Source organism: Vigna umbellata, chromosome 10, assembly GCF_029865625.1.
Source record: "Vigna umbellata cultivar VRB3 chromosome 10, Vumbellata_1.0, whole genome shotgun sequence".
In the NCBI taxonomy this organism is placed as follows: Eukaryota; Viridiplantae; Streptophyta; class Magnoliopsida; order Fabales; family Fabaceae; genus Vigna; species Vigna umbellata.
The window spans coordinates 12,935,652-13,053,465 of NC_142174.1; the positions used below are offsets into that span (position 1 = coordinate 12,935,652).

Genomic DNA, 117,814 nt, shown 5'->3' on the forward strand with positions numbered 1-117,814 from the left:
CAACTTGCCTTAAGTAATTAATATTAAATTGTCAACGCTAATGAGATTTAATTAATAAGTTGTTGTATTTAATTGAATCTTGGTTCACTACGATGGTTATATATATACACTGAAAAGAGTATTAGTGTCTGCTTATGCAACAAATCTTTCAATATTGTTTTGTTATAATCTAACATTTCAAATCTCTTAATCGTTACGTTTGATGTGCATGTTCAAGAATAATCTTTTCTTTGCTGAATAAAAGGTTTGTGCTTTTCACGATTTATAAAGGCTTCAAATTTTTCTTTGCTGAATAATCTTTTCTCACAGCGTTTTTCAGTTGTTGTGGAGTCATTGTCGTAAATGTAATATCATGCAGATTATATACTGTATAATTCGAAATTTTCAAGATCAGCTTTTTAATGGTAATTTCAATACCTTCTGGAAGGTGTCCCAGAGGCCCTTTTCAAATCTGAATTGTGATGAAGTACTGTTGACGTTACCATGTGAGCATGAATGAATAAAAAGGAAAATTTTCTTCCTCTTTTCTTGCTCTATGACACATTTCCACTTGTGCCTGGTTGTACTTTTCCCATCACTCAAAAAAGTTTTTAATATTATTTTCTGTGAAGTAAACCATAGTCAAAGGTATGAGTTATGAGAAGTTTTACCATTTTCTCTCTTCTCTTGTCCGTTTCCCACAACGCGTTTGATTCTTCACATCCCCACTTGAAACTCTGAATTCGTTGTCTTCACACAGTGCTAGTCTTCTGGGTCTCTCTCTTCCTCATCCTCACATTTCCTTCACTTTTTGGGACAATTTCTTCTTCTTCTTCATTCTTTTCTTATTAATTACAGAGTTTGTCAGCTTCTACATCAGTGCTTTGATGAGAGAGAGAGATAGCATATAAATATAAGGTGGATCAGCCAACCAATGGGTCTACAGCTGTCCCAGACAGACATGATGAAATCTCAGTTTACTTTAGTTGTCCATTTGAGCTAAGCATCATCATCCATTTAATGTAAGTGTCAATTTTTGTTTTGTTTAATGATAAGGTTGTTCCTTGTTACTGACACCTTCTCATCATGTGGGGCCACTGCCACATCTTGGCTATGATTCTGAGCTTTGTTTTTATCCATAATTGCATTCTCTCATGCTAAACTGAGGTGTATTTATTAGCTTCTGCATTTGGGGTATGGTATATGATTTGTATTGTTATTCCATTTTTTGCTGCTTTTGTTGTTGACCATTTACCTCTTTGGTTGGTTGAATTGCATGTGATAATTTTCTGTTAGTTGAGATGTAACATTAGTGTCCTGTGTTTGATGATGCGCTCTCGTCATTTACAATTTCATAAATGGCAACGTAAGTCTTCTGCTGAAAATGACACGGTTTTGTTGGACTTGCCTTTTGGGTTTGTGACGAAATTTCAACTGATGGTGTTGTGTTTTATACTTTTATTATTTTCAGAAAATTGCGACGTGGTGTGAGGACCAGCAGTAGTATAATTTTCCTTCTGCAAGTTGCGGTTGTGAATGAATTGCTGAGATGTGTTCACACGTTTTCTGTCCTTTTCTGTTTGGTTCCAATAAGGATCTTTCTCCTCATCGCATTCTTTTAATCCCCTCTTTTCGTATTCTTACCATAGCCTCATAGTTAAATATTAACTGCCAATAGAGGCCAAATTCAAGTCAGTGACCGATTCCATATTTAAGAGCTTGTGCTTGTAAATTCCAGCATAACACGCTAGTGTCTTTCTGGGTTCTGTTGTGGTATTTTGACCTCAAACAATGAAGGCAAAGAGAGGGAAACGCTCTGAGGTAAGGCTTAACATTACCATGCTATGAAACTTGCGTTTTGGCTGGTACCTTGTGCTTAACAGAATTCCTCATTTGGTTTTTTTGCAGGCATTCTGGCCTTCCATTGTGATGAAGAAATGGTTAAACATCAAGCCCAAGGTGAATGACTTCAGTGAAGATGAAGTGGACACTGAAACTGAGAGTGAAGATGATGGTATGCTTTGAGTTTTACCTTATTTTTTTTTCTGTTTAGTTTTATAGTTTCCAATTTTTCCCATTTGCTTGTTTCAATTTTCTTTCAGCTTGCTCTCTTAGAGGCTCAAGAATGCGTGAAGATAAACCCTCCCTTAGAGCACAAGAGATTCCATCCAAATTCTCAACTCAAAGATCAGGCAATTCTCCGTTCCTTTTCAGCAATCCGGTTCTCTTTTGAACATGAATGGAAAAAGAAGATCGATTCCATTAACTGTGGTTTTAACATTTTGTTTTCTCTTTTAGACCTTTTGCCACGCTTGATCGAAATTTGTAACTGTAGCTTATTATGAAATTAAGAATATGAAATAACAACTTGTCTTGGCTTTCACAACTTTGCTTCTTAACTTGAGTAAAACTTGGTCAATGGCCCACATAACTTTTTTATGTTTCTGATGCAACTACGATTTGAAAAGAATTTCCTGGCAGAAACAAAAGGTCGTCTAAAGCATATCAATCTGTTCAAAGAGAATTTTAAGTGAACCATCTTGTTTTATGAATTCAAATGATTGTTCTTATCACCTGACACCATTAGCCGTGATTTGATATTTGTAATTCAGATGCATCTAGTAAGGGCTGCAAGGCAAGACACAGAAGAGGAAAATCTGAAACTCTGCGAGCTCAGTACATAAACACAAAGGAAGTGAGGTGTGGAGCTAACCTGGTTATGCAGCGTGACATTTAGACTTAAATTAAATTGAACCACATCAATGAAAGGCATCTTAATGTTGGTTACTGTTCAGGGTAACAATTGGCACATGGAATGTTGCTGGAAGACATCCCTCTGAGGATCTTGAAATTGATGACTGGCTCTGTACTGAAGACCCAGCTGATATTTACATTCTTGGGTGAGTACTATGAGTTTCTGAAGTTGCCCGTGATTTATTATTATCTCTATTGAAAATCTTTTTTTGTTTACCAAATTTGTAGAAAACATCCTTGTACCTTCTGTTTGTACTTTGCAGAAAACATCCTTGCACCTTCTGTTGTACTTGTATCATCTATTGCATGGTTTTCTGATAACTAAAGTCTTTGCGGGCTTTAACAGCTTTCAGGAGGTAGTTCCACTGAATGCCGGAAATGTGCTTGGAGCAGAAGATAATACACCTATCCCAAAATGGGAGGCAATCATTAGGAGATCTCTAAACAAATCTTCTGAGCCTGACAGTAAACACAAAAGCTACAGTGCCCCTCCTTCTCCAGTGTTAAGAACTTCTTCTGCAGCTGATCTCCTAGCAGACACTATAGACGTTGATAATCCAATTCCAATAGATATGATGATTGAGGAATTTGTGGGAACAGTAGAAAATGACGAGGTGAAACAGCACGAAGTGAAGAGCATAATTGATATAGAGAATAACTTACAGTTGAGGAGAATATATGGCATTGATATTGACTGGCCTGAACGCTCATTAGATGCAATCCCCCAAATTGTTGATTCCAACTCAAAGTTGCGGAGAGTACTAAGCAGTTCAGCCAGAATTGGCTTTAATAGGACTGAAAGTACTTTGAAATATAGTGTTGGATTGAAACGTTCACACCACAGTTCTGGAAACTTGGGCTTGTTGTGGGAAGAACAGCAAGTGATACCTGAAGTAGCTGATTCTGTCTCTGATTTGTTATCAGCTGAGGATGATGATGCTTTCGTTGAAATGGTGAACACCGAAGATGATAATGAACTAGGTACCATGAAATCTTGTGGAAATCCTAGGTATGTCAGGATTGTGAGCAAGCAAATGGTAGGGATATATGTATCTGTTTGGGTTCAGAGGAGATTGAGAAGGCACATTAACAATTTGAAAGTTTCCCCGGTTGGGGTTGGTCTTATGGGCTACATGGGAAACAAGGTAAGACATGTTTCACACTGATTGTGACATCACTATGGCAGACATATCACAAAGCATTGAGGAATTGCATTTCAAGTGTTACTTACCTAGGATTCATAAACACTAGAGAAATAAGTGTAGTTAGTGTAGTATTTGACACCCATGTATTAGCAAAGTTATTTTTATGATCACTAACAATCAGTGATTGTATTGTACCTACACATTTGGACTGAGTGGATGTGATGTGATGACACATTCTCACTGATGCAGGGGTCAGTTTCGATTAGTATGTCTCTCTTCCAGTCACGTTTGTGCTTTGTTTGTTCCCATTTGACTTCTGGTCAGAAGGAAGGAGCCGAACATAGGAGAAACTCTGATGTTCATGAAATTCTGAGACGCACTTGCTTCTCACCTGCCTTTGATGCAGATCAACCGCAAACAATCCCATCTCACGAGTAAGTTTCACTATGTGATCATGAAAGTTTTTTCTTCTTCACAATTTTAGCAAAGTTTTCCTTAGAGATACTATGTTCATCGAGTGCTGTTGGTTGCTAACAGCCAGATTTTTTGGTTCGGGGATTTGAATTATCGTATCAATATGTTGGATGCTGAGGTTAGAAAATTGGTGGCTCTAAAGAAGTGGAATGAGTTGATGAATTATGACCAGGTGAGACTTGTGTCTACAAAATATGCTTAGTCTTAGTTTTAACTTTTTACTTGAGCTTGAATGAATGCCTTTATAAAGTATGTCAGTTGTTGTTGAGAGTTAGATAAATAATAATTTGTTAACCTATTTTGTAGCTAAGCAAAGAACTGCGTATTGGGCGTGTGTTTGATGGATGGAAAGAGGGGTTGATAAACTTCCCACCCACTTACAAGTATGAAATTAACTCTGATAGATATGTTGGTCAGAGCCCAAAAGAAGGGGAAAAAAGAAGATCTCCAGCATGGTAAGTGCAACACAGGATTACCAACCTAAGAATATTTTGTTGCTACATCACACATGCTATAAAGACTATTGAATAGGCAAAATAGGAGGCAATATTTTAATCTGGGGTAAGATTATGCAGGTGTGATCGTATATTGTGGCTAGGAAAAGGAATAAAACAGCTACAATATGGTCGTGCAGAAATTAAGCTCTCAGATCATAGACCAGTTAGTTCAGCCTTCTTGGTTGAAGTTGAAGTATTTGACCATCGCAAGCTAAAAAGAGCTCTAAATTTCACTAGGGCAGCAGTGCACCCAGAGATCTTCCTTGATGAAGATGGAGAGATATTAGAATTTCATTGAATTCAACTACAGTCGTATTAAATTCTGGTAAATATAGTGTTTTACATATTTTCCTTGCAACAATCCAATTTATGACTTTTTCTTTTTTGAGGGATTCATTAGAGAGAGATTATATATATATGTTTTGGATAGATTATACAGAAAAAGACTTATACATGATTGTGCATTAAAAATAAATAAATTGGCATTTGTTTAATGCTATCAGGGTGTTGGAGCTTGTGTTTGTCTCATGATTTAGCTTGCATGTATGTGTTAACATGGATTTATTCTCCTGCAGGGTGTTAGGCTCAGGTTAGCTCAGAAAGAAGCATCCATTGAGATTAACTGTGATATCAATCATTTTGCCATAGGAAGCCATTGAGATGGCTATAACAGTAAACTGTATATACTCATACAAAAAGATGATTTTTGGCCTAGTAAACAGTCATTATTTGGTTTTGGCCTCATCAGTTGTGTTCCATTTATTTTATATTTTTGGACAATAAACATGGGGTGGTGATTTTTTAGCAGTGCACTAGTTCTGTATAAACTAGCATTGAACTTCAAGCATTAACGGGAAAGAGCCTTGGATGGTTTTGGTGTGATTGTTGCAAATTAAATATGTTGACTCTGTTCCTTTTTAACACAAATGTAAAGTAGATTAACAGAGTTTTGAAACTTTCAAAATTTAATATATCAAACACTACAAATATCAAAACTTAAAAAAGGACTAATACTAACATTTAGAAGATAAAAAAGTGTAACCATTGTTTTGCTGAGCAAATGATTTGGACTTTTCTACTGTCGTAAGTATTGACTCTGTATACAAGTTAACTAAGAAAACTACATACACCAGCATAAAACTGTCCTAAATAATACAATATACAATTTGAATAGCTTCATGGAAAAATATCATCAAAACAAATAATATACAATTTCGTCATTGTTCTTTTGTACATTTTCAAACCAACCTTAGGGTGGATAATTCTCCCAGGGCAGCACCTTGTGCCACACAGTTACAATTTACAATGCTTACACAAAGCAGAATTAAAAGCAATAAACATAAAGTCAAGTTGGTTGTATCAACTCTTGGTGGAACCAAAACACCTGGGAAAATTCTCCTCCCTAATGTTGGTTTGAAAATGTAGAAAAGAACACTAACAAACGGTACAAGAACACATCTTTATCATAAGCTTCAGTTTAAGCACATAGAACAGCAAAATACCGCTCAAGCATTTCCCACTCCCATTGTTCATCATTTCCTTCTATGGAGAGTATGCGGCTCACACTCTTCTTAATGGGTATTTTGTTAAATGCTACAACTCTAAGAGGAGTGAAACTTCTTGTTCATGACTACTACGAGGAGAAGTGTCCCTTAGCCGAAGACATCGTGAGACATAACGTGGAGGTGGCACTTTTGAACAATCCTCGTTTGGCAGCCTCTCTACTACGCTTACACTTCCACGATTGTTTTGTCATGGTAAAACATCTTCCTTTTCCCTCTTCCTTTGCTTGAGATTTTCATTCTTCATGGCCCATGATTCTTTTTTTTTTTGCGCATTTGTTGATGTTGAATTGAAACAAGGGTTGTGATGCATCGGTGCTTCTGGACAGCGTGGAGGGCATGACAAGTGAAAAACTGGCTGGGCCAAATGTGAACTCTTTACATGGGTTTGAGTTGATAGACAAGATAAAGTATTTGCTGGAAGAGGAATGTCCTATTACTGTTTCATGTGCAGACATCCTTGCCATGGCTGCACGTGATGCAGTTCAATTGGTACACAAAAATGAATGTCATTACTCATCAGACATGTATTGTTCTTTCTGATTCAGAATAGTTTCTGTTGTTGGCTTTTGCAGAGAGGAGGACCAAGATGGGAGGTGTTGCTAGGAAGGAAGGATTCTCTGGAGTCGAGTTTCAGTGGAGCTAACCTTTTCATTCCTGCTCCAAATTCCTCTCTAGAGGTTCTCATAGATAACTTCAAGCAACAAGGCCTTGACATAGAAGACTTGGTAACTCTATCAGGTATATTTATTATCTTGACACAGTAACTAAATTCGAACAATGAAATCAATAATTTGCTGCACTGAAAACAGAAGAGATTATGCAACTAATCAGGTGGAAAAAAAACAGGTAGTCATACTATAGGAAGAGCAAGATGCCTAAACTTCAGGCAGAGGATATATGAATCAGAAGATGAATATCACCATGGCAATGATCGCTACAAGCGGTACACAACCTTCAGGAGAATTCTGCGGTCCATTTGCCCTGTTGAGGGAAGGGACAACAAATTTGCACCCCTTGATTTGCAGACCCCAGAAAGGTTTGACAATCAGTATTTTATAAACATTCTTGGAGGGAATGGCTTGTTGGGTTCTGATAATGTTCTTATCAGCCAGGATTTGGATGGAAAGATTACAGAGCATGTGTGGGCTTATGCCTCCAACGAAAAACTTTTCTTTGCTTCATTTGCTAAATCTATGATTAAGATGGGAAATATCAATGTTCTTACAGGTGATGAAGGAGAAATTAGGAGGAATTGTAGATTTGTCAATGCCTAGTAGTAATGTATCATTGCATATAGTCTTTTATAGACTAATTGAACCTAATATCATTATAGTTCCAATTGAGAATAGATTATAAATGACAAATGAAGAAAACAAAATTTTGGTAACCATGCAATTCTTTTCCATCATCCTCTTCTTGGTTAAGAGTATTATTTGGCTTATTCTCAGTTGCATATCTTTAAAGATCAAATTTGCAAGTAGGTTAACATTTCATTTTAATACACACAAAAAAAAATGATAATGATGGATTATTATAATAATAGTACCGTTTCACCAGACTCAAATTATGTTAATGTTGGTAAATATAAAAGAATTAAAAAACCTAGACGAAAGAAATAATGAAAGGGCATCAGTTCTCCAAGGTGATAAAACATCAATGAATTTAATTCAGACGCAAATTACCCATTTTTAAAGATGAGATTCATCATATGCCCATTTCAAACAGCGGAAAAATTGGTCTGAAATTATTTAAAAGTACGAGAAAATATAAAAAGAAATAAAGAAAGGAGGAGAAAGAAGAGTAGCCGTGTCGGAAAGCCCACCGGAAAGTGGCCTCCGGCATCAATAGTTTGAACCTTCACTGAACCGTATTACGTAGCCTTAGGATGCTATAACGTTGACAGTGGAGAAAAAGGGTTGTGGCATTTTATAGATACATATTAGGGTTTCATACTAGGAAGTTAGAATTTTGGGTTTTGGGGCATGCCGCTGTGTACCACAGGCCCAATTCTATCCACCCAACAATAAAAAAGGAGAATTTTTTTAATATATTAATATCTTTGATTAATATCAAATTTTGCAAAATAAATTACGATTCGATGCATTTCAATCCTTTTAATTGTTATTAATACGTTACGAACAAGTATTTAATAGAATTGACAAAAATTATTTTATAGATAATTTTGTATAGTATTTTTATACACTTAAGCTTTGTTCACATCATTGATTTGTGAGAGATGATTTGGGAGGGAGTAATTGAATGGATTTGAGGATAATTTATTTGTTGTTTTTTTGAATGGATTTGTGGATAATTGAGAGTGAAACCGAATACGCTACCCTCTTCCTACCTTCCATTCACTGTTCATCGTCTTCTTTGGCTCTGAAACACGCACATTCATCTTCAACCCTTTGCTTCTTCATGCCATCAACCTGCACACCGTCCTTCTTCCTCCCCATCTAGAACCCTGCAAATAAAAAACAACAATATCTAGATGGACAAACATCACACTATCTTACTAACCTCACCATTTTGTCTTCCTCGTCTCAGCAAAACACCCAACTCTCACTGTGTCTTTAAGAATCTTTGCTGTTGAATGGCTTTATGAAGCAAGGTAACATCAGCTGAGGAAGATCAGGAATCTTTTTGTAACCACGCCAAGCCAAGCACTCTCGTGTATCTACAGTAGTAAAAGTAAAAGTCTGACCATACAATTGTTTCTGTGTAAGCGCACTGTAATAGAAAATCGATTATACGTGTTAAAGTCATATACAGGGGTGAAATTTAACAAATTGGTGGAGGACACACATGACCTCTTAATTACAATCCGCGCAAATCTCTTCCCCAATGCAAGTGACCAAAATTCTCTGAAGCGAACAGGACAGCGAAAGCATTTCATCACTAGCAGTTACACGGTCCTTGCGAACACAAGCTTAGTATATTGGGTGTTTTGTTTATTTTTATTATTCGTCATTTTACCTTTTATTAGGAGACTTTAATTCGGTTGATTGAACAGGGTGAGCCATTGAACTAATTCTGAAGTTATAAATATTAATGGACTTAATTATTAAAATTATGAAAATATCATTTTAGTATTTAAAATTATTAAAGATAATACTATCCCTCGAGGTTGATTCACTTTAATTAGGATTTTAAATTTGAAACATGACCAAACAATAATTATGCCAAAAATTCAAAGAGAATTTTAAAGACAATACTTACATATTAATGATAAGATTACCAAGTGAATTACCAGAAGGCAATAACACCGGTAGTATCAGACAGTTCCTATTTAAGTTAACCACGACTATTATAAATTACAATTACAATGTTACTAATTTACAATTAGTTGTGTGCACTCAATTTGCTGCAGTTAAGGTTCGTTTATCGTACTTTAGGTTCGAGAATGATTTGACAACCAACGGCTAATGACCACTTTCAGAAGTAAATATTAGATCTGTCATTATCATGTCAGATTAAAAACTATCCAAATTAACGGTGAATCATGATAATTACCAAGCCAATCCTTTGAGTAGTTTTCTCAGTGTTCAACGTCACACTGGCTTGGTTCAGTTATCACTGTCAAGCGTGTGGGAGCTCAATAAAATTTGCATGAACTGAGAAGGAAAAGCAGGGTCCAAAGCAAGGCAGACACTGATTGATCAAATTAACAACTCATTATTGCAAACTACTGCTAACATAATTATCATCATGAATACGCCAAACAGTTTCACCCAACAGGTTTGCTACCGAAAGAATAGATAACTACGGGAAATAGTTCTTATATCAGAAATTGGAATGGTGTGTGTGGTAATCACCTAATGAAATAAGCAACCAGACAACCTTTCAGTTGCAGGAGAGCTGTGATTGATTCATACCCAGAAAACTAAACAGTCATTTAGTAACAGTTAATAGCATTTTTTTTTCCAAAATCTATTCAGATTTTCCATGTTGAAGTACTACAACAACACAGAGTTACTTTCAGTTTTTCATGACGCCGCCGTAATCTTGGATCCACACCATGAATTATGAAGTGAAGGTCTCTTTCTCTCTCTCTATATTACTAAATATGGCCTGGTCACCGACAGTTGATTTATATTGTGTATCCATCTAAACGCAAAAATAATGATAAGATTACAAAGTACAGTTACAAAAAAACCAAGATTTCCCTCATCCTTTGCCATACACATAAGTGAACATGTAACAATAAACAAAATCGGTAATTGTTAAGAAACGAGAAAGAAAAGCTGAGATTTTATACACATTGCAAGGCAGGCAAACATTGAAAGCATAATAAAAAAGTGGTAACAGCCAACAACCTTGACCTTGCTAAGAGGTAGCAGCCTTAATGGCTTTCTGCAACTCAGATTCCACGTCAGTGGCCACACTCTGCGATTTGTTTGGCTGCACTTTTTTCTCATCCTCTTGTCTGCCGTTCTTGTAACTTCTTCGACGCTGCAACTCCCCAGAAGAGGTTTCACTCACTCTGCTTGGTTGCAGCACCACTTCTTTTCTGGCGGTGGAAATTCCCATTTTCATCTCATCCAATACACTTTTCATCTCCCTATTTTCCCTCTCCACATTCTCCAAATCTCTCCCCATCCAAAAACACATTTCCTTCAACAGCTGCAAATCAATTTCAGAACTGACCCTTTTTTTCTGACTATCATTATTATTACTCTCTTTCCCATCCTCAACCCTCTCTAACCCAATCTTATTCACGGTTAAGCTCGGCATTTTCGAACTGAAATTCCGGGGAAAATTCACCCCCCAGCGGAAGTTCAAGAAGAAACCTTTCGTAACAGGCACCACCGTCCGAGCCATAACCCTAATGACAGGAGAGAGACTGTGCTTTGCATCGTTCTTAGAGTTTTCCAAAATGTTAGGGTGTGATTGGTCTCTGTTATCGAACGGTTCCAATTTCAGATTCTGCCAACCCGAGGAAGATTCGTTGGACACAATTTGAGGTGTGGGAGGGAGAGGAGAAGGGGGTGGTGGGGTATCGGAGAAAACGGTTTTGTGGAGAGAGAAGTGGCCGAATTGGGGTTTGAATTGCAGAGAGAAAAAAGGGGTCGGGGTTGGGGATAGGGAGAAGTTAGCGGAGAAGACGAGAGGGGAGTGGGCCGGTGAGCCCAAGAGGCCCAGGCCCGACTTGAGAGAGAGGGAGAAGGGTTGAGAGGCGGTGGGCGTGTAAGAGACTTTGAGGGATGGGCCTGATGTGAAGTTTGAAGAGAGTGAGAAGGAAAACTCGGAAACGGAGTTGGTGGCGGTGGTGGCGGTGACGGCTGAAAGAAAGGGCTTGTTCAGTATAGTCATGGGTACCTTCGCCGTCATGATTTGTTCGCTGTGTTCGTGGTGGTTTTCATCACCCTGGAACTTCAAGGACAGCTTCATAGTGAGTGATGGGGTGGTGTTGCTGCAACCACCGTGCTATGCAACAGACAGAAGATGACGACCACCGATCTCGTCTTTGGGCCAAACACTAATCTTTGGCTTTCTTTTATCAACAATTTAATTACTTTTTTTTTCGAGGAATCAATAACTGAAATTACTTTTATTTATTCTTTATCACTTAAAAAAAAATAAAAATTTTGGGCATACAGTCAAGCAAATGTGTTATATATTTTAGTAATTTTGCATATACATTATTGTTTATTCTACTGGATAAACTCTTCATTCGTTCTCATATTTGTCAGATATTGTTAACAAATATTCAGTTTTATTTCATATTATAGAAATCTACAGATATTTTTATATATTCTTTCTAAATTTTAAATAAATTACTTTAAAATAAGTCCTTAAAATATATATTTTGAAAATAAATTAGTTTTAAAACATAATTCAAATTAAATTATTCATTAAAATATTAATGTGAATGAATTTTATCTTCTAAAATATAAATATAAAAAGTTTCATCAAAATATAAATTTTGAAAAATTAGTATTTTAAAAAGTAAATTTAATTTCATAAATCTAAATAAAAATGTATAAAATTAAATTTTGAATAACTTGTTTAATAATTAATATTTTATTTTAATTACTTAAATTTTAAAAATATATTCAAATAAAATTTAGACTCAATCAAAATTTGAGTAAGTTTTTTTATTAATTATGTGAGGTAACAATTATCTAAAATTATTATGTTATGCTTAAATATTAAATCACAATATTAGTTACAAGATATCGAAGATTTACTTGTCACGTAATTGTTTTTAATTTTATAGTGACGAATACAAAATAATTAATAAAATTATCTAACTTCAATAATTCAATTTTAAAATTTTAAAAACTTAATAAATTATAAATAAAATTAATAAAAATTTAATTGAAATTTTTTAAATTCATCAATATTCAAAACTTAATTAAACCAAAAAATTTTTAGTAGTTATTATGAAGTAACAATTATTCATAAGTTGAATTTCGTAATTATACACCCTGTCCATTAACCTCATTCATTATCGATAAAAATCTGTTAAAGATATCTTAGTACACAAGATATTTTAACTGCAAACATATGCGGTGAGAGAATGTGTTGCCATGCTGCCAGCTCTGTGCAGTAATACTGAAAGATAATGGCTATTTCCTAACACCACGCGCCAATGGAACCTGGTTGGTTGGAACTGCAACAAATAAAATAAAGGAGAGAGTTGTTTATTTTGCTGCAACCAAAAGCAGGTCATCTTCATCTTCATTTCAATTTCAATCAATAAACATGGCAACCATTCATCTTTCTTCAGCAACTTCCCTGCTCTTCCAATCCGAACTCTCTCCCTCCAAACGCAGAACCAAACGAATCCCTAAAATCACCATTCTAGCAAACCACGCCCAACCGACCCAAATTAACTCCTCCAACGGCTCTCCCTCCGTCGTAAGTCACCTGTAATTTCCGCAAACTAATCTCACTTCGCTATCTCTAACCTCTCTGTGCTCTTCAATCCATTGCGTAGGGCAACGCAAACTCTTCGTTCGAGGTTCAGGTGAGTGATCATGGCGTGGGACAGGCAGGACCGAATTCCGAGGCGCGTAAGAAAACTAAGATCGTGTGCACGATAGGTCCATCCACGAGCTCACGTGACATGATATGGGGCCTGGCTGAAGCCGGAATGAACGTGGCGCGTTTGAACATGTCGCACGGGGACCACGCCTCGCACCTGCAGACTATTGAATTGGTGAGAGAGTACAATGCTCAGTTTCAGGATAAGGTCGTGGCCATCATGCTCGACACCAAGGTCAACTCCTTCGTATCTAACTTCCGTTTTCGCCGTTTTTGCATGTCACCATTAATTTTAATCTGGTGTGCTCTCACTCTCATCACTAACAGTTGTAGAGGATAAAAGTCAATGCTTCACTACTCTTTATGTTCTCCCCATACAGACTCAAAACATACAAGATAACATAATACCTTGCACTTCATCCTGGTTTGTGCCTTGATCAAATTTACTTGTAGCAGCTGAGAGATTTCTTCCCTAGTCTTGATCGTTTAATTTACAGCTTCCACCATCTGATCCTTATTCATTATCGTAGATGGGGGAGCAGGCGAGTAACCATAGAGAGCTTCAAATGGAGTTCACTGAGTGACTGTGTGAAACTTGATATTATACCACAATTCTGCAAACGATAAAAAATAACCCATTTGTGAGGCATATCCCCCGAAACACGTCTGAGATAAGCTTCTATAGACTTGTTCAAAGGCTCAATTTGGCCATCCTTTTGAGGATAGAAAGTAGTAGACTGCAGCAGCTTGACGCCATGCATCTGCATCAATTCAATCCAGAACTGACTCATAAAGATTGAGTCTCTATCTGAAATTATCTACCTAGGCCATCCATGTAATTTGACAACATTATCCATAAAGACTTTTGTGACTTTTGCAGCTCAAAAAGGATGAGATAGATGCAAAAAATGAGCATGCTTAGTTAATTGATCAATGATAACAAAAATAACAGTCATAGAATTAGATTTTAGGAAGACCGATAATAAAATCCGTACATATAGCTAATGGTTGTAAAATACTAGCAGGTAACTGAAGGGTTTATTTTTCTGACATATATGACATTGTTTCACTCACCTTTTCACTTCCTTTTGCATGCCTTTCCAATAGAATTGTTCTTTAATTTTTCTGTAAGTTAATCCATACCCTGAATGACCCCCAAAAGTTTAGTCGTTGAAATTGTTAAAGGATTTGAGACTTCAAATCCACATCATTACCTACCACCAATTTGCCTTATCTTTTGAGAGCTTCACCATCCAAAGTTCTTGCAAGGCTGTTGTGTCATGTGAATGGTATCTACAGTCTTCTGTAATTTGTGATCTACCTTCCATGATTCTTTTCCTTTTGCTATTAAGATTGTCGCTAATGTACCCTGACATTCCTTTCTTGATAAAGTTTTGGCTGCAACATTATCTTTTCCTTTCTTATGTTCAACCTTGAAGGCTAATCCTGTTACTTTCTCCATTCCCCAACTGTGCATACGTGTGTCGGAGGTTGTTCCAAAAGATGCTTAAGAGCTTTCTGGTCTGTTTTGATAATTACATGTTGATCTAGGAAGTAATGTTGCCACTTTTTTTACTGCTAAGAGGATTACTGGAAATTGGTGGTTTGAATATAATGGCATTGTCATGGGAGTGCCTTGCCATTCATAGAAAGAAGCAGCAAATGCCACATTGATTAACAGGTCTGCCCTCCAACTCAAAATTGTTCAGCTTTAGCACACCATTCCCAAAAGTTGGTACCATCAAAAGATGCGAATTGCAGCTGAGTTCTGTCAAGAATCACTGAAGAGAATTCTGGTGAATCTTGATATGATATTGGTGTAATTGAAATTTGTTGGCCTGAGTTCAATGCTGCCATAGATGAAACTAACCCCTCAATCATTGTTGTAATGCCTGTAAGGATCTTTTGTGTTAATTCTAGAGAATCTACCTAGTTCCCATAGAATCCATGTTTTAAGCTCCTTTGTGGTCTCCTGACTAACTAATACCAAATTGTCAGAATTAATTTGAAACTGGTAAGCTCTCACTCTCAACACTAACAGTTGTAGAGGGTAAAGGTCAATGCCTCACTACTCTTTTTATTCAGAGAAAGAAGGGTGTTATATGTATATGACCTCTAAACTATAACCCCTCAAGACGGAGTTCTACAGACTCAAAACATAGAAGATAGCAGACTCTGTAAAAAGAGTTACAATATAGCTCGACCAAATTTTGTCTCTGAACACTTTCAACTTCATTGTAAGCATCAAAGTTAAAACTCGCTGCCGTTGTTACTGAATTTCAATTTCCATATTTAAACTTGTATTTTGGATTTGAAGACAGAACGGATGTCATATGACTTGCTTCACAGGGTCCTGAAGTTAGAAGCGGGGATGTGCCTCAACCAATTTCACTTAAAGAGGGGCAAGAATTCTATTTCACCACCAGGAGAGGGGTCAGCACGGAAAGCACAGTTAGCGTGAATTATGATGATTTTGTGAATGATGTGGAGGTTGGAGATGTGTTGTTGGTTGATGGTAAGAACAATGATTTCTTATTTGTGAATATTGTTGTTTGTGTTATCTTGCTCGATTAGCCACAAGGTTTGTGACTTATTCTCGTGGTTGATTGTTAACCATGTATGAGCTACCAGGAAGATGTTCCTCCTATTTCAGTAATTTATTTTTTATAATCTCGGTATTTTAGGGGAGCTTATTGCATTGTTTGATGATCACCAATTTGATTATCTCAAAAGAAGATTTGGTCTGGTTATTGTTTTAGGAGGAATGATGTCTCTTGCTGTAAAGTCAAAGACAAAAGACTTGGTTAAATGTGAGGTAATTGATGGTGGTGAACTGAAATCTAGGCGTCATTTAAATGTCCGTGGAAAAAGTGCTACACTTCCTTCCATAACTGGTATATTTCTGTTCTATTTATTGTTGACACTGTACATGGGCAACAAGTTTCTGTAATTCACTTGTACCTGGTTACTTTTAGAATGCAAATGCACTTGACAATTTTACACTTTGTTGTGTTTCAACTTCACAGACAAGGACTGGGAAGATATCAAGTTTGGGGTGGACAATCAAGTAGACTTCTATGCTGTCTCATTTGTCAAGGATGCTAGAGTGGTGCACGAGTTAAAAGAGTACCTCAAAAGTAATATTTTAGATGTCTAATTTCCTTGTTATGCTTTTGTATCTAGATGTGTGGCTTTGTGCATATGTGTGGAAGTTCCTTCTCTCTTGGTGTTTATTGCTTCTCTAATGGGAACCAATAATCATGTACAACCATGTATTATTAGATATTAGTGTAGTCATAACAGTTGTCGGAAATCCCCTTTAACTACTGTCACCCACCCGAACTGTGGTCAGCCTTATCCCACCTCCGTGTTGGCTCTTCTGGGAGTTGTCTTAGTTGTTGGCCAGGGTGGTGTTTAGTCCTTTGTCGACTACACATGTGACTTAAAGTTTATAAAGCTTTGGTAGTTGATAGAGACCTGAGTATTATTATGGGATTTCTAAGTATCATATTGGATTGTATTTGTTGCTTGGTAGAGTATGTAAGTGTTTGTTTGTACCCCATGTGTCGGAGTACTTATTATCATTAGTATACTGACACACAATTTGAACTAACGAGAAAGTTGAGTGAAATATTATAGGGTGTCTATGTGCCTTAAAAGCTGGTTTGAGTTAGGTCCTAACGAGTCATAAGGTGTTGTTATTTGCTGTTGTGGACAGAGAGTACTATCTGTAGAAAGTGAATGTATTGTATGTGATTTCTGTTTCAACATTAAATTATATTCAAAACAACTGTCAGAGAGGCAGTTTCTAATTTTAATATGGAACAACTAATGCGGGACAAGTTGTTTTGTAACACTATTACATGTTCTAATAGATAATACTACGTTATTGCTCCTAGCTTATACCCATAACTGCCATCATGACCATTATTATTAGACTTATATTCAATATTTAGTAATACATTATTTCTCATGACGCTGATTATGGGCCCCATCATTCTCATTACCAACTAAATTATTGTAAACCTTTTTCTATAGGTCATAATGCTGATATACACGTGATTGTAAAAATTGAAAGTGCAGATTCCATACCAAATCTTCATTCCATACTTTCTGCTTCAGATGGGGTTAGTTTCATAATGTTCAGATCATGTATTTGTAGATATTTCATACCTTCAATAACTTTCAGTTAAAAGGGATTGAAATTTAGATTATGTTGGTGATCAATATTGTTTTAGTCTATATGTTTTTATTTATTTATTTTGGTCTAGTTAGTATTTAATATACGAGAACTGGAATTGATCACATGGAGGAATGGATAAATACTATGTATAGAAGTTCTATGCTTCATGTGAAAATAGTATGTGAAAAAAGAAACTAAAAAATGGAACATTTCAAGTTAATCAACTCATTATTTCTACGAGAGGACTTGAAAATTCTTCTAATCCTTGTATAATGCACAAATTTAAGTAACGACTTTGCTGTTTCTGGTTGTAGGTTGATTAGGCTGTCAATTGTACTCTTCAAAATCTAAGGAAGATACGTGTCTAATATTCTATGTAGGATATAAGAGGAACGTAATTGCATCTTGAGCTGATTATGGATTGATTAGCCGTTACCTTAGTTTCCCCCTTTCTTGGTATTGCACTCACATGATATCTGTTCTGAAACCTATGGCGATCATGTCATGGTGGCAATTCTTTCATTATAGGATATACAATGCTTGAGTAATTCCAGGGGAAAAGGTGGTTTTGTGGTGCTTGCTTGTTTGTGCACTATTGCTTGATAATTATTTTTCTTGATTTACATATGAAAATATCAAAGAACTTGGTTTAGTGGAGATTGTTCTATTAAGTTTTTGTAAGCATACTGATGATCTCTCTCCTTTAATATTCATAATTAACATTACGAATACCTTATAGACAATATCATTTTCAAGGCATACATTTATAGTAGATTCCTTTAGACTTAATAACAAATAGAATTGAATTTATTTGACAAAATGCCTAATTAAGAAAATTTACTGCATATCTTTTGACCTAGTGGTGAAACATTAACATAGAACTGATTTCACCATTACTTCGAGCTGGCCCAAACCTGATGTAGGTTTTTCAACACCTTCACAGTTTATATTTTGGATACTTTTTTTAGTGTTATTCAATATCATGGATCGAATCAAGATCTTTATCTACATTGGCATCCAGTTTCATTTTGAGAGTTTTATTTCGCAGGCCATGGTTGCTCGTGGGGATCTTGGAGCTGAACTTCCAATAGAGGAAGTTCCTTTATTGCAGGTAATGTGATGCTCACACTAACATGATACATACGTCACTTTGTTCACAGTTGGTGAGATGTTTGCAAATTCTTTCATCAGCTGATCTATGTTGATAATCATTGCTATGGTACATTTAAGTCAGGATGCAATGTTTAGTATAACTGGGAAAATCTAACAAAATAAGAGGAGCTACATTAATTGTTGTGAATTTTAATTCGTAAGACCATACTGCTAGTCGTGTGCATTAATTGTCGTAAACCTGTAGATTTGATATCAATGAGTCATGAACAAGCTACTAGGACACCACTTCCAACCTAAAACCTTAAGACAATGAATTTATTATTGGCCTTTAGGCAATGAATTTATTATTGGCCTTTCTACTTATATACTAGTCATCTTACTCATTTTTACCCCATGTGTTTATGAAGGAGGTCATTAGATATCAAAGGATATCTTATCCATTGTAGGCATATGAATCTGTAAAATTTATGTTGGAAAAATAAATCCAAATTTCCAAACATTAATGAAATTAGGTGGGAAGCCAAAAGGTGCATGTTTCTTGACCATTGGAGAATCTACTACCATAATGAAAGTGGAGTTGTCCACTTGGTCTCATTCATGATGATGTAAATTTATTTATACATAAAGTGAGTGTGTGTAGGGAGAAGATACACCTGACCTAGAAAGAGGGAATACCACCCTAGGTGAGAGAGGGTGGTCTGGTATTTGGAAGCGTTTCTCAAATTTGTCCAGAAGACATGTAATGTGTTGTGTTGTGATGAATGAAATACTTTTGAGATGGTTATGGTGATGTGAGCAAAAGGTGTTGAACCACATAAATCCATGTATTTCATTATTTTTCATTTGTGGTGTTACTTTGTGTGTTTCATACCTTTGATACTCATTATGCGTGAAGGGAATGTTTTCCCCAACAAATTGTTGGCACCACTTAAGAACAAAAACATAAGTCTTTTCCCTCTCGATAACTTCAACTACATGATTCACGCTACAGCATTGGACATGGTTAAAGAGTAAATTCCTTGAAATATTATTCATCATATGAGATATTTGTTAAGAACTTCCTCTAATGTCCCTGGTCTTTCTCTCCCTCTTTTCATAGGACTTCATGTCATCTAGTCTCCTCATTGGTGCTTCCAGTGACCTTTATTTGTACATGTCTAAACCACCTTAATTGATTTTATCCCCTTTTCATCAATTGGTATCACTCCAATGCCTTCTCATATACAATGATTTCATATATTACCCTTTCTTGTGTATAATGTATCTTAACATTCTCATTTATGCCACAGTGTTACTCATTTTTTCTTTGTTGTCCCTTTGAAGCCTAACACCTTTTACATAGATTTTAGTCAGATGTCTAGCAATATGATAAACTTTTCCTTTGTGCTTGACAGGTCCTTTGCAATTCAAACAACCCTCAACGCCTTTCTCCATTTTAATATCTAATTTGTATCTTGTGCATGACCTCTTCATTAGTTTCCCTATAATTTTGCAAAATGGAAACCAAATATTTAAACTTATAAACCTGTGGTATGATATCTTATCTAATTTTTACTTCGAAATCATTTTTCTCTTGTTTCTTGCTATGTCTTGATCCTACTTTAGCTAAGCACTTCTAAAATTGGTGGTGCCTACAGTGCAAGCTGCAACACCTACTACACAAGGCTTACTGTAACACATTTTAGTGAGACAAATTGCAATATGAAAGGCTGGTAACTTGAGATTAGAGAAAAGCAGATCATTTCTGCTTTACTGCCAACTTCTGGGAGCTTGTAATACTATTTTGGCATTAAGATTTGTTGTCTTAATCTTCTATAATTAAAACTTTTTTTACCTATAAAAGAAAGTGCTTATTTGTGGCTATTGCAACAAACCAATAAACTGAAATAGAATTTCAGAAGAGAAAATCTTTTCCTTTCCTCTGATGCTTCCTTGCGCACAAGAGAGTAAAGTTGCTTGAAGATTATATTCTTATTATGACCCACTTATCTCAGCTCCTGTTATAACTTACACAAACTAGATTATGAGATACTAGTTTCAAACTGATGTTTTTGTTCTCTACTATATTAGTTTTCTTTTACTATGCTTAATTCTCTGTTCAATGTAGTTCTTACCTTTTTTTAATCGAGTAGGAGGACATCATAAGGAGATGTCAAAGCATGCAAAAGCCAGTTATTGTGGCAACAAATATGCTTGAAAGCATGATTAATCATCCCACGCCCACAAGGGCAGAAGTCTCGGACATTGCAATCGCAGTAAGACAAGGTGCTGATGCTATCATGCTTTCAGGGGAAACTGCACACGGAAAGTCAGTTTGCTATTACTTGGTGAACTTGTTTCCTATTTTTTTTAAGTTGTTCGAACTTCTTTTCAGTATCCATATTTTACTATTTTCAAATAAAAGAAGAAGCATCATTAGAGAAGAGAATGACAGATATACAAATGGAGGATACGCTTAGGAGAAACCTAAAAATAATAACAAATAGGAATGAATCTAAATTAAACAAAGCCTATTAATCCCTATGCATGTTAAACAAAGGGGAATTAGTTACCTTGATTCTCTATAATTGGAATCTTCCTAATCCATTACTGTTCAATAATTTGCATTATTAAATGATTTTCAGCTGCTTATGATTGGGAGACTTATCTTTTTTATTTTGTGGAGTGCAATGTTTTTCAGGAAGGAAAATAAAATGGCTACAGATCCCTATTTTTCCAGCATGTTGAGTGTTGTAATTACTATAGAATTGCTTTTCATTTGAAAATGTATTTCATCCCTTTTCTTTAACTCGGTTACATAAGAACGCCTAACCTTGTCTTGGGGTCATGAATTTACGATTTAATATACCTTTTTCTTTCAATATTTTAAATAAATAAATATAACTTAATCTGCTTCAGATTTCCTTTGAAAGCTGTTAAAGTTATGCATACGGTGGCTCTTAGGAACGAATCCAGTGTTGAAAGCGGTGCTGCTTGTCCAAGTCTGAGTTCCCATAAAGTAAGTGCGCGATTAAATATTAGGCACTTTTGGAGTTTTGTTTCATTTATTATTGATATATTTAATTGTACATTGATGATATACTAAACTCTAACTAATTTGTGTTTACTTTTTGACAGAGCCACATGGGAGAAATGTTTGCTTTCCATGCGACAACAATGTCTAACACTCTTAATACCCCCATTATTGTTTTCACCAGAACAGGATCCATGGCTACTCTATTGAGCCATTATAGGCCTTACTCAACAATCTTTGCATTCACAAATGAGTAAGCATTGGCAGAATTATACATGTTTGTGTGTCTGTTGTTTTTTAGCCTTATATACTTTACTCAGTTATGTTTGCATTTGCAAATGCGTATGTATTTTCTGTGTTAATGTACTATTAATTTTTATACAACTAACCTGAAAAAAAAAAAAACTTTTCTTGATGGACTTTTTCAGGAGGAGTGCTTTTATTTAATATTTGGAAAGGAAATAGCTAATTTCATGGGCTTTGAGCCTATGTATTATCTTGAGAGAAGCTAGCTTCTCTCTTGCCAACTCAAGTATTTTACAGATTATCCAATTAATTAAATTTATCGTGCTTGAGGTTTTGTATGTGAACTAAGGATGATTTTTTGGACAAGTATTTTTCTCTTTATCAAAATTAATCTCCTATAATATTTTTTCTTTATCACATTTGACCATTCTGTTCAGTTTTCACAGAATCCTGCACGATGAATTTTTCTCCTATCGAAGATGGAAGCCCCTCACCCTCTCCTTTTTTTGTTTTTTTTTTTCTAAAATGATGTTGTTATGCTTACATGTTAGAGGCTATTTTTCTCATACATACCCCTCCACCCCTAAAAGTAAAGCTATACATTAAGAAGAAGAAGAAGAAATGAAACTAGGAATCTGAATGTCAACACAGGCAGTGATTTTTTTTCTTTTTCCGCTTTCTAATTTTTGGAGGGCAGTATAGGTGCTTAAGTTAATGCACTATTGCACCCACAAATTTATGATTTCACTATTCGCAGAACAAGGATTAAGCAGAGGTTGGCACTTTATCATGGCGTTGTGCCTATATACATGCAATTTTCAAATGATGCAGAGGAGACTTTCTCTAGAGCCCTCGAGCTACTATTGGTTAGTAATATCTCCATCAAGTGCTCAGACATATTATTTTTCTTGATATTTTTTCTTTTGAACAGTTTATGAAAAGTCTCCATATTTCAGAGTAAGGGTCATTTACACGAGGGACAGCATGTTACACTTGTTCAAAGTGGAGCACAACCAATATGGCGTGAGGAATCCACTCACCACATACAAGTTCGTAAGGTTCATGAATAAAATTTTATGAAGGGTCTTTGTTACTCGTAGTTGTACAGTTTTTTTTTTCTTCTTCAGTATCATAGTTATTCTTACTTTCAATAATACCTATGGCTATTATGTACTTGAAACAACAAGGTTGGATTGTAAAGTCATTTTCAAAATGCAAATATTTATTGATCAGGAATTTCAGTATTCTCCTTAAAGTTCTTTTATAACTATCTATTTTGTTAATATGTCGTGTTGATATTTTATCTTGGCTGAAAGAATAAACGTTGACCTTTGCTGTTTGCGCAACCATGGTGGAATGTGTTTATTTGATTTTATATGATAATTGGGCAGAGTTCCTCTTGGCTCACGAGGGTAAGGCTATGTAATGCTGTCTTCTGACCCTTATTATGCCTATATCGCTATGACTTGGGAACTCGTGCACTGGCTCACCCTTACAATTAACTTGTATATTTTTTTGTTTCAACCGTTTTACCTTTCCCATTTTTTGGTCTATACGTTTGAAAGATGACATTACATACACACACATAAATAAATAAAACAAAAGAATACAGAAGAACAATTATTTGTTATGCCCTACTTTTTCACCTTATTCCCATTTCGATTATGTAAAATTTGATTCTGTGGACTGTAAGTATTGCCTGTTAATTCCTCTGATTGCTACCGCAAATCTTCCTAATAATGAGTCACTGCTGGGGGAGTTGTTGTAAATTTCTTTAATCACGTGTTATTGTTCTCTTGTTCTTTTTTTTAAGTGATATTGTAAAAAAAAAAAATTCTGACAAATAATTGCCAGCAATAAGTTATCGCTTTATGCTGTTCTTTTGATCTTATACATAATTCTTTGTTTGTCCACATGATAATATTTGGTCTGCCACTGCCAGTTTGCAAATTCTTTGGTTGATTAATTCGATCAGCTAAATCTAAATATATTAGAAAGTGTTTTGTAAAATTTTCTCTTTCTCTGTTTCGAAATTATTGCCTTTATGGGTGATTGCATTGTTTGTTCATGAGTACCAGACATTAAGGACTTAAATTTTTGTGTTAGCTCTGGGATAAATACAAGGAAATCCACATAGCAGAGTTAACTTCGTCTTTAAAATGGCATTTACAAATGAGAGAAAGGAAATGTCTAAGTACCCTAAAACAGTCATTGTCTCATCAAATTTTTGTTTTACACAACTTGGCTTCAAGGGTTTATGCCTTAAAAATACAGAGTCAAGTTGTAAGAGAGTCAGAAACTCATGTAAGAAGGGTTTCACTTTCTGCAAACCTGCAAACTATTTCTTCCAACTGTAACAATAGAACCAAGATTATATTTGACTAGTTTCCCTTTCTTTCTCTTATTAATATATGTGGTACCCATGGCCTTTGATTGATATCCCCTGCAAATTATACTTTTGACTCATTACTTTCACCACTTTTCTCCTCTAGCTGTATGCACTTGTACCATTTTGCACATGCAATATAGGCAATCAAATCTATGGACGTCAAGGCAGCTAAGAGGAAGTAAAACCTATCCAAGTGGCCTTTATTGAGGTTTCCAGGGATCCACCCTGGCATGTGATCTTCGGTGGATATCTTCATAACCACACTAACTAGTAAGCTACTCACATAGTTCCCAAGAGAAATGGATGTCATGCAAAGTGCACTTCCGAAGCTCTTTAAGCCGTCTGGTGTCTGAGCGTTGAAGAACTCCAACTGGCCTACATACATAAAAACCTCAGAAGCTCCTATAAATGCATACTGAGGGATCTGCCAGAAGATGCTTAAAGTGCTTGTGTCATTGCAGTGGAGGCATCCTTGTTTTGCGTACTTAAGTCTATAGCATTCAACTAATCCAGCTGAAACCATTGCCAGTACTGCTATAACAAGTCCAACTCCCATTCTCTGAAGTTCTGTGAGTCCCTTGGAATCTGTCTTTTTGAGTTTTCCCACAAACGGATCAAGAACTCGGCGGTAGAAGAAAATGAAAACTGCCACACTGAGTATATCAAAGCTGGACATACTAGCTGGTGGTATTCTGAAATTGGAGACAGTGGTTTTCATGGCAGCACCTTGCTCCACAAAAAGTGAAGCCATTTGTGTGAAAACCACAGAGTATATTATGGTGCAGAGCCAAATTGGAAGAAGTCTCAGTATGCACTTCACCTCTTCAACTTGACTTACTGGACAGAGACGCCAGGGGTTGTAACCGTTCCCTTTCTGATCATCTAGATCTCTTGAAGATATAAATGCTGCTCTGTCCAAGAACCTGTAATACAGTAACAAATGGCAAATTGATCAAACTGTTATTACTCACTGCAACCAAGAATGGAGAACAGTACTGGAATGGAAATCAAATGTGTGTTAATTTTTAGCAAAATGATCACATGAAATAAAATACAGGAAAAACATTCCATGCAGCCTCAGCTACACATGAATACATTCGTCGTGTAGTTTCAGCTGAAAGGAACCTCCACTACTTACTTGAACCCATGAGTGTGGAGAATCTTTCTGTTTCCATTCGTGAAAGACTCCTTTGCATCCATGTGAAGTAAGTTCTCTCCCTTTGATGACATTTGAACTTTGGATTTCCTTGATGCAGCCACAACGACTTGGCTGAACCTAGAAAGAGGGTTGCCACTGGGCTTGAAGTGTCTATACCTGGAGGTGCATGCAAGAAACAAGACCAGTGCAGCAAAGGCAGAACCTGCAGACAGCCAGAAACCAAGAGCCCACATTCCTTCGTCCTCGAAATAGACCAGAATGGTGTTTGAGAAAAGTTGGCCGATATTAAAAGCCAGGTAGAAGTAGCTAAAGAAGGCCACCTTTGAGTGACCCTCCTTTGAGTGCTCCTCGTCAAACTGATCAGCTCCAAATGTGGCAATATTTGGTTGATAACCTCCATTACCCAAGGCAACTAGATATATTGAGAGGTAAAACATTCCCATCTCCAATCTTGAATGTTTTCCGCAGTGAATTGTTTCATTCCCACAACCTTTAGGCTTAAGTAAGAATAGGTATGATGACAGGGATAAGGACATTAGACCCTGTTATGTCAAGCCAAACAGATTTGTTGATTAGTGAAGTAGTTAATGTAAAAGTTAGGAATTAAAGAGAAAGATTATGAATGAGAGGAGAGAAAATGGAGCGCTACTTACTATAACAAAGATGACCTGAAAAACAGCACAAGTTTTATATCTTCCCCAATAAGAATCACTGAGGAAAGCACCCACAAGAGAGAATATATAAACTGTTCCGGTCCATTTGCTCACATTGTTAGCTGCATCAGCATTATTCTGTCCTACCACCCTTGTCAGAAACAGCACTAGGTTCACTCCCATCCCAAAGAATGCAAGAGTTGCCAGAGCTTGATTCACTGATACATGCAATCAACAAATCACGGAACAAGAATCATTGACACTGTGATCTCAATATTGAACCATGCATGGGTAAGTTAATCCGCATTAGTCCTATGACCATATTAGTCTTCACTGAGGTTTACTTAAATTATGTTTTATTTTGTTATTTGATATATAAAAATTACCAATAATATGCAGTCACATAATCCAGAGGCTACTACTATATCGACACGAAGGGTACTTCATATTATAACTTCTATCTATTCCTTGTATATTGTATCTGTTAATTAAAAATTATAAAATTATAAAATTATAAAAATTATAAAAATTTTAGAATTAAAAACAATATATGCCATTAAAAAGTCTAAAAAAATATTTCTCGTTAACAGGGTCCTATTTTAATAAGTGTTCGTGGTATAGGGTTAGATACGTTTAGGATTTCTCTTTAGTTAAAATTAAAATAGTATTGGTTTCTAGGTGTGATAACACTTTGAAAGACAGAGCTTATTAAAAAATTAAACTTCTCTTTTCTAAACAGAATATGGTGATTTTCATGATTCTGAATCCACTTTTTGAACTCTTTCTGCCTTTGTCGTGGTTCTGCTGGAAAAAGACACCTGTGTTTTGCATGGCATTTTTTTGTTATACTATTTCAAAATTTAATTTTTAATATGAGATGCATTATTTATTTACAGCAGGGCTTTGCACAAATGCATTTAAAACTTGTAACTCTATACACTTGTTTTAACCTAACTTTATCCAAACAATACACCTGTATGTACCCAAAAAAACATATCATTATAATATTATATTTTTGCAATAATAAATAACTCAAACTGTAATGATACAATGATAAAAATATTCTAAAATAGTTATTTGAGTCTATTTTAAATTTTAAATTCATTATACTTATAATACATTTAATATTTACTTATTTTAATCTAACTTTACATTCATGGAAAAAGAACCTTTATTATTCTTTCGTGTCTCTTTATACGTGTAAAATTTGTACAACTGGTAAGCATCAGAGTAAAAGAAAGGTAAAGTAAAATTGAACAAACATATTTCATCTTTTTAAGGAGGTGGAGACGAGCCCTTTTAAATCCATATACAGACAACTTTACACAATCACAATACCAAACACTGTACGTAAGTTTCTTATATATTCCAATAAAATCTAAAGATACCTAACACTCAAAGAGGACTGAAAAGATTGAATATTTCTTAGTTGTTGGAAAATTAAACATCAAAAATCATCTGAACTAATTACATTTCTTTGTATGATAATTACATGTTTATAATCTAAATAAATGGTTGATGGTACAATTTTTTTTTGCGTGATAACATTGAAAACCCTTAAAAGGAAATAAATAAGATAATGTATCACTAACATTTATAGAGATCAATCACACTACGCAGCTGTGTAATAAAATAACTTAAGAATGAGAGGTTCTAAATAATTATATGATTGTGACTTATATCAGTTTTTGTTATTCAGAACGAAATATAGGGAACAGCTGGTTTATTAATCATCATGCTCCTTTTCTTTTCTTGTCTGAGTAAGAGTAAATAGCAGTGACCAAATACTATTACTGAATTAATAAATAAATTTACACTTCCACTTGATTGTTGTCAAATGCTAATGGTTACAAATTTGCATGCATATATGTCTATGTTGGTGACATGTGGCAGCAACCCACGTCATGCAAATTTCCACAGCAGTCTCAGAAAGGTATTTTTCTCACTTTAATTTGTCTCTTTTTCTTTCGAAGGACAAAGCCAAAAACCTAGTTCAGGCATCATTCAGAAATCTCTATCCTCTGTCCCATCACATTTAGGAAATTTTTTAAGTTCAGATTAGAGTTTTCATATTTTAGAGAAGTGTTAATATAAATAGTTATTTTATAGTACAATTGTTTTTTTTATCAAAAATAAACTCAAGCAAATGAGTAGTTAATAATACTAAAACTCCAAAAGTTTTCCAAAAACATCACATAGTTTCTCTCATAACAATCTACCTTCATTTTTAACATTCAGATACTACTACTTACAAGGGTTTAACAAAGAATTTCATTATCCAATAACCATGGTAATTTAATTTAATCTAATCTAATTTTTTTCTCTAAAAAGGGTATTTTTGCATGGGGGAGGAACAAGTAGTTACTAGGTAGCCAGCCAGCCAGCCAAGACATAGCTGTAAGTGTCTGCCAAACACACACACTCCACAGGAAAACGATGCAACAAAACTGACATAAATGTCTGCTTTGGATTTTGCACACCAAATGAAACACGTTCCTGCATTTAAATGTTGTCTTCTTCTTTTCTGGTATAATATTAAGAAGGAAACTAACTAGCTTGGTTGCTTGCAGTAGCACATATTCCACCATAAAGTAACCACACCCTGTGCTCCTTCTATGATAAGCTATATCAAATATATGCACACAATTTCATGAGTCATGAAAAAACTTCTGCACACAACACTCCTCATCTGAAACTATTAGGTTTTGTCTGTTCTACATATATATCATCACAATCATTATATTTTTGTAGTAATCTATTTGTATCATTAATCTATATTTATTTTCTTTTTTTTAATCAAAACTCCAGAGATTAATAGATTCAAAGAATATATAAGATCAGTCAATATTTTTCAATGTTTTGTATATTTATAGTACACCCTATAACCTTTCACTTCATATATACATAATAACTCATTGGGGACTTCTCCCCCAGCAACTATAATTCCTTAATTTAGGAGAATAAGAGAGAGATGTTCTTATTTATTGTCCTTTTCTATTTTCATATCACCTACATGCTCAAAACAGAAAATTTTTTATAGGGTTATATATGCATATGATGTGATAATATAAGATATTCATTATACCTTTCACCAAGATCCAAAAGTAATAAAAAGATAGGATTTTGGAGGTAGCTTACAGAGTATGATAATTCCAGCAACCCATCTTCCAGATTTGGCTCTTATAGCAGGACCACCATGAAAATCAACACTTCCATCAAGAGTAACCTCTTCTGCTTCTTCCTCAAACTTGCTCTGTGCAGAGTTTTGAACACAAAACAAATCATAGAGGCTTTTCAGTATTTGTCACATTCATTGCTAATGAAATTAAAGAATACAAATGATGCTATGTCACATTCATTTTTGTAGTATCCGATACATAAAATATATGAACACTCTGATGCAGCAACAGAATAAGAAACACTTAAGAAAAACATGAATAAAGAAGAAGAATATGTAATGTATGTAGAAAGCCTTAATACTTACCTCTTTGCAGAGCTCAGACTCTAAGCAAGACATGAGTGATATGAAAAGAAGAAAGTAAGTTGAAAATGCAAGGTAGAGAAAGGTGTTATTGCAGACTGAGAATGAGATGAAGGAGAAGAGAGAAAGCAATGTTACACAAGAGAAAAGAGTAGTGTGAGAGTTGAATATATAGATGAGTGAAGGTTGGCCTGAACGGTGGAGTGATTAAGTGAAGCAAGAAGTGGGGTATCCACATGTTATAAACATACAAAAACTCTCTATGACATGCACTTTTACAAAAGATTGAATTCAATGCTATGAAATAAAAAGATAATAAAAAGATAACACAAACATTTCAAAGTTGTTATGGAAAATAATACATCATTCTTCACAAAATTATTGCAATTATTGTTTCATGTACAAATCCAACTACTACATGTAACAAAAAAATCCCTTAGATTTTTTAACACATATAATTTTATACCTCTTCTTTTATTGTATTCACATGTTTTTGTATACAATAAAAAGGAAACACAAACTCAAATGCATTCATTCTTTCTTTCCATACACAACAAATGCATTCAATGAAGATTGAAGTTAGGAAAAAGATGTGTTAGACACCTGTGTTTTGTTTCTACATCTTTATGACATCTGCAAATAATAATAATAATAATATAAGGAATATAATTATTTTAATTAAAATATAAATTAAATTATTGAATATAAAGGTAATGAGTGTAGGGTGAGAGTAAAAGGTTATGGAGTGTGTAAACAAGTCTTTAAAGTTGTAGAAGGTGAAAGATTCAACAAGTAATTGTCAAGTCTATTTATTTTCTTTAGATTATATTAAAATTAAAAATAAAATAAAATAAATATTTGTTGAACTTACAAATAAATTTAAAAGGTTTCTTTAACCTTTTAAGCATCTATTCTTTTTGTTATAGGATAAAGAACATACCAGGCGGACTATATGGGAGTTGGGGTATCTGTTCCTTTTTATATTATGTGTATTATAATAAAAATTTGCTAGAGTTAAACTAAATGAATTTTTATTTTTTATAAAACGTGCAGTTTTATGTTAATAAATAATAAAATATAAAATTTAATGTAACAAAAAATAAATTATTAAGATATTTTTTATTTATTTTATTGTCTTTTGAGTTATTTATTAAACACTAACTCATTGTTGAAGAAAAAGTAAGTTTCTCTTGTTGTATTTGATAATAAAATATTATTTTCATAGTATATTCTTATTTTATTTTATGAGTCTTTTGTGTAATAATTTCTTATAAATATAAATAAAAAGTTAATTGTTACGTGTTTTTTCATAACTGTTTTTAATTCTGAAAATTTATTTTTTAAATATTTAACATTTTTAAATAGTTATATTAATGGAAAAAAAATTAAAAGAGATAAAAAGAAATTTGCATCTAAATATGAAAAGAAGCCCAAATTTAACTTTTTCACCTACATTACAATAATAATTGAATTGTTCTCAATCAGAAAAGCCTCAAGATTCAATTAATAACAAAGAGTTTTATATTAATTATTTGAAATATTCAACTATGATAATATTCAATAAATCAAATAAATAAATAAGTAAAAATTATTTAAAATGAAATACATAAATTTTGTAAAATAAAAAATTCAAAAATTCGATATTAAATTATATATTTTTATTATATTTAAAGATGATTAAATATATAAATTTTAAATATATTATTTTATCTCTCCTGTTGAGAGTAGCTATTAAAAAGAGAGGGAAAAACTATACGTATAGTTCTAAAGCAACGCTTATCAATTTGCATAACTAAATTCTTAATAATTTAATAATTACGCAACCAAATATGATATTAATAGAAGTGGATATGGAGTTGTATTAAGGAAGATCTATAATATAACTCATGGACATGCACAAATTTTTTATATTTTTTTATTTTGTGTAACAGAAGAAAAAGGACAATACATTGATGTAGTAATCCCAATTTAGTTTCTGTCTTGACAGTTTTCAACTCCACTTCTTTAGATGCATTCCAGATAGACACGCATACTTTTAGCTCTTCCATAAAATGATAAAATACTTTTTCTTTCTTTTCTCATTAACTCCTAGTAAATATCATTAATATATATATATATATGGCTTAGTAACCTTGTTTTTTAGTTAGTACATTTTAGCAATGTGTACCGGGTTTTAGTATATAAAAATATTTTAATATATCATGGATTCTAAGTTTTAAGATTAAGGGTATTTTAATAATTTTCATTCTTAAAACTAAAAACAGAATTAAAAATTCAGAAAAAAAAAATCAAAAACACTCACGTAATCCTAATCTATCTTCTTTACTTATCCAATTTGTTTCTCTTTCATCTCCATATTTTTCCTCGCTCACACACAACAACCCGCGACACCGCAATTTGTTGTTCTTGCTCATTTGTTTTCCAGTTTAATAACAAAATAATTAATAATGTTGATGTTGATTTTTCATTGGAGAGCGTGTTATATATTTTTTCTTCTGATTATTATTAAATTTCGTTTTTAAACTTTAGAATTAGTAGTTTATCTTCTTATACACTTAAACACCAACCCTACTTCGTGTTTCGATGTTTTCTTCATTATTACTATGAGAGGCGGTTAGGTTAGGAATTGTAGACAATTCTAGGAGAAAAAAACTTGACATTGAAAATGGAAGTAGCGATTCCATTATGGATTGGTTGATGGTTAGACGAGTGTTTCTAATTTTTTCAGTTGAAACTATCATAGAGATGACAGAGAAAATGTTGGAGTGATAAAGATGAAAGAGAAAGGGTTCAGTGATCACACACACACACTATATTGAACCAACAACGTAATAAAGACTTTTACAAAACAGAAATAAAACTATTAAATGTCTTATATTCTAAGTTTTAGCTCTGCCACCAGCTAGCGCCTGCTCACCAGAGACTCCACTAAGCTCACACCATTATCATTGCGAAAAAGAAAGCAAGAAAACAAACAGACAATACAAAAGCAATGGTAAGCTATTATACAAAGAAATTAACATATCAAAATTTAATATAACAAATCATATATCAACATTCACAAGCCCATCAAACACGTGATCATATCACAATTTGACCTCTCCACTCAATTATCTGAATCTGATGCTGACATAAGCGTACACTCATGGTAGTATTTATAATTTGCATAGTCATAAATAAGGGTAACTCAACATACTTCCCCATGGGGTTAATCTTTCCTTCTACAACCCAAAGGGTTAGAGTAAAGACATCATGTCATTCTCTCTGCCACCCCATTCATCTCAACATGAGTTGAATGATTGGTAGTTTCACTATCAAGCATTCACCACAACTTATTTTAACATAGAATCTCTCCTTGAGATTCTTCTTACAACACTCATCTTACATTTTAACAACATACTCATACCATTTCAAAAACATCAACAATTATCAAAACATATGTTCCGTAAATCAAATCACACAATGACACAATTTCCTTCATATCAACTCAGAACACACACTAGGCAAGGAAAACAACTTGGAAATTTTCACGAATAGCTTGGGAATGGTCCAACCCTCCCCCCCCAAAACAACCTAAAGAACATCTAAAATTGATGTCCATAACCCCGAATTCGTGATCCCAAACCACATATTTATTGTTAGACGACCCAGAGTCACCGGACGCTTTCCACCAGATGCTTACCACTAGACACTCATTACTAGATGTTCTCCACCAAACACTTATCATCAGACACTCACTACCAAACGCTCTCCACCAGACGCTTACCATCATACACTCTCCATCAAACGCTTACCATCATACGCTCACTACCATGCTATTCACCAGACGCTTACCATCAAACGCTTACCACCAGACACTTACTATCAAATGCTCTCCACCAGAAGCTTACCACTAGATGTTTTCCACCAAACGCCTACCACCAGATGTTCTCCACCATATGTTTACCATTAGATACTTACCATCAGATTTTAAGACAATAAATGGTCAACTAAGTCCTAAATGGTCTCAAGAACAGTTTCCAAAACTGCAGACTTTCCCAAAATCATGATTTTAGAATTTGACTTGTCAAAACTCCCATTTTATGTCCAAAACTCACCCTTCTTATAATTTATTCCAAATCAAAGTTATGTAAAAATACATCAACACAAATTTACTAAATCTACATTTCTAGATTCATTAATAAAAAACTTTTAACATCAACAAACCAACTACAGACAAGCATGTATAAGTTTTCAATTCAACACACCACCTTTTCAAGCACCCAACATACCAAATTTCATGATTCAATTAAGTTTCACAAATCAATCATCACATCATCATACAAACATCAAATATCACATGCATACCTAATCCAAACCAAATAAATTAGTTTCCCTTACTTGGTTGACACTCCTATGGTTTTAAAAACTCTAAAATTCCTCTTATGGTTCCAAGATCTCTATTTGCTCTTACAATTCATGATAATTTGATTAGAGTATACCCTCGGTACCATTGATTAACAAAGAGTCTTAGAGAAGACTCAGACCCCAAAAGAGTAAAAAAAAAAACTCCTATATACAAAGACACCAAAATTTAAGAAAGAATAGTAGAAATAAAGATCTTGTCTTAAGAAATCTTCATGCGGTCTCTAATCTTCCTATAAATGGATACAAAGTTAAAATTTATAGAAAAAAGATAGATGAAATTTGTAAAAGATGAGGTTTTAGATAAATAAAACTTATTAAATAATAAAACTCCTTATTAGAAAATTTTATTTATACTATTGATACTTTTGAAATAAAATAATAAGTATCATTATTTAAAACACTCTATCACATCTAACACTAAGTTTTTTAAGAGATTTAAAAAAAAAAAAAACTCATGTTTAACCTCTTATAAGAGACATTTGTTGACTTCTTTTTTTATAAAAGTTGTTAGGACATGGTCTAATATTTTATGTATAATTATTTTTTTTCACAGGTTATTTTAGAACAAAAATAAATAACTTTTCATAAACTAGAACTAATTTGTATAAATTTTGAAAAAAAAGCTATGTAGCATTTTTTTTTTTTCTGGAGAAGTTGGTGCAATATATCTTAATAATCTTACTATTTAGTATAATGAACTTAAGAGAAAACAGTAAACGTGTCTTTGGTAGGTAGGAAATGTAAAGTGAAGGTTTCTTTGGAGTGTGAAAAGTAGTGTAAAACAAAAGAAAGAGGATAATTAAAACAAGAAATCGGACTATTTAAATTAGATAAAAGAGAGAGTAAATAAATAAAATATTTGATTGCTTTAAATGTTATTCATAGTTTGTATTTATTATTTTCAGCATTATTTTTATAAATTATTTACGAAAATTATATGAAAAAACTTATCATCTTATGCGTATGAAAAACTTAATTACGTTATCAACTTTTGTGAAATGTACTTATTATTGGATAAATCCTTGAACAAATAAGAGAACTTTTATAAAACTTTGGTCTCTTTTTTATGAAAGTTAGTGTAATATTTAGGATATATTACTTGTAATACTGAGGGATATTGATGAGGTAGCACATTATATGACATAGAGTTGTCGTGGGCCACGCTAACATTTTAAATTAAAAAGTGACTGAAAACTTACATTTCCTTCTGTCCACGACATTAGAGTGGAGACTAAATTAAAATATTGCAAAATTAAAACTTACATTATCTCATTAATATGAGTTAGAATTATCAAAATATCTTTAAATTTTTAAAAATAGGTTTTTATAAATGAATTAATGTATATTTGGTTTAATTTATTAGTTTAATTTGTTTACTTAAATATGAAAACCAAAATCCATGATTTAATTAAATTATTTCAAATTATAAGTAAAACGTTAATTTATTAGTTTAATTTAATTATTATTTTATTAAAATTACATGATATATTTGGCATGCTTATTTCACAACTGCATAAACTTCCTAATTTTGGGTCTCCTTTTAATGGAGAATGGCATAATCTAATAATTAGCTTTTCCATTTTGTAGACATGAAAAAATAAATTATAACAAGATTACACAATAATAAGAAAGTTTTCAAATTTAGTGTTAAAGTGACTTAATTCATTTCATACAAGTTAGTTTATAATAAATTAAGTTATAAATAAGTCATTTTAATCCGATTATTTTTTAAAGAGTTAAAAATCTAGTTTAACCTACCCCAAATTAGTGAATAAATAAATTGACTTAATTAATATAATACTTTATTTTTCAATTTACTTTATATGTTTATTATATTACAATTAAAATATATTTGCTCAAAAAATTTATAGAAATACAAATTAAAATATTTACTTTTTTATTAAATATTATTATAAAAATAATAATTAAAAAATAAAGTGTAAACTTACATTATATTTACCTTTTCGGTAAATTTAGTATATGTCTAAAAGTAAAAAACTTTGTTGAAATTCAAACGTGAATTTAAATCTCATAAAAATTTATAAATTTATTATATTAAGATTTTAAATGAAAGTAATGTAAATATTTTATATAAATTTAATTCGAGTGGAATTTTTCGAGGATCCATGTATATATATTTAGGAATTCAAACGTTTAAGTCTCACATTATAAAATTAAATATTATATAAAAATAAAAATGTATAAATTTATTATATTAAGATTTTGGATTAAAAGTAATATTAATCTTTTATATGATTTTGATTCAAGTGGTTGATTCTTTTCAATAAACTTTCTTTCCAAGAATCTATATCAATATATATTTACTAAAGATTAAATTAGATAAAGCAAAGTTTATATTATAAGAATATGGTATTTAATATGAGATGCATGAAAAAATAGGAGATTGTTTTTGAACACACCATATCTTATTATGAATAAAATAAGTTTGATTGATTTTGGGCATAACACAATATTTTATTGAAGTTGAACCTACCCGTGAATTAATGGCCACAAGCAATTCATATAATTAACTTAGATTTTATTGGTTGAATATACACGTGTTATTATATTAATTTATTTTTGAAGTATATGTCCTACTTGTCGGAAAGATGTGAAAATTAGAAAGTAAAAGAAAGTGATTAATAAGGAATACACCTGTTAGGTAATTATGATAATGTAGAACACACACGAAACATATATGCATATTTTTTTCATTATTAAAATTGCAGGTAGTTATATTAGAATAAATTTAAAATATTATTTATATTTTAATGAATTACTCTTTAGTAACTACTAACTAAACATTCTTGACAAAGAAGATCGTGTTCTAAAAAATGAATTAAAATTTATTTTTACTCTATTTGAAAGCATTTGTTAAAATTATTTTATTATAATTATTTTTTTGTTTAAATTGTTTGACTAAAAATTATTTATTATATTATAGGTTTTGGATTGACGTTAAAAATGTTAGTTTAATTTTTAAAAATGAAATTTGTATGTTTGTTGATGTAATAAATTAATGAAACTCTATCAGTTATTTGTACATAACGTAAAAAGTCTTATTTTTTATTTCTTGTTTCTTTCGTTATGTATAAAAAAAATCTTTTGTACATTGGATTCTATCTCAAATTATTCAAAAAAAAGAAATTTTTATATGTTATGTGATTGACCAACTTACCATTAGTAATTTTTAATTCAGTCATGTATAGCTCTTTGAATAATTTGTCCTAAATAATTCTTTTATTGTATTTTATTAAATCCTAGCAACATTTTATTGATTGACCTAACTTTGGCATTACGAGAGATATTCATTAAATATTTTTATTCTATTTTTAGCTTCATGAGTGGCGATTGTTTTCTTTACCTGTAAACTCACTTTTATCACACACACCTTTGTCACATACATATACATGGTGATCTTTATCCATAGATTTTATAAGGAAAATCCATCAAACATTTTTGTGGAAGAAAAAAAAGTGGTTTGCATTATATGTATACAAATTATCCTTAGCTCATATAAATTTTATATGCATCTAAATTATTATAATTTTAAATTATAAATTAATTTTTCTTATTATTAATAATTATTTGTAATATTGACATAGTCCAAGCCACAAAAGTATACTTAATCATCCAAAAAATATGTTACTTAGAACTAAATTATGTTATGATATTTTTTTCATTTAATTTATAGGGGGTTTCAAGAGTTTACTCATTTAAATGATTAAACTTAAAGGTATAACTGTTCAAGTGATAAAAAGAAATAAGCAACTTTCATTTTTTTTTTAGACTTAAACTTAAATGTACCTTTAATCAACGAATCCTATTCTTTAAACGGTAAACCTATCAATTAAATGACAGTTCTTTATGAAGAATATCATATGTTTTTCATTGGTAAAAAATCTTCACCAATTTTATTTTAAAACTATATTTAATGTATTAATATAATGTGAAAAAGTTATAATATGAGTATTAAATAAGAGAATTTGATAACATAATTAGTTTCAACTGACTTTTAAGTCATATATGTATCACATGATCACAGTTAATAAATATTTGGGTTAAATATGTTTTTAGTCCCTAAACTATTGACCGTTTCTGGTTTTCGTCCCTCTTCCAAACTAAGGTACAATTTGGTCCTCAATCTTTAAAAAACGTTCGTTTTAGTCGAAAAAACAAACGTTTTGAGGACTAAAACGAGGACTAAAAACAAAATTTTGAGGACTAAAACGAACGTTTTTCTAAAGAATGAGGACCAAATTGTACCTTAGTTTGGAAGAGGGACGAAAACCAGAAACGTCCAATAGTTTAGGGACTAAAAACATATTTAACCCTAAATATTTTTTATCATCTAATCCAACAAAAAATAAGAATCATTAACTTTTTATAAAATAGGTAAGAGATCGCCTTTTGTGTTTATGAAGTTGTTAAATAAGATTTATATTAAATAATGTTAATGAAAAAAATAATAATTTTAACTTTAATAGAATACGTATAAGTGAAAATTTTCCATAAATGAAATAAAATTATTTTTTTAATGAGGTTATGAAGTGAAAAGAAGGTGAAATAGTTTAAAATTAGGAAGTGATAATGACAAGGAAATGAAATTGATATTTATATTGCATGTATAATTTGTTGGTTATGAATAATTACGTTTTTTTAGTATATTATTGTTTTTTTTCTATTTTATTACATGAAACAAACTTGTTTGATATAGAAGATGGAAAAATATTTATATGTAAATTCAAATTAAATTTTAATATATATTTAATTTAATGAATATTATATTTTATATTTGTTTATAAATTTATTTAAATTTTATTTTAAAATTTTATAAAATATTTTTTAAAAGTATTTAGACAAAAAATTTCACAAATACTTTTTAAATAAATGTCCAATATGTAACATATTAAATTATTTTTTTATAAATTAAGTAGCGAATAAACACTGTTTATAAAATCCATTATCATCTTTTATGTTTGATTGTAATACTAGAGAATCTATAACAGGACAGAACACAAAAACCTATACAACAATAATATATGTCGATGGACTAGACGCAATATTATAATTAAAAGTCATTTTATAATATTTTTAATAACTCTTTTACTTATTTTCTATATTTACAAATATTAAGTACCATTTAATATATATATATATATATATATATATATATATATATATATATATATATAATACTCTAAATGACACTGTTTGTTTGGACTTGATTGCTAAAAATTTAAATTTGTGTGTTAGTTTATTGCAAGGAAACGTGCATTTTAAAGTTTATCTTTTTTAACTGCATCTAAAATTTCTTATCAAAAAGCAGATTTTTTGTTCTCTATTTTTTAAAATAGATTTATCCTAACATATTAAAATAGTTATTTAACTAAAAATATTTTTTAGAGAAACAAGCATACTTAATATAAAAAATAATTGATGTATTTCATAAAATGTATATGAAACATTAATTTTGTTTGTTTTTCTTATTTGTCTCTATGAAATGTTATAAAAATTTATTTTTCTTTAATAAATAATAATAAGAAAATAATTTAAGAAGTTATTAATAATTAAATATCACTCAAATAGATTATTTCATTATTATTGTGATTCTGCTACAAATATATCGTGCTGTATTAAATAAGTGGGAAGAAATAATGAAGGTGGGAACACCTAATCATATCTCTATCTTGTTGTTTTAAGTTTTATAAGTTTGGAGACAAATTTGTTTTAGTTGTTTGATTACTAATTATGTTTTAGATTTTGAGTTTACGGGGTATCTAAGTCAATCTCGTTTATTAAGAATTAAGTTAAAAAATAGGTTGATTTATTCGGTTCATTTTTTGTAAATAAAAAATTTTGTAATTCAATTTGACTTATAATGAGATGGTGGATTAGTGAATTTGAGTTATCTATGTTTTGTTTTTCTAATTTATTTTATATATTTATTACATTAAAATGAAATCAAATTGACTTGACTAATTATTTTATAATAATACAATTAATATGTTCATCTGTTTTATTAAATATTATTATAAATATAGTTGTTGAAAACTAAAATATAATTATTAAAATTTAAAATGTCGTATATTTTTGACAAATAAATAAATTAAATTTCTAAGTTATTAAAAAATTATTTAATATTTTCAAACTACATAATTAAAAGTTATAAATAATTATAATAAAAAAATTGTAAAAAAAGGTCAAAACCTAATAAATGGTTATTTTCAGTCAATTGCAGATCAATCCACTTTTAATTCAATTAAAACTTATTTAAAACAAAATTTAATTTGATTCACATTTAAAAAAATTAACTTTTCTCAATCTAACTTAGCTCAATCCTAACTTATTTTTATAAGAAGAAAATTCATTAGATGTAATTTAATCAGAGTTATGGTATCACTTTTAAGATTTGTTATTGTTAGCATTGGTAGAAAAAGTTCGTTATAATATCAGTACATATAATTTTTAGTCTTATGTAATGAAAATAAATAAGTATATTATTTTTCTAATTATAATAAATACAACATTATTTTTTACCTACGTTAGTAATATAAGTCATTTTTTATTTATACCAAACATTCTTTATTCAATTAATTACTTATAGTATTATAAAATATAGTCATTATTTAAATTGTTGCGTTATTAATTAAAATTAACTAAATTATTTTATTCATTTTGAAAATATTGGAGGTAGTATTGTATATATAATAAATGAATTTTTAATATTCGTGAATAAATAAAGAGTATGGTCCTGTTGTTGGTCCAACACTTCAATGTTGTGGGGCTGACACAAATTTGCAAATGGATTTATTTGGCGGCTTCTCTTTTAATATAGATTATTTTTTACAAAAATAATATATAGTTTAGCTATATTTTTTAAACTATTAGCCCATCAAATAAAAAATATTTGGTCTCTCTCTATATATATTTGTGTGTACTCGATTTTTCTTTTTTTATTTTGCTTTATAGACTACACAAATATTTTTTAGATATTATATTAAATCAAAGCTTTTGTTACTTTTTAAATATTGAATTAGGATAAGAATAAAAGATCACAATCTTAAAAAGGTATTGATAATCTATGTGTATCAAAATATGAATAATTAAAAAAATTCGATCATAATAAGATTGAGTTAGATTAGATATAGTGTGTATTAAAATATTTAGAGATTGTAATCTAAAAGAGATTTCAAAGGGGATAATGAAAATTAAACGAGCTAAAATAATAAAGATATTTCTTAAGAGAAATTACAAAGACATGTTTTTCAACCACATTTTTTTTAAATATTGACGAAAAATTATAAAAGTTTGTGTGCCCAATTTTTTTTTTTATCTAACTAGATTACTTTTTTTAAGTTTTATAAAATGCGACAATGGATAGTGTGCAATGAATTAATACACTCTTGAATTATATTTAATTAAGTTGTAACGTTTTGATTTAAAAAATAGCATAGCTTAATAAAATCATTGGTCAAGTAAGCTAAGAGTAATCTTATGGATAGTTAATTGTTATATCTGATATTTGTTTTTGTTTTTAAGTTAGTAATTTCGTTACACTTGTATGATGTTTTTTTAAAAGATTTAGAAGTAAATGTGAATGAATTTGAAAATAAAATTTATGTAATTTAATTTATGTAAAATATTAATAAAAATTAATATATAAAGGAGAAAAAAATACTAAATTACTTTAAAATTAATATAAAATGATTTTTATATTAATTAAAATCAATTTCTTAAAAAATATTCATAATTATTGTTATTATTTATTATTATTATATATATATATATATATATATATATATATATATATTTATATATATATATATATATATATATATATATATATATACACTAAATTCACAATTTCACCTTCTCATACCATTAACCTCACAAAACTCATTTAATAATTGGACGAATTGGAGGAAAAAAAAGATTAAATTAACAAAACATGCAAGAAGATGGTAAAAATGCATAAAACAATCACAAAAACTCTTTTATCAGCAAAATAGAAGTTAGTGATAATCTCGCAAACTCTCGGTATGTGAACACAATAAATCATCTAATTTCCATCTTCTTGATTATAAAATCGTTTCAAATAAACAAAGCATAAAAGTAAGTTCTATAGATAAAAAAAAGAATTATATATTTAATATTTTTTTAATTTGATCAGCATCTGGCTTTTAAAACGATGATTGATTGATTGATTTGAATATGGATATTGTGATTAACCAATATTAACTTTCACGGTGAAATGGAATTGCTCGTATTGCATGAATCTGACCGACTTATCACCATTAACACCATAAAGCAAATTTTCTTACTCGCTACAGCACTCACAAACATCCCCTTAACTAAATCACAAAGAAAATATGTTTTATTACTCCAAATATTTGAGAACATTTATGTTGTCGTTATCAAAATTTAATACGTTTTTAGATGGCAAGTTCATCTAAATATGTTGACTATGTTAGGAAGAGTAAAACCACTGTCACTTTTGATAGATAGAGAGAGTAGAATATTAAGTTTTATGTATAAATTGTAAAATGGTTATCTTTTATCGTGGGCTACACCATGTCTAAGCGTGATCCTTTCTCTCCTAAATTCTATGACAATATATTCTCTGTCAAGATATATAGTCAGATGGCACCCATGATCATTCATAGAAAACATCAACGTCGTGACCGAATTCTAATAAGAGAATCAATTTCACGGAACAACGTTGATGATGTCAGTGATTGATGTGTTGGTATGGTGAAGAGAGGTGAGTGAGGCAGACAATGACCCGTTTATAGGCCATGCTGATTCACACACACACATGCACATTCATTGGTTCCTTTTTCTGCTTCCTTCTTTTCCTCTGCATATTACCTTACCAATACAATAAACAACTATTTTTATTGTCTTTCAAATTTCAATCTCTGAATTCACTTATCACCTTCTCCGTCTCATAATCTCGTGTCTCTTCACTGGATAATACCATAATACTTTACGATAATTCTAAATTACCATCACAGAAACTTTCTATGACATGTGTATGAATTGGATAATTAACTAGTTAGTGCACTAAACATCATCGCATGCTTGCCCAATGATGTAAACTTGTATTTGATGTACAACACATAATCATATTTTATCCCTGTAATTAGATGTATAATCAACAATGGTTGGATATTAATTAATGGTGGAAACATACCTTCCCATGCCCACTCCTCTTTAAAATCATATTCTTTAAGATCTTTACTTTTCTTGCGTATTTTATGGCATGAGATGAAAAACGTGTTTCTTCTTAATTTATCTTCGAATGCGCCATTCCATGTATCTAATTACAGAAATTTTCAAAACTCGTAACAGCAAAATGGAAGATTTGTTTTAAACTTTAATGTTCAAGTTGGTTTAAGATATGAGGATACCAACAATGGGATGCAGATAAAAATTTAAAATTTATATATAAGAAACTTATTTATAGATTTTCATCATCTTCTCCAACTACCTTATTCTTCATTTCTTTCCTTTCTTCCAAAATTTTACAATTTGAGTCTCCTTCGCTTCCTTAATTGGTTTTCTAAGAGTACAACCCAGGTCGGAAGTAGAGTGGAGCAAGGGTAAGTGTTCTTTATCTTCTCCCTTCAAAACTTTAATTCATCAAAGAAGTAGACATGAAAAATTTGAGAAAAACTATAATGCATGGTTTTGTTCTTTTCTGAAATTAGGTTACAAAGCTTGAGGGTGTTATTTTGTTTAGATTTTGAAACTTTAATCCATTGATGAAAGTGGGTGGTGTTCTACCTCAGCACTTCATTTTCAACCATTTAGTTCTTACCTTCTTCAAATCGTTTCAATATAAGGGAATTTAGAGTATGTCTCATTAGAAATATATTATTTTTCTCCTAAAATTTAATATTTTTGTATGAGAAATTGTGGATGAAGTGAATTAACTTGTTTTGAAGATGCAGTGTTTTGTACTTGAAATTGTGAGCGGTTTGATTCACTGTAGAATTTAGTGTGCAATCTAATTGGATAAGTTGAACTAAGTAATTAAACATATTTTGATGTTTGGTGTTAAAATGAGAGTTTTTTAATGTTAGTGTTAAAATGATTTGTTAATTGTGGTAGGAAAGTTTGTATGAAAATTTGAACACAATATAAGCTAATTGGAATTGGATTGAATTGAAAACTAAATGAGAATTTGTATTCAAATTTATTTTGACTATTGAAATTTTGGGTTATGTTGAATTATGGGTCAATAATTTTAATTGTTAGAAATGAAAATTTGAAAATGAAAATTATTCTTGTTTCCTCTTCTTCTGTGTACATCTAAAATACCACAATGTTCTAACTGAACTTTTAAAATGTTGTAAGGATCTGACGGACTATCTTGATTCACCATCAACACCTCCTCCATGATATAATATTTTTGTAATATAAATAATGTCAAACTTCATAATTCTAAAAAAATCAGAGAAAAAAAAATTTTAAAAAATAAAATTGATCTTATAAAATAAAAAAATAAATACGTATAACTTATTTATGTTTCATCTTTTTATTTATTTTCAGATTTATTTCTCGAATTAAATCTTAGGTCTTAGAACTACCCTAAAATTAGATTATTCAACAATTTTACTAGTGCAAACAATGACAAATTAATTAACTAAAATTATATAAAAAAGGACGATTGATGGTGAATTTGGACTCTCTCAATTAAGAAAGGAATTGCAATAACGACAGTAACACCAAATGTAACACTTTAAGTTGCTTTCACCTTCTCCCATTACTCGAAAAAGGAAAAGTAATAATGTCCGATTTAGATAAAAAGTCATTTCATCACTTCACCAAATATTTGATTTTTCTTTTTGCGTGAGAAAAGATTTTATAAAATTTCCATCGTTTTAATTTTTCAAAGTTGTAATAATTAAATAAGTTATTTTAGTGTATAATACATTAAATTTATTTAAAAGTTGAACTCCCTCAAAATTTTCCATCTTAAAAAATATAAGCGAATTTTGAACAAGTGATAGTTAATTGTCTTAATGGAAGACCTAAATTTAGGCAGCAGCATAGATGATAGATAACCCACAAAACTCTTATCAATTAGGTTCCTTTATCAATTGAAAATAATCAAACTTTCTTTTGTTCCTAACATGATATATATGTTTTATTTGTGTTACTTAATTTTAAGAAGCTTTGTTTAATTACTTTGATAGATACAAATAGATTTTTCTTCCCTCTTCTGCTCTATACTTTTAGAAATTATATTTATATTTTTTTTATTATTTGTGTATATATTTAGAGATGGGTAGGAAAGAGAAAACAAAGAATAAGTTTTTTTTTTCTTTTTTTGTATTCAAAGGATAAGTTAAGATTATTATATCAGATTAATATTTCCCATATAATATTATATAGAGTACAAAGAGAGATGGAAAAGCTGTGACTGATTAATCACTTTAACGAAGAGGGAAATTTAGGATCTAAAATTAGTGTCCAAAAGAGGAAGAAGAAGTATCTCAAACGCTTCGAATTTAGATAAACACAAGTAAGCAAGACTTTCTTCAGTTCTTTTTGCTAGTGTTTATTTTTTTCCTTTTTCTCTGTATTTAAGAATATAAATACTTTTATTTTTATTCGCAATTGAAATTTGAGAAACATGGGAATTTTTGTACTCCCATTATATTGTGAATAATCTATGATTGATTAATTAAATTTTCGAAAAATAATAATAAAGCTAATACATCAACTAATATTTCCCATCAATCCCATCCCATGTTATAGATTGAAATAAAGGTGCCATATGATTTTGAACTCCTTCTATGAACAGCAAAAGAAGTTATTGCGTACAAGGTTGAACCACATTTGGGTCATATATATATATATATATATATATATATATATATATATATATATATATATGAAATAAAAGTTTTATAAACAATTTCAGAAAAACAAATATAATCTTTTGGCTTTTCTAGTTCGAAACATTTCTAATGTGTCGAGACAAATTTTTCAGTAAAAGTTTCTGAACGAAAAGCAATAAAAAATACACAAAATGAAAACTAATTTAGCACAACTAATTCGTTAAAACTCTAATATAATTTATCTAAAATTCTAGTTTTAATTTATATAACTTTAAGAAGAAGAAAGATCAGTATCACATCAACCATAATTTATATCGGTGTAAATTTTATTTTTCAAAATGGTTATGTGGGATTAAATTAAATTTAAAATTTACTTGAAGATTATTTAGCAAATTATAATAAAATAAAGTGATTTTGGTTTAAAATAAGAGTGATTAAATGGAAAAGACCCTTAGTAAAATGAAAAGGACAAAATTAATGAATAAGCAAAGCACTACATTTTGCTTTCTCTCAATAACAGTCTGTTTTCCAATATTGATTATCCTCGCTTAGGATGTTCCACTGTATTAGGTTGCCTAATAAACCTGTCTCGTAAATAGATGCTCCAATTGTGAAAAATAAAAAATAAAAAATAAAAAGTAAAAAGTACTAAAACTTCACTTTCCTGTTATTTTTTTTTAGTTTTAAGGCATATAACCTAAATGTAGCAGCTTCTTTTTAGACCTTTCTGTCCAACATTTAACACTTTTGAGAGAGTCTCCATAAAATATAGAAAAGAAAACAAAAATGAACACTGGGATTTCCAACACCATTACCTCATCTCAATATTACCTTTCATTATTTCTCTCTCTAATCAATTATTAGTGACCCAAATAAGAGATCTTCACGTTCCAATTATATGGATTGTTTGGATATTATTTTCTCCAACCCTACAATTATTTCATGCTATTAACGTTATAATCTATTACAATAACAAACATTACCAAACATGCATGTTATACCTGCCTAATTATTTAATATCATACGTTAATATATTCAACTTGATAAAGTTATTGGAAGTTCCATACACCAAAGATCATTAATTTATTTTTTAATTATCATAAAGTTAAATCAAAGAAAAAAAAAGATAACTCATTCAAGAGATGACTCGTTAAGTTTTAATGTGAAGATTTATCTCTTCTTATCATGTGCACGAGAATAATTTAAAGATTAATTTATCTCAATGTCGCTTTGTTTCTTTGTTGTTGTTATTTCTATCATATTCTTATCTTTGATATCATCTTTATTTATTATTGTATCATGGATAGATTAAAAAAAAGTGTTTCAGGTTATACAATCTAAATTTTTTTATACATTTTTTAAATTGTACAAACTGAAAATGAAGTGTTTTTGTATTGTATAACTTAAAAGCATAAACGAATCTTAGAAGGGATTGAGGACAACTTTGACTCTCTTTTTCTATGTATGAAATTTATGAATAATTTGAAATATATTTTTTAATTTTAATATATTTTATATATTTGGTGTCTAAACCTTTTAATATATTTATATAAAAAAATTTGGCATCCCAAAATATTTATTTGAGATGTGCTGCTCTTTAAAAGAAATTTTTTAATAACAAAATCAGAATTTTGATATTTATGGGATACGGAAAGAAATTTCTTTTACTGGTCAGTTTTCCATTATGCGTACATTAAACCCAATAAGCCCATGGAACATGGGCTTGTGTAAGAGCCTTCGACATTGAAATTTGTGCTGAATATAAATGACAATGTGAAAATTAGTGATAGAAATCAAGGTGTTTGAAAAAAAAAATGAATGAAATGAATTAAATAAGTATAAAACTGAATTAAATTTTAAAAGAAGTTTGACAAAAATAAACTAAATCATTTGAAGAGGTTTAAAAGATATTAAATTCAAATAATTTTTCAAAACAAAAAAATAATTGTTAATAAAATAATGAATTTAATCTTTTAACATATAAACTTCATAATCGCCCTTATTACCTCATCAATTTGAAAATTAAAATCGTCATCCTCTTCAATATCACACATAGCATTCTAAAATTGAAAGATCCAGAATATTAGTATATCTCAATCCATTCACAGCTAAACTTTATATAGACCTCTTATTTAAATTCCATGATTTAATAAAAAATCATTGTTTATGGACTCATCCCAAGAAAAAAAAAACATTTTAAAGACGCAAGTGATTTCTCATTCCATGTTTTATAATTTAAATTCAAATAGAAATAATTTCGTAGAAATTATTTTCAATTAGTTCATATTAAACATGAGAATTTAAAATTCTAAAAAAATTATATACACATATGTTTGTAAAAACTTAAAAATTCTGATGTCCAATTTTTATATTTTTTTTAATTTGGAGTGATCCAATCGAGACTTCCTCTTTTGTTTTGTACATATACCTAATACCTAATACCTAATTTTACGAATATAAAGCGCCAATTTTCATCAAAAGAAATAAACATTATCATATTAAATCTAACGGACGGGAAATTAGCAAAGAGTATTAAAAGGATCGGAGTGAAGAAGGCGAAGAAAGGGCGAAGACGATTTCATCCTGAAGCGCTGAAAATAAGGTAGCGTTATCCATTTTTCGATCCCTAATTTCTATGGTGCGTTTTCGTTATTACGGAATGTTCTGTGCGGTCTTTTGTTTCACGTGAATATAGGCTCGTCTTGTTATTAGCAACTCTTTTCGAGATGTTGATCGCCAACTGCAACGACCCAATTGCAAGAAAATTAAATTCGTTGCAAGATTATGTGATAGTGGATGTGTTCTTTATTGATATTGATCCCGTGGAATCGAACCACTTCCATACACTTTTAGTTTCAAGAGATAAAAACGCCACCAACAATAGTAACTGTAATAACAAATCATGGTTGATTGAATAATCCTTTTGGTGTTTCGGGTTTATGAATTCTTTGGTAGTGGACAGGAAGAATCAAAATGGTATTTTCTGTTTTGGTTGAGTGTGTATTAAGTGTGTCCTTCTTCAAGAAATCAGATCCATGTTGGCTTAGAAGATCAAATATAGGCATAAAACCGAGAATACGAAATGAAGTTAGAATGCACACTTAGTGTTGTGTAAGCATCCACCCAGTGTTTGGTTGTGTTAGACAATCTCTTTGCCAACCCTTCTGATTGAATTAGCAAGTACCGTTCCTTTTGCCTTTATAGATAATTAACTCAATGGAAGAAGACTTTTAATGCCGACTGGAAATGTTGAAAGGAGTCTGATTTATTGCTTCTTGTCGTGTCATTCGGCCTCGTAGATGTTGTCTCCCCTAGTTAGGCCAGAGTTTCTTAGTTATAGGATATGCAAGGTACCCCTCCAAGTCAAGAACCACTTGGAAAGTATGCTCCAAGAGCCCATCCTTTCCTTATGCTAGAACTCTGTGTGTGTGTCATTATTCTATCTTCAAGACCGGTCTACCAAACTTTAGCTAAGCCATGGCTCCCGGTGTTGAACATACTATCCGATCATCTGTGTTGTCAAACCACTCAAAGTACACCATGAAATGGAAACTAGCCAAACAGAGAAAATTGAATAATCAAGCGGCACAGAATGTGGAACCTATCTTCACCTTCTTGATAACTCACCAGTTTTATGGATGTCTCTAAACTATTCAAATTAGACAGCATCGTCATTTGTCGCTATTCTTGGCCTTAACCTACCCTCATTTGTTGCTATTTCACGCGATTATTTACTTTGTCAGTGGCGTGACTGTCACTAAATTCTCTTTATTGGTAGTTCTATACATGTACCTTGGTTACGTTCGTAGCTGTTCAATGTGTTGGGGGTTTATCATACTAGGGGAATGGCCCTGAAAGTAGTATGTGAACGTTGCATTCACTTTAAATATGCTGCTGTCATATTTTTTCTTGTGGCTCTTATGGAAATATTTCAAGGAAAAGGGTGATATGGAAGTGGTCATATGTCATTCAAAATTACTAGCACTTTTTTTTCATTTGTGTGTTGTATTAATTTCATTGGAAGCCATGTTTTGGTTATTATGATACTCATGTAATGGTTTGCTAATTTAATAATTTTCCTTTACTCTATGAACTCATTTTTAATACTTATTAACCATATGACTGGTGTATAAGAATGAGATCAAGATATAATAGAAAACTGGGTTTCTCCAGCAACGCACACGAAGACACTAAGCACGTGCAATGATTTCAATCCCCTTATTAGTATAACTGACAAAAGAAAAAGAAAAGTGGTGATAATGATTGTAATTGATTAGGAAGACTGAAACAAGCGGTATTATGTTGGGAATATCTGATTTTTTGGATCCTCAAAACAAATTTGGACTTGTAGGAAATATCAGAAAGTTATATGGATAGCAAATCACCGAGCAAGAAGGCATCTGAGGAGCTGTCACGTGAGTTACTCATTGCTATCTCTGATGCTTTACCTGATAAATTTCTGGATTCAGATATTGTGCCTGAAAGCGGCGAGGACGCAGATGGCTTTGCAAGACCAAATGTTGATTGGGATGACAAGTTTAGGTCCGAATTGATTTCAATCTCCTATGTTGAGTCTCCCGATGTCAAAATCTGATAAAACTTCAGAGGAGTATAGACTGTAATATATTCTACACTTGTTTTATTATGTTTTGAATTTCTGCTGTACCGAATGTTCTGAATTGGTTATGACTATACTACGTGGACTATCTTCAACCACTTGTTTTCACCAGTCACACATGCTTGGTTCTGTATTCTGTTTATGTTCATGGAAAATTCAATATGTGGAGAAGTGACACTAAAATCTTGGGTTCTGTTCATTGTACGGTTGGAGGCTGTGGATGACAATTTTGAGTAGGCGTTAAAAACTCTTTTTTTTTTGCTGACTAAGCAATGGTAAAATGGGGACACATCTCTAATTGCGAATTTGAAAACAAAATTTGCCTAGATAAAATGAGATCGAATTGACTTTTTATTTCATTTGAGACCTTTTCGTAATTTTGGAACAATAAAAACTTCAATGATTTTTTGGTTCTTCACTTAATGTGCATGAGTATATTTATTTTCTTCAGTGAAAAATATAAGCAAATTCAGCTTATAGTGTGTTTAGACAAGGAATTTAAGAGGGTAATTTATCTTTTAAACAAATTAAAATATATTATAATTAAACATATTGTTTGGATAAGGACTTTTATAAAATAGAAATTTAAAATTTAATGAAAGTGATTGAATTATTTACAATTAGAAATTTTAAATTAAAGAAAACAAGAATTTAAATTTTGTCATATTTTCATATTTATTATCATTATTATTGTAAGGATGATATTTTCATTTTTATTACCATTATTATTGTAAGGGTGATTTTTTATTTAAATTTTTTAAAAAAAGTGAGCCACACAAATAATTTGATTCTTGAATTCACTGGGTTACTTTTTTATTAAAGCTTGACAATTTTTAAATAGGTGTAAATAGGGCTTTCGGTGAAGTACAAAATAAAATATACTTAGTTTATCTCTATCTTATATCAATAAAATAAAATAATACTCTCCTAAATAAAAGAAAATCAAAACTACCTATATCTATTTTATCTTTATCAAAATCAAACCAAATATTAGTAAACCCAAAACTAATAAAATAAGATTTTAATGAATCCCTAAAATTTAAGTTTATTCTAACAAAACTCTCCCATAAACTTAAATTTTCATCCTTTATTTTGGCTTTTCATGTGTATCATCCGACACCGGGCTTGCTTCTTTCAATCATATTTGACTTCTTCTTTTTCCTTATGCCCCTCATGTCTTTTACCTTGGTTGACCTCTTTAACGCTTTGACTGACTTTGTTATGCCCGACTTCTCAATAACCTTGACAACTCGTTTCTGACCTTAGGTGATTTCTCAACAATATTGGGCGACATCTTCATCGGGTTCTTCTCAACATCTTCATCTTCCTCTTTGTCTGATTCAAGAACACTAGATATTTTCTCTTCCTTTTCAAGAGTCGCCTTCTTCAACTCCTCAAGCTCAACCCTCTGTTTATTCATAATTTCATTAGCTTCATCTATAAGTCTCCCTATTCACTGAATCTCTTCATCCATAGCTTTCTTCCATCTTTCATCAAGCATGGCTTCTTCAAATTTTATATCTTCTGTACCTGTTAACAAACATGCTACATTTACCTCACTAGTGAAGTTATCTGAGCTCTTGCTAGTCATATCTTGCTTCAAACACCTTTTATGCAAGATCTTCAGCTGCAGTTTATACAATCGGTTTTTCTTCGCTTTTACCTTGGCTGCTAGACGACCATGCTTATCCTTTAAATGCAGTATCTGGTCTTTTATAAAAACTGAATTGCCTTTTTCAATTATTTGACCCATGCTTAAAATATTTCTCTTTAGCTTAGGAACATAGTAAATGTCCCTAATCTCTCTAACTCTCACATCCTTCTGCATATGCCGGATTGTTCCACATCCCTTTACGGCCACCTTAGAGTCATCTCCGAAAGACACAAATCTGACCTCCACCTTGGTGAGTTCATTAAAAAGAGATTCATCTCCACATGTGATTGGTTGCTCCACTTCATTGCCTCAACTACATCCACCTCGTCCTCGGCCTCCAGGACCTTTGCTCTAAGTATTTCGAGTTTCGTTTGAGTCAAACTTTGCTTGTAGTGCTTGATCATCGGATCACAATACTTTCAAAATCATCACATACACATAGATCTCCACACTGGTAGGATATTGTCCGCTTTGGGTCAAATCCTCATCGATTTGCTTTTGGTATCACTCCAAAAGGCCTCTTACCAATGGAGGTATATTATGTATATATAAACTCGTGTCCATCTCTTATTTTATTTAATGTGAAACTTTGTTTGTACCCAAAAAAGAGTATTATTATTTTTTTAATTGTATATTGTTATTTATTGCGTAATATATCAGTCAGGTTTTATTAATTAATGATGAGAGCTTAATTGAATAATTTCTATTTATAGAAATAAATAAGAAAATAGACTATTGATTAAATTTCATTTTTGATAATTCACTAGTGATTTATAAAAGAAACTGATTTACAAAATTTTGTAGTTATATTGCAAATATCTCGATAATTACACCGATCTTCAACAATATCAGTCAACTGTGTAACATTTGTGCAAATTAAACTGAGAAATTGAATTCAGAGCACATCTCCTTAGTTCAGTTTTATAAATTATAAGCAATATATGAGTACTTTGAACGAGTAGCTTTAATTTGGTCTTCGTATGAATGAACCAATCAACTAAGGTAACCCAAGGCATTGAACTGACACCGTCCCGCGAACTCCTGAAAGAGTTTATCGGTAGAAAAGTTATAAAAAGTATATTTTTAATATACCTCACTTTCAACAACACAGTCAATTCTGAAATATTATTTAACCAGCTGTTTCCCAATCGTATGCAAATTATACAATTATTTTTACTAACTTTTGTTAATAATTTAATTTATGTTTTAATTAAATATTTATTATATATAGAATGTGTATTATGAAAATAGTTTTTTTCCATTATTAAGTTAATGACACAACTCCTCCATTTCCATTTAACTTCTCAAGGAATCACGGATACGTATACGAGTAGAAAATGAAAATTTTGTTCCAAGACAGAAATTCATACTTTGGTATGAAATTTTCAAGGAAGAAACTTCAGAAAATAAATAAAGTTGGAAATGTATAACCATGTTATACGCGTGGAGGATTGAACTAAACTTGTTGTGCACTTCAAATTGAGTAATATCGGAGGAGTTTAGTGAATATACAACGTCATATCAACCAACCTGTTGCCACCTTGCAGACACAACAAAGTCATTGTAAGAAAGTATATGCGAATCATAGAATTTGTCAAACTTCATAGGTTTAAGAACTGCAATATTTCTTCCCTGATTTTGATATCTTCCTACATTTTGAACTCAAACACAATAATACCCTTTAACTATATATTCTATAAGGTTACACCTAATTCACCATATCAAGTAGGCAAGTCGTTTCGTATAACACAATTAATGCTAATTAACCAATTAAGTAAATAATTAATTCTAGAGTTGGGTCCCAAAGATCTTTGCTTAAACTTTCACTCAAATAACTAGCCGTCATTAGTCAAATATTAATCCCATAACACCATGAACATATATATATATATTATATATATATATATATATATATATATATATATATATATATATATATATATATATATATATATATCATCAAAACCTAAATTTTTCAACAAAGAGAGGGAGTACGGAAAGGTGATATCTATGTTCTCAGATATAAGCCATTTTTCACTCATAAAAGTACTTTATCAAATTTATATAACCAGTATAACTTGTCAAAGAGGTATTTATGAAGGAGTAAAAAGTTTATGTGTAAAACCTTTTAATAATATAGTTGACAATAATATATGAAATGAGAGTTGATTTCTCTCAATCTTTATAAATACCCTTCAACAATTTTGGACTTTGCATGTAAATAAGCAGCATGATGTTTCTGCATTCTTTGTGGTTCATCCTGTTTGCAGCTTTGTTGGGTGGATATGCATTTGTCTTTGGATTTCTTTGGAGAGTGAATGAATGGTACTATGTTTCAAGGGTGGGAAGAAACATGCAACACCCTCTTCCACCCGGTCATCTGGGTTGGCCTTTCTTGGGAAACATGCTCACCTTCTTCAAAGCTTTCAAATCTGATCCTGATTTTTTTATCTATGATCTTGTTTTCAGGTATATCTTTTCTCTTCACTCCACACTTCACATAAAAAATGAGTCCACCATGGAAATGGCTGATCAACAAACTATGTATATATGTATATAGATATGGCAGGACTGGTATGTACAGAACATTCTTATTTGGAAGCCCTAGCATCATCGTATGCACCCCAGAGACATGTCGTAGGGTTCTCACAGATGATGAACAACTGAAGCTTGGATACCCTGCTTCCACCACCTCCCTCTTTGGAAAGAGATCGTTCCATGGCATCTCAAATGAGGAACACAAGCGTCTTCGTCGCTTAACCACCTCTCCCATAACTGGCCACGAGGCATTGTCCATGTACGTAGGTCTCATAGAAGATGCTTCTGTCAAACTGCTGGAAGAGTTGTCTAGCATGAGCACTCCTTCTGAGTTCCTCACAGAGTTGAGAAAGTTCGCTTTTAAGATCATCACCACCATTTTCATGGGCTCTGATGTTCACCATGTGGATCTTGGCTTGGTCGAAAACTTGTACAGAGATTTCAGTCGCGGAATTAAGTCACTGCCTATCAATCTCCCAGGCTTTGCATTCTATAAAGCAGTCAAGGTTAATTATTATTTTAAGCCTAGACCACAACCTTAATTAATCAAAATCAGGAACAACGTTTAGTTAATTAAGTAAATTAACTAATTTCTTGTGAAACTGGAGTGGGTAGAGATTGGTAACTGTCAATGCCAACTGGCGTGGAGAAGGAAAACAAATCCAACATGCTGTAACGTAATTCTATGATGTTGAATTTAGCAGTTAATCGCGGTTTTGTGATGGTGTCGGTTTTAATATTTAATGTATGTGTATTCAGGCACGAAAGAAGTTGACGAAGTTGCTGCAAGGTGTGGTGGAGCTAAAGAGAAGGAGCAACAGTAGAAAAAGAAAGACGAAAAGGGATATGATGGATTCATTGATGGAAGTGAAAGATGAAGAGGGTAAGCAGCTGGAGGACGAAGACATTATAGACTTACTTCTGGTGTTCTTGTTAGCTGGCCACGAAAGTTCTGCTCATGGAATATTGTGGACTATCATCTACCTCACACAACACTCACATTTCTTCCAAAGGGCTAAGGTTTTCATAGCTTTTTCATTTTTCTATATTGTTTATCAGGGGTTTTACTCACAGAACTTTGCACCTTCCAGAAAGAACAAGAAGAGATCATGCAAGCAAGACCCTCCACTCAGAAAGGACTGAACATAAAGGAAATTAAGCAAATGGAATATCTTTCAAAGGTATATAGATTTATATTTATATATATAAGTTCTTGATGGCATGTAATCTGTGTTTATGAGGGTCTGAATCATTAAGATGAGAAACGAAGCTGTTTAAATTTGAGAAAACTATATTCTGAATAGGTTATTCATGAGATGCTGCGCAAAACATCTATCTCGTTTGCGAACTTTAGACAGGCAAAGGTTGACCTCAGCATCAATGGTTAGTTTAGTTTAGTTATTCAGTGCCCATATTTTTCAGTATTTCTTACAACATTTGAAAATTTTCGTTCATTACAGTACCTTAGCATTCACGAAAAATGAAAAATTGCAGGTTTTACTATACCAAAAGGATGGAAAGTTCTGGTTTGGAACCGAGGGGTGCATATGGACCCTGAAACTTACAACAATCCAAAGGAATTCAATCCTTCCAGATGGGAAGTATGTATGATATATAGTAATTAATTTTTCAGAAAAAAAAAGTTCTTCCACTCATTCTTGAACTTGTGAGTTTGATTTTTGAGGAACAGAAGATGATATGTTATGTGTGTTAAAATTATGTATTCTGCAGAATAACACAGCAAGAGCAGGTTCTTTTATTCCATTTGGATTAGGAAGCAGATTTTGTCCTGGGAGCGACCTGGCCAAACTTGAGATCACCATTTTCCTCCATCATTTTCTTCTTAACTACAGGTTTCATCTATTTTTTACATATTTTTGAATTTTTTATTTTATTTTTTGTCTTAGAAGGTTAGTCAAAGGAAGCATTGTTTTATGTTATATTTGTTTGAATCTGATTGGTCTTAAACATTTGAATGGTGCAGGATGGAGAGAGTTAACCCAGATTGTCGAATCACTTATCTACCATTGCAAAGGCCCTTAGATAACTGCTCTGCAAGAATTATAAAACTCACATAAATCATTAGATACATATACTTCAAAATGATCGTGAAAAGTTAAAGGAACAAAAAAACTGTAGAAAGTTGCAAATAGTTTTGCAGAGCTTATATACGTGAAATGTAATATTTGTGATACTTTTAGAAAATAAAATGAGTAACTTATGTATTATATAATGGAGAAAGTTATGTAATTTTCGCTTTGGGTAGAAGAAAAATAGGGAGAGAAAAAGATGAAAAAGGCTTTGGTTTTTACTTTGACAAAAAATTCTGTAATTCCAATTTCTGTAGTTTTTATAATTTAATTAGTCCATATCATCATTCTTATTTCTTTTTGTACTATAGTATTCCATTTTAGCTAATTTAGGCCATTTGTTCCTTATACCATAAATATGCAATTAGTTTTACAAAAGTAATAAATCACTCGTGCAGGAAAATACTCATACTAACTTAAATCCTTAAAATTTGTCTTATATATTTATCTCCATCGGTCTTTATTTTAAAGCCAGTCTACTCTCTTTTGTCACTGTTTAACACCTGGCCCTGAAGATAATTTTAAATATTTTACATGATTTTTATAAAAAAAAAAAAAAAGGTGAGTTTGTAATTTCCTGCCTAAATTTGGGATAATATTAATAATGAATGTTTAATAATGATTCCATAGATCTAAAAATTTATAATTTATTAAGGATGAAAGGTCGAGTCTAACGGGCCAATCTTACGACCAGGCCAATCATGCGGGTTAGTTAGGTGAAACAGTTTAGTCGATAATTTATTTATGTCCTTTTAGCTTGGAATCCGTCCAAAAAGTTATCATTATGAGCCCAACTACATAAAGGATTGACATAACTCTGTATCCAAATCCTTAAGGCAATGACTTAATGGGTCTTTCATCTTTACATAATGCTCTACTTTCTCATTTCTATCCAATATGGGATTTAGACTCACACTTGGATTCTCAATAATCTCTCCCTCAAGGGTGAGTCCCTTCCACATAGGTACATTCCCCCTCTAGTGGAAGCATTCTCAACTAACCACAACCACGAGTAGCCATTTCCAACCGCCATTTATCTTAACGGAACTCGCTTATCTGAATACCTTTTGCCAAGAAGACTTTCGGTATAGGGACCATTATACTTGTCAGTCGCTCACCAAGACAAACCAACGACTCTGATACCACTGTTAAGTCTAACAAGGAGGAGGTTCACCAAAAAAATACAAACACCAATGAGATATGAGCCCAACCAGATAAAGGATTGACAATGAGTTATAATCCTCAACATGTTCTTAGTTAAGTGATTAAGCTTAAACAAATCATATTAACATGTTTTGTTACTCTTATAATTTATGATTATTTTTTAATATTTTGTTACTCTTATAATTTATGATTATTTTTTAATATGTAATTTCTGCCTTCACCTTGCTTACTCTTTTTCTCATATCTCTTTTAAAATATTAATTATCATAAAATTATTTTCAACCAAATTGACCATTCAAAAACTAATATTGATTTGAATCGATAGTTAATATAATTTAACTTTTACAAATCCTTTTAGTAGATAACATTTTTTCTTATCAAATAACAATTTATTAAGAGCTTGATAAAAATAATTGTATTTTATCGCTTTCAAAAAAGGAACATCATAAGGACGTGTCAAATCAAATATAGTTAGTTGAAAGAAAAACAAGTAATAAAAGACATAAAGAAAAACAAATAATAAAAGACATAAAGAAAAACGTCGATTATCTTTATATTAATTCATCTCTATGATATGATAAGATTTAAATTATGTTATATTATCAAATATTCCACAAACAAAATTATTTTATTATTATAGCTTTTTTTAGAATTTTTCAAATTTCAACTGTGATTATTTCTTACTTGTTTCATCAACCAAGACAGCAATCATTTTTTTCACAAATTCTATATATTCATTGTTAAGAGGTTAGAATAATTCAATTTTTTCACATCATTAATAAGGTGTGTAAGAATCAATCTCACGAATTCAATATTACTAATTGAGCTAAATAAATGCATTCGATCCATCACATTTTGATATGGAATAGGAGAGTTTGTTGGAACTCTTTTTCACAAATAAATTTTACATCATTTTATCATTTTAATAAAGTTATGGTAAACTTAAAATCAACTTTTTCTAATATGATATTAGAATTTTAGTAAATTTATTCGAGTTAAGGTGTAACTTCTAAGGTCACATCATACCCACAAAGGTCAAACATAAAAATATTTCTCTACAAGAAAACATAAACATACAGCCACAGCTTATATGAAGTATGGAAAGAGTCAAATTTACTCTTTTTTTCTTGAAACAGAATGTGTTCTTTCGAATGATGCATTTATGTTCAAAAACAGGTTTATTATTATGACAATATCATTATCTCTGTAATTAAAAAAAGAAACAGTTTTATTAAAGAAATCATAACGCAGAGACACTGAAAAGTGTCGGTGACAGAAGAGAAAAGCAGAGGAAGGAAAAATGGAAAGAAACAGTTCTATTGCATATTAAAAAAACTGTTCAGAAAGATAATAAGATGATAAACACATGAATAAAAGTGAGGAGCCAATCCAAACTTCAATGGCTAGCGTCTTCTTCCTCACAAAATTTTGTGTATTCCTTTGGACCCAACAACGACTCTAACTCAGAAGGATCACTTGGCTTTACTTTGATCATCCATCCATCTTCGTATGGGCTTGAGTTTACCTTAATTCAAATGCCAAAAATACAAAAATAACTATAAGTTTCTCATTACAAGAAAATAGTACATGCACAGTAAGATAATATGTATAAGCATGCATATATAAAAGTTCTTTTAATGTTTATAATAATCCTACTTAAAAAAAACAACTTGTAAGATAATATTTATAAGCATTTATACATATCTAATGGTGGGACTTAAACCATACTTAACATAATTATTGATTAACTTCCTGAGATAAAGTAGAAGAAAGAAACAGGGTTGTTAAAGGTTAGAATTTATCACCAGGCCAGGCTTTTCTGTGAGCTTTTTGTTAACCTCAACAACCTCCCCTGATATTGGAGAGTTTATATCACTTGATGCTTTCACACTTTCAACAGCTCCAAACCCAGAACTCTTGGACACTGTAACACCTGCTTCTGGCAGCTCCACAAACACAACCTCTCCAAGATGGCCCTGCAATTATTGCAAAGCTAAGTCTTCAAATAATGTCATGTTAGATATGTTAGATATTACTATGAACATTAATATCTCAACTAGAAGTTTCGTTGAAATTATATTGTAATACACGTAGAACTTGCACAAACAACTGTACAAGTTTTCTGCTAAATCGTAAGGAAGAAAGTTTTGTAACCAAAAAACACATAAGCCTACTGAAGTTGATGTTTGCGTAAGAAATAAGGAGAAGCAACCAGAAAACAAATAAAAAACGATAATTTAGTGTTGTCTGATTAAGTGCAGAAGGGGTGGAAGGAACGAACCTGGGCATGGTCAGTGATACCAATGGTGGCGACTGAGCCTTCGTGCTTGACCCACTCGTGTGATTCTGCGTACTTGAGTCCATCCAAGACTGTGAAAGAAGAAAAAAGAGTGTGACGATGATATTTTGATAGAGATATGAATGTGGAGAAAGAAGTGTAAATACCAGTAGATAAGCATCTGGAGAAAGAAAAAGGAGGAAGAAGATGGGGTCTGGAGGCAGAAGAGAGTTTGAGTGCATTGGCAGTGGAAGAAGCCCACATCCTGAGTGCCATTAGAGACAGAGATTGAGGTTGTGCTGTTGTCTCTGTTTCTGCTTATGTTGTAGGAGGGATATAATAGTAACAATATGACTGAAACAGTGCATGCAACTCTTCATATATTATCTTCGATGAATGGTCGGCAGCGAAAGCCTCATCCTCTTTATGTTCTGCCTTTTGCTATGTTATCCATCGACCATTCTCTTTCCACTACTCATATTAACCTTCATATTAAATCAAACTAACCCCTATATTCTTTATATATATATATATATATATATATATACTATTATATTATAAAAAAATGTTATTTTTAGGGTTTTTTTATGTTACTTTTAATTAATTATTTTTACTTTTTTATTTTATTCAAATAATTTTATTACGTAATAAGACTAGCAGGGGGAGCATGTGAAGTAATCTTTAAGAAAATATATTTATTTTACTATATTGAGGTATCTGTGCCATTATCGGATTAAAAAGCTTAATTGAATCCTTCTATATTTGCAACCACTGAAAAATTAAAGAACTAAAAGTATTGTAGATAAAAGTAAAGGGAGCCTCACATTCTTAGACGGCTCACTTGGCCCAAAAAAGCTTGGGCCATTTCTTTATGAACCCCATACTTCGGCTATTGCTTTCTGCACCTTGTCATATTTCTTCCAGCACCCTATCGCTTCCGGAATTTATTTTATGGAACACTATAAACAACTCTGAATTTTTTTTTCCAGAAAGCAATAACCCTCTCCTATTACAGAAAAATCAGGAACCTCTTTAATAGGGTGTAAGCAGAAATTTGATGGGGGTGTAGAAAGCAACACCCATACTTTTCATGTGCAGCCCAATGAAGTTGGTCAAACGATTAATCTTCCTCATAGCCTCGTCCTGATGTATGTGTTGGGTCATAAATGAATTCACCGAAGGAATAAGGCTGTTTCACCTTCAATCTCCAATCATTTCATCTTGCATTTTCAAATCTTTTTAAAATTTCAAATCTCTTTTTTGCAATTCAAAAAATCCTATAATCCATTTCTTGAGTTTCATCATATTTCGAAATTTGATGAATTTTTTTTATCGAATTTCAAAATTTGATGAAAGATTATTTTCTCCATCAAAATTTGAAATTCGATGAAAGATTTTTTTTCATCAGACTTCAAAATCTAATTAAATTTAAAAAAAAAAATTATCAAATTTTGAAATCCAATAAAAAAGATTGTAAAATTATTTTCAGAAAAGAAGCTTCTCCATGCATCTCCAAAACTTCACCCAACACCTTCAAATAATTCTATTTAGCACAATATTGGAAGTGCATGGTCAAACAACCAAAAAATAAAAGTATTCTAATTAGCACAATTCAAAAACTATTTTTCATTTTCATATTGTACAATTTTAAAAAGTTGATTTTTTATAACAAAAAACTTTTAGATTATGTTAGAATCTGTAATAAAAAAAATAATTTTCAGATATGTATTTTAAAGACACTTCCAAATTACATAATTCAAAACATTTTCTTATAAAAGAGTTAATTTTGAACTGTGAAATCTAAAAAAAAATCGTGAAAAAAAATATTTCAACTGCACAATCTAAAAGTAAAGAAAACCTCCAAATTTACACAATTTGAAAGTAAGCTAGGCTTTCAAATTACAAAATTCATTAGTTAAAAAAGTTTCCAAATTGTATAGTCACCACTTTTTAAGAACAAAATGGAAATTTTCATATATGTGAGAGTGCAAAAAGGAAATATGAGAATGCACAAAGAAATTCCCAAAAGTTTGTGCTCCATTGTATCTTGGGCCCACACGACTCTCATTGTTCCATTCTTCATGTCTATTATTTGTCACCTCTACTTATTTATGTAGATACTTCCACATACCTGTAAGTTGCGATGGGCTTTGGTTGACAAAATATTAACCAACATTAGTCTCAGCTTACCAATAATTTAGCAACAAATAAGGAACATGTCATCTTTTAATGCGCCACAATTTGTTTTACTAATGCTATTAGAGTGAAACAAAACATCTTGTATTTTATTTCATTAACATATTTCACCATTTATTAAATACTAAATATTTTTTATTTACAAAATAGAATGAAAAATGCTTGATAAGGGTATATTTGAGAAATGTATTGTAGAGTAAAATATTTTTCATTTAATTTTAAATAAATATATAGCATTCTATGTTCTTTTTATTACTATTGTTTAAATAATAATTATATTTTCTAATTTAAAAAATGTTTTATAAAAAAATTAAACACCTCCTAAATTATTGATTATTTTTTCTTTTCAAAATTCACATCTTGTTTATTGCTCTTCACAAAAGATTGTTAAGTGAAATTTTTAAATTTTTATCACAACTTTTCTTTATCACACAAAATAGCCTTTTAAAGTTTGGATATGTTTTTATTTTTAAAAATGAAGCAAATGTGTTACCTTTTATAAATTGTTATATATAATATTAAATCTATTTACTTATATAATGGCATATTTAAAAATGTACTTATCAACATTTAATTTTGTTTGAGTGAGTAAAAGAAGTAAAAACATATTCAAAAATAAAATCAAATAAGAAAATAGACAAAATCAAGAAGTAGAAAGCTTGAGAGAGAAATAAGAAAAAGTTTGAAACTTTGTTCTAAAAAGTTTTATTCTTTTTAACATTTCATTTAAGAGAAAAAATTACTTGACATTTCATATCTACTAATCAATAACATATTATATAATATTAACTCAGCTATTCAAAAGGAATGATATCATACTAACATATTACATAAGGAAACTACTCAACTATATACATAAATTCCCACAACACTCGACTTTACAATTAGGAACTACTATCTTAAGGATTAAACTGAAGGCTCTTCAACATCCTAAGATGCATCAAGTCGTACATCATCCTCTATTCACACCACGATGATGATTATTGTAAGAAGAAGGCACATAAGAAGACAATAAAAAAAATACGGTAAGCTAGTTAAGAAATAAATATAAATAAATACTAAATACACAAATCCATTTAATTAACACATTTATATATAAATACAGTTATTCACAAATTAACCCATACAATCAAACTTTTGTAGAGTAAATTTATCAAGATAAGTGCACTTAAGTTAAACTTGTGAAACCTTGCACTTGTGGTGATATATATTGCTTTATCGAGCTGCTCTAATAAGTTGTCTCGCGCAAGGTCAATTCATATAACAATCATAAAAACTCTAAAATCGTCTTTATGACAAGACCTCCCGTCACTCTCATCACTTAACCAATCTCATCTGCATGAGTATGAATGGTTAATAGAATTCATGATAGCTTTACAAAATGGATTAATCCTTACTCTCAAGAAACACATATTAAGTACAATTTCCTCCTTGCAAATGTCTCACAACTCATTTATTCATACATTTGATTCACTTTACAAACCAAATATAGTATTAAGATCACACTTGATATCATAAAATAATCACTCAAAGATGCAATGGTATCAGAGGTGTGCTCAACTCCAAGGATCTAATGCCTAGCGACGAAACCTAGTGCCTAGCAACAGAACTCCTAGAACACCTCTGGATGAATTTTAACGGTTGACATCCAACTACACAAGATGACGCCTAACAACACAAAAGTCAACGAGTTCACTGACTTTGGTTTTGCTCAACGGATCAAAGGCTCACCCAACAATAACCAAGTCAAGGAGCCACTATTAAAGTGGCACCCGGCTGCGCCATCTGCGCCTTACGCCTTGGAGCGAAAATGCTCCAAACTTTGAAATTTTAACTGCACCCAATGCTTTATTCTACCACCCAATGTCATGATGGAAAACATAAATTGAATGTGAAAAAATATAACTTGCACAATTAACTCTAATTGATACCTTTATCATTCTCTTTAGTTCAAATATATGTAAATTAGTCTTTAATTAACACCAATTAAGTTAATTGTTCAATTTAGAATTACTTCATTCCATTTCAATATAAAACCACAATTCATCAAAATTTCAACAACACATACAACACCAATATAACTCATAAATTATAGTGTTTACACATTAACTTTTATTAAGTAGTACCATAACACCAAAATTGTCACACCATCAACATGCATTACTCAATTCAAGCAAGCAAAACTAAAAAATTAAGATCATAGACTAGCTTCCTTACCTGGTAAAATGTTCCCCAAATTCTAAAATGACACACAAACCTTAAAGCCCATAGGACACTTTATTTAAAATTGCACACAGGTCATTATTATTATGATCACTAATTAACAGATAACCATATTGAAAATTAAAAGAGCACATGCAACCCAAAAACAGGGTACACATTCAAGAAGATGACATATTTGATGCAATGAAAGCTGAAAAATATTAACTTATTTGAATAGAAGAACTAATCGATTAGACATGAAAGACTCGTCGTAAGGATTGTACTAACCGTCTTCGATCTTCAAATTGGATAACACAAAGTGAGAAATGAGAGAGAATTCAGAAAACTCTAAAAAATAATGCACTCTTTTAAAAAATAATAAAACTCGTTTATCAACTTTTTATTTATATTAAATATCTTAATCTTAAAATAATTAAATCTAACTATTTTAAAAACACTATCAATCATAAAATATCATTTTATAATTTTTTACACTTTTATTTATATTTATTGTGTTGTATTACCCATTCATGAATTATAGAAGAAGAAAAAATCATCTTAAGCTTGTAAATAATCCATGTAACATAAGTTTTATTACATGAAGTTACATGCTGTATAAATAGTAAATTTCAAATATACAAGTTGAATGCAATAACTCTATGCTAAAAGGAGTGATAAACATTATACTCTAACAATAAGTTATTTAATTACTTCAAAAAGAATAAAAAAAATTAGAAATTAGTGTAGACTAGTTGCGAGATGCTTTATTTTCTTCTTCTATACACTAAATTGTATAAGAAACATTCTTTTAAATTATTATATGAAAGAAAATATATTAAAATAAATATATATTTGTCTGAGAGCTTTATTCTTTAAAAAATTTACAATTTTCACCTTTCTTTTTCTTTTCTGGTTTATTTTTTTATTTGATTCTTGTAGTTTTAAAAATGATAAGTTTTTTACGAGACATTTTACAGTTTTTAAAAATGATAAGTTTTTTATCGATCTCTGTTAAATATTAGAAATATGTATACCTTATTTGGTATTAAATAATATACATTTAAGAATTAGTGTTAAAAATATTTAATAATATATAATATTATTTTAAAAAATTAATTAAATTATTTTTTATGGATATAAGAAATTATAATAATATTTTGTATATTACCCACAAACCCGACAAGGATGACGTCAAAGTAGGAAATGGTGGACCTAAGTTTCAGCAACTCTGTCAAAGGTCGTTGACCAACTGATACATGTCCTGGACCCATGTCCCCAAATAAATCATACTGTTCACATTTTTTTAATTTCTTCACTTTAACTCTAATTTTAAATGTTTATAAGTGATATAAATTTATTAAAAAGTGATATATAATAAAATAATTATATTATTTTAAAACACTCAAAAATAATTTTATATTTTGGTGTTAAAAATGTTCTCATATTGAAAACTATTATTTTCACAATAATTTCTTAAAACTTGGTATAAATTTAAGAAGATAATTTATTAAATCATTTAATTTGTATGAACTATTTTATTGGCTAAAGAAGAATCACGCTCAGAGTAGTTGACATCATTGTCCACGAGTTCTTAAATCCATTGAAAATTCTCACAAACAATGAGAAACTATACGAATTTTGTAACGTGTCAATCGCTAACATCCTCAACCATTCTAAGTTGAGACCCAGATGTACATGAAAGATTAGAATCTCACACGTATTCTTATGACAAAATAATTAAATATAAATATAATATACATAGTGAGGGTACTGTAACAAATGAGGATCAAGAATTTTCAACGGAATATGACATATGATATCATATTCGGTATCACGTTGACATATGGCTTCTCATAAATTTTAAAATTAGTTATTATATTTTACCTATTTATATATATAAAAATAGAGGGACTGTGGATTTTATTTTAGTATAAGAAAAATAATAAAAATGATAAAAATAAAAAAGGTAAAAAGTTCATAACAGTGTCGTGACTTTGAATCATGCTTCTCGTCGTTTAGCTTCATGCGTCCCTCCAACCAACAAACTCTTTGACTTGCAGAGATGAGAAAGAGACAGATCTTGATATTATATGACAACATGTTTATTTAGGAGTGTGTAAAATATATTTTTGATATTTATGTGTTAATTTGTACATAAATTTACAATTGTTTTTTTTTCTTCATATTTTAAAAGATATTATCCAAGAAATTAAATTTAATAAATTTAAAAAAATATTTAAGTGGGTGTGACATAAATGGATGAATCTTACACTTTTTGTGTGAATCTTTGTTAAAAAAGCATAAGGTAAAGTAGTAAAATGAGGGCACTAGGACTTTGATTGAGACTTTGGAAGTAGATTCTGGAATTCAAACTTCAAAGTACCTATTCTGTCATGCATACTTACTAACTGCTCCCAATCACATTTCACATGCTACTATATGCTGTGTGAGATTCCTTTGCATATTACTATAATGTAATTAAGCTATTTCATTCAATATAAAACTGCTCAACACTGAAAATTAATTAAGTATTCATTCAAATTCAAATAATAAATAAAAAAAACACTGTTATTTTATCATATACAATATATACTAATATACAATTCAATGCTCTTATTTTATATATAAAATTTATAGTTGTGTTTTTTTTAATTATATTTAAAATTTTAAAATTATATTACTTGGTTACTTATACCATCATGATAAAGTAAATTACTCTATAATCTGCCATATTGTTGCTTTTCTAATTATATTTTTCTTGAAGACTTTTACAATATATAAAAATAAAAACTAAATAGTAATGAAATGATATCTTATCAGGAAATAAAATAGTGCAATAAAGTAAACTTTAAAAAGTATAATACAGTCAAATTTATTTATCGATAAAATATTATGCATATTAATAGTATGAATAAATTATATATTATTATTTACTTATAAACTATGAAAATTTATTATTTTCATAATCATTTTTTAAAAATTAAACTGAAAATAATTTGCATTGTTTAAGGGTGTAAGTGATAACATCATTACTTAATATTTAGATTATTTTTCTAATAATTGAATGTTGAATTAAATGTAGTTACATCTCATATAAAAGATATTACCTAAGATTAATTAATGTGAAAATGATTTGTTTCAATTTAATGTGAAATTAAAACAATTTTTCATGTAACTTGTTATTCTCTATTTGGATAATCGGTATTCGAATTAATCAAATATACATGTTAAAATACTACTCTGATATTTAAATTAGTTCAATTTCGATCGATTAAATAATTATATTATAATAAATGTGTAGTAAAAGAATTTCATCAATCGTATATTTATTTTGTATTCTAATTTTGTTTATGAACTTTTGATTAAGGTCAATTTAATCACAACCTAAATTCGTTTAAATTTGATTATTGACATATTTAGATTAATTAAAATGATTAGTAGATCATGATCAGTACTTACTGTCAATAAATATAATATATTATTAATATTTAAATCATGAAATAAATATTTAAATGTAAACAAAAAATATATATATGAAATTATAATAATATTGAATTGTGAGTGGACCCTTGTTATATTGAAATTGGCTTTCAAAATTTATACACATTGTTCATTAAAATACAATAATATACTTATATTGTTTTAAAATATGAGAAATAAAAAAATGTTTGATATCTATTTTTGTCTTCTAGTTTGTTAGTTTTGTTCATGGTCAGTTGTTCAAATGGTCTTATCTTTTGTAAAAATGATTCAATTTGATCTTTTTTGCTAATTTGGATTTAAAACCCTAACATGTAATGTTGCCCTTAGCCAATTTTGAATGACTTGTTCAGTTTTGTAATAGGTGGTCACTATGACAATGTTAAAAGGTTTTTATATATTTTTTTATTTTATTCTTAATAGATTATCATCTTCTTCTTTCTAAACACATTGTCAGCCACCACTACTCGCAACTAAAGCACCACTGAAAATCCCAAACCAAACCACCATCAAATAACCACAACTGAACCATCATCCTCCAAATGAAAAAAATTACAGAATCCCAAATCAAAACCCTAGTCTTATATCGTGAGATCAAAACCTATAGAGAAGAATAAAGAACAGAAACCCCAAATAATATAACTAAATCAAAATTCTAGCTTCAAATTGCGAGATCAAAACCTGTAGAGAATAATCAAGAACAAAGCCCCCAAATAATAGAACCCAAATCAAAACCTTAGCTCCAAGTCGTAGATCAAAACTTGTAGAGAAAAATAAAGAGCATAAATCCCAAATAACACAACCCAAATCAAAACCATAACCCCAAATTGTAAGATCAAAACTTGTATAGAAGAATTAAGAACAAAAACCCCATATAACAAAACCCAAATCAAAACTCTAACCCCAAATCGCGATATCAAAACCTGTAGAGAAGAAACCCCAAATAACAAAACCCAAATTCAATCTAGTCAATCACGACTCCTAACCAGAAAAGGAGAAGACGATCCCTAACTAAGATAAAGGAGAATAAGAAAACCCTACAAAACCTAGAGGGACACCTTAAGACTGGGTCTGTCCGAGAACAAAAATCAGAAGGGGGAGAATAATTATAACGGAAAAATTTTAATTAAGGCCAAATACTTTTAACATTGTCACCTCAATTGGGTTGATTTTGCCAGTATATGTGTTGTTAGCGTTTTAAACAATGTGAAAAAAAAAAGAACAAATTGAATCATTTTTACAAAAAAGATGAAATCACTTTAAATAACTAAAAAAATAGAAAAAACATTTAAACAAAACTAACAAAAGAAAAGTAAAATAGGTATTAAATCTAAAAAAAATAACCTTTTAAAGATAAAACTCAAACAACTACTAAATTTGACAACACAAAAAAATGGTAATATCAAACAACTACTAAATTGATTATAACTTTTTTTACTTGCTCATTAAGTTGGTAATATCATCTAAAAAAACTAGTTTAAAATTTGAACTTTACTCTTTTATTGTGAATGCTTTTAACCATCGAAATTTAAATAATTTATTAATAATATTTGAATTATGACAATTTTTTTTATAAGAATAGGAAATACATTTTATTTGAATAGATTTTTTTAATGATTTATCAAAACAATATTACAAAATAAAATAAAAGATAAATTTCTTACACGTACTATATATTTTGGTTCTCATAAAATCAGTAGTCAAGATCCATCAAGGTCTTGGTATAACTTTTATTAAATTAACTTTGTCAAATTTTATATTTTTTAAGTATTTATTTTGTATAAAATATATCAATATGTATATTATGGTTTTAACTTACAATAATACACGGTGAAACAAATAAATAGTTAGGATTGCTAATACATGAAGTCAATAGGGTTTTATTGTTGAGAATTATGAAAAAGTTTAGTATGTATTTCTTTTTTTTCATCTGTCTAAGTTAAATTTAAACGATTCGAAATTTTGTTTAATAAAAGGTGATAAATGATAAGAAAATAATTATTATAACAAATGTTTAAATATTTTATCTTCTCAATATAAATTTATTATGAATAGGGTAAATAGTTAGTAACATAATTATAAATCAATTGAACAATTATTATCACTTAATTTTTATATATATATATATATAGTAATACTATAATTAATATTAATTATCTTTGCATAAAGTTATTGTAAATTAAATAAATAGTGAGTTACATAATTCAAAAAGTCATTAAATTTGGTAATATCAAACAATTTATTGATGTGAATTAACGTAAAGTTTATGTTTCTCTATTCTGATGAGATCATTCATTTAAATATGATAAAAAATTGATTGTTGAGTTTGACGGTTTTATTTGAGTATGTGAAGGATGGACCATCTGTCTTATTATACTGAATATATTATAAAATAATAAAATGTTCAAATTTCAATAGACGTTTCTAATTTGATTCTCGATGAAGATAAATATGCATGAAAAATAATTAATGGACCACAGTTTATTTTTGTTTTTAATTAATTATAAAGAGTTGATTAAGAAGCCAACAGAAATTACATGAATTGTCTAAATTATCCTTACTCACGCCTGGTATGCTAAACTTATTTAAGTTTCTTTGAAAAATTATTTTAGAAATTTAGACATGATAATTTATTTTTCCAGATTAAAATCCGATTTAAAGAAGTCAACAAAGACCATGGACATTTACTACTGCTATTATATGAAGCTTTAAAAATGCCTTTTGTTTTTCTTCTTTTTCTTTATACAATATTGCACACTTTATTCTGCTCTGACACTTGTAAAAAATGTCAAAGGACAGATACTTGTTTTAAAATAAAGTTTCATACCGTCTTCTTAAACCGCGTATGTCCGCTGAATAAAACAGAAAATATTTTTATCATCCAAAAATGAGAAAATAATGTATTAGTATATTCAATTATATTTTCCGTATTTTAATAATTTTAAAATGGAGTTACTTAAAAGTGAATGCAGTATTTGAATGGTGTGGAATTGTAAAGGTTTATGTAGATGATAAATAATTAAAGTGTGATTAATGTTTGAATTAAGTTTAATGAAAGTATGATTAATAACAGAAGTAGCAATAAATAAGGTATAAAAGTATTTATGAAGGATGAGCTGTGGAAGAGGCGTTTGAAAAAAAAGAAAAAGAAAACTGGAAGAAAAAGAGTAATTGCGGAGATGCCAGCTCACATAACCGTCAAACTCGGACAGTGCCAACAAAGGGCACAGAAGACAACAAATATTTTGATTTGAAAAAAAAACGGAAAAAAAGGATATAATATTATTTAGAATATTATTATTATTTAAGTGGGGTGTATTATTTTGATGTGTGTAAGTAAGTAAGAGAGTGAGTTTGTATTGTTTTGGGTTGCTGGTTCTGAGCATAGTTGTTGTTTGTGTGTTGGTTTTGAATTTATTTAATTGTGTTGTGGAGAGAAGGTGAATTAGTAGAGTGAGTTTTGTTGGGTGGGGTTTGGTTGGGGGAACTCAAATGTGATGGGAAGCAATGGACTCTGCAATCTCTTTTCATGCTTCAAGGCATCTTCCAATCATGGCCATGGTGGCCATGGTGGCCATGGCCATAACCATAACCATAACCAGAGCCAGTTGGTTTTTGCGGAGACAGAGCCATTGGACGAAACCCTAGGCCACTCTTTCTGCTACGTCAGATCCTCCGCGCGCTTTCTCTCTCCCTCTCATTCCGATCGCATCCTCTCTCCCTCCAACTCTCTCCGCTTCTCCCCTTCTCATCGCTCCGATTTCCCCGAAACCGCATTCAAGGCCATTTCCGGAGCCTCGGTCAGCGCCAACAGTTCCGTGCCCAAAACCGTGCTCCAGTCCGAGGATGACGACACCACCGTCAATGGCTTCAGAGGAACGGCTTCCTTCAGCGCTCTCCCTCTGCAGCCCGCTCCCAGAGGAGGAGAAACTGCTCCCTCTGAGAGAGAGCGGAAGGCGTTCTTTCTCTCGGGGCCAATTGAGAGCGGCGCGCTCTCGGGACCCCTCGACGACTCCGTTTCGAGCTCTGCGGGAGTGCCCTTCTCTGCTCCGCTCGGTGGTGGAGTGTATGTGAAGAAGAAGCGGAAGAAGAGCATTGCCGGGTTGAGAAAGGCCTTCCAGCGGAGTCTCTCGGAGAAGAAGCGGCCTTGGGTGGTGCCTGTGGGGCGGAAGGGGAAGACGGAAGCGACGAGTGAGACGGAGAACGAGAGCAATGTGCAGTGGGCGCTGGGAAAAGCGGGGGAGGATCGTGTGCATGTCGTTGTATCGGAAGAACAGGGTTGGTTGTTCGTAGGGATATACGACGGTTTCAATGGCCCTGATGCGCCAGAGTTTCTCATGGGTAATCTTTACCGTGCCCTTCACAAAGAGCTCCAGGGTTTGTTTTGGGAACTTGAAGAACCGCAGTCGCAGGTGCAGGGAACTAACCCTGCACCTGAGCTGGAGGATAATGAAGCTGAACCCCGGAATGAGGTGGAGGTGGAGGAAGACTCTAGTTCTCTCCGAGGATCGGTTAAGAGAGTGACGTTTCAAGCGGAGGGGACTGAAAGTAGGAGGAGAAGGCTGTGGGAGTTTTTGGCTGAGGAGGATGATGCGGAGAACGGGCTCGATCTTTCCGGGTCTGATAGGTTTGCGTTTTCGGTTGATGATGCGCTCAGTGCTAGCAAGGAGGGTTCGGGAGGTAGTAGACGGTGGTTGATTTTGTCTAAGTTGAAGCATGGGTTGTCGAGGCATAAAGAGGGTCACGGGAGGAGTTTGTTGCCGTGGAGCTTGGGCGTGGGGGAGGAGAAAGAGAAGGTTGAGGTGGAAAATCCAACGACGGCAGAGGAGGAGGAGGAGGAGAAGGGTCACGGTGGGAGGAAGCGAAAAGTGGGGCCTGTGGATCATGAGTTGGTTTTGGGAGCGTTGTCTAGGGCGCTTGAGATGACTGAGCTTGCTTATTTGGATATGACGGATAAGCTGATTGATACCAATCCGGAGCTTGCTCTGATGGGGTCGTGTCTGTTGGCTGTGTTGATGAGGGATGAGGATGTTTATGTTATGAACGTGGGGGATAGCCGCGCCATTGTGGCACATTATGAGTGTGAGGAGGTTCACGCTACTAGTAAGGAAACGGGAAATGGTGGAGGCATTGGGTCAAGCGGGGAGTGCATAGTGGAGGAGTCTTCGGCTCCAGACGAAGGTGGTGTCGTGTTAGGAAATGAGGGTCCTGCTAGGGAACGGAGGTTGGTTGCATTGCAGCTGTCCACTGATCACAGCACCAGCATTGAAGAGGCAAGTTTGTAATTGGGCCACATTCTCTGTTTTCCTTCGGACTGTCACATTGCAATACTTCTTGTCTTGTTTTTGTCTGTACTTATTCATCCTTCGTCTGATGATATATTTTCTACATTCTAACACATGGGTGCAAGATTTCATGGTTAATTATAAGGCTTCAGTATCCTTCAATTGTTCTGTATTTCCTTTGGTAGCTTTCTGGAATATCATACTGTATTCATATATTACTAATGATGCTGCATTTTCCCTTTAGGTTTTACTACTGCTCTCTTCGTGTGATGTGTGTGCTTGTCTTAGCATATCCCAAAGACCAGGGATGAGATTGTCTCTTGAAGATTTGATCCAAATTCAGCATTCTTTGTTTTTATTTTTTTATTTTATGTGGCATGTTATTTTTCACTTTGTAGCTTTCATTTACGAGTCATGTGAGTGTTATATTGAATTTAGATTTTTTTTCTTTGTGCTTATTTGCGGTGTGCTTAATTTTAGAAGTTCTGCCACTATTAGTTTTATTTCCTTTTCATCCAATCATGTCCTGATCAATTCGTATTGGATGTCTGAAAATTGAAGCTTAATGTTTTGCAGGAAGTTGTTAGAATTAAGAATGAGCATCCTGATGATAGCCATTGTATTGTGAATGATAGAGTGAAAGGCCGTCTTAAGGTTACTAGAGCTTTTGGTGCTGGATTTTTGAAACAGGTATGGTGCCTTCAAATATTTAAAATACTTGTACTAATATTTCATTCTTGTTTACTTTTGACTGTCAGATACGAGAAGCTTATTGACTTTGATATCCACTATTATGTAATAGGAGCATTGATTGTTATTCTTGGGCACTGTATAATCTATTTACAATGTATTCGGTCTGTATAAAAATTTTCTTTGGATAGAACAGGCTAGGACTTAGTGTCAACAAGAAAAGCTTACATGAAGTTTAAATTATTTTGGATAACCTGCAGAAAATTGTTTTTAATTTTGGACTTGGAGAAATAGTGCATAGCTTTTATGTGTATTCATCTTTTGTGATGGTGTTTAGATGTGTGGTTGGGTCATCCTAGCTTTAAGACTTGGTTTTAGAGTAAGCCAAACTTCCTACTCTGGCTATGGAGAGACATTTCATTTCATGCTACCTGACTTTTTTTAGTGCCTACGGCACTGCTGCACATGGCCATTCTCATTCACACGAAATGGAATCCTGCTTGTTTATCATCCCTCTTGTTCAAGGAAGCAATTCTTAGACTTAAATATTGTAAGAAAATTATGCTGACTTGATATTTTCCGTGTTTCTGCAGCCAAAGTGGAATGATGTGGTGCTGGAAATGTTTCGTAACGAATATATTGGCACTGCTCCATATATATCCTGCTTCCCTTCATTGCGTCACCATAGATTATGCCCTAGAGATCAGTTCTTGATCCTCTCATCTGATGGTTTGTATCAATACCTAAGCAATCAAGAAGTGGTTTCTCAGGTCGAGAGCTTTATGGAAAAGTTTCCGGATGGAGATCCTGCCCAGCATTTAATAGAAGAGCTGCTCCTACGTGCTGCCAAGAAGGCTGGTAAAAAGATCTTCTTCTCACATGAATCTTTCTTAGATCTTTGCATATGCTCATGTGAACATGTTAAATTTGTCTTACGACAAAAATGGAGGAAATTACAATTAATTTATAAATTTGAATTGATACTTCATTTATATAATTAGTAAAAGCATGTCTTCTCCCAATGTTTGTTCAAAAATAGTCGAACATTAAAACTTCTTGGTTAAAGTGTAACTTTGGTCCCCTTTTAATTTGTACTATGTCATTTTGGCTGTTTCCCTTTTTTCTCCCGTGATTTTAGTCAAGATTTGCAATTTTGGTTTATTTCTCAATTGTGCACAAGTGGTTATTTTTTCTTTTATTTTGGTCTAATTGAATCTTAGATCTAAAATAATTAATGTTTTCAAAAGTGAAAATTGGATCAAAATTGTGATTTTTTTTAAATGTGGGGGACTAAAATTGCTGAAGAAGATCGTGAGGACCAAAATTACATATCAAGAATTAATAGTGAACTAAAATAGTAATTTTGTCAAACTTTTTTATTGGTTGACTTGGGGACCTATGCATATACTATATTTATGGCCTAGTCATTACGTATGTGATGTGACTCTTCCTTTTGACATCGAGGATATATTTATTTTAACTGGATTTTGCCCGAAGAACAAAGTAATGGATATTTTAAGTTGTTTACACAAAAGTTGCAGTGTATATATTTTGGAAAATTGAATGAAATGTATCCCCCCTTATATCTCGAGCAGTGATTTAATATATGGTTATCTTTTGTCTTTAACTGCTGTTTCGCGTCGTATTTTTGAGCCATTTTTCTTTTTGAAAAACTTGTTTCAATAATGTGTTGTCTTAGTAGTATTGTGTTATTCATTGGGTGCTGCTATAATAGTATGTTTGATATCTTGACTTTCTGGGGGCACTGCTTTACGTGTTTGTGAGCACCTATTATACAATTTTTTATTCTTTAGAAGTTATCTGACTTTACATATTCACATTTTTTTATATCTATATTATCCCTCTTATGGACGGATCTTAGAGGGTTTTCTTTTCTATGTGCATAGGATTGGTTGGTTCTAGTAGAGAAAAGGTTTGATCCCAGTGGTCAGTTTGTATTTTACAACCCCAGCCTATGGTAGGGGTTAAGTTAGCTAACACAAGGAAATATGATAGAACAAGAAAATTATTGATGCAATATTGGAATTAAGTGTTTGCTCAAATGATTGGGCTTGTCAACTACTGCTTATAGATTTAGAGTAGTGATTTTAAACTCAATGGTTGCAGGAATGGATTTCCATGAGTTGCTGGATATACCTCAAGGAGATCGGAGGAAGTATCATGATGATGTGACTGTAATGGTGATATCACTTGAAGGAAGAATCTGGAAATCATCAGGGAAGTATCCATGAGACCTTGCTCAACTCAAAGTCGACCCATTTTTCGATGTTCATTCTGGTCTTGCAACATAAGTTGTGAATAGAAGAACCGTACATTTCATTGGCAAGAAGCCGCCGGTATAGCTCTATTCAGACTTGGTAGATGCGAAATGCAATTAAAATGAGCTTAGGAATGGGCATTGTGGACCGATTTTGGGAAGTCTCTTTAGGAGAAAGAACCATGTAAAGCCTTTTAAACTGTTCTCCTTTTTGTTCCGTCATCGTAGTCAATTTCTTTTCCCATCTATTATCCAGGTTTATAGAGATGAAAAATGATAGAAATTTTTAGTAGCGGAGGCCTTTTCCATTCTTTCTTTTTTTGCTCCTTTTCTTTCTCTGGTTCGAGCCAAGAGATGTGGGTGTATATTGGTGGGGATACAAATGTACTGACTGAGCTTAGAGCAGTCACTAGTAAGAGAAGAAAATATGTAATTGAAGGTGGATTCCAACCATTGCAGATTAACATGATTCGGAATTACAGCCTCAATCTAATTATTGCATTTAAGTTTTAGAATGAAATATTCCCTGCCGAAAACTAATATCCTGTTTGGTTTTGAGGAAAGCAGTAAAGAGGATAGGATTAAAGAAGAAAGAAATAAAATTCAACTTCTAATTTATGAAAAAATAAAAATGAAGGTATTTTAAAAAGTTGTATAATTTGATTGACTTGATAGAAATTAAAGAGAGATACAAAGGGAAATAGAAATAAAACCGTTAGTTTCAATCAGTAAAGTGTTACAGTGCCATTTACCAATGCAACGGATTCAAAGATGCAGGTAACCTAACATTAATAAATAAATGAAAGTTTAAATGTATTACTAATAACAAAATAATAAACGAATTTTAATTTCAATTTTTTTAACAAAACAGTTTTCGTGTCAAAAAGTTTAAATGTTATTTGTAGTATTTAAAATACGCATATTTTTAAGTCAACAAAATAAGGAAGGTATCTAGAAGCTATATAAAAACATTTTATAACAAACCAAGGGCAGGAATAACCAATAAAATGCTATCACATTTTCTTACTAATGGATAACTAATGCATCTATATTGGGTGTGTATGCTTTCCCTGTAATATTTGCCAGACCCTCATTTTTTGGCAAGTCATGTATGACATGTTTTGACCCAGTAATATGGCTTCACTTATGGGAATCACATACATGCTTGCAACTGTTAATTTTCAAAAGAAAATTCTGTGTAATAACTACAAACTTAACTTCAAGCCCAAATTGTTAGATTTGTTATCGCTATGAACTCCATGTAACTTTTGGATTAAGAGTTGTTAGAACCAAATTGGCTTTGCAGAAGTGATTGTTTCGATTTTGTTGTTTGAAGCAGGAAAATTGTGTTTGAAACAGAGTAAATCAAATAAGGCAGCTGAAAGCACCAAAACTTGTCAAATCAGACGCCAACACAACAAACCATACGTGAGTCTATTTGCATCTTAGGATTTCAGTAAAGGAGAAACGTCAGCAACATATTCTATTAACATTCTTCTTTTGACACACCTATTGAGTGAATTTTACACGATTCCTATTAAATTCATTGGACTTTTAACCCACAAAAATAAAATGTTCTGGAACAGATAAAAAGTCTCAGAAGAATATATGACCAACATTCCATGTGCTTGAAGGAAAAACCCTGGCCATGGATTGCTAGCTGAATGCACTAAGAGCAATACACTATTTGATGGATGAATCAGATTCAACGTCCGAACTCTGAACAAGCTGGTTGGCAAGTTTTCCTGATTTCACCGATAATCTCATGGTTCTCAATAAATTTCAGCGAATTAGAGTTGTTACTTTTAGTAAATAACATAAGGATTGTAAATTCCTACAAACAAATGCATTTTTCACTAAAAAAACACATCCACAGATCAGTCATACACGACGAAGCATCAAGCTACATACACTTCAATGTTGTCGAACAAATTAATTCTGATGAAAAGAATTTCATTTTTATTTCAAATTGTCATTTTACATTTAACAAACGCCTAGTATGATGATCAATTAGAGGATGGATCCAACAAATTTTTAATATGACTGCGTACTCTGTCTCTAATGGAAGAACAAGGAAACTTATCTATCACCTCTCCTCCAAAGGCAAAAATTAGAACTCTTCTAGCAGTGTTTTGGTCGATGCCACGTGCCTGGAAATAGAGGAGCTGACTTTCTTCCAGATCACTTATTGCAGCCCCATGGGAACACTTGACATCATCCGCCACAATTTGGAGATTTGGTTTAACATTCACAGTCGCACGAGGTTCAAGCAGAAGACTTCTTGTTAACTGACCTGCATCAGTCTGCTGAGCATACCTGCACCACAGTAGTACATTGCTCGTATAGAGAGTGGCTCATACATATTGAAATTGAAAACACATGCCCCTGTTTTATTTAGCACGATCAATGAATGAAAGCAACTTTTTCATCCGGAGATCTGTTTGTTTCCTTTTCAACATTTTTTAGTTGTAGAAACCATTTTGTGAAACAATTTCACACTATTTACTAATCACTTTCTCATCTAAAACTTTGAAAAACAAAAACTGGGAAATACTTTCTCATTTCTCTTTCCATTGTAGAAATCAACCACAACCTTAGTCTCTCATTAGATTGTACGGAGTGCATTTCATTCACATATTGCAGCATAAGTGCATATACATACCTGTTAACCTTAATGTTTCCGTCAAAAACTGCCTGTCCCTGTGAATGAGCAACAATGCACTTGTGAAGTTGTCGAGAATAGCCCCGTGGATGGTCCAATACAAGAGTACTATGCAGGTCCTGCGTTTGATCACCAACAGACAAGTGCAGAGAGGATAACTCGGTGACAGTATCAGGACCCAATTGCTGAATACGAAGATTGTGCCTCCCCAGCTTTCCTCCCGCGCTTACCTCTGTGAGTTCATAAGCACTAGACGAATCCTGCAAGGAAACAATTGACACAGAAGCTACAATCTCACAACCCGATCTAGCAAAGTCCATGAATATAAAGGCAACGGCTTGAAGAATCGAAGGTTGTGACCTGGCGAACGGAGGTCCATTTGGTGTGAGCGGCATGGAAAGACTGTGTCTGGATGTAAGAATGAGAAAGCTTGGCACCTTCTCCGATGACCGCCTCAAAAGCAGCGTTACTCCAATAACGGTCGTTGTCGTTCCCCTGCTCGGAGGAGAAGTCTTCAGTTATATGGGCACGTGCGCCTTTCTCGAGCACGACGAGGACCCTGGGATTGGAAAGGTACATGGTGTCGGAAGGGTGGGTGGTGGGGGGCTGCGGCGGAGTGTACTGGAAGTGGATGGGGTCTTGTAGGTGGCAGTTCTCCGGGACGTAGACGAGGGTTAAATCGGGAGCGGCGATTCCGTTGATGGACCAGAAGAGGTCGGCGTCGGGGAAGGTGTGGGGGAGGTATTGGGAGACCGTGTGGAGGAGGGAGGAGGAGGAGAGGGCGGAGAGGGGGCCGACGTAGACGGCGGGAGGGAGGTGGGAAGTGATGATTTTGACGGGAGAGGGCTGGGAGAGGGGGAGGATGCGGGATTGACGGATGAAGGTGAGGTCGGTGAAGCGGAAGGGCTCGTCCCGGCGGGAAGGCCATGGAGTAGAGAGGAGGGATTCGGAGGAAGCGTTTCGGAGGTTGTGGAGAGGAAGAGGGGTGGAGGGTGTGGAGGAGATGCTCTCTTCAAGGGTTTCCGCCAGTTCCAGAACGTAGGGGTCTGAGGTGAAGGCTCTGTTAAGGGCTTTGGGTTTCACCAATTTCTTCTGAGGAAACAAAGAATAAGAAGAAGAAGAAGATGATGATGAAAAAGGGATCAAAGAACTCCATGCGGCCGGAGAGAATCCTACACCATTCATCGTTTCTTCCTCTTACTATCCTCTGCTCAAGCTTTCAACTAAGAGAGATACACACTAACTATAAAGTGTATATATATATTTTTTTACCCCATTAATATTTCAAAGTAACTTATTTCTCCAAACTTCATTTTATTTGATATGATCAACTTTCTCACAACTCATGACAGACAATAGATAAAAAAAAGTGAGTACTTTTAATTTAACATTGGTGAACCCTTTCCTAAATTTCAATCTAAGAAGTGAAAAATGTCCCTAAAAAATAGAGATTTCAATCATAGAAAAGAAAACAAAGGTGAAAAGGATGCAAAAATAAATCAACCTTTGTATAATCAAATGATAAGAGTATTGTTAATTTGTAATTTGTGTTATTCATTTATGATATAACCTGAATTAAATTTTAAAATACAATAGAAGAGTGTTTTATTGATAGGATGAGAAGACATTTTCAATTTCTTTTATTTTAGAAAACTTAAGAGAAATAGATAAATAAAAACTAGAATTAAAGAAAAGAAACCTATGATAGCTAAAAAAGTAACTCATGACACACTTGAAAATAAATTAAGTAATTAGGATTCTTTTTGAATCTTGTTTTCTTTCATCTTATCCATATCTTCTTAAATAAGTAAATATTCATATTAAAATCAGATAATATCTAAATATTTAGTAAATTAAATTATTAAAATTGAATATATATATATATATATATATATATATATATATATATTATATAGATAGAGAGAGTTTTATTAAACAAGTGTATTTCTACTGAAATCATTATATTAAACTACTTATATCATTATGCACATTACTGTCATAAAAAATCACTTTTAATAATAAACAATATTTGTATACTCAAAAAGTAAAAATAATAAGATGTATTTATGAGATAAAAAAAACTGAGTAATGTGTAGTTGGTGAGTCACAACATGTAAAAAATAAAAATAAAAATTGTTGGTTGCATGAATTGGATAGTTAGATCGAAAAGAGAGATGGTAAAAACTAAAAAAAAAGTGAACTAATTAAAATGTTAACATTGTTGGAATCATTAAAAAAATTTCTGTGATCGCCAAATTCATGCAAACATCTTTATAACTTGAAATATATCATGGTGCTGATAAATATTCCTACATATATATCAGAAATCTAAAAGATACTGAAATATATTATTATTTATATTAATATTCATCATCATCATTCATCAAATAACAGATTACGTGAGGTTTCTCTCTCTCAGTTAGTCCACTCCATGAGATGGTAAATGGTTCTGAAACACGTCAATTCGAGGCTCGTCACAGGTGACAACAAATTCATCACCAGGTATGAACTCTTTGAAGCATGCGAGTCTCCCCAGTTCCTCAACTTCCTCGATCACAAGATCCAGTTTTGCAACTGTTTCCACAAGCAAAGATGCAAATGCAGCAAAAGGAAGAGCCTCAGAGAACTCAAGGCTAGTGATTGCAATTTTACTCAGTTGGGGCCTCAGAGACTTTCGTTCTGATTCCTTTGTCTGTTCAGTGGTAACCCTTTTGTTTTTCCACTCCAGCAATGCCGAAGAATCGGTTTTAACACTTGAAAGGGAGGTCTTTCCATGCCCAACTTGTTCGGCAGCTATTTTGAACATGTTGCTGGCTTGGTTGTGCCTGTGTTTCGGGCCCAAGAAGAGCCGAGGTTGAGATTTTATGGCAGTGTTCAGGTCCTGCAGGGCTTCGTGCAGATGATCGGACAGTATTTCTGGAGAGCAATGCCGGCGATTCCTTATGCTGTTGGAAAGTTCTATCAGTACTTTCGATACCTCTGCTGCAAGCCGAATGCAAGGGTCCTTGAACATGGCTCTCACAGATCGTGGTGTCTAAAACAAGTGATATCAGTTTAAGAAAATAACTTTCAATTCTCTTTTTCAATTAACGACATTTACAAATATCAAATGTTAGATTAAACTTTATTTCAAATGCAACATTTATGAAGCTGATACCTGAATTTCTGTTCTCAAACAGCCGTGAAGGGCCACAACAGTATAACCAAACTGACGCAGAACAGCTCCAACTTTCACATATTGCTGCCATGGAAATCTGTGACAGTACCTAGAGTGCCTTGGCTCCCAACTTGCATGCAATGCCTGCACAATTCAAAATAGAACTGAGTGATTCCCTGCATTCAAAGATAACGAATGTATTTGAATGAACTAATTAATACATGACTCACTCACTGCCTTACCAGTGTTTCATCAATGGATTTTGAATCCAAAACAGCCTTATAACCTTTGTATATTGGATCCTCAGACAATTTTATATCTCCAGATCCTTCTAGCTCTCCATAAAAGTATTCATTCACACAGGCTGCAACATTTTTAAAATGTCTTAATTTCACAAGAAATGGTAAAGAAAATAAGTATCACTGCCTTTTACTACTTTTGCACCCGAATAAACTCTCTTTTAGTTTCTATACTTCGAAGTAATTTATTTTACTCTGTAAATACATTATTTTTAATCTATGCAATTTTAGATGATAAAAACTAAAACTGATATGTATATGTATGGACTAAAACATATTAAAATGATATGTAGAAGAATCGAAATATATAATTCTTCAGAGTAGAAATCTAAAGGAAAAGTTTATAAAACTACAAATAGTTAAGCCTGAAGTTAATATTACTATAGGTAAAAGCACAGGGAGATTAAAATTAACATGACTGCAAATACACAAATGTACATCATGCGCATACACTTTTACAGAAGAAATTATTACATAATCTGAAATTTATATGATTTCAAGAATCTCTATATTAACTGTTTTTTCACACGTTCAAACACACTTTCTCACAACACACATGCAAACATGCATCAGCCATACACATAATTTATATAAATAAAGTAATAATCTTAAATTATGAAAGAGAAGATGTGTGTATTCAAAACTAGTGCAGATACAAAAAATGATCAAATTCAGAAACTGGATGTGTCCAATAAATGTATATAACATGGGATGAGACTATTTTTCTAAAGTGGAAATGCCTTCTATAGATTTGAATATTAGAAGTTTGTGTACCTTCTATAGATTTTGCAAGGCCTTCAAGCTTGTAAACAGTGGAATTATGGAGGTCTTCTCCTGACCAATTTGGAAATACCAGAAGACTCATGAGAAGGCAAACAGCACAGCCTATGGCAATGGTGTATACACGCTCATGTGCAATCTTCAACACATTATCAACCCGGTAGCTTGAGACAGCAATAAGGTTGAAAGTCAAGAGAAATATAACTATACCATAGTCATAATTCTTCTTGATATAGGGAATAAACCTGATATAAGTAGCTAGAGCTCCTGCAATAAGAGTATTAATTTTTAGTCATCATCACAGGCTCACTTTATGCTAATGATCATTTTGCTCTCTCCATTGAGAAAAACCAAGAATGAAGTGAATAACTAATCAGAATGTTAACACTGGTAGAATCATTGAAAGACAGCCCTTTTGATCAGGAGCATCAATTTCAAGTCTTGATTTCTCATAAAGTTGTAAAGCAAATCTATCCACCTATAAAAAAAACTGCAGCTCCGATGATGATAGCTTGAGAGACTCTGCCAGATGCATCTGCAACATACCCAACAATAAATGCCAATAATCCTGCTAACAGTGTTCCCAATCCTCTGTTGAGTCCTTTGCACAAAGTTGCCCCTGGAACCATATAAAGACGTTAAGGTCATCCAAAACATTTCATGCAGCAAGGGCCTTTTATTGTACATAAGAAAGTATCAAGTAATGAGAGTAGTTAATTTTGATCACAAAAATTTGTCATTTAAGAGAATTACTTGCCTGCTGTGAATTCCAACACAACCACCACAGTCATGACAGCCCAAATAGCACTCTGTCCAATGCTCTTGTAAAATGGCTCCAACAAGTACAACAGAGAAACCAGAGTGAGGGACAAACCAACTTTGACTGCATGGATCAACCTTCTTGGATCTTCACGTCCCACCCTCCATGTAGTTTGCCAAGCCTTAGTAGGAATTCTCCTCACCCTCTCACCAAAAACATGCACACGTTTCTTCCAGTTACCATTCATTATGCAATTATCATTCTCAACCATTGCCATTTCCTGGCCAGCATAAACTTTGGGAACCATTATCAAGGTGCAAGTTCTAGCTTGAGACGACACTATAGTAGAGACCGTGACAACGTAGAAATGCAACAAGTTAATAGGCTTCTCAGGAGGTGTTTCATATTTCAGTAGCCATAACACAAGAAATAGTTTTATAAAACGGAAAAGGAATCGATATTTTTGTCATTTTGTGGGTTAATGGGGAGTCTAGATGCATGAAAGAGAACCCCAATTTTGTCCATGAAGCAAGTGTGAAACTTTATAAGGAGGGTGATAGGTGGAAGCTGGCAATGTCATTTCTAGCTTCACGTGTATTCCATTAAAGTGGCAGTGCTTTAAACTGAGTATCTCTCTCAAGTCTTAAAAAGTTGAAAAAGAGAAGGGAACTCCAATTACACAGGTACTATTTTTTGTGGTGACTGGTTCCCTGTTACCTTGATGATTATGTTGTCAGTGTATTTTTTATGGAGGTCAATATTATGAGGGTACATGTAAGCCATTAAAATACGGCAAAGAATGCTTCAAATTTTCTCCACCACATCATGTAAATTATATGTAGAAATACTTGCATTTGATGCTGAGTATGGTGAAGGTGACAAGTTGCACCGACCAAGTTACGTACATAAAAGTACAATGCAGAACTTAAGTGCTGGTGCAATATTTACTTGCAAATCCCAGTTTAAACTGTCTGGTTCTGGTTGACCTAACTCTTAACTCATTGAGGCTGTTACTGAGTCACATTTCATTTGCAAAGCAAGGTGCTGGTAGTGCATGTAATTCTTCATTGAATCATTTAAAATCACATAGTTAGATGCTGTTAATTTTTTTCTTTCTCATAACTTTGAAATCAGAACTCACGTATAGATTGATCAAGACTATAAGCACGTTAAAGATCTTGAATTACCTAATAATTGATAGTTTCATTTCATTGGCATTAAAGAGTGCTGCTGCCAGCTGCATTATGGCACTGTGCAAATGATAGAGTGATGGTAGCGTTCAAAGGTGTTGTTGACTACTTGGGCTTCACGGGAATACAACCAATAATAGCCATAATATGGTATGAACATATTTGATATTTAAGGTAGCTTTTTTGAATCTAAATGTAGTCCTCAAACAGCTGGGGTTACTTGATCTTGTTTCTTTTTCTTTTGTTTTGTTATATTAGTAAGCGGTTCTCTCGTGCATTTCCAACTTCTCCATGACTCCATCCGTTCGAAGCTTGAGATTTCAACATCTGCCTCCACAAACCAATTGCCATCTGTACTCTTCAGTTTTCTCCAACATGTTAGGAGAGGGATAGGTCCGATTCTTTCATTTTGGTGTGGAAAAAAAAATTATCCAAAATGAGATCATCCTTGCGCACTACTTGCATAACTCAACAAAACAAAAATTTAAGCCTCATTCAACCCCGTCTAATATGCTGTCAGACCTTAAGTTACATTTATAGAGATTAAAGTTCTACACTATCAAAATAAAGAGGTCAAAGTAAAATTACGTTCTACTGTTTTTATGTCATCAAATGGGTTCTCATCGTAGAGAAAAAGTAAAAAGAAGAATAGGTTAACCATGCCTGATCTTGTTATATAGAACCTTCATAGAATACATTTGACATAATCATCCTATAATCAAACACTTCCCGATTCATTTATTTTTTAAAAATGGCCTTTAAACCTCTCAAACGTTTAAGTAAAACATCAAATTCCATCAAGTTTATTTTACTCGAGTACTATTTTGTTTTAGTCTTATTAACCACAAATATGCCATTTTATTTAATTTTGCACAAATTTTAAAGAGATTTAGGATACAGCAAATAAAAGAGCGTGGTCTGAGAAAAATAAACTAGAGGTAAAATACTGTGCACCCTAGGTATATTTTCCAAATTTATAAGATCTAACCAACGCAGATAGTGCAGCTGCTTATTTCTTAGTCTCGAGCCCAGGAACCATGCAATAAAAGAATAATTATCTATAAATCAAAAGATCGAACAGTATTTGGTGCTATTCAATTCTTTATATGTTATAATCCTTGACTAATGCCTTCAAAACACTTATTTTCCTATTTTCCTATTTCTTATTTTCTAGCTAATAACAGATATTCAGACCTTCAAAACGTTGAGTTGACGTCAGAACAAAGCTTTTATGTAAATAAACTATTCTTAATCATGTCCACACCCCAACCCAAAGACTACGAACTTCCCCCAAATGTACGAATTCTCTGTTCGATTGGAACCCAGCAGCATGGACAAACAGCTTTGCCATTTCTCCCATACTCTTCACTGCAACTGGCACACATAACTTGGTGTGCACATGGCAAGAAAACTACGGAAACCTCATATTTTCCACATATAACGCATTCTCTATAAGTATTACCGGTGGCTTCTTTTCCAAAAAAATCCGGCACGTTATCTAATTCTTGCAGTAGCTTAGCAATTATCTCTGTGTGGGGCTCTGCTTCCTCAGACTCACATGTAGGCAAAGTAGCAGACTGTGCAGATGCTTTGAGACACGAAATCTCCTGCTCCAGTCTTAAAAGATCATCTTTGCGACGCTGGAAATCTATCTCCATCTTCAGGCTTAAAGCCTTAAGATTTCTTTTTCTATTAGCCTCAGCTGCTTCCATAGAACGGCGTTCCTCTTCAATCAGTGCTAAGGCTTCCTCCTTAGCCTTTAACTCTTCATCCCTCATGACCTGTCATAAGTAATTATTACGCAGAATAAAGGATTCAAGACAAACATATGTTCTGATACACAGATAGTTTAATTATAAAGTAAGTTCGGGAAAAAAGGACTACCGAGCAGAAAATTAAGAAAAGCACCAGAGAAAAACTTCCATTTTCATGAGGTTGAATGGTGAGAAAGTTGCATTGAGTGCATTAAATGCGGACAAAATTGTATCAATACTAATCGATCAGAATGCAATGAACTGAACAAAATTTAGGTATATCCATGACAAACATTCATATGATTCACTTTCTAGATTACGAATAAGACACCAAGAAATTGAACGCGTGTATGTAGGATCGTCATGGACTAAAAGACATGAATTCTTCACATATCCGTCAACAGGCATATATACAAATATACACACTGCTATACCAGATAATTTGGAGCAATTTTCTAATTAACGTGAGCAATTCCAGAATATTAGTATAATTGTGAATTCATTCAAGAGAAATCACTTCAATTTTGGCTGATTTCAAATAAAAATAACAGACCAAGCATATAATCCAAAAGAACACCATGCATGTGTATATATATTTATACACATGCCAAGAAGCATATAGACACGCAATGAACGAGAGGAATTCAAAGCACCCTGTTGAGATTGTAGGTGCCATTATGTGCCTTGCTCAAATATCCAAGTCAGATACGTGTCTCATTGAACAAAGCTCCTCTTTTTTGCTTCCCATGATTCACAGTGCACATACACTGTCCTGTTACAAGCACAAGACATCCTAATGTAACAAATAAAAAAGAACACACGACAATTTTATCCAAGTCCCTGATGGTAAATACTACACCAAACCAGTAATATACAAACCCAAACTCAATAAACATTAGACAAGTGTCAAAATCACTCAACAGACTCCAAATTCAGGTTAGATACATTCAATTCAAAGCCATTATGCAGAAAATGTAGATTTCAAAATGATATGAGCATACCTCAGCTTCTTTTGCACGTTGTTTAATCTGAGCCAACTCTTCTTGTATCTCCAAAATCTTCTGCTTTTCATCTGAAATATTCTGTTTTATCTTCGCTTCCTGTTTTTCCCAAGCCAGAAGCTTCTTTAAGCACTTTTTCTCCCTTTTTGCAATTTGCAAGCAGCTTGCGACATACTCTGATGCACTTAATTTACAAGCTTCTAACTCTGCTTTGATTTCAGATTTCTCCGTCTCAAGTTTCCCAACTCCTGCAGTTGCAAGATCCGTTTGACCACAAACCTTTCTCAAGGCCTCCTCCAATTCTAAGAGTCTCACCATGGTAGGGTCCTCAAGCTCCTCATTTGCCTCTTTCCCCTTCTTCAGTCTTTGATTTTCCTCTCTTTCTATCCTGAATGTTTTCAGCTCAATTAGATAGCCGTTTAGCTTTCTTGCAGCTTGGATTGCCTTCTCATGTGCCCAATCTTTCCGCTCCTTTACCTGTTTCTCAAGATCCTTTATCTGATGCACTAGAGTGACTATCACCGAATCCTTCTCATCTTCTGCCACAAACTCCAAGTTCTCATCAATATTTAGATGATGAAATTTACTCAGCACAGACTTCAAGTCATCCTGGTCATTCATATTGTGAGAATCACCAGGCAGATCACCAAGCATTGTGGCCACAGAAGCAGATGAAGAGTCCAATTTCGAAACAGTGCTAATCCCAGGAAATTTTCCTTCATTTGGCTGCACCTGTTTTGAGTTGGCCTTGTATCCGTCAGCAAACGCTACAACATTGCTTTTCAACGAACAAATCATGGCAGGAGTAAGATCAAATTTTTTCGGGAACTCAATGTCTCTCTGTAAACGTACAGTCATCTCCTTACCACAAAAGAACCCTTTCAAAGGAATATCTGAGCCTCCTTTTCTAAATCCCCGTTCCTCGTTCTCAAGCTCGGTTAAAGGAGGAGGAAACATGCTTACAAAAGGAACATGAATGGTAATTGCCTTTAACACATTGTAATCGTTCATGAGGAGACACCACATAGCATCACCCTCGCCTAACTCGAGTCTCACTTCTTGCAACAAAGACACAAGATTCTTCAGAGTGTGCTCCTCAAGCTTCTTCAAATCAGAGAACGCAGGCTTGAACTCATACATGTCCATGCTCCCCTCTTCTAAACAAGCCAAGGTGTAGTGCAGCAGGTCTGTAGCCAAGTCATTGGAGCCATAACAATGAACATTGAGCAAAATCGCTTTCACGGCAATATCCTCATTGTGCCCCAAAGCAACAAGCTTTGACACAGTGTCCTTGTATATAATTTCCATGCGTTTCAACGAAATGTCTTTCAATTGAACCTCATTACACAAAACCCAACTGGATGAGTCAACATTAGGGTTTGAATCAGAAATGGGACCCTTGACAGCATAGTATTTATAGGGCACCATCCATCCATTGTCTGAATTGGAAGATGATTCTTTCGTCCAGAGTGTTTTGCAATTAGCTTGATCGTTTGTGTTCTTCACACTGAAACCCATGTTATCATTCTAATAATTTTGTGAATGTGAAGTAATTCAACACAAAGAGATAAAAACAAATGAAATTGAAAAGAAATAAGGATAGTGACACTCACAGAGGGCTATTGGAGAGAATATTATCACTGTAATTCATTGCCCTCTTCTATGTTTCGTTCATAGAACAGAGCAATGAAAATCTGAGTGCCGAGTTCAGCTTGTATCAGTTCTTTCACTCAAGTTCAGTGAAGCTCAGTGCCACCTCAAATTTTCCTTTCTGGTTTGGTCAATTTATAGCTTTCTCTATGTGGGCCCTCGCCCTCAAAAATGTTTGGGCAATCCTCTACTTTTGCTTTTAGCACCTCCGTAATTGTTTTCCACACTATCCTGTCCCACTGAATAACGAGATATTATTACTCTTTTTTATGAAAATATTATTAATGTATTAAAAATGAAATTACATATTTTGGAAAATATTGGCAAATATAAATTACAGTATTAATTTCCAAAATACATTATAAATTATTGATCTTTTACTCTCCTCTCATTATAATATCGGCAAAATTGTATTATTAACATTAGGAAAGATGCCGGAAAAAAAAAATTAACATTTGGAGAGATTGTAATTATCTTTCTCTTGTATAGTATTGTAAATAACAGTCACATTTTTTTATTTTAAAATATATTTTCATATTTTATTAACAATTTTCATTAAACAAAAAGCTACACTATAAATCATGATCTAAAATTAAATATCGGTAAATTAAAGTAAGTAAAACAAATAAATAAAAAGGGTTTTTATTGTTTTCTGATTTCGTTCATTTTCTTCCCTTAAGTTGAAGTTTATTTATAGAAGATATTTTAATATTAAATTAATATTTATTTGACAGTTACCATAGCATAGTTATAGTTGATATGTAATAAATATAATTATTTACTTTTTTATCTTAAATATGTACTTATAATTTTTTTAAAAAAAATTCTATTGATAACATTCTTTACATTAAATTAATTAAAAATAGTGTTAATTTTAAAATAAGAATGATTATACGGTTTATTATGTAAATATCATCATAGGATCATTAACTACAATAAGAAAAATCATAAATGATTAAACACGTAAAGAACCAGAATCTTTAAATACTTACAAGCTTATGGATAACACTGCACAAAAGGATAAACATGAGGTAAACGATCATGCTAAGAGACAGGACAATGACTAATAAAGAATATTTGCACAGAAGGATAAGTATATTTCACCTCTACTGGATGAAACTGAACATAAAGAGAGTAAATTTCTCAAACTGTACAAAAATGTTCCAATTTATAGATATAGAAAAAATGTTTTCCTTCCAAAATTCTCAATTTTAATGTTAAATTTATTTCATTTCATTTAATAAGTAGTTTAAATACTATTTATCAATTACCTCAATTCACTTGTATCTTTAGTTATATTTTATCACTTTTATCATACTTAAAATTTAAATAATAAGAAGAAGGAGGAGTTGTAAAGTTAAGTCATTACTACTACCTGTCTATATATATCTTCAGTTTGAAAACATTATTACTGTGTGAGACAAAATCATTACTAAAAATATTATGAACAAATGAAGGTATATATATATATATATATTATTTGTATTATCCTTCGATAAATTATGATAATAAAATACTAATGAATATATATGTTATTTGTATTATCAGTAGATTATGAACTAAATTTTTATAATTTTATATAAAAGTAACCAAGGATCTATTATTAAAGCATATATCTAAAGTTAAAAAGAAAATAAAAGATTGGTCAGTGGTAATATTAATGTACATTCAATTGTTACCACTAAGGGTGTTTTCATTTGGGTTAATCGGGGGAGATGATTTGGGAAAAGTGATTGAATGAATTTGAGGGTATTTTTTTTTTGTGTTTACTTGAGTGTATTTGGATATAATTGAGAGTGGATTTAGAGGTAAAGTGTGTGAGAATTAGTATAAGATTTGATTGATGTGACAATTTTAAAATATTTGTTTAATTGGTAGAAATTGAAGATTACGAAAATGTCCCTAGTTATTAAAATAATATAAAATGATAATTGTTAATGTTATATTTAATTGTAAATTTTTTTATGAAGAGTAAAAAATTAAAAAATTAATTTTTAAAAAGTAAAAAAATTATAATTTAGTAAAATGAATTTATTTTTAATGTAGTATTTGCTTATAATATAATTTAGTTCAAAGTAGTATGAATTGATTTGTTATGAAAGTGAAATTTATTAATTTTGAATACAACTTATAATATTACATGACATAAAATAAAAAATGTTTATAAAGAGTAAAAAATTAACATTAATTATTAGTAGTAAAAGTAATATGCAATGATAATTGTTAATATTATATATAATTGTAAAAATTACTATAAAGAGAAAAAAATAATAAAAATTATTTTTTAATATAAAAAATAAATTATTTATTATTATTATTATTTGAATATAATGTAATTTATTAGTGGAAGATGTAACAAAATATGTAGAAAGTGTAACCGAATATGGTAGAAAGAGAATAAAATAAGGGGTTGTGATGAGCAATGGTAAGGAGTTCATACTAACCTTTAAACATTGGCTCTTTTTTGTATCACAAATTGGATAATCATCTACATGTCTTTACAACACACAGCAGAAGTTAACCCACGCTGCAACGTCTCCAACACAGCTTGTAATCGAATATAGCTTCTGCTATCTGAATACACTTATGGGGAAACCAAATACGCACGAGACTAACCGAATCCGAATACACTTCTGGGGGAACGGCAGGAGACTAACCGAATACGGTTTCGCATGGTTTTCTTCATACGCCTGTAACCGGATACGTCGTCTTTGAACCGAATACGCTTTCACAGTTTTTCGCCTTCTCTAGCTTCGCACAATCCTCTTCTTCATCAACCACTTTCTTCTTCATCTCCTCCACCCATCCACCCATCCACCTTATCTTCTTTATGAGTGCACGGTAGCCAATTTCGAGCTTCGAATGCATGGTTATGAGCTAGTATATTATATTAATCATGCAAAGCAAAACTGGACGCGAAATTATGAAATTGGAGAGGGGCACATTCGACTTTTATATTACGATTCCTCCAAATGGCCTCTGCTAAGTGGGTGACGAAAAACCAACGCATCCCGTAATTCAATCGCATTCTTTTCGCGCGATTCTCTTCAAGCAAACACGGGTTTCTCTTCTTTTCATCGCTCATGTTATGCGTAAACAGTAAAATACCTCCAAGTAAACACAACATAAAAGATAGGATAAGCATAATATAGTGGATTTGACAGACCCATCAATCTATAGTCAAATTTAGCCAAACATCAATGCTTTTAAAAGAAACCTGAGTGGACAATTAATGATTTTTTCTATTTTAGTCACAGATTTTCTAAATTATTGAGTTTGATGCTTCCGATTAAGTTGAGTAGATCCGTTGAACAAGTAAGTTTCATATTATTTATAAAACTAATTTTTTTAAAGAAAAATAAAAGTTACTACTTAAAAAATCAACTCTTGAAAACTTTATGATTGGCCATATATCGTACTTTTTGAAGAAGTTAAATTACCTTATTATTTTGGAAATATACCTTTCTAAAATATTTTAAAACGAAAAAAATATTTTCTAAGAGACTAACACGTGTTATAACTAAACGTCTTACATCTATATTTCAACATAAGTCTCATGTTCATGCTTCCCAATTAGAAAATTGATAAATATACACTTTCATGTGGTGCACATTAATTATTTATCTTCATATTTTCTTTCTGTATTTTTTGAACTATTGGTTAAACCAATGTAATAATTTGGTTAAATTGATCAAATTATTAGTTAAATTAATGTCTTAGACAATATGCCAACTGAGACTTTACATAATAATTAAAAGGTATTTGGAAATCTACATGATCATAACAAAATATTGTAACAACATAGAATATCAATTATCAATATATTTATCAATAATTAAAGAAGAAAAAGTCTCAGGTGAGACATTGTCATTAATATCACCTGGGAGCAATAGTAAAAATTATTAGGTCTAGTACAATTCTAAAAGACTGATTAAACATGATGAAAATTGTTATTTAAATAATTTCGAATTCAAATTGTTTCTTGTAACAAAGAAATTGTAGGAATATGAGGATTAAAAAGATATTATTAACGTTATGAATAGTTGTATTATTCAAAACCTTAGTTATCTCCAGAGTGAACAGTGTACATTAAAAAACTGGTAATGTTACAAGAGTTGGAAGAAATAAAATAGAAAAAGAATGTAAATTTTTTTGGAAAAAGGGAGAGATTGGAATATAAGTAAAAGGAAGGACCACAATTTTAGATTAAGCAGTCATGCTCCTTATCTGTCATCTTGTATCTTAGTAATAATAATTCCTATTCTTCGCTCTGTTTTCTCTGTCTTTCCCACTGTATTTGCACAAAGGAAAATGTTAAAAGTGGTCCTTTTCTGCTTCACTAATTATACTCTCACAACTCATCCTGCACATTGAACAATTTTTCTTACAAGTTATTAGGAAGAAGTATATCTTAAAAGTATTTTTTAATATAGGACATGTTGTTGAACTTTATAATTTCTATCCATTTAAACTGACATATGTATTGTTTATTATCCAAATTTTTTCAAATTCTAAAATGTTTAACCAAACAATTAAAAGTTTGGAATATGATAAAGTGCATTCAGCAAAGCTGAAATCTGAAAAGAGGAATCTAAGAGTGTTCGTAATTATCTAGGTGGACTGGACAGGAGGATCAAAACTTCTGAATACTCTTTAAATTAATTTCTGTCGCATCTAACATATTTTCTTGGCCATTGTTTTTTTTCAAATGTCCTCGTACATATGCAAAAACTCTCTCTCTCTCTCTCTCTCTCTCTCTCTCTCCACTTCAGCAGTAACAGTTGACAAGGATCTGTGTTTGCCCCCACTGGGAGTACACTATTCTATTTAATCTAATTTTTTCCTGAGAGTGTGTTAACTTTTTTTTCCTTGTTGTTGATCTTGTTCTTCTTTATCTCTCCCTTTTCAGTTGTTTCATGCATGGCTCCCTAAGGGAAAGAGAACTTCGTTTGTTACGTTACCCCGTCTGCAAATTTAGTTACTTTCACAATCTGCTTCGTAAAAGGTTTTTCTCTTCCTCTGATTCTGCTGCTATTAATGACAAAGGACAGTTCATTTTCCATGTTTTTTTATGCCATCGTCAGCTTTCATGTTTCAGTTCTTTTCCAAGAGTTGTTCAATGGGAGGAGAGAGAGTTTTATTCTCTACGTAGAGTTTAGTATTTTGAGAAAATGCCGGTTCCACTTGCCCCCTACCCTCCGCCACCTCCGTATGCGCCTCCACCAAATGGTACCTTTGCTTACTCTACTCTTTCTTTATTTGCTCATTCATGTTGGTGGTAGAATGATTACACAATTATTATTTCCGTAAAAATCAAAAGTCCGATTTTTTCTTGTTTTGAGGACAGAGTCCCTTAGAACGATTCACAGATATAAAATAGAAATGCTCAGTTCACCCAAAGGGGGAGTGGAGAATGAAATTTCCTTTCCCAGATGGAAGATTAAACAAGAAGATGTGTTTAGTACAGTTCTGTATTTTTCATTTTGAAAAACTGGACCTGTATTAATGACACAATGAATGCTAGAACATTTATAGCCATGGCATCAAAGAGAAAAGGGTAAAAAATAAATGGTCATTTATTTGATACATGCAAACTAATGTCAAAACCTTCCTTAAGCAGGTCCGCAGAGTCATCTTGTCTGTTCTGGGTGTAGAAACCTTCTGCTTTACCCAGTTGGAGCCACCTCTGTGTGCTGTGCTGTTTGCAATGCAGTCACCACTGTGCCACCTCCTGGTACGGTGCACTTTCTCTCTCTAATTCTTGTTATTTAGGAAGTTCAATTTGTTACCTATTCCAATTTTTCGAATCATAAGCATTTGTTGCATATGCACAGAAATGGCCCAGTTAGTATGTGGAGGCTGTCACACTTTACTCATGTACATCCGTGGAGCCACAAGTGTGCAATGTTCTTGTTGTCACACAGTCAATCTGGCTTTGGAAGGTATTAAACCACAAACAGCCTGTGATGAAATTTCGATTCTTTGATTAATTTTTCTGTGTTAGTTTCTCTGTACCGAATATAAAACCAAAATCCAACAGAGAATTTGAACTCCCTGATGAGCTTTAAAAATAAAAAATGGCGAGTGTTTGTGTTATGTATACGTAATCATGTTGATATGCAGACCGAGTTTCTTTAGTATGCTAAATTGTTATTATTTGAGTCATTATTTCGTATGTATGAACATTGTAACAGCAAATCAAGTGGCACATGTCAACTGTGGGAACTGTAAGATGCTACTGAGGTACCAATATGGAGCAAGATCCGTGAAATGTGCCGTTTGCAGTTTTGTAACATTAGTTGGGGTCAGTACAATCTCTTCTTTGGTTAATACTTTACAGTGCGTCACAGATTCAAAAAGTGCTCTTTTTTATTAGAGCAACCGTGTAATTCTGTTATGCATTCTTCCTTGCTTAGCAACTTAGTGTAATAATTTGAACTGCATTCTTATATACATCTTGCTTACATTGCTGTTACTGAATGATGCAGGCCTCAACAAGTACCACTGAGCAGAAATTCAGCACCTAAATGGCAGAATCTTTCTCTAAAATTCGTTGAAGACACCACGATCTTGGTTTTAATTGTTGCATCTCATCACCCTTGAGGAGTAACTAGTGAATATGTTATATCAGAGAAAATTCCCCTCAAATGTATGAACTATTTCCCCTTTACTGAAATAATTAAATAATTTTGGTATCATTGGTGTACCATGTACTGCTTTATTTGTAAGCAGTGTAAGCCTCTTTAAGGAATCGATGTCGCCCCAACAGTGTCAATGTCAGTGCAGTTTTATATAGTTCTCCAATATCGAAGGCAGTGTCTTCCTAAAAGCTACTTGGAATAACTATTTGTGATAAGATTATTGATTCTTAGTGCTTTAGAAAATTGGCATCTTTAGATAAGGTTTATCTTCCCTTGCTGATACTTGTTTTGTGAAGCTTGAAGCAGAATCAAACACATCATATATTTCTTTCATATAGGATTTTAGTGCCTCTTGAATCAACCAAAAGGTCCTCTAGAAAAAGAGTAAAATTTCATCAGGATGAGGTTGTAAAGAACAAAAAGATGCCAACAAATTTATATAAAAAGAGAGGTTAAAAAGGAAACAAAAGATCCCATCTTTATCTCTGAATCGCAACATAGTCACCCTTTCTGGTAGATTAACTCAAGAAACTTGTTTTTCGGTATTCAACTTGAAGCGTTGAGGTAGCAAAAACTGATGAATGTGAATGCTGATATGGACATCTCTTTTTACGTTAGTGGTTTCTTTGATATTGCCTCGTGTTCTCCAACAGCGTTGAATATGTCACTGCTCACTCGGTTTAATATCTGTGTTCCACTCATTTTAAAATGTCACATTCGATGGAGATTAGTCTTTGGTAAGTATAAGACGTGCATCATGAGGTTAAGACTTAAGGTAGTCGTTGTCTCTTCACTATTTCTCGTGTGTTGCTACATACTATTATAGTCATATAACAAGTGCTTGTGACTGTGGCTGCAAAGCAGTATCTTCTGAATTGGATTGGATTTGGTTTAGATCAGATATGAGAGTTCGTTCAGCTCTATTATCATTGATGAAAAATAATTTTTTTTTCAAACTGAAAGGTAGAAATCTCATGCATTAGTCTCTTTAATTGGTACAGGTGTAACTAAAGGGTGTAAACAATTACAATTCGTATATAGGTGTAAACTCAGAGACGTGATTTTTTGTCATTTTAAAATTTACAAATATATTAGGGAGTAAGAAGATGACTAATTAGAAGTTATAGAGTGGCTCATTAATGTGGAACAAAAGTAGTTGGATTCTGGGCTGGTAGTAAATAAAGTCAACATAGCAAACACAGATTCTGGAAGAAAAAATGAAGCGTAGGTATCTGAGTTTCAAAACTCACTCAGACATATATTCTATATGGCTAACTTTGTACAGAGACAAGTTAATATCGATTGTCATTCTCTTTCAAAAGAAGCAACACACTATGCTAGACTCAAAGTTTACCACCACATGCCACCATGTATTTATCATTAAGTGATCAATGAAATGTCTTGACTTTGGTTGTGTAAAAAAATAAAGAAGAGGAACAATATGGAATAAAAACCATTGGCCACTTTGGAATTCATGTTTCATATTCTTCTAGTCCATTTTAATACCATTGTAATATTTAATGCAGGTTAATTCATCTCAATGATTTAATGTGCACAAATTTTTGGGTCAAATCAAACATTTATTTTACATATTGAAAACGTATTTGATATTTCTCCTCTTGTAAAGTTGATACATTGTTAAAAATAAAATAAAACCTCAAGTTATAACTTCATTTTTAAATCAGGAATGGAATTCTAGACTTTTTAAGTAAGAATTTCACATGATAAATCACTTGCAACAACAATTTTTTCAGTAACCACACTTAATGGTAGCAAGTTAACCCCATATGAAATACCACCTTGAACGACATCCCCTTACCCATAGGACTATGTTCTTACCAATTTTTAAACAAGATATATAATTTCTATCGTTCCTTTTGGCCAATTTTTCAACTAACCAAGTCAATTGTTCTAAATAGGCCAACCACGTTACAATTGTACATCAACCCAGAAGATTAGTAAAGGTCGAGAACCTTGCATTCAAACAAGATGCCCTCCTTGAGCAGAAGTGCTGAACAACAAACAGAAAACTCAGTATTCTTTAAACATTCAGATGGTAAGCCGATCCGTTACAATCGATTGCAACTTTTCTCAAATTAAATTTCCTTCAATTAATTTAATAAGCATAGCAACAGTTTAAGCATTAGCTAATAGTAGCCAAAAAGGAATAACAAGTACAAACTGTCAATTAGTTAGAAGAATAGTACGTCCAAGATTTCAGTACTTAATGGAGACTCATAATTCACAACGAACTACACTTAAATCCACTTGTTAAAGTTCATAGCTTCTTTGCAGATCTCACACGTGGTCCTCTCAGCCAAGATACCCATCTATATTACTCAATGTCTACCAAATACAACCGCTAGACCTACAAATTTGCCAGCCACTGTAATGTAGCTTGGACATGAGATTTAGAAGTTAAATTTGTTGGGTACCATTAACTTCTTTAAATTGTACATTTAACTCCCACATGTTTTCATCAAGTGTAGCAATTCCCAAACATATATTCATAGCTAGTGAAAGACAGCTAAAATGCAAAAAGGAACCATGAAGTAAAGCCCAGTTAAAATGTTAGTGTTTAACTACAGATTCCACAGTATGCACAACTAAACAGAAAAAGCCGAATGAACCAATATCCGAACCAATGTTTACTACAATCTGCCCTGGTGTTCCACACAATGAAGAATAATTTTCCCATCTAATAGGATCTGTTTGTTCACTCTTACTTCCTTGGTCCCCTTCTTCGATTTAAACCTTGCTTGTGTTTTATGACGATCTTCTCCAAGTCCTTCTGGCATCACTGACAATACCTCTTCAAGGAATTCATCAGCCACATCTCCATCTTCGTCCATCGTAAGATGCTTAGTATACCAACTCAGACCCTGATGAAGCGAAACACAACAGCCCAAAAATATTAAACACCTGCTGGCAGTAAATTACTAGACAAAGGAAAATTTATCTGACCACGATACTCTCAGACTTAACTACTAGGCAATGGAGACAAAAGAAAATGTAAAAGCACAAGCATAAGGTCATGAATGCCCCAAAATCCCTAGTTTGCAACTATATTTCCCCTCCCCTCTTTCATCTATCATTGATTGGAGTCTTTTGTCTTAACTTCAAGCTGTTTATTTTTTCCTAACTCGTACATAGTACGTCCAAATGTTGTAACTGTAATAATAGAAGCTATCTGCCAAAAAGTTGGGCATAAAAAAAGCTGTAATGACAACTCCCAATCATGAAACAAGGATAAGATCCGCTGATCATGAGCAGAACAGATTTGATAGCTACTTTTGAAACAAGATATGGTACAACGCGAACCGTCTAAGAATTTGCCATTACCAATTCAAGTTTTAAATAATCCCCTCCCCATACTCGTCTTTGTGTTTGGGTTGAGGAATGTAAAGTACATCCGTTCATGTAATCGAGGAACATTGACGGCAGATTTAAACTCCAACACTACACATAGATGAACTAATTCTAGTGGAATATGACAAGAATCACCCCTCCACCAATGGTAGGACACCTCCAACCTAATTTTGCTATGTTAAAGTACAAATAAAAGCCAAATGCTGTCAATTTCATTCTTAAGCTTACAAAAGTGTTCCGCTTCCCCTATCAGCTAGAAAAAAAGAGTGATCCTCATTAACAGCACAAAGTAAGAAAATAAAGACAAAGGCAGTTATCCACAATGGCACTGCAACATTACAAAGTCATACCAATGTACTCTTTCCCTGATGAAATCAGATATCATAACATCCTCACAAGATATAACTTAAATAAAACGATACAACATCTAGAACTTGAATTTCAGCTTCGGAGGTAGGAAGTCCAAGAGCTGCACTATCTTACCCAAACACAAACATTATAAGATACTCCTTTCAATCTCATATATAAGAGATAAAAAAGTTTGAGAGATGAATTTAAGCGTAAGCAAATTCGAACTAACTTTACCTATCTGTCTTCCGTCTAATTGAGATTTTATTACAATGATTCCCTTATTTTTATGTAGTTTAGGAAAAATGTCTATGTTCCAAATGAAGAACAATTAAACTAAACTGACCATTTTTTTTTATTCAAGACCCTGGGAAGTACCATTTTAAAATAATTGTTCATTGGAGTTCCAATCGAAAAAAGGGATCCATTTGTCGCGTACGAACATACACAAATACTCAACACAGGAACTATAGACTCGGGTTATTTACAATCTTAATAATAGAATTTGAAACAATGAAAAGATATTACTATCCTCTGCACAGTCCCAAAAATTCACAAGAGCCTTGATATCTCACACAAAAGTAAGCACACAAGTTTTCTATTTTCCTTTGTGTAAAGTTAAATTGTGTAGAAAAAAGGTCAAAAATTACAAATGAGGTATAAGATCCAAGCAATAATTGTGCCGCTAACATGACATGAATTTTTAGGTTTCCCAAAATTTAAATGCATGGTTATAAAACCCAACCGAATTGGAATGATGAGAAAGGAAGGACCTGAAGTCCGCCGTCGCCAGACGTAGAGAGAGTGAGAACGGGTGGGACGTGGTGGCGATCGACGACGACCTGGGCAGGGACGCTAAAGCCTTTACGAGGACGACCGGTTTCTCTGACTCGATACGGTGTCGTACCAGGATGGACATCGTGTTCATCGGCGGCGGCATCCTTGGAATCGTGATCGTGGTTTCCAATCCCTAGAAATCCAGCAATCCTTCTGAACAGTCCCATGAATCAAAGAGGGTATAGAGAAAAGGCGCGGTGTTCGTTGCAGCGAACCAAGGATCCCTCTGCACTGCACGCGTTTGCTTGCACTTTGCAGCTGCAGTCGTTGTACGAAAGATGAGATACCATGGGCTACTATATACACCCAACCAAACCAATCCTTCGCCTCCACTTTCTACACGCTCTGCATCCTTCCATCTTCCTTTTCTATTTCCTTTTCATTTTTTATTATTCTATTTTTCAGTTAAATTTTAATTTTTCTTAAATAATATGTAATTATATTTAATATTTTTTATGATGTAAATTATTAAATTAAAACTCTAACACATCATTGTATCTAAATTTCGATTTAATTAAATATTAATTTTACATTTTAATTAATTTCTTTTGATTATATTTTTTTCATTCTTTTTTTCAACTTTTTATTTTATTGTCCCGAGATTATTTTCACCAGCTTATAATCTAAAATGATTTAACCATTATATTATATTCAAATAAAATATTGTTTGAATATATATATATATATATATATATATATATATATATATATATATATATATATATATATATATATATAAAATGTTATTCCTTCAATATATGTAACTATGAGTGGAAATTGTGAGAAGAAATTTTTATACGTAGTTGTATTTCATCAACATATTCCTTGTACAAACGAAAATAGGAATATAGTAACCCCTTCCCTTCTTCGTGTTATGTGATAACTTTTATTCTTGGAAATTTTAAAAATTTATTAATAATTTTATTTAAATCTTATTTTATTAATTTAGATAATAAAGATAAAATAAAAATATGTAATTTTAATTTCTCAAAAAATATTATTTTATTTTATTGATATAAAATAAAAATAAATTAAGTAAATTTATTTAAAGTTAGTTAATATTTTATTTTTAGTTTTTATGATTTTATTTGGCTCAGAGTCTTATTTGGATCTATTTAAAGATGGTTAGTATTAAATGAAAATCAACTACAAAATCAACCATAATGAATTGGAGATTCAAATTATTTATGTGAGTCTTTTTTTTTAACACAGATAAGTTCTTCCCTTGAAGCAACGAATCATCGTATACTTACAAAGTAAACTCCCTCCCATAATTATATTTTCACGGAGGAGCTTCAGTATAGATCAAAGCCTACATTTTAGCGCGAAAAAAACAAGTACTGAACGCGCGATTCATCGTTAAAATAAAATACAATGTGGACAAGGGAGACGGAATCAATTAAGAATTTACATGAACAACCACAAACATTTGACGGAACTCTATGCGATGATGCTAAGAAGAAAGTCAGCTATAACTGGTAACTGCATAGAAGAGTGCATTTAACTATTTGGTTTTGCTTCCATCTCCATCCATTAATCTGACGTTTTCCCATGTGACGGCTAGCACCTTACCTCGTACGATCCTGCTTTTGTAATATACCGAACCCACTCAACAGTGTTGTATCCACTCTTTTCCCATACCTTCACAGAGTAAATTACAAAAACCATATCAATGTTAAAAACAGAAAAGCCTCGTAAATCAAGTTGGATACCTTACCTTTAGAAAACGGACACGTAAACCAGATGCCGTGAACATGGGAACCTGCATTATGAAATATAAGACTTGTACGTCAAGCTACTATATAGGAAGAAAGTGTTTCTTTCGAGACTGATTCTCAACAAGAGAATGTGAAATATTAGATCAGATGTCATCCCCGCAGCAGAAGGCCAATGTCCACTAAGCTTACCCAAAAAGAAAAAAGGAAAGTTCAAAAAAAAAAAATTGTCCAGAGAGAGAAAAGGAAAGACCATTTCATTTCCCCTAGATCGACGAATGAATTGAATATAGATTAATATAGCAATGAATATACAGGTCCCAAGCCCTGATTACTAATTTCCGTAATTGACATTTATATAATAAAACTGGATTAAATTACACATCCGACCATTTTCATGAATAAGCTTTCACATATACTTCTAAGACAATCAAGACGTTCCAGCCATTTTCATGGAATTTGTAAAAACAACAGACAACAAACCTGAAACTCCATCTGAATTGGCGGTCTAGTTCCAGATTTCTTTTCTGTCATCGTGGAAATAAGTTCAACTTCTGCACTCAATGTCGGCTCAGTTTGCCCAGGAAATTTTCTTAGTCTACAAATTAAGAATAGAATAGGATGTTAATACCGAAAACCACATTTAATGGTACCCCTGACAAGTTAAATTAGAAAATAAATCTGGGAATCCTATCCTATCGTACTATGTAAAATAAAATATTTCAAACATGATTAGTAACATATTCAAACATGATTGCTAAAACATAAAATTACTAACAGCATACATTTAGGTTACTCAAGATGCTGAGTTAGGGTCGGAAAACCACTTTCAATAACTTCCATTTCACATAGTAATCATAGCAAAGTGAGACTCTTACTTCCAAACCAAACAATCAATAGCTGCATTATATTTTGCTCGACCAGATGTGACTGTGAAACTCGTTTTTGCTGTTTGTTTCGGCACAGGAATTTTGACAACAACCCCTAGTGCAAACATCTTTGCACCAAAGACACTCTTTACCTGAAAAACATGTTAATAACAGGTAAAACGAATGTGGGGTAGATGACATTCAATATATTTGACCTTCAACGTTAAAAATTTCAAACCTTAACATTTACTTCCATCCTTGTTCGACCAAGTTCCTTGATGGTGGGCAATACTTTGAAGGGAAGATTAACACCCTCGGTGATACGATACCTATCAATATAAAATAATCTTAGAAGATATCAGACAAGACTGATGCCACCTCTGGCACCGTTAAGAATTCACCTGATCCTAAATCACTTGTGATTTTATAAACCAAGTGATGCAAAATGGTAAAATATACTTCTTGGAGCTACTAAATATCCTTTGAATTTCATGATGAAGCTAATGCTGTGCAGAAAATGAGAATCACTTCAATGCTACAAACGTTATGAAAAGAAGAAAGTAATCCAACAACTGAGAAAGCATAATCATCTTTCTAAATAAGTGAAACTGCGATGATAATAGACTGTGAACGGCATGAGCACCCGATACATTTTCATTGCAATATTAGGTAATAGCAAACAAGATAAATCTGTAGGAAAGGCAAGGAAAACCTAATAAACTCAACAAATGGATGTTTGTAAGACAGATTTCAGATGCACCCCTTGACTTAGCTCCTTGGTATTAAAGAGAACTGGATTTATGAAAATTGGGCAGTTGTAACCAATATGTTTTCAATGTCGCTTTTGGTGGTTTATTGAGGTGTCATAGAAGAAATAAAACTCTTCCTTAGAAGCTTAAATCATATCATAGAGATGACAGTAATCCATTGTGGCATTTTAAGTTTGGTGATGAAGATCGAGGAAGAAATACATTATCAAGTGCCTTGCAGAAAAACCAACAAAGAGTTATTTTAAAATAGTTAATCAAGAAGAGTAACAGCAAGGAAAGGAATCATAAATCCATTTATCCACCTGCTCCTTTTTCCCACCAAAGCATGCTTGTAAGAAGTTTGCTGTAGGTCCACAAAATTTTATATATTATGAGGATTTAAAGAGAAGGTAAGAGCTTACTTCATTAGTTCAAATTCACCATCAGGTGGCACAAAACTAACTGTCTTCTCTGAGTTGAACCTTGTCAGATTTACACATTGATGGAAAGTTACATCATCAAGCTCAATAGTTTTACCACTGCAAAATGGATTTTGTTGACAGTAGAAAACAATATTACTATTATATTTGAGCAAACAAAACATAAGGATGAATTGTCTTCCTAGTACGACACACGAGATGGACTACGTGTTAGAAGAAAAAAGGTAAACACACAATTCTCTACTGTAATAAAACAGGACAAACACGGGTTTCAAATGATAATGTAAAAAAACAAAAATTCGGAATCATGTTCAAATGAAAACTACCTTTTAGTAGGACGAGATTTAATTTCTGACTCTTTCTCTAGGCCAATCTTGTCATTCAAACCCAACTTCAAATCAGGCATTCCAGAAAGAAAGCACTTCATAAGAATCTTCCCCGTAACATCACAGCGTAGAACAACACCTAAAATCATCACAATTATCAAACAATCAAGCAAGCATCAATGTTGTGGAGACAAGGAAAATTCATGACCTACCCTTTGAAGACATAAGAAGATTCACGCTCTCCACAATATCCAAGAAGACCTGCAATGGATAAATGATGTAATTTGCAACAGAAAGGCACTAATGATAAAGAATGGAAGATATTACACAACTTGCCTCGTTCTTTTTGTATACAAGGCCTTCTCTCCGCCAACCAACAGCACCAGTAACTTGTAAAGTTGCATTTGGAACAGGTCTATCTACAGGCTGTATCACCCAAGCATTGCACACAGCACAGGATGAATTATAGGATTTAGTGAGTTATTTAAACAATACATCGCATTAAGAAAGGTAAACTCAAACAACAAACAAGTGGACAGACAGATAACACATGCACACACAGAGCCAGTAACATGTGAAATCACCTTTTGCATAGGTATATCTGTGGTGAGGTATGTCCCGCTATTCCCTCCAACAAAATGATATTTGGTATGTTCATATATTCATGCAACTATAGATATTCTATTCTCCAAGGTTCTAATTTTTTTCATCTCAATGTAATTCATGCTAGTTCTAAGTCCACCGTGTAATTCAATGTGTTTGTTTACACAGTAACATGTGCAGACTAACCTTGGATGAAAACGGGGAACGCACTCCTTCCTGAGTAATATAAAGCTTTAAGATTTCCGGAGAAAGATTTTGAGGATAACCAAAATCCATGATTTCTGCAGATATATGTAAAATATTTATCATAAACTCATTTGAATTCAAATGATAAATATTTTTTTCATGAGAATACTATTTAGTATTTTATTATTACACCAAGTTTGAATTAGAAAAACATTTTATTCTGGTGTTTGAAATCCTGGATAGCAAACATGTAGCAATTAGCCCCAAGAACATTATAGAAAGATAACCACTATTTAAAAAAAAAATGTATACTCTACACAAGGAATTCTCAAAAATGACAAAAGAATTACTCAATTAATGACATTCAGAATCAATAAAAAAAAATCATAGGTGTGTCTCTAGACAAAACATGCAGTAAATAACAACTAAATTCAAGTACAAGTTTCCTAGATAGGAATCATAGTAAACCACCATCTCTTAAATTCAAGTCTTCTTTATCATCTTCATTACTATTACAGCTGTAGATTTCAGCATTGTAAATGGAAATCCCAAAAAAGCCCTAATGTCATTTTTCAAAGAAATTTCAAGAATCAACACATAGAATAGTGCTGCAACAGCCACTAATGAGCCTGTAATTTGATTCGCTGCGGCAGCCCCTATAGCAGGCAGGGGCTGCTCCACACTGCTACACTGCTATAGCAAAACTATAGCGCACTGTTCACAAATCCAATCATATGAAACTAGCCCCTTCTGTTACATTTCACTAGTAAAGCCCTAGTTCACCATAGTGCCCCTGTGGCCACTATTTGGTCTGCTTTAGCCACTACGGAAGCCCCTATAGAGGGCGGGGCCACTATGCTGCTATAGGGCAGCTATTTAAGCCTCTGGTTTTGTTTCAATCCGTTGACAAAACAGATAGACCCAGTTACGTTAACTTGTGTGTCTGTATGAAATATTTCAAGAAAATTCAAATCATATAGAAACTTCTTGCATCTACCTCTTCAGTGTAACCACTCGCTTAAACTTTGAACAGAAAAATAAGAACTTATCCAGAAAATATTCTTCAAACAAATGACAGATTTTGAAATTATTGGAAACTAAAACCCTTGAACTGACTTTCAGCATTGCAACATAAAAATTCAACGAATTTAATTCATCACCACATGATTACATACCATCTAGGAGCTCATAAATAAGTACAAAATTATTGCGAATTGCATCTTCATCAAAGGCACCGCCAAAATATGATTTAAATAGTGCAACTGCCTGCAACGAGTACATATATCAATCGTGTAATCATTTATATAACTATTAGTTAATGATGATCAAATTTCTAGATCGAAAGACAGAAATCAAATGTCCGAGCAACATAGACAGCAAAGCTTTCATCTCAAAGTTGAGAAAGGATGTAATGAAAAAGGTCCACGTCATGAATCGTACTTCAACTGATCAAGCCAGACATCATCGGATAAGTTACAGAGGTAGCAAGAAGTTAAATACCTCAACAACAAACTTGAAAGCGCAAGCTACATTAGCATTGCTGCTGACAACAATCACGATGTAAACATTGCTTATCCTCGTGTAAAAGAAAGAGCAGCCACCAATCTGCCTCACAGGACAAGTACCAAGTTCTTTTGTTTGCATTATATGTGTCCGAAAAGCATCAACCATATTTCCCCTGCAACGTAATTCAATAAGTTAGAAGACGTGATATTGTTCCAGACGAAATAAAAAATAAACTTCCAACAAGCGCAATCACCAAGTTCCAGGTTTCCAAGAAGGGCATTCCAAAAGCAAAAGTTCCTTAATACTTATCGCTATTCACTGGTCCTAGCTACATTACAGGGTAATCAGAACGAACAATTACAGCACGACTTATTTTCCAGAATACAGTTTTCCAAACACAAAAGATGTTGAAAACTGAATCCTATAACATTTAAGAGAATAAGCAACAGAAATGATTCGCTTTGACTTCACTGAGCGATGAGAAGGAGAACGAAGGAGAAAAGAAATAGATATTACCCAACATCGTCTCGGTAGAGGCGATTGATGAGAACGTCGCCGCGGAGGTTCAAGAAGTATATAGCGGAAGCAGCCACCGGCATCTCCAATCCGGTGTATCAGCTTCCAAATTCTCTGACGAAAAGCTTTCGAAGAAGAGTAACAATCAGATACCGCGGCTCAGCGGCAGATCTGAGGCTAGCAGCAGCAGAGAAAACAATAACAAGAACAACAGAAAGTGGTGGACTGCGAGAAGGAAAGAAGGAAACCAATAAAATGTTTTACGAGTCAGCGTTTCTTTGCACGGCAACACTTCAACTCTGTTCAGCAATGTTCTTCTACAACACGTGGGCTACCCAGTGAGTTTATTCAGTGAACTGATTTTTTTTTAATTATAAATAAAATCCAACATGCTATAAACGTTGCTTGGGTGCTATTCTTGAAAAATCTATGTAGTTCACGTAAAAAAACGTACCAGTCATCTTCTATTCGGTAAAAACTTAATTAAATTGTTTAATTTTGTTTGTTTAATTCAAGTTCTTTATTATTAAAATTTTTAATTTGGTCTCGAATTTTTTAAATTGCTCCTGGTTATTTTCTTATCTTCACAAAATTAACATTGTTAATAAATGTAGATCCAAGATTTTAGTGTAGGCTTAAATTATATTTTGGTTTTATTTTTCCTATTTTATTCAATTCGGTTCTTATCTATCATTATTTTAGTTAATTTTGTTTAATTTAGTTATTTTTTATGATGATGTCTAAATTGTTAGAAAAAATGATAGAAGATGACATTGTTTGAATAAAGTGTGATGTTTTTGCTTAGGTAGCCTGTATTAGTTGTAAAACACCATAATCATTTCCACCCCGAGATAAAAACAAATGTACACCAATATTCCAGTTTTATATTCGAAAAGCCAAGCACTTACCAAATTTATCTGAAATTACCTGGAGCACGCTTAAGCGAACCACCAAGACCTGTAACTTATCCTCGCAAAGCCCTAATCGCTCCTCCACCCCATGACACACCAACTCTTTTCATTTTCAATCATCATGCTACCATGTGAATCCTATATTGTGTAATCATCAACTCACAATGTTCAACCTTCATTGTGAATGTAAATCGCAAAACCCTCGTGCAAGCGAAATCCCTAAACCTACATAAAAGAAATTGACCCCTTCCCAATTAAATTTTTATCACTTCTTAATTCCTTTATGTTATAAACAATCATCTACCTCACACACACTTCATTCATCGGTATGCTTATGCCCCAATTTCTTTCATCAATTCCATTTTTCATATTCACGCTAAACTTAGTTATTATCATCATTTTTCACCATTACAAAATTCAATTAGTCTTCATTCAACATCATTTTTCACAATAAAACTATAAATCTTTCTTTAGGGTTGTTGAACTTCTCTTCGGAGTTTCTCATGGCGATGATGGTCTCTCTAACAGTCATAGATTCATGAAATTCCAATGTTTATGAACAAGAATAAGATAAGAGTTGTGTCACAAGGCACACCTTAGATAAATTATTGCTACTTTATAAGAATTGTCCATCTTATACATGTTGTGTTAACAATTTAAACACTATCATAAAAAATGACAAAAACACAAAAAAAAATCATAATCATATTAAATAAAGTGAACAAAAATAAAAACTAAGAGAGTGTTCGAGTCTTTAATTTATTTGTAACCATATTTATTTGTATCTGTAAAAAAATACTTGTGTGTGACACTTTATAGTTAAAGAAAACAAGTTATTGGTAATATTATGATTAAATAAATATAAAACGAAGAAGTATTTTTTTAAAAATATATTTTAATGTGATGTTAAAAAATAAAAATAATATAATCTTACAGAAAAACTAGTAGTTGTTATATAGGACACATTGAAAAAAATAATAAAAATAAACACATGTAAGAGAGAAAAATGTTACCATGTTTTTAGTTATTATATATTAAAAAATTAACTTACTCTATTTTAAATTTGCATGTAACTAAAGTTTAATATAAACATTATATTTCATGTATTCATTCAAAAAAATTTATTTTCCAATATTTTTTATATCAAAATAATTAGTTCTATTCAACTTTTATATCAAACACGATTTTATGTTGCGAAAAAATAATGATATTAAACCATGATTTTTAACATTTTATATCATTAACATAAAAAATAATGATATTAGATAATGATTTTTCACATTTTATATTATTAAAATAATTATACATCAGTAAATTTTAAATTTATCTCAATTTTATAAATAAGTTTAATTTATATACGGTAAATCACGTGAAACTTCTAATATTTTACGTTTTAAATTTTTTTTATATACAAATATTTTTATTTTAAATTTATTTTTAATAATTTAAAATAATACTTTTTTTTCATAACAAAATCATTTATTTAAAAAAATTTTAATATCAAAATAGTCAAATTTAACTAATTTTAAATCACTTCCATAAAATGTTATTTTATAGATATTTACAGATATAAAAGATTACAAACAACTTTAAATTATTAAAATAAATATCTCAAAATTTAAAAATATACGATTATACGAAAATTTAAAAATATAAAAAGTTTTAAAGATTTTAAAAACCAATTAATCAAATTACTAAAAACCAATTAAGAATAAAAGATATATGTTTATATAAATATTTTAAAAACCGTAAAAAAATTGTTAATGCGCATACATTATTTCCAACAATGAAATAAAAACAAATAAAATAATAGAAACGGAGAAATAAAATATAGAAATTATTTAGAATGATATAAAAATTTTAAAATCGTAACTTAAAAGTACATTTTCATTTTTTAATCGTATAAAATTGTGTTTAAAAAAAACAATTTCTTATTTTATTTTAAAATTATCTTTCGTAAACACAATCGATCTATTTTCGTAAATTTTTAAAAATTCATCTATAAAAAAATCGCACTACTTTAGTAAATGATACTAGGTATTACCCATGCTTTAACTTCGCAGATATTTGGGATAAAGATCTCTGAACCAACATGTTATGTTACCATAACCGATTTTCAACACATTATGAATAAAATTTAAAAACGACTGACATATTAGAATAATAGTTTGTTAAATAAAACTTCAACACTATATTTAATCAAATTTATTCTGACGGGTAGTTCATCCATGACTCGGTCTTCTACGAATACTATATAAAAAAATATATACTTATATAAATAATTACTAGCATTAAATGCTATACTAGTATGTCAGGTATAAGTTTACATAATAAAAGAATATTCATCAACAACATTAAATAGTATATGATTTTTATTATCTATATATTTAGTATGATGAGAACTGTCCGTTTACCATTTTTTTATAATTCACCTAGATATAACAAAGATTAAACATCAAACGAGTAAAAAAACAACTAGTTTAAATGAAGTAATTTTTTTCATGAACGTGCTACATGTTTTCAATGCATTGTCTGTGATGTAATTAGTAACATTTATGAACATGATTAATTAAATAAAGAGAAAATGGTTTTAATATATTATAATTACGAATAAAAATAAATAAAAAAAGGTAAAAAAAATGGCGAGAAGGAAATAGGAGGATGGAAAGCGAAGGATGAAGTTGACAGGAAGCGGCAAATGGGTAACTATCAGATCATATCCAAATGGAAATCTTGTGAAAGTGTGAGGAAAGTAAGAATAATAAATTGGGAAAAGGGAGGGAATAAAAACAAAATCTAAAAGTAAAACCCTAAATTAATACTATCAGCCCAAAGCCCGCTTCGGGTGTTCCCTCTCTACCCCTCTTATTCTCTTCCTTATATATATATTCTTCTCCCTTTTTTGTTTCTCTCTTCGTCTTCTTCTCCTTCTTCTTCTCATTCTTCAACTCCCACGCATCTCCTTCGCCAATCGCTGCGTTCTTTTTCGATCAAATCCAATCTCTGTTTTTCCCCACGCATTCCGGTCCCACCACCGCTCTGCGATCCGCATTTTGCTTTCCTCTTCTGTTCTCCGTTCACCCGTCATGGATTCTCGGGAACCGCACCAGCAACCGCAATTGCCAAACATGATGATGGGACCCACCTCCTACCCTTCCATGTTGGCCCCCGCCACCGCCCGATTTCCTTTCATCAGCAACAACCACCATCACCACCACAACCCTCCTCCTCCTCCACCTCCTCCCGAACCTCTCAACGACAACCATTCCTGCGAGGCTGCGCTGAAGCCGTGCGCGCTCGGAGTGGGCTCCTCGGAGTCCTCGAAGAAGAAAAGGGGCCGGCCCAGAAAATATTCTCCAGATGGCAACATTGCCTTGGGCCTGGTCCCAAATTATCCCGCCGCTTCTTCTGCGGAATCTCCCGCCAAGAAGCACCGCGGACGTCCTCCTGGTTCCGGAAAAAAACAGATGGACGCTCTCGGTATCTATCTTTCTATCTTTTTCGCTTTTTCCCTACCTTTGCTTTTTACGTGGTTTGATCCTGTATTTTTTCTTAAGGAATCTCTGGAACTGGCTTTACTCCGCATGTAATATCAGCGGAAGCTGGCGAGGTATAACTATGATCGCTCACTCATTTATCACAATCATGATGTTTGGTTTTGTTGCAAATTTTTCTTACTGGATGTCTTTGTTTCTAGGACATTGGTGCAAAAATTATGGCCTTTTGTGAGCAAGGGCCACGGGCAGTTTGTATTCTCTCTGCCGTCGGTCCTATTCGTAATGTCACTATTCGACAGCCGCCTTCCGTCTCATCCCTATCTGGTCCTGATGTATCGTATGAGGTATTTTTACATTCTCCTACATCACTATCCTTTAGACAACCATTTTCAACTGTCAATATTGGTTGTGATCCTTGATTTTGGAAGTTCTGGCCAATGAGGCCACAATTTTGTTTGGTGTGCTTGTGTGCATATTAGCTGTGTCAAGGTAGAATTTGAAGAAATACACATATTATCTCCCTGTGCACGTGCTTAATATTTTTTTTGAAGACAGAGTTTATTTAGGTTTTAAGCACAAAATCTACCAGAAACATTTTCTTTTTATCTCTCGTAATTTCATTTTTTCCCTTTAATTTCATGTGATGTTTTTTTGGATACAATTTTGAATCTGTTAGTGGAACTATTGCGATTTAAGAATTGTTATGGAAAGAAATATCAACTGAATTGTTCTTAAGTTCACTAAAATTATTCCACACAATCCTGATTCAACTCTCTGAATGAATAGATGTAAAGCTAAATAACACAATTGGAGGCTATCTGTTTTGTGAAACGAGTAAATTCTGCAATTGTTTCATTTTTGTTTTAAAATACTTAATTTGTTCAGAAAAAATGTGCCGTGGAAATTATATTTCTACGGTTTTGGGTGGTACTCAATGGTTTAATAGCGTGCTATCCTCTATGGGATTCATCTCCTGTATTGTTGACTTATATCTGTATTAAACGCACTGTAAAGAAGACAGAAGTTTCTTAGGCAATACAAATGAGTTAAATTTATCTGTATGCATCTTGTAGAATATTATAATCTTCTAGGCGTTGAAAGAACAGGAAATATATAGCTTATGTATGCCGTCTGATTACTGGAAGCTGCAGTCATGGGAACCAGCTGGAAATCTTCGATGTGGAGTTTGGTGCTATTAAATATGGGTTTTATCCAGTCTAATATGTATTGGGAAGGTAACAGTTGGAATTGGATTAATTTGGGGATGGTGAAGATGGGTTAAGTACATTTCAGAAGGCAGGTCTTCAGTCCTGGTGTCTTGGTTATAAGAATTAGTATTTATTTATATTTGATGTTCCATAATATCCTAATTATTGTAGATGTTATTGACCTTCCTCAAACCAATTTCTACTTTGAGACACAGAAAAAGAGCTGACATTTTGCATTAGTTTACAGACTTTAAGCTGATAAAGTTTTAACGCATCATATCTTTAATTGATTGAACAATTACGTAAAGCTGTGTAACAGAATTACCATATTAAAAATGGCAATGTGAATAATTTATCAGCTCAGTTTATATAAACTTATATTAACTATGTACAAAAGTTTTCAGACTGCGTGTCTTTCCTATGCAATGAAAAGAATGTTTCTAGCAATCTTTTATATTTTATAATTTTAACACAATATTTTTTCTGATCTGATATTCACCATTATTTTTTCCTTTTTTTATTAGGACCACAGGTACCCTTAGTAAAATATCTCTTTATTTGTATTGATGTTAATCCAAAACATTTTTTGTGAAGGATGTATTTTGTTATTAGGTCCTGGTTATACCTTTCCAAATACAATGTTCAAATTTGTGATTTGTGTGTTAATGTGTTAATGTCGCCTGTGAAACCTACAATTTTTTTTTTATTTGAGGCTTCTTCCCATCTTCCATGCACTGTCCTCATTAGTAAAGGTATACTATGCAGTGATTTAATTTAGTAATTGGGTTTAAACATATAATATTCTTATTTTTCTGGAAACTAACCAAATTTATCTGCTTCTCTAGTTCTTATGTTTAATTTTTACGTAATCTCATTGTCACTATGTCATTATTTTTACACTGTTGGTTGTGTCATTATTTTTACTCTGATATAACACGTTTGTATTTAAAGTTTAATTCACATGTCTTTTTCATTACAGGGTGAATTTGAGATCATATCACTTACAGGTTTTACTCAACAATCTGAAAATAGTAATGGTCATATCGGAATGCGTTCCTTGAGTATAAGTTTAGCAGGTCCTGATGGACGAGTATTGGGTGGCGAAGTTACTGGAGCTCTTACTGCAGCATCAGCAGTGCAGGTATAGCTCTCAAATGGTGGAAAATTTATGTCAAATTGTCAAATGGTGGAAAATATATTGGAAGTTTTCTTCTGCTTTGATAAAAAACATTGTGTATATAAGTTTTTGGCTATTGTAGTCTTTTTCTACAAAAGGATTGATCTAACTACGATGCATGTCAACAGGTCGTTGTGGGTAGCTTTATTGCAGATGGAAAAAAGTCTAGCTCAAATAACTTGAAATCTGGACGTTCTACGACGCCATCATCCCAATTGTTAACTTTTGGTGCTCCTACGACTCCGACCACTCCTACTTCTCAGGGGCCTTCAACCGAGTCATCTGAGGATAATGAAAATAGTAATTTTATTAAGGGCCCGGGAGGCCCGGGACTCTCTAACAATGCTAGTCAGCCTATGCATAACCTGCAGATGTACCATCATCAACTGTGGGCTGGCCATACTCAGCAGTGAAGATGCATTTTTAGTTTCAACACTGCAGAAGCAGGACGTTCGCTTAATGATTCTTCATGGTAGTGGCTAGAGATCAAAATCCAAAATCTAACATGCATTATTGGTTTTGGGACTGTTTTTAGTAGAGTCTATCTTAAGGTCTAAATCTATTTATCTTCATTTTATGTTGACTAGGATTTTTGTCATTTGAAAATGTTAGCAATGATAGCTTTTAATTATTTGAGTTTGTTACAGAGTTGGATCTGTGTGTTCACTAGATATACTATATGCGAGCTGTTTTTCTTGCACCCCTATAATTTAACAAAAGACCATTGCCCTCGTCTTTTGCGTGTTAGTTTTTGAATTAGACTTTTTTGGAAGGGTTAAATCAACCTTTGGGATGGGATGATCTGGAGAGAAAAATCGTGGTCTGTATAATACAGTTTATAATTATTATAAGGTCGACAACTCTATGTTAGAATTTTAGGAAAAAGTGCATTTTTGTCGTAGATTTTGGATGAGATGATCTGGATTTTTTTTTTTATTTCGAAAGACTTCATCTGAATTTATTGTTCTAGTTTGAAAGAGTTGATCTGGATTTTGAAATATTGTGTTCTGGAAGAGTTTGGGTGTTTTGTTGTAAGTTTTACTAATTGAATGACTAAATCTCGTGTGTTGATGCTGTCAATGGATATGATTGCAACACTGCAACTCAAACTATTCTGGATCAACTCTTTTGGAATAAAAATAAATACTGGATGAAGTCTTCTAGAATTGAAAAGAAAAATTGAGATAAGCTTGTTCAAAATTTATAACATTGATACCTTTCACTAGGATAGTTGAAATAACACAAAAAATAGGAAGTTTTATAGTTCTTTTTTAATGGTGGTGCCACTTAGACCAAGGAAGATGGAAGAAGAAAGAACCTAATATGAGTTCTGCTCCTTTTATTTATGACAAGCTCTTTCCTTTCTATAATTTTAATTAATGTATTTTTTCTAGTAAGTACCTCAATCATGGTTCCTTTCGATATAATCAAATACTGAGAGAGATTGTGTACCTTCATAGGAAATAATATGTGGATCAGTTGTTTATGAAGACTCCAATGTTCTCATTTTGTTGGAACTATTACTAGACAAATTGTCACATGAGACAAATTCATAACAAGTCAAACTATGTGAATTTTGACACCCAATAACGTCGTATAATACAAGTCCTACTAACGAAGAAACAACTATAATTCTGGCCATATCCATAAATAGATGATAATTGAATTAATTATAAATATTGTAGTTAGAATCCCTTGAAAAAACTTAGGCTAAAACAAATATTATTTATCATCTAATTTCTTATTAATAATATGAGAGATACAATTATATAAGAGATACTATTTCAAACTTAAACTTTTAGTCTTATTATTTATTGAAAACTATATTCTAAAAAATTAATTCAATTTTCTTATATGAATATGAAGTTTAGTCACCCACCACATAAAGTTGCATGTGAGATTCCGATAAAAATGTAATCAACATAATTTTATTATTAATCAAATATTAGATAAATAAGATATTTAAATTTTGTTATAGTATGTAATCCATAAATTAAGAGATAAATAATAAAATATTTATGGTTACATTTTCTTTGTAGGATGATGATGATTCTATTATACAGATAATATGTCACATTATGGAATAATCATATCTTCTAAGAATACATCAAGGATTGATGATACGGAACACAAATAGAAAATATTAATAAATAGACATCTTTTTGTACAAAAGGAATATTAATATATAAAATACATAAATAGCCAATGTAGTATAGTAAGTTTTAATCGTGTTTTATTTTTAATGTAATAAAAAGAACTTAATATTTATGTGTGTTTATTAAAAGAAAATGGCATTAATATGTAATTAATTTTGAAAGAGTCACATAGAATTTTAAATTTGTAAAATAAAAAGTAAAAGGTAGTTTTTTTCCTAGGTTAATCATATATTAACATTAATTTTTTAATAAATAAACATGGCATAACAATTATTAAAGATCAAACACATATTCAATTCTTTAACCATTGAGAAATTAAAAAAAATTAATCGAACTAAAATTCTGTACCAAAATTATATTTGTTTTCTTTATACACTAGAAATGAAATATATAATTAATAAAAGGGTTAAATATGTTTTTAGTCCCTAAACTATTGGCCGTTTCTGGTTTTCGTCCCTCTTCCAAAGTAAGGTACAATTTGGTCCTCATTCTTTAGAAAAACGTTCGTTTTAGTCCTCAAAATTTTGTTTTTAGTCCTCGTTTTAGTCCTCAAAACGTTCGTTTTTTCGACTAAAACGAACGTTTTTTAAAGATTAAGGACTAAATTGTACCTTACTTTGGAAGAGGGACGAAAACCAGAAACGGTCAATAGTTTAGGGACTAAAAACATATTTAACCCTTAATAAAACTAGTATTTAACCGAAAAAATTACTCTAACAAGCTTATAGAAAATAAAAAGCTACAGAGCACCAAGAGCTTAAAAAATGTTAAAACACGATTAGCCATTTCTAATTATAATAATTTTGGATTTATCTTTTTAGTAAAATTCATAAAATAATAATTTTAGTTTAGGAATTCCAAACAACGTATTAAATAATTGAAAATTTTGAAAACTGTCGTTTTATTTTTGTTTTAATAAAACTAAAGTAAAGGGGTCACTAATCCAATGTGAACAGGTCAAAATTCAAAGAAAACATTAATTGAAAATGAACCACCATTGAGCAGGCATTTGTGCACGTTAATACGCGGAATTGACATTTCCAAATTTTTAGCACCGACAACCTAAATGGTAACTGCACTCTAAAACGCGTTTACCTAATTTCATATCTGTTCCAACTATAATCACTTCAAATC

General features: G+C 32.2%; 15 protein-coding genes and 1 non-coding gene across 19 annotated transcripts; 7 read left to right on the plus strand and 9 right to left on the minus strand.

Annotated features, from left to right (window-relative positions):
* The first annotated feature begins 419 nt into the window (after window positions 1-419).
* On the plus strand, window positions 420-5,732 carry LOC124823471 (type I inositol polyphosphate 5-phosphatase 2-like). Its single transcript, XM_047295677.2, has 12 exons — window positions 420-1,001; window positions 1,451-1,800; window positions 1,888-1,993; window positions 2,082-2,171; window positions 2,592-2,679; window positions 2,775-2,879; window positions 3,080-3,878; window positions 4,128-4,312; window positions 4,416-4,524; window positions 4,659-4,807; window positions 4,928-5,174; window positions 5,425-5,732. The coding sequence occupies exons 2-11, from the start codon at window positions 1,771-1,773 to the stop codon at window positions 5,145-5,147; spliced, it is 1,881 nt and encodes a 626-aa protein (XP_047151633.1). The 5' UTR covers window positions 420-1,001; window positions 1,451-1,770; the 3' UTR covers window positions 5,148-5,174; window positions 5,425-5,732.
* A 140-nt stretch (window positions 5,733-5,872) lies between these two features.
* On the plus strand, window positions 5,873-7,801 carry LOC124823473 (Peroxidase superfamily protein). The gene is made up of 4 exons (XM_047295679.2): window positions 5,873-6,606; window positions 6,712-6,903; window positions 6,987-7,152; window positions 7,261-7,801. Exons 1-4 carry the CDS (start codon window positions 6,394-6,396, stop codon window positions 7,686-7,688), a joined length of 999 nt encoding a protein of 332 aa, XP_047151635.1. The 5' UTR covers window positions 5,873-6,393; the 3' UTR covers window positions 7,689-7,801.
* Window positions 7,802-8,035: 234 nt separating this feature from the next.
* On the minus strand, window positions 8,036-8,131 carry LOC124823501 (small nucleolar RNA Z101). Its single transcript, XR_007027654.2, has one exon. It is a non-coding gene; the product is annotated as a small nucleolar RNA Z101 (small nucleolar RNA).
* Window positions 8,132-10,558: 2,427 nt separating this feature from the next.
* On the minus strand, window positions 10,559-11,910 carry LOC124823474 (uncharacterized). The gene has a single exon (XM_047295680.2). The coding sequence runs from the start codon at window positions 11,803-11,805 to the stop codon at window positions 10,741-10,743; it is 1,065 nt and encodes a 354-aa protein (XP_047151636.1). The 5' UTR covers window positions 11,806-11,910; the 3' UTR covers window positions 10,559-10,740.
* A 1,012-nt stretch (window positions 11,911-12,922) lies between these two features.
* On the plus strand, window positions 12,923-23,203 carry PKP3 (plastidial pyruvate kinase 3). Its single transcript, XM_047295684.2, has 12 exons — window positions 12,923-13,278; window positions 13,358-13,639; window positions 15,754-15,919; window positions 16,164-16,298; window positions 16,431-16,541; window positions 17,443-17,531; window positions 18,636-18,698; window positions 20,833-21,008; window positions 21,599-21,698; window positions 21,818-21,966; window positions 22,717-22,825; window positions 22,916-23,203. The coding sequence occupies exons 1-12, from the start codon at window positions 13,123-13,125 to the stop codon at window positions 23,027-23,029; spliced, it is 1,650 nt and encodes a 549-aa protein (XP_047151640.1). The 5' UTR covers window positions 12,923-13,122; the 3' UTR covers window positions 23,030-23,203.
* An 837-nt stretch (window positions 23,204-24,040) lies between these two features.
* On the minus strand, window positions 24,041-29,790 carry LOC124823476 (protein NRT1/ PTR FAMILY 7.3-like). The gene is made up of 5 exons (XM_047295683.2): window positions 29,645-29,790; window positions 29,299-29,413; window positions 26,161-26,378; window positions 25,487-26,049; window positions 24,041-25,271 (listed from the first exon to the last, which is right to left on the minus strand). Exons 1-5 carry the CDS (start codon window positions 29,675-29,677, stop codon window positions 24,410-24,412), a joined length of 1,791 nt encoding a protein of 596 aa, XP_047151639.1. The 5' UTR covers window positions 29,678-29,790; the 3' UTR covers window positions 24,041-24,409.
* A 24,597-nt stretch (window positions 29,791-54,387) lies between these two features.
* On the plus strand, window positions 54,388-57,063 carry LOC124823460 (7,8-epoxymelianol synthase CYP88A154-like). The gene is made up of 8 exons (XM_047295661.2): window positions 54,388-54,641; window positions 54,733-55,216; window positions 55,470-55,730; window positions 55,802-55,891; window positions 56,015-56,093; window positions 56,205-56,311; window positions 56,442-56,563; window positions 56,695-57,063. The coding sequence occupies exons 1-8, from the start codon at window positions 54,403-54,405 to the stop codon at window positions 56,786-56,788; spliced, it is 1,476 nt and encodes a 491-aa protein (XP_047151617.1). The 5' UTR covers window positions 54,388-54,402; the 3' UTR covers window positions 56,789-57,063.
* Window positions 57,064-59,265: 2,202 nt separating this feature from the next.
* On the minus strand, window positions 59,266-60,607 carry LOC124823478 (Single hybrid motif superfamily protein). Its single transcript, XM_047295685.2, has 4 exons — window positions 60,410-60,607; window positions 60,246-60,334; window positions 59,770-59,940; window positions 59,266-59,489 (listed from the first exon to the last, which is right to left on the minus strand). Exons 1-4 carry the CDS (start codon window positions 60,516-60,518, stop codon window positions 59,361-59,363), a joined length of 498 nt encoding a protein of 165 aa, XP_047151641.2. The 5' UTR covers window positions 60,519-60,607; the 3' UTR covers window positions 59,266-59,360.
* Window positions 60,608-71,454: 10,847 nt separating this feature from the next.
* LOC124823479 (protein phosphatase 2C 29-like) lies at window positions 71,455-76,849 on the plus strand. The gene is made up of 4 exons (XM_088100804.1): window positions 71,455-73,397; window positions 73,986-74,095; window positions 74,689-74,953; window positions 76,223-76,849. The coding sequence occupies exons 1-4, from the start codon at window positions 71,618-71,620 to the stop codon at window positions 76,345-76,347; spliced, it is 2,280 nt and encodes a 759-aa protein (XP_087956930.1). The 5' UTR covers window positions 71,455-71,617; the 3' UTR covers window positions 76,348-76,849.
* A 1,460-nt stretch (window positions 76,850-78,309) lies between these two features.
* On the minus strand, window positions 78,310-80,272 carry ABCI7 (non-intrinsic ABC protein 6). The gene is made up of 3 exons (XM_047295654.2): window positions 79,396-80,272; window positions 79,036-79,295; window positions 78,310-78,689 (listed from the first exon to the last, which is right to left on the minus strand). The coding sequence occupies exons 1-3, from the start codon at window positions 80,218-80,220 to the stop codon at window positions 78,380-78,382; spliced, it is 1,395 nt and encodes a 464-aa protein (XP_047151610.2). The 5' UTR covers window positions 80,221-80,272; the 3' UTR covers window positions 78,310-78,379.
* Window positions 80,273-81,358: 1,086 nt separating this feature from the next.
* On the minus strand, window positions 81,359-84,538 carry LOC124823480 (aluminum-activated malate transporter 12-like). The gene is made up of 6 exons (XM_047295687.2): window positions 84,029-84,538; window positions 83,750-83,890; window positions 83,266-83,538; window positions 82,435-82,556; window positions 82,193-82,336; window positions 81,359-82,069 (listed from the first exon to the last, which is right to left on the minus strand). The coding sequence occupies exons 1-6, from the start codon at window positions 84,336-84,338 to the stop codon at window positions 81,455-81,457; spliced, it is 1,605 nt and encodes a 534-aa protein (XP_047151643.1). The 5' UTR covers window positions 84,339-84,538; the 3' UTR covers window positions 81,359-81,454.
* Window positions 84,539-86,259: 1,721 nt separating this feature from the next.
* Window positions 86,260-89,753, minus strand: LOC124823481 (MND1-interacting protein 1-like). 2 transcript variants are annotated; one of them, XM_047295688.2, is made up of 3 exons: window positions 89,590-89,753; window positions 87,977-89,483; window positions 86,260-87,002 (listed from the first exon to the last, which is right to left on the minus strand). In XM_047295688.2, the coding sequence occupies exons 1-3, from the start codon at window positions 89,625-89,627 to the stop codon at window positions 86,499-86,501; spliced, it is 2,049 nt and encodes a 682-aa protein (XP_047151644.1). In that variant the 5' UTR covers window positions 89,628-89,753; the 3' UTR covers window positions 86,260-86,498. The 2 variants fall into 2 exon arrangements, with proteins under 2 accessions (XP_047151644.1, XP_047151645.1); XM_047295689.2 differs by having other exon boundaries at window positions 87,977-89,503; window positions 89,590-89,743.
* Window positions 89,754-94,327: 4,574 nt separating this feature from the next.
* Window positions 94,328-96,527, plus strand: LOC124823461 (protein LOL1-like). 3 transcript variants are annotated; one of them, XM_088100063.1, is made up of 7 exons: window positions 94,328-94,439; window positions 94,536-94,631; window positions 94,711-94,855; window positions 95,244-95,360; window positions 95,461-95,568; window positions 95,821-95,930; window positions 96,115-96,527. In XM_088100063.1, the coding sequence occupies exons 3-7, from the start codon at window positions 94,798-94,800 to the stop codon at window positions 96,151-96,153; spliced, it is 432 nt and encodes a 143-aa protein (XP_087956189.1). In that variant the 5' UTR covers window positions 94,328-94,439; window positions 94,536-94,631; window positions 94,711-94,797; the 3' UTR covers window positions 96,154-96,527. The 3 variants fall into 3 exon arrangements, with proteins under 3 accessions (XP_087956189.1, XP_087956188.1, XP_047151619.1); XM_088100062.1 differs by having other exon boundaries at window positions 94,330-94,439; window positions 94,725-94,855; XM_047295663.2 differs by having other exon boundaries at window positions 94,344-94,631; window positions 94,725-94,855; window positions 95,247-95,360.
* Window positions 96,528-98,800: 2,273 nt separating this feature from the next.
* LOC124823483 (phospholipid hydroperoxide glutathione peroxidase) lies at window positions 98,801-101,175 on the minus strand. Its single transcript, XM_047295690.2, has 2 exons — window positions 100,758-101,175; window positions 98,801-99,149 (listed from the first exon to the last, which is right to left on the minus strand). The coding sequence occupies exons 1-2, from the start codon at window positions 100,986-100,988 to the stop codon at window positions 98,919-98,921; spliced, it is 462 nt and encodes a 153-aa protein (XP_047151646.1). The 5' UTR covers window positions 100,989-101,175; the 3' UTR covers window positions 98,801-98,918.
* An 807-nt stretch (window positions 101,176-101,982) lies between these two features.
* Window positions 101,983-108,075, minus strand: LOC124823484 (AP-2 complex subunit mu-like). Its single transcript, XM_047295691.2, has 13 exons — window positions 107,732-108,075; window positions 107,210-107,387; window positions 106,885-106,975; window positions 105,710-105,804; window positions 105,257-105,346; window positions 105,133-105,181; window positions 104,921-105,059; window positions 104,577-104,693; window positions 103,644-103,734; window positions 103,415-103,557; window positions 103,020-103,134; window positions 102,539-102,583; window positions 101,983-102,462 (listed from the first exon to the last, which is right to left on the minus strand). Exons 1-13 carry the CDS (start codon window positions 107,812-107,814, stop codon window positions 102,382-102,384), a joined length of 1,317 nt encoding a protein of 438 aa, XP_047151647.1. The 5' UTR covers window positions 107,815-108,075; the 3' UTR covers window positions 101,983-102,381.
* Window positions 108,076-111,481: 3,406 nt separating this feature from the next.
* LOC124823485 (AT-hook motif nuclear-localized protein 8-like) lies at window positions 111,482-115,257 on the plus strand. Its single transcript, XM_047295692.2, has 5 exons — window positions 111,482-112,122; window positions 112,200-112,252; window positions 112,340-112,483; window positions 114,327-114,488; window positions 114,653-115,257. The coding sequence occupies exons 1-5, from the start codon at window positions 111,729-111,731 to the stop codon at window positions 114,935-114,937; spliced, it is 1,038 nt and encodes a 345-aa protein (XP_047151648.1). The 5' UTR covers window positions 111,482-111,728; the 3' UTR covers window positions 114,938-115,257.
* The last annotated feature ends 2,557 nt before the right edge of the window (window positions 115,258-117,814 follow it).

Bases quoted from the DNA above. Each gene is read 5' to 3' on its own strand.
- LOC124823476 (XM_047295683.2), bottom strand. From the start codon at position 29,677: ATGTCTTGCTTAGAGTCTGAGCTCTGCAAAGAG. The intron at 29,414-29,644 runs GTAAGTATTAAG...AACTCTGCACAG, and splicing joins AGTCTGAGCTCTGCAAAGAG to AGCAAGTTTGAGGAAGAAGC. The intron at 26,050-26,160 runs GTAAGTAGCGCT...TTGACATAACAG, and splicing joins TTCAGGTCATCTTTGTTATA to GGTCTAATGTCCTTATCCCT.
- LOC124823474 (XM_047295680.2), bottom strand. From the start codon at position 11,805: ATGAAGCTGTCCTTGAAGTTCCAGGGTGATGAAAACCACCACGAACAC.
- LOC124823481 (XM_047295688.2), bottom strand. From the start codon at position 89,627: ATGAATTACAGTGATAATATTCTCTCCAATAGCCCTCT. The intron at 89,484-89,589 runs GTGAGTGTCACT...CATGGGTTTCAG, and splicing joins ATTCTCTCCAATAGCCCTCT to TGTGAAGAACACAAACGATC. The intron at 87,003-87,976 runs GTATGCTCATAT...TACTTATGACAG, and splicing joins AACGTGCAAAAGAAGCTGAG to GTCATGAGGGATGAAGAGTT.
- LOC124823484 (XM_047295691.2), bottom strand. From the start codon at position 107,814: ATGCCGGTGGCTGCTTCCGCTATATACTTCTTGAACCTCCGCGGCGAC. The intron at 105,182-105,256 runs GCAAGTTGTGTA...TATCCATTGCAG, and splicing joins TTGTATACAAAAAGAACGAG to GTCTTCTTGGATATTGTGGA. The intron at 104,694-104,920 runs GTAGTTTTCATT...TCCATTTTGCAG, and splicing joins AAATCTCGTCCTACTAAAAG to TGGTAAAACTATTGAGCTTG.
- LOC124823485 (XM_047295692.2), top strand. From the start codon at position 111,729: ATGGATTCTCGGGAACCGCACCAGCAACCGCAATTGCCAAACATGATG. The intron at 112,123-112,199 runs GTATCTATCTTT...TTTTTTCTTAAG, and splicing joins AAAACAGATGGACGCTCTCG to GAATCTCTGGAACTGGCTTT. The intron at 112,484-114,326 runs GTATTTTTACAT...TTTTCATTACAG, and splicing joins GTCCTGATGTATCGTATGAG to GGTGAATTTGAGATCATATC.
- LOC124823483 (XM_047295690.2), bottom strand. From the start codon at position 100,988: ATGGGACTGTTCAGAAGGATTGCTGGATTTCTAGGGATTGGAAACCAC. The intron at 99,150-100,757 runs GTCCTTCCTTTC...TCGCTTCATCAG, and splicing joins CTGGCGACGGCGGACTTCAG to GGTCTGAGTTGGTATACTAA.
- ABCI7 (XM_047295654.2), bottom strand. From the start codon at position 80,220: ATGAATGGTGTAGGATTCTCTCCGGCCGCATGGAGTTCTTTGATCCCT. The intron at 79,296-79,395 runs GTCACAACCTTC...GTTTCCTTGCAG, and splicing joins AATGGACCTCCGTTCGCCAG to GATTCGTCTAGTGCTTATGA. The intron at 78,690-79,035 runs GTATGTATATGC...ACTGTGGTGCAG, and splicing joins GGAAACATTAAGGTTAACAG to GTATGCTCAGCAGACTGATG.
- LOC124823473 (XM_047295679.2), top strand. From the start codon at position 6,394: ATGGAGAGTATGCGGCTCACACTCTTCTTAATGGGTATTTTGTTAAAT. The intron at 6,904-6,986 runs GTACACAAAAAT...TGGCTTTTGCAG, and splicing joins CACGTGATGCAGTTCAATTG to AGAGGAGGACCAAGATGGGA. The intron at 7,153-7,260 runs GTATATTTATTA...GAAAAAAAACAG, and splicing joins AGACTTGGTAACTCTATCAG to GTAGTCATACTATAGGAAGA.
- LOC124823461 (XM_088100063.1), top strand. From the start codon at position 94,798: ATGCCGGTTCCACTTGCCCCCTACCCTCCGCCACCTCCGTATGCGCCT. The intron at 94,856-95,243 runs GTACCTTTGCTT...ACCTTCCTTAAG, and splicing joins GTATGCGCCTCCACCAAATG to CAGGTCCGCAGAGTCATCTT. The intron at 95,931-96,114 runs GTCAGTACAATC...TGAATGATGCAG, and splicing joins GTTTTGTAACATTAGTTGGG to GCCTCAACAAGTACCACTGA.
- LOC124823460 (XM_047295661.2), top strand. From the start codon at position 54,403: ATGATGTTTCTGCATTCTTTGTGGTTCATCCTGTTTGCAGCTTTGTTG. The intron at 55,217-55,469 runs GTTAATTATTAT...ATGTGTATTCAG, and splicing joins CATTCTATAAAGCAGTCAAG to GCACGAAAGAAGTTGACGAA. The intron at 56,564-56,694 runs GTTTCATCTATT...TGAATGGTGCAG, and splicing joins CATTTTCTTCTTAACTACAG to GATGGAGAGAGTTAACCCAG.
- LOC124823480 (XM_047295687.2), bottom strand. From the start codon at position 84,338: ATGGTTCCCAAAGTTTATGCTGGCCAGGAAATGGCAATGGTTGAGAAT. The intron at 83,539-83,749 runs GTGGATAGATTT...CTCTTATTGCAG, and splicing joins AGCTGCAGTTTTTTTTATAG to GAGCTCTAGCTACTTATATC. The intron at 82,557-83,265 runs GTACACAAACTT...AAAATGTTGCAG, and splicing joins CCTTGCAAAATCTATAGAAG to CCTGTGTGAATGAATACTTT.
- LOC124823479 (XM_088100804.1), top strand. From the start codon at position 71,618: ATGGGAAGCAATGGACTCTGCAATCTCTTTTCATGCTTCAAGGCATCT. The intron at 74,096-74,688 runs GTATGGTGCCTT...GTGTTTCTGCAG, and splicing joins GTGCTGGATTTTTGAAACAG to CCAAAGTGGAATGATGTGGT. The intron at 74,954-76,222 runs GTAAAAAGATCT...CAATGGTTGCAG, and splicing joins ACGTGCTGCCAAGAAGGCTG to GAATGGATTTCCATGAGTTG.
- PKP3 (XM_047295684.2), top strand. From the start codon at position 13,123: ATGGCAACCATTCATCTTTCTTCAGCAACTTCCCTGCTCTTCCAATCC. The intron at 16,299-16,430 runs GTATATTTCTGT...TCAACTTCACAG, and splicing joins TACACTTCCTTCCATAACTG to ACAAGGACTGGGAAGATATC. The intron at 22,826-22,915 runs GTTAGTAATATC...TCCATATTTCAG, and splicing joins GAGCCCTCGAGCTACTATTG to AGTAAGGGTCATTTACACGA.
- LOC124823478 (XM_047295685.2), bottom strand. From the start codon at position 60,518: ATGGCACTCAGGATGTGGGCTTCTTCCACTGCCAATGCACTCAAACTC. The intron at 59,941-60,245 runs GTTCGTTCCTTC...CAATAATTGCAG, and splicing joins GTATCACTGACCATGCCCAG to GGCCATCTTGGAGAGGTTGT. The intron at 59,490-59,769 runs GTGATAAATTCT...ATTTGAATTAAG, and splicing joins TCACAGAAAAGCCTGGCCTG to GTAAACTCAAGCCCATACGA.
- LOC124823471 (XM_047295677.2), top strand. From the start codon at position 1,771: ATGAAGGCAAAGAGAGGGAAACGCTCTGAG. The intron at 1,994-2,081 runs GTATGCTTTGAG...ATTTTCTTTCAG, and splicing joins AACTGAGAGTGAAGATGATG to CTTGCTCTCTTAGAGGCTCA. The intron at 4,313-4,415 runs GTAAGTTTCACT...GGTTGCTAACAG, and splicing joins CAAACAATCCCATCTCACGA to CCAGATTTTTTGGTTCGGGG.